At 35.9% G+C, this 111,650-nt stretch overlaps 2 protein-coding genes across 7 annotated transcripts; one reads left to right on the plus strand and one right to left on the minus strand.

Annotated features, from left to right (window-relative positions):
• Positions 1–6,006: 6,006 nt before the first annotated feature.
• On the minus strand, positions 6,007–70,828 carry THOC2 (THO complex subunit 2). Of its 5 annotated transcripts, XM_067304267.1 has the most exons (40): positions 70,724–70,828; positions 63,716–63,774; positions 61,409–61,500; positions 57,776–57,827; positions 55,579–55,649; positions 53,449–53,570; positions 52,733–52,866; positions 49,781–49,947; positions 49,013–49,105; positions 46,345–46,500; positions 42,506–42,678; positions 42,161–42,356; positions 40,286–40,327; positions 38,231–38,272; positions 36,043–36,173; positions 35,840–35,941; positions 33,699–33,783; positions 32,536–32,629; positions 31,926–32,006; positions 31,580–31,676; positions 29,548–29,665; positions 28,529–28,708; positions 27,920–28,084; positions 26,956–27,231; positions 25,827–25,968; positions 22,629–22,786; positions 20,966–21,094; positions 20,261–20,392; positions 19,996–20,180; positions 19,099–19,283; positions 18,710–18,812; positions 17,890–18,326; positions 16,982–17,040; positions 15,425–15,460; positions 11,458–11,595; positions 11,038–11,107; positions 10,795–10,952; positions 10,086–10,162; positions 9,939–9,987; positions 6,007–6,868 (listed from the first exon to the last, which is right to left on the minus strand). In XM_067304267.1, exons 1-39 carry the CDS (start codon positions 70,789–70,791, stop codon positions 9,960–9,962), a joined length of 4,833 nt encoding a protein of 1,610 aa, XP_067160368.1. In that variant the 5' UTR covers positions 70,792–70,828; the 3' UTR covers positions 6,007–6,868; positions 9,939–9,959. The 5 variants fall into 5 exon arrangements, with proteins under 5 accessions (XP_067160368.1, XP_067160370.1, XP_067160369.1 ...); XM_067304269.1 differs by lacking the exon at positions 46,345–46,500; XM_067304268.1 differs by lacking the exon at positions 40,286–40,327.
• Positions 70,829–85,136: 14,308 nt separating this feature from the next.
• XIAP (X-linked inhibitor of apoptosis) lies at positions 85,137–110,682 on the plus strand. 2 transcript variants are annotated; one of them, XM_067304281.1, is made up of 7 exons: positions 85,137–85,209; positions 99,489–100,395; positions 101,966–102,065; positions 103,979–104,057; positions 104,720–104,753; positions 106,069–106,269; positions 107,720–110,682. In XM_067304281.1, exons 2-7 carry the CDS (start codon positions 99,522–99,524, stop codon positions 107,911–107,913), a joined length of 1,482 nt encoding a protein of 493 aa, XP_067160382.1. In that variant the 5' UTR covers positions 85,137–85,209; positions 99,489–99,521; the 3' UTR covers positions 107,914–110,682. The 2 variants fall into 2 exon arrangements, with proteins under 2 accessions (XP_067160382.1, XP_067160383.1); XM_067304282.1 differs by lacking the exon at positions 85,137–85,209 and adding an exon at positions 98,058–98,117.
• Positions 110,683–111,650: the final 968 nt, after the last annotated feature.

Raw genomic sequence — 111,650 nt, forward strand, 5'->3', positions numbered from 1 at the left:
AAAACTTATGAAGTTTTGGCTTCACAGAAGCGTTCTTGTGCACAATGCCGTTGTTTGGAGCAACACTGACATTCAGTGGCCAGTATGGGTGGAAAGTATTAATTTCCTATGCTTACCTATTTGATATGGCGCGCATATCCTAACCTCATTTCCCAGCCTACAGCCCCAGCATTACTACACATTTCCAACATGGAGCCAAGGAGACTCAGCAACGAGCAGAATTGACCTCTCAGCAAGAGTTACCCCACCTGAAGCCCAACATATGCCCCTTACCAAAAATCCCCTGAGGTCAGCATGACCCTACAAGAAGTGCACAGCTTTGTGCTGCTGCCGCCAAGTCCACTCAGCTCAAGCTCATGGTTTTGCACAGTGTTTTTGGCCTTGTATAAACCTGTCTGTATAAGACTAAATCACTTCTATCCATGCTGCCTGGAAAGCTTTCTGTCCAAGGCTGGCATTTTCTAAAAAGGAGAGGTGTTTGCTCTGTGCTCTGGGAGCATATTTTAATATGATTTGAAGCTTTTCAACAAATGCTGGATTTGAATTCCAAATATGGGATGAGCAGGCTAATTACCAAAAACCTACAAAATTAATGTAAGAGCCACATTTTGACCTGAGGCAAATAAATATAAATGCTATTTATTTAATATTCCCCTGCCCTTTAAACAGGGGAAGTTTGCCATATCCAGCAAGATAGCTTATTATAAAATAGCTAAAGCAGTGACCTATCACAGATGCTGTAGGTTATACAGACTGATTAGAATATCACATCAGACAGGCTGCACCAGGAACTGGGCTTAATTAACGACTTTTTTTTTTTTTTTTAACCAGATTTTCTTCAGATGCCATCCATGTAGTGTTTTGCTTTGTAACATTCCCAGAGGGGAACATGCCCACGATCCAGAAGGAATGGGGACATTAAATAGCTCCCCCCACGACGCAGGCCTGCAAGCCCCGTGGTGAGTCAGTGCTCTCCTGCTGGTGCCCTGCTCGTCAGCTTGCGAGCCTGACGCCAGCTTTCCTTCTCCTCTGCAACTCAGTTGATCAGATAATCGCAGAAAAGGAAGCTATTGAAAATGCAGATGAGCATGTCCCCAACCTCGCAGCCACAAACCTGCCCCGGCTTGAGTGCCTTCCTCTCTTCCTGCACTTTCCTGCCTCCTCCGGTGTCTTGCTGCGCCCTGGGACTTGCTAGACATGTGGTTCTCATCCCCAAACACCCCCAAACTCCCACTGATGTCACCATGCATACACCCAAGCCCTTGCAGAGTGCCATGTGTGAGAAATAATTTAACTTCTTTTTAGAAAGTTTCCTGGGCAGGGGGTGGAGGAATAACCCCCTAGGCATAAGCTGGGTGACAGTTAATTTTTATTAGCCTTTTTAAGGAAACAGGAAGTTTCAGAAAAGATTGGAGTTAACCCAGGTACATTATGTACTTTCAGAAAGTCAAATAATTTCTTTCTATTTTGATTGTTACAGTTTGCTGCTGTTAACTTTGCACTTACCAAACAAGCAACAGGCTCTAACTAAGCATCCCACTTGATTCTCCTTTCCCAGCGCAGCTCACGGTGCCGTTACAGCCACTGCACTGCTTCTACTGCGTAATCAGAGACATCACAGGTGGAGGATAAATCCTCCTGCCAGTACAGTGACATGATTCCTTGAAGTTTATTTTTTAATGATTATTTCATTTCTGTCTGAGCTGACAGATTGTCTCCTGTTTCCTTTGAAGTTTACACTATATTCAAAGACCCCAATATGACCTTTTTCTTTGCTTGGTTTAATCCCATTCCTGAGTAATAGCCCTAAATACTGATAGATATCCTTCAGAAGACAGTTGTTAGCTGCCCAGCTGTTTATCATTTATACCATCAGCAAGCCAAATCCTGATCTCATTTGCACTCATCTAAATCCCAAGGACTACAGTGACTTTGATGGAAGTATTTCATTTCATACTGCCCTAAAGAGTTAATTAAAAGCTAACCTAAGTATTTAGCTTGGTTACTCTCCTTTTTAGCAATTCTTTCTCACCTCTAATTAGCCTGGTAACTCTTACCTGAATCCCTTCCCAATTTGTCTGTCTTTCTTGCACTAGGGGACAAGGATTTGTAATCTTGTCTAATTCATTCAGAAATAATCTCTAGTTAATAAGGACAAATCTAATCAGAAGAGTTTTACTGATCAAGTCCATAAGCACTACAGTTCCTTGATATTCAACACTAACTACAACCACAAAGAGGACACCGCTCTGTCCCAAATCCCAGATTACTTAAGGCACAAACTGACCTCCACAGAGCACCAGGTATGTCCTACTTGTGGTTCAAGTTTATTTTTTCTAGACTTTGTAAAAACTTTTTAAAGCAATATTTAGCATACGGGTAAACATTTGTGTTGAACACTCCTAATAGATGATGCAAAAAGGTGAGGGTTATCATTATAGTCAGCAAATATTCTATTAGCCTTAGCTTGTTTTTTTTATAATGTTGAATCAATGCAAAAACTGTACTTTTAAATACTCTTGAGAATAAAACATTAATTTGCTTCATGGACAGTGCCTGTAGGCCAAGATCTTCCTTTTTGATTAAAAACCTAAGTTACAACTTTACAAGGCTGTAATTTTAAGCAGGCAGGTGCTCAATCTCCTCGCAGTCACAGCTGCTTTAATGCAAACAGCATCAGGCACCCAGGCATGGGAGTACCACAGATCCCCATCGCTTCTGAAAGCAGGCAGGCTCATCGCTTCAGGTAGGACAAACAAGGTCACTTTAAAAAATGTTTACTGTGAGCAACACAATTCTAGAAGGACAAAAAATTGCTATTTTGCAGTTATATTTAAAAAGGTTTTACATTGTCTGCATAATGTTTTTCCTAATATTTGTCACATATATTTTGGGAACCAAAGGAAAAGAAATCCCTCCTATTTCAAAAGGCCACCCACAGTGAACACCCCTGCACGATTAGTGCTAAGTGCAGCAGGAGCATGGACGTTTCTATCTGTGTCTGAAGTAGACACTTGCAATGAACAGAATGAAAATCACAAGCAGTCGTGCTATGTGCATCAGCAGTTTCCCTACTTCTGAAACTAATTTCTCTAGTTTAAAGATACTCATTAACCACAAAACCAAATCTCTTCACAGAGAAGTTTAATGCGTGCCTTAACTCATGAACAGGAAAAGCAGGCTACGCTAATTATTTCTAGCAAGTATTTCAGCAGCTGTAACATCCTCAGACAACTAAGTAATGAAAGATACTGCTAGAACTGAGAAAAGAATTTAAAATTAGTTGCTCACTAGTTAAATAACTAATTCCTGATGCAATTTTATTAGGCTCAATACTGTTAAAACAAATACACTATCCTTTTAACACAGCACGTAACTACACATTTTACTATTTTAAAAGTTAACGTAAGCAAATTCTAAACAAACACTGATACAGCTTCATAGAAACATATGCTTAGCTTGAGTCTCGAGCCAAAACAGACTTTCTGCTTCATCTTTTAATAAAGTTATACTGACATAATCCTATTTGTAATCAACTATAGTGCAGTGTATTTCCTTGAAAAATAAACCACCCTCAACAGAAACTTGAGTCTTAATGCTCTCTTTCTCCTAGCTTAGTATGGGCTGCTGTTGGACTAGGGGAAGAGCAGGAAAGAACAAAACAATACAGATGTGACATTGCATATAAAGCCAAACAACTTTGTTTAAACACAGCATACAACAATTAACTTATTTGGAACATGATTTAAGTTTTTAATCTTTCATCCTTATTTCCTTGTGAGCTTCTAAAATAGAAGTTCACATGAACAGAAGATCGAGCATTTAAATCTATTAAACATGTTTCTCAGAACAATCACTAAAAATTAGTTTACTCTGGCAGAGTTGAATTTTATACACTTCTCTTTGTGAACAAACCTTGTTTTCCAATGATGTTCAACAAGGACCAATTTCCCTGTGTAAACTTAAGTTGATTTGTATCAATTTCACTAGTAAGCATCAATGAACCTCCTTGTTGGACCACACAGCCAACAGAAAGTACTTATGGGAATCATTGCTACTAAAAATGAACTGCTTAGCACAGGTAAGCAGAATGAAGGCAGAGATCAATAGCGAATGTTGCTGGCAGTAACGCAAACCAAAGTAGTCCAATGAATGGAATAAATTTCCTGCTTGGAAACCTGAATGTATAACCTTGTAAAACATCATTGTCCTCTTGTGTTGCACACAATGAATGAAAATATACTTCTTTATAAAAACCCTCGAGGACTGTACTATATAAAGGGAAATAAATCGCGGTCCTGGAAGAAGTTGTACCTAAGAGAAATTTTGGTCTCGGTTGTATAGATCACCTCTCTCTTTACAGGGGTTAAATCTTTCAAGCTACTTGGATCCCACAGCTCCTGTAAGACTCTGGTCCTTAACTATCATGACTTCATCTCTGAAAATAATTAATTATTCCAGTTAAAGGGACTATGATTAGTTTTATATTTGCTGTGACTTTTAAAAATGGGGAAAACTTCACTCAAGCATTTAGGCAGCAAGGATGGTAGCTCCCACTACTTCAGCTCATAATTTTCTGAAGTGGCATGAGGATGAAATGTAAAAGGTTTGTTTTACACTTTTGCTAGTTATTTCAGTCTTAATATTGTTGGACACCTCCCACTAGCATCAGATTTCCTCCCCAACATAGATTAAATAAAACTATTTTGAAAAGCAGATCCTTTCCAAATGATTTGATTTAAAAAAAGATGGAAAATACAGTAAACACAAAGGCTGAAGAGAAACTACTCAGTGCAGTTTCAGATTACAATTTAATTGATTTGATGTGTAAGTATCACCAGAAGGGGGTAGAAGTCTTCTCCTCCCCTCCAGGTCACTGCTTCTCATTCTACTATATTGACTAACCACAGAGGCAAAGGTCTTCTCTGTATCACAGGACTCCTGGCAAACAGACGGAGCAATTGCATTCGAAGTTTACGCAATCCTGCAGTATTTGCTGTAGAGAAAAAAACAGAGAGAGACCCTGTCTCCAAAATACAACAAGAATCCAGGTGTAACAATGGCTCCTGCCTTCCTGTGAGTACAGATTCATCCTGTATTTAAACACTACCGTACCCAGGCCAAAAAAGTTCACCTTCCAATTCTACTTTTTTAAAGTCCACGTAGCAAACAATTTATCTGGATAAGATATTGGCATCACCCTTTCTCTAAAGAATATGAACTGGCATTGATTTTACAATCCACATTTTCTAGTTCAAACAAACTACTGATTCTTTTGATTAAAAAAAAAAAAATCCACATCTTGGGGGTGGGGGAAGGAATTAAACTATTAGTCATGAATGCAAACTTGAAGACTTCTAGATCTGAAGATTTCTTATCCAGATGAATGCCTAAACCTCACCAAAAATAAAGTGACCTACTATATCATGTCTTATGCCAGTCACAGACCTTTTTGTCAGGCATTAAGGGCTGTATAGAGTCAACAGTGTTGGTATTTACTTTTATGAAATAAGAAACGACAAATTAAGCACAGTATCAGTCAGGCAAAAGAGGGCTTCAGACTCCTTCCCTGTCTCATGCTGCAAATGTAAAGAACATCTTTAAGACTGTTCAAATTAAAGAAATTTTAAAGGAACCCTAAGTCAATCTAATTTAGCTAGATGAGCAAATCTAGAAATAGTGTCAAAGATTTTAATGAGCTTTAGATCAGGGAAAAATGCCTCAAGAGATGACTGTAAACTTGATTGAATGCAAGAAGTCAAACTCTGAGGCCTTCTTGAAACCACTGTTAAAGTGTAACACACATCTGTGTTTCTACACTAGGCAGATACACTTGGGTTGTTGACATACGGCATGATTCGGACTCTTTCAAGATGCATCTGATCAGCAAGTACAGAGGACTCATTCATAGCAAAGACAAAACACTCTCACACAACCCCACACCCATTAACACCAAAGTTTCATAACAATACATAAATTAATAAAGCGACCACACACACACAATGATTTACGACCCATTGAGAAAACTATTGTTTATTTAGAAAAAAGGTTACACTGGTAGAATTCAGCAGATAAAAAAATTCTTTTTTGTTTTTTTTTTTTAAAAATGTCATTGTGAAACTTTTCAGACTAAAGTTCAGCGATACAAAGCTCCTGTAGCTGTAATTGAAACTTAATTTATTTCAGTTTTGAAGAGAGCATTTCCAATTAATCTAAAAACATCATGACAAACAAAAGGTGTGGCAAGGGACAACTGAGCACAGGTTTAGGGCGGGCTGGAAGGGACAGGGTTCTTTCTTTGTTTTTTAAACAAGTCAACGTTGTACACATAATATACAAATAATCCCTAAGCATTGCATGAAAACAGTGCTCCCACTTGGTTTTTTTAGTCACTGATATTAAAAACAGGCCAAGTAATAAATAAAAACTGAGTTTAAATGAGGTAAATTCAAAAAGGTTCAATAACTGTTTATTTGTGGTTTTCAAACATCTAAAAGAATGCATTTCAGATCGAAAGAATTACTAAACCCAGGCAGTATTTAGACAACCTAAAGTGGAACTCTGTACACATGAAACCTCATTTGCACTATGGCAACTGTTTGTTTGCAGCACATTGTGCTAAAATATGGAATAGGTAACACTTTCAGCCAGGTACTGAAAATAAATGTGTAAGAAACTAAGCAACAAGTTAAAATACAGTAATGTACAACTCAACAATTAAATCTTCAGCATGGGGGAAATAAAGCAGAGAACTGAATAATTTAAGGAGATGCAGATGGGTCCTCTTCATTCACAAATTTCTGTGCAATCTATACTCTGGAAAATAGATTTCTGGTCACAGCTGGATATCTTCCCATTTCAATTTCACCTGCAATCAAAGCATATAAAATTGCAATTAGATGTCATTCAAAGAAATACTAGTCTCACAGCTCAGCATTTTATTCCATTCACAATTCAAAGAATGAGGGAAAAATGAAACTTCAGTTAGTCACTCTTTCATTAACTCTAGCTTACTCTGTAACAAGAGCTGTATTAATGTAAGCATTGCATTGAAAGTAGTGAAAAACTAACTTAGATACAAATAAACATGTCACTTGTCAAAGTAAAAGCTGATTTAGAATTATAGCCACCCTCAAAATGTTAGTATCTCTAAACTAGAGAAGAAAAATAAATGCAGTCAATCAGAAGCTGTACATTAGGAAGAATGTTAAAAAAAAATTAACAAACAGGTACACAGGAACATTAGATTTCACAACTGTGTTGCTATAAAAAGCATTTTTTATACTTCACTATGCAAATTATGGGGCAGTATCAGTATTTTATGCCAGATGCTCCACTTTAGCCCATTATATAACTGGATGTGAATTTGACTGCAACTGACATTTACCTAAGCACTTGTTTCCTTAAATTATGATACAGTCATAAAAGAAATGAATAAACCTGGGATCAATCCACAGAGATCAGGCAATAATGACTTTGTTGGACACAGAGTCCAACATATTCCATGAATTTTTTTAGGACTGCTCCCAATCATTCAGTTTGGAAGCTATTTAGAAGCATCTTCTATTATTTCAAGAAGATAAAACAGCAATAATACTAAGAAGCAATAACCCCAACTCTTATTCTTTTTCTCCTTCACCAACACCCTCTAAGGAGCACAAGGTATCAGTGTGATCTTTGTTACCCAAAAACCCTTCCACATATTTGCCCTTGGCTTCAGTGGCTGAGCAAGCAATGTCACCAGTCGAAACTCTCGAGATGCTTTTTTCAATAATCCCCCCATTGCTCTTTGAGGCAACAATCCAACTGCAGAGATTATCTTCAGAAGACATTTCTGGATGCTCAGAAAATTTCAGAAAGCAAGTTTCTTCCCCTACCACAGCTGCATATCGGAAAAAAGAGAAAGCCACTTTCCTGCATCATTAGATTTCTGGGTCCAAAGCAAAAAGCCTTTGCTATCCCATCAGAAGTTTTGTCACAATTGTTTTGGGTTTTTTTTGTTTGTTTTCTGACCTGACCAAAGCACAGATACTGCTGTAATTCTCTGGTAGGAGACCTTTTCAAAACATTCCTTTGTAAATGTTATATAAACCACGTTACTACCCTTACATCTCTTGAAAAAGAATTCCCAACAACAAAGCATTTACACCTTTCAGATCTGGTCTTTGTTTTACTGATGCTGTCAGATGCAAACAGATGAACATGGGACTGTGTCAAGGTCCCTTTCTCTGTCACCTAAAGCAAGCATAGCCACTGCAAGCAGTGTTAATTGGAGAGTCCACAGCCAATAATCTCTCCAGTAAGTTTTGCCATATAGCATCATGTTAAGTATAAATATTCTGGTTCTCAAAGCAGAATACCCATGTAATTGAATCACAAAATCATCAAGGTTGAAAGGGACCTTTGGAGATCATCTAGTCCACCCCCACTGCTCAAAAGCAGGATTATCTGGAGCAGGTTGCTCAGGACCACATCCAGCTGGATTCTGAATACCCTCAGGGATGGAGACTCCACAACTGCTCCAGGCGGTTCTAGTATTTCACCACTTTCATAGTAAAAAGATTTTATGTTTAAATGGGATTCACAGCAAGCTGTTTTGTGAAAGGTAGTTTTTTTTTTTTTTTTTTTTTTTTTTAAGACCAACCAAATGTAGTCATGAAAACAAGACAAATTTTCAGCCTCATTAATCCTTCTGCAAGATCTGAGACATAAAGAAGGACTTGTGCACCTAATCTTGTCTTCCCCCTCCTCCCCAACTGTATCGCTTTGTCTAATGAAAGTCTTCCACGCTCTGCCTGGCTTATATATTGTATGGTAGTCAGAACAATATTACTCTGAGAAAGCAGACGTTTCAAACTCCCCCAAAATGTGTAACTGAATTTAAAAAAACAAAACAAAAAACTGTTTCAACTTCATTTCTCCTTGTGTTCACTTTGAATGCTCACAGAAACTACAAACAAAATTTTCACAGAAATAATTCATCAGTTCTGAATAAAGAACAAACATGACAAAAATAATAAAGCACCAAGACAATTTGCAAACAGAGAAAGAGAAGCTCTAACTTTCTGTATTTGTAGAACATCAGTCATTTTCATATTTTCCCAACCATATATACACAGTTTACAGAATGTAAAATTGTCATTGCTCTATGGAGAAAGACTGGTAGCGATGTGTTGACTCACAGGTTAGGTAGGTCAGCTGAACTTATTTTAAGTTCAGTGTGGCACTCTCCTGTGCTTCCCAAGTAACTGAAAGTGAATTATTCTGAGACTTAAACTGATTATATGCAAAGGGGGGCAGGGGAGCACCCTCATAAACTCAGTTTTAGTCTCCACATATCTGAGTGGATCTGAAAAAAAATTAGAACACTGTCTGCTTTAAGCACAGTTTATTTTTCTCTATTTTCTCTAAGTTCCAGTCTGAATATGGGTTAAGCAAAATATACAGTTTGAAGGGTTTTTTTTACATTCTGTAAAGTAGAAGTTTTCCTTTATTATCAGATCAAATGTGAAGAGGAAGAGATCAAAGACTAAACAGACATAATGAACTGACTTACTACTATAGGACAATTTTTAATTAAGCTTCCAATACATATGGCAAGACATTCTCAGTTAACAGGTAGACTACCAAGCCTGAAGACTATCAGGATTCAGTGATTCATTTCTTTGTTTTTCTAATCCACCTTTCTTAGGACAAGTACCAAACAGGCAACCATGCCCCAACATTCTTTACACCCCATTTTATCTCTTTTTTTTGGCACTTGCAAAACAGGCTTGAAGATCTGGTCAATCCCTATGCTGAGGATGCAGAAAGTTCTCCCTGAGCCAGAACTGAAAAAAAAGTATAGTTCCTTTCACACTCAGGCTGTTTGTATAGTATACCAGTCTATAGCGACTATAGGAGCTATCAGCAAATAAAGCAAAGCATAAAAATTTTACCTTGACTGGAACAAGTCTTCATTATCTGTGCTTGTCTGAAGATTTATGAGTAAATTAAACATTAAGGACAAATACATCTTACTACAAATAATGAAATGAAGCTACTTTTCAGTATTTAACTTAAGTGTTGATGTGTTAAAAGGATATTGTTTCTTTTCTTCTTTTCCTCCAGTGCTGTCTCGTTTTTCTTTCTTTTCTGTTTTTTCTTTATCATGTCTTGATTCCTTTGCAAAAATACACATATGGGAAATAGTTTTTTATGGTATACATTGTACAGTCTGACTAAAAGGATCATGCACATTTAAATTATAACTGGCCACAGTGGTTCTACCTAAAGAAAACTGACAGAGTGAAAGTAATCAGATTCTAGAATTTGAGATTTTTTTAACTTTATCTTACAGTTTTACGGTAACCTCTAAAGAGTTATAACAACTGGGTAATATTGTTTGGTCTTTTACAAATATGGTTACAAGATACTGCTCTAGTTTCACAAAAAAAGCTGTGCTGATGTGCACTTAACACATGAATATAAGCAGACTGGTTTATACGTAAATAATCCCTGCTTTTATATATTTGCTCCCCAAACTAGTCTGCAAATATACTTTAAGTGTTGAATACTCTCCCATAATTTATGAATTTTCTTGGCAACTACCAAAAATAACTATTCCTCTAATTTATCCAGTCAGGGTGACTGCTGAAATATGTAGTGCCACAAGATACCAGCAATTACAGAACATTTTCCTACACATTCACAGCATGTCTTTTCAATTTAGGCCATAAACAGGCAACAAAATCTAGGAAAAACAATGAGCTAAACTGTTTATAGAGAACAGAAAATGAGACTAGCTTATTTTACCTTTTTGCTACCAGAGGAGCTCTTCTCCATCTTCTCTGCTTTGATTGAATCACCTTTTTCTTTACCTGAAGATTTTGATTTGTTCTTCTCCTTTTCCTTTTCATTTGAGCGAGGGGAATCAGAAGGACTTTCACTTTTACTATGTTTTGAAGAACCAGCTAAAAACACACCAGAAAGTTGTGATTCACAACAACAATTGAAAAAACCTAACACACACACACACACACAAAATAAAGTACATACTTGTCCCATTTTCCTCTTTGCGTCGTTTAGTTGAATCCTGTGGCACCTCCCGGTCACTGTTTGAATGATCCTAATACCAAATACAATTATGCCAATGTTAGCAAACTGATACAGTCATACTCCTGAAGTAGCACCCTACTTATAATTTAAAGAACTTATTTTTTGAACACTTAAAAGGTAACTGAGATATTATATATTTTTAAAGCTTCTGGAGATTGGTTTTGAAGAGTAATGGTTTAGAATGTACTAATGTAAACTAACCTTTGAAATATTAACAGAACAAAATAAAAAAACAACCCTGATTTGGGTAACTTCTGCTTTGATAGGTTGTACCACCAGTTATTATTGCAAGAGTTTTGAACAGAGAGCTTTCCAAGTATTTAACGACTTTCTAAACTAGTTCATAAAAATTTCACCAACCCTTTTTCGATCTTTCCTGTCCTTTTCATCTTTCTTCTCTCTCTCTCTTGATCTTTCCCTTGACTTGTCCAAATCTTTCTTGTCCACTTCTCTCTCCTTACTCTTGGACAGTGTTGGAGTAGTGTGGTTAATGTAGTGCTGTTAAATTAAGGCAATATCATTGAGAATTAATATGTATTTCTAAACGTGTAAACAAAAGTCTTACTCTATTGTACCAAATCTAGCTCAAAAAACAAAATAAAATATTGGTACTATACAAGCACAAAGTAAATAAATTGAAGCTTTCAAACTGGTCATCTATAGTTTAATCTGTAATATTGTTTTCTCAACACTGAAAATCCAAAAACTCTTTCACTTAACTGAAACATTTATATTGAATACACACGAAGTTCTTTACCAGTATTGTTTGATACATCAAAGCAGTACTATTGATACAGGATGTGCAGATTCCTGGACTGACTTAGCACTTGCAATTCTGCCTGGAATGAATGAATGGAATCAGTTTCTTAAACAGGTTCTAATTTTTAAAGAATAACCTTAATCTACAAAGTACTTAAAGCCAATACTTTGAATAATGTTTTTTTTCAGCTAAAATAATATAGAATTCAATGGTAAGCCCTAAGCTTCAAATGATAAAAGTAGCTGAAACTAGAAGAGAGTTGTGTTTGCTCTGCAAGGTTCGAGCTTGTTATTCCACTCCTCTTTCTAACCAGTTTTAATAAGCTTTGTAAAAAAATACTAGTTTCAAAGCTAAATGTTTTTATACACTAAACTTTTTTTTGGGGGGGGGGGGGAGAAAACAAATCACAGTAGTGTCAAGTATAACACTTGACAAAGTTCAAAAGCTACTATGTCTATATATAAGGTAGTGCATGTTTTGCACATCAACGCGTTATCATAACTAATTCTGTATTTTAATACAATTATATTTTATATTCAGGTTTAAGAAATACTTTTCATAAATATAAAAAAGCCAATTTTAAATGAAACAGCATTTACTGGTATTTCAGATACTTGAGTTATAGCAACACACAAATTTAAAATCAGTATATTTGAGTTTTTTTCAAGTTCTGTAAGCTATCAATTTTGTCTGATTTTTTTAATTGGAGTGTTCTTTACATTTCTTTTTAGAGAGACATCTTACTTAAAAGGGCGCCATAGAAAGAGACAAATGCAAGACTAGTTTAAAACAATACAGAAATCACTTAAACTAACAAAATCAAATAGGGTTTCAAGTAATTTTGTTCTTTTAATCATGCTAATCCTACCCCTTTCCAGTTTTTGAAAATGTTTAACTTGCCAAAACTTCAGGTCACTAGTCTTATGTTAAAAAAACAACAAAAAACAAAAAAACACACACAATGACAGTATCTTGGGTCCCTTTGCTTTTTCTTACTTACTGGTATTTTGCTACTCTCCTATGTCGAAGGCTGAACCTTCAGTATCCCTTTTACTGGATCCCTTTTTCTTCTTTCTGCCCTTTTCCCCTCACTCATCCTATCTTGTTCCTTTCCCTGTCTTTATTCTACAGGCCAGTTTATCCTCGCCCCCTTGTCTGTTATCAGCTCTTAGCAGTGACTTGCAGACATGGTTTCCCAGTGCAGCCCTGTTTTGCTTTCTTAATGTGGAAGGCAGCTAAGACTTAACTCGGCTTTCCTCCTTTTCTGTTCCTTACACCCACAGGGTCTCCCATGACAGATGGCACTGCTCATCTACCATCCCAGTTCAGAGCTGTGGAAAACCGCACTCTTCTGTCCTTTACAAGAAGAGGCTGGATCCAGCTTGCCAGGCTTTACCATTTGGCCTCTAGAAACACTGCTAGCTGAAACCACATCAAATCTGGGGTACTGCTGCGTGTTGTGTAATTTGGGCAAAGGCCAAAGTAAGAATAATGCAAACTCAACTCAAGTGTGGCAACATCTATTCTACAACCTGCAATGTTAAACACCGCTTCAGCGGTCTGGCCCCAAACCCAGGCTAAATCAGGAAGCAAGCCAAGCCTACAAGCATACAGAAGCACTTGACTTCTACGAACTTTCAATGCAAGCTGAACTCACAAGTCTCTTACAGGCTTCCGAATATCACATCCTTTCCCCAAACAAGTACGCAGGAGTAAAGAGTATTTAACTTGTCTTATACCATAAACAGGCAACATAGTCAAAAAGTGCCTTAAGTAGGTTAAAATGGCACTGAAGAATGAAAATTAGTTGATTAAGACAGAGTAGAAAACAGCATTTAGTAGGGAGCAAATAAGGATTGGAAGAAAAATAAGCACTTCACAAACAATAAATCCATGAAAAAGTCACAAAACTGCAATACACTTCCAACTACATCTATATATTATAGTTAACTAAAATTTAACTTTTGATAGTGACTAAAAATTCAAGCCATTTTTGATGATTTAATTACAAATAGCTCCACTGTCTGATTGACTACTATGCCAGTGTGTTGATATGTAAAATAAATTACTTAAAAAAAATATTTAACTTAACTAATCAAAACTTAACTGAAGTTTAAATTAACCAATTGAAACTTAACTCATATGGGAAGGGAGGGGGAAAAGGAGAATGAGCAGGTAGACTGCCGAATACCACACTTGGTACAGATGCGAGTTTAAGACATGTTCTCGTTCTCTAAATTCAAAAAACTAAGTTTACAAGAAAATAAAGACAATGATTTATAAATATTTTTTGAAAATATCTGCATTTGATCCTCAGAAGCTATCATCTCATCAGTTGTGAATCATGAGAATCAGAGGATGCCTCCCCTATACACAGATACAGCTAGTACCGGAAAGATTTCATTAAAAGGCATCAGCAAATGCCCATTATAAAAATCACAGCTATTTCAAATTAAAACATACAAAGTGTTCTGAACACTTTGTTTAAACAAATAGAGAGCTACAATTAAAACATTAGTGCAGCATACAATACAGAACAGGAAGTGATAAATCCATTATGCATTTTTTAATTTATTTTATAGGGGAAAATATATAATTCTATTGGGTCCAGTGTGCATGCAAGCCAAGTCTAAGGAAAAAAGAAAAGCAACAAGATAGTTGCAGAATCTGTTTCTAAAAATATCAGAATATTCTAAAATTTCCTTCAATTCTTGGAAACTTTCTTTAGCATATAGATATGGAATCTGAAGTGCATTTACAGGAAGGAAAAACACAAAGATGATCATTTAGAAGTCTGGCTATGATGCTTAGAAATACAGTACTTGAAATACCAGTTAGAACATATCAATACAACAGTAGTAAGGGGAAAGGAGTACTAATATTCCAGGTGTGTCTCAAACTTTTTTTTTTTTTCAATAATTAAAATTTCCTATTGGTATCAAAAGAGAATCAACTATTCTAAGAGATGATTTCTACATATATAAATTGCTGAAACAAAGACAATTTTATTAATTTACATATTTCAGGGAGGACCAGAAAAGATATTTAACTGGTACAGAATATCCAAATAGCCAGCATTTTTTGCTTTTCTAATCGACTATTCAGGTACACAATTTTGTTTACCCATTTGGAAATGAGTAAAGCAAAGACAGTACTGACAGTTGTGCTTTTTTATTTCTTCCCACAAACTGGAACTGAAGGTAAAATTGTCAACTACGAAAGAAAATCTCTGAAAAATATCGAAAGAAGGGTAAATTCAGGAGCTATTCTTTAGGCTGCTTCCACAGAACAAATTCCCCCCTGTCACAGACCTGCAGGCAAGAGCGGGCCTCAAGGACAGCACAGCACACAAGTTCTATGGGCCAGGAAGGAGGGGGGGGAAAAAAGAAAAAAAAACCCAGCAAAACAAAACAGGGAAAACCCTGCCCCAGCCCATTCTGTTACTACATGAGCATTTACAGGAATGGAATTTGAATTCTCTGATGGGGTTTGCCACAAAACCAAGAATAAGTTTTCGCCGCAACAAAACACAAGAGTAATCTTTGGTGGTGTCTAAAAGATTCAAACCTTTGCTGAAGAGTCCTTGAGTTCGCTGAGGTTGTCCTGTAGAAAATGAATGGAGATGACACGTAAGCTGGAATAGTTTTCAGAAACCAGAGGAACTTTGGGAAGCATGGCCGTACCCTCGAAACAAAAAACAGCTACTCCTTCTGAAATAAATCTTATGTTAATACTTTACACTGAACAAAGCTAGGAGCTACAGTAATTTTTAAAAAAGAAAGAAAAAAGAAAGTCATATCTATTCTCTACACCCAATTATACCAACAAAAATAAGCAAACTACAAAATTTGTTTATATCTAATTTTTCATAAAATATTGAAAAGCTACTATCCCACCAAGACTTCTGCAAAATACAAAAGAAAAAAAATCTTAATTCTAAATACAACTGAACCACAGGTGAAATACAGGTTTAAAAAAATTTAAACCTATCTTCTCCACTTTCAGTTAAATGTGGTAGAAGTCACTCTAGAATGACTTTACATTGCCATTTACAAAAACAAGTAAAAAATATTCAGTCACCTGTTTCCTCAAAAATAATTACAGCTATTTTTGAGCTCTCCAAAATTAGTCTAAATCTTTCAAGTAAACCTCACAGAGAAAGAGATGTAATCTTTGGGGGGGGGGGAAAAAAAAAAAAAAAAAAAAAAAAAAAGCTTGTTCTAAAGTTGGTAAGATGGTGAAGTTTAAAAGCCCACATAATCCATCACAGTGCTCTTGATGAAGTATTAGTAACTTACAGTTTTAAAGGTTCAACGTACTGCAAATTCAAAGATTCCATGAACATAGAGATGGTTTAGAAATAAAATAAATATGGAGCAAGGATTGGCTACCCTGAGTCTTCAAGTAGGCTACAGCCACGGTTTTGTGCTGCGCTTGAATGCTTGGGGTTTCTCTTTGCTGGTTAGTAGGCTTGGTTGCCACATCTGGTTTTATCGTAACGCAGGGCTCAACACGGTGGGAACCCATTGGAAATAAACAAACCTCGAAGGGAAGGTAACAACAGAAGCTGCATGCTCACTGAATATACACAACTACAGGAGAACTGATCACCAAGGAGACTTTAAAATGGAACGCCTTTCAAGACTCCTCCTTAGAAGGCACATATCGGTATGATGCTCATCAAGAAGCCTGATGAATTCAGAGGTATTGTACATCCCGTATGATCCAGGAATCTTCAGTGCTATAGATTCTTCAATAGAAGTGCAGAAAAATATGCTCCACTCTGCTGCAAAGACTCATTTGCTTGTAGCTACCATTGCACTCCAAAAAAACTGACTGCTTAAAACAATGAGGCACTTCTGTGTAAAAATTCTCTTGCAATTTCCAAAACTATTTACAAAATTTGTGCTAGGTCCTTGAAGCTTTATTTTGGTTTTAATTAAAAATATTTTTTATAGAAAAAAGACAGTCCGCCAATAAAGAAAAGGAATGCATTTTCTAATGCAATATAAAACCTCCAGTGGTTCCAGTGTATACTTGGCACAAAACTTGAAGGAAGTCGGATACTGGCATCCCAAACTTGTGAGCCTAACATGGACGCTGCCTTCCTCAGGCTATACTAACCTTTACTGTTGAGGAATGTGATGGAGAAGAATGGGTATCAACTTTGCGGCGTTTTTGTTCTGAAGGAAGAAAGGAACAATAGCATTATTACAACACAAGTAAAAGAGGATAAATCTAATAATATGGCTTTCTAGAGCACCAAAAGAATTCAAGTTAGAATTCAGGTTTTACTACTAAGGAATCTAGCAATAGCAACACGCCTTGACTCTGTTTATGCAAGTTTGCAGGAAAAAAGCAAAACATGAAGAAACTGTGCTGCAAAATTATGCTCTGTTCAAACTTTCATTTTAAATATGTCTATACCTAACTCTCAAAGTTGCTATGAAGACTTTGAAAAGGTGAACGGGATGTAAAGCATTCCAACCCTACTTTACTTGGCATGCAACAAACAAAATATCCCAAGTATATACCTCAACATCAGCCTCAGATTACAATAACTTAAAATGTCAACATCGAGGACTTAATAAGAAAGGGACTTTAAAAGCTTCCTGTGTCCTTCTAAAGGGTAAAAAGGCCTGTATCTTTTATTTCCTTTCAATTCAAAGTTTATGATGAAACTCTTCTTGAGGATTTTTGCATTAACTTTTGGCAAACTGTATAAGGCCTCAGTTATAGTAATACATTACAATAAAGAATTTAGATTTATACTGAAGGTGTTCAAAATGTCAGTATAAATAATTACAAGTTGATAGACAATATGAAAGTGAGCACTTACTAAAGATATGGGAAGTTCATGCATTCACATAGTTTGCCTTTTGGAGAGATCCTGAATGGCCTCTTCCAGGCACTAAGATATTTAAAGCCAATGCTAAACACTAGCTACTATGTAGCCATCCTTTCTCACCATCTCTAGCATTTTTTGACATTCAGTGATTTTCTAAAGACATAGCCTAAATACACAAACTTACCCCTTTCAGATTCTGATGTTTCTGATCGGGGAACAGGTGACTTCAAGGACCCAGCTACTGGCATCTTTTCTCCTCCTTTAGCATTTTCCTTGGATTTCATATCCTTCGCTACATCTCTTTCTCTGGACGGCTCCTTTTCTCTCTCCTTTTCTGCAGCTGATTTTGAATCAATGTTGGTAACAACTGTCTTCATTTTTTCTTCTTTTGAAGTTTTTTCTTCTTTCTTGGCTTTTTCCTTCTCTTTGTCAGATTTTGGTGTCTTCTCCTTGATCTCTCTTGCTTTATCATCTTTATTTGCCCGTTCTTCCTTTGGTTTATCTTTTCCATCCTTCCCAAGTGCCTTGGTCTCTGGAGTGGCAGCTGGAGTCTTTTCCTTTTTTTCTTTCTCTTTTTCCTTCCCACTTTTTTCTTTATCCTCTTTTTCTTTAATAATTTTGCTGCATAAAAAAATAAAACGGCCAATTAGCATGCATACAAAACTAGCTTTAGTTTTATCACAATAGTTTTACTTCTGATGATCTGATATCCTGCTGAAAACACCAGCAGTCAGTCAGATTTTTAGCTGTCACTTTATCAGAATAGCAACAAACAAGTGTTCTAATTTATTTCATATTTGTTTAGCTGAAGTGGAATGCATTTAACAATAATGTCTGCTTAGTACAGCTGCATAGTTTGAAATAATTTTATTTATTAAACATTGAAGAAACAGAAACAAATTATATGGAACATGAAAGCAAAAAAGAAAGTCAAGTCACTTTCAAGTACAGTTCTAGGGTTTGGAAGGAAGAAAATGGGGAATGTTGAAGGCTAAGTTTCTCACCTATTAGAAGCACTGTTTCCATTGCTTGTTGTCACCTTTGGTGTAGCATTGACAGCTTTATTAATAACTTTCACAGCACCCTGAGATTTCTCCTTTAGTTTATCTGTTTAAAAAGACAAAAATTTTGTTTCAACAAGTGAATATAGAGCTCACCAATTAAAGTAAAACAAGCATCTCAAATTATTCATGCAAAATCAGTTGCAACTGACAGTTAAAGGAGTAATAATGCAGAACACCCTCCCTCAAAATCCACCAAAAATATGTATTTTAAAGAACACGTTGGCCCTATTTTGTATCACATTTAGGATTTTTCTTTTCCATTTAACAATCCAAATTTTCAGGAAGTTGTCTATAATATTATAAGAATTCTATAAAAAGCAGAGGTTTACCAGTCTCCTCAGCAGTGCTTTCTTCCAGTTTAGCTGTATTTATTGAGAGAGATGCAGGCATCCCAGCACCACCTGGCCCATTTTGTACTGTTGCAGCTACAGCATTCCTGGCAGGTGGGTCTTTGTGGTGGAATTCATTTTCAGGTACCATGTAAGGCTTCCTACTTTTCAACTGCCCAGAATAGCTGCAAGTCGCACAGATTGTTAAATATGCACAAACATAAAGCAAAATATGGGTTGAATTTAAAATGATTTAACATTCATCTGTTCATCTGTTATTTCAGAGTTTTCCCCAAAAGATATGCAGTTTCTTGCCCCTTCAATCACCTCAAAAAAAAAATCCACAAAAAGAAAATTCAAAACAAAAAAACCCCACCCCACCTCCAAACCCTCTCCAGTCTCTCTCCTTCCTCCCCTACCCAAACACACACAAAAACCGACCTATTGACAAAACTTCAACTGTTATAGCAATCTGAACGGGCCGTCCAGCACACATGGATGCTTCTGTATTCACCACAGAAAGATGTAAAACATAATTAAGCATTTTAGTTTCACATTTTAGAACTGTATAAACTTAGACTGAAAACCTATTCACTTAGCTTTCTTCATTTTGCTCTATCTACTTGTTGCTACACTATTTCTCTAAAATTAAGTTAAACTCTTAGGAGTGGAAATCTTTACTATTAAATGTGCTTTACTAGAGTCTTGTAAAGGCAATTAACGATCATCCAGCACGAACTGTAAGTTTTCATTCACACTGCCAGCCCTGAGATGCAGGATAGCGAAATCTTCTGCGATAAGGTAAAAATGAAATGTGTTAGGACTGTAAAGTTCCAAGTCTTTAGAAGCCTCTCATGATCCACTTCTAATCACTTTCTTAAAGTAAGGTGTTGTTACCCCATAGCCAATGCATATAGATCAGGTCTCTTCTCTTTCTCTTCCTGACATATCTTATGTACTCTTCTTTCCAAGGCTTGGCCCAGGTTCAATACTTTTGGATACCACGGAAGGATTTTGGTCAGCACAATCAGGATATTTCTGATATGTGTATATTCACCTGTTTCAAGGCAGTGTACAGAAGCCTACAATACAAATTAAACCCAATCAAGATTTTTTCCATTAATACTTCCACAACCATAAACTTTTCAGCATCCTTATTTACCTTAGTTAACTTATAATGCCATTTGTGTACCACATGTCTAAAATTCTCATAATCCAACTGATCAGCTTTATTTCCACCATCAAATCCAGTTGCCCGTAATATAGTGAGGAAGCCTGGATAGTTGCCACATTCCTACAGGTGCATAAAAGGAACAAAAACTCAAGTCTTTTTCAGGAAGCATAAAAATAAGAATTCAGTAAAAGTTAATATGACAACTTGATCACTAATGCTGCTGAAGACAAAAACATGATCACTCTTTACAAGACTTGCACAAATGCTTGATGAAAGAGGGGAGAGAGAGAGAGAGAGAGAGAGAGAGAGAGAGAGAGAGAGAGAGAGAGAGAGAGAGAGAGACAGACACTTATATACATTAAAATATTAGCTTCTGGGTTAGAGAATGAAAAGGTTCTTTGCTATTTAGCTAACTTTTGCAGGGAGTATTAGGAGAGTCTCCATAAGCTCCCCAAACTGTTATCTTCATGACAAACTGAAGAATCAGAAATACGAGTCATATTTTACTTTTGAAGCTATATGAAATTATTTCTATTAAAACTATATGAATTACAGAAACTCAATTCTAAAATCAGAATATCAGAAAAATTCACACTTAGTTTTCACTAAATCCATTTTCATTGGGCCTGATTATACAAGTGGACATTACATAACTCTTTTCATGAGCAAAGATGTTTCAGCAACTTTACATACCTTTTCATATATGACTCTGTCACTGTGCCATCTAGTCACGGTCTCCAACATACAGCATAAAAACCTGCCATATCTACTAGCTTCATTTTCAGTGCAACTTGCTACTGTATATATAATATCAGAGAAAACCTAAGAATAATAATAATAGAAAGTTAGCTTTGACTTGCTCAGTTTACTGAATTACAAAGTAACAAGAGCCACCAGAATTTAAATTTCCTCTAGTCTAAACAGCTGTTAGGCTAGTTTCTAAATATAACAGAATTCAGATAACAGAAATATCTAGAAAAGGTGCCTAGTTTGATGAACCAAATCTCATTCTACTCAGAGAAACAAGTAAGAAAGGCAGCCTTGTCTATTATCTACACAAACTCTTTATCAAATATTCTCAGTGTGTTTTCAAGACTTTTTTCCACCCCAGCTTTCAGTCCTTCATAATTAACCTGGAATCTAAAAGCCACATACAGCTGCTGATGTACAGTTTTCCACAGCTGAAGTGCATCTTCAATGGCATATAACTGTTTTGTTTTCAAATTAAGTATTTGGTTGAGCAGGTAGAAATAAACACCTAGGCAAGCTGATGCAAAAGGATGTTTTTTCTAGCTGCACAGGTTCATCAGGCAGTCAATTGTACAAAAGTCACCAAAACCCTACTTTTGTCACATAGAACATGGACTGAAGATTTGAGTAAGAATGCCATTTTAGACCATGAAATCAAAGTGGATACCTACTTCAAAAGTCATATCTCAAAGGAAACCAGACCAACTTTTAACTCAATGTTCATAGGAACACAGTCTCCACCCTAACTTTTACAGTACAGTCCCACACAAACCCTTTTAATCAAAGCTCACAGTCCAATCTGTTATAACTGTACAGATGACTGGCTAACTTAACAGTAGTAAGAAGCTAAGTTAAGTGCCAGAATGGGTCTGATATCCTAGAACTGTACAGTCAGCTGGTACTATTGGAGCTGAATCCATCCTGCAAGATTCTTCCATCTACACTCATCCCTTCTTCCTCCACAGGAGGAAAAGAATGGCTATGCAAATAGTGGGAAAAGTCTGAACAGCCAACACCTCTTCCAACTGCCCCGTTTGACCCAGAAAGTCAGGCTGCTGCTGCTATCAAAAGTACTCATTATGGCACCATATCCTCCCCTTCACGTGCCTCAGCAGTGATATGAATTTGTTCCATCTCTGTAGTACTGTACACTTGGGTCCAAAGGATGATGCTTGTTAGGGGAAGCCTAAGAAAGTTGCTACCAGGGCGGTAGGGTGCACGGTTGGAAATGGAGGGTAGATGAGGTCACAGAAATGCAAACCACAGGAAGGTTGCAAAACCTGAATCTGACTCCTGTGACTGCTGAGATTTGGATCACTCTAACCTATAATAGATATAAATGACTTTGCTCTGAAACTCTATCCTTGTTAGGATAAATCAGGAAAAAGTTTTTTGAAAATAATCCTCTGAAGCTCTAGGGAAGCTTAGTTTGTACAGTCCTAAGCCCAAAAGGGAACTTCTGATTGCCATGTAGATTCTGGAATTAAACACAGGTAATGATTTTGTTGAGATCTCTTCAAGGCATGGCAGTGGGGAAAAAAAAACACCACAGAAAATACTTTCAGAAATAATAATTAAGAATATATATACTGTTCTAGCTACTTACTCTATCATAACAGAGAAGTGTCGAGAAGTTGGGTGTTTTCTGCTGATGCACCAGTTCTACAAAGTGAGCACAATAAACCGCATCGATTGCCGAAAAAATGCAGCGAGGAAATATACACAACTGCAGAAATTTTGTGATAGTCTCATTTTTGGTAGACTCTTCAAAAATAAAAAGAAATTAAGAGGAAAAAAAGACAGTAAATTAATGGGATAACATTCAACCACTCTTTTCCCCAAAAAGTTCAATACATACATCTATATTCCAGAAGTGTATTATCTTACATTAGCCAGTTTGCATTGTAGACATATCTTTGCTACCACTGGGCAAAAGTCAAAATACGCTTTTTAGTGGTTTAAGAAAGAGGGGAGTGGTAGGAATGGGGTGATAGCAAATCCTTTTTCTTATGGGGAGTCTTTTCTGTTTCTCAATGGAGGAAAAACAAGCTCAGAACAACTGTGATAAGTTGCTTCAACTATTCAAACTGTGCATTAGCAAAAGGAACAGAGTTTGCTATTTCCTCTAGAACATCTATTTTCTCCTTTCTAGATGGGACTAGCTTTCAGCTCAGTTGCTTTAGGAAAAGAGGAGCATGCTGTTTGTGTACAGTCTCTTAGCAGTTGTTTCTTTCCCCTGCCCACCAACCAATTAAGCAGCAAAGCAACGGAGTAACAAATTAGCTACCTAAGCTTCATTTTGTGAAAGTTCCATTCTACCACCGAGTAAAAGCTCAACCATTAGCCGTTCCCTTTGACCCACCAGTCAAACACACATCCAAACCAGTTCTATGGCAGCTCCTGCCCAGTTAACAAGGGACATAAGAACAAGCTGAGAGGGCTGTGCAGCACAGAAGGAAGGCATGAAGAAACTAAGCAAACGGAAGGAAGAACAGAACTGAAACTGAGAAGGTCAGCCTTTGGAGGAAGGGCAGTCGTGATCCTCATGACGGCAACTGGCATTACTGCACCAGGATTCTGCAGAGGCTGCAGGGCACAGTTCATACGAACCAGAATTTATTTGCTCTGGTTCCATGATGCTCATAAAATAAAACTTGTTCAAGAAGGGATTAACAGCTTCTACTTAACTAAAAATTGTATACTGATTTTATTAAATTTTAGTATCTACCTATCCCTCACAGGTTAAAGCCAACACTTAACCATTTTTAATGAAGTCTAGACAGTCATGCCTGATACAGACAACTGTGTAAGTTTTAATCAAAAGTTTAAGTTAAATAAGCAAGCAGTCATACTCAGATTAGCTACAGTTTTTGAATGTTAAAACTAGCAAACTAAAGTCCATTTTATTCAACAATAGCTATCCTCTCTGTTATCCACTCTGTTAGCAATGTAACCACTCACTCACACGAAAGTGGTCTGTGAGGATGGAACCAAAACAAAACACTCCCACAGCTATTACAGAACCGTTACTGCTACAGTAGATGTGCTGCTCCATTTCCTCACATAGCCAGACCACAGATGATTTGTTTCAATGTGGAAACTGACAACAATAAGCTATACCCCCTTTCCCAAATCAGAAGTATTAAGAGTACATGTTTATATACAGACCATATCTACACAAGCAGTTTTCTACATGTTTTTAGGTGCTTCCTGAACAAAGCATTTATCAGTCTTTTCCAGACCAAGCTTCACTGAGCTAGTTATTTTTCAGCTAGTAATTTAGCTAGTTTCATGTAGCTAATTAGTTCTTGGTGACACTACATTAAATATTTATAGGGAATAACCTTTCTTGATTCAACAATGTTTCTTTATCAAATCAGTTATGTGCATCTTACATGAGCTAGACAACGAATTGCTTTTCCACAGGATCATGTTAGGCTCCTTGGGACAGATGAACAACCATTCCCAGTTATAAACTGAAATCTCTCTTAACAAAAAGAAATAGAGCTGATGAAAAGCAACTCCCCATTTACTCTTAATAAAGACAATAAACATCTCAATAAGCATCAAAAGGTGCTAGATTAAAAGATTTTTTATATATATATATATACACACACACACACACTTCTTATTTTACTTAAGACATAGCAATCGGAAGTCACCAGTGATCTTTATCTCAGGCTTTGACCTGAAGTCTGATACAGTAACAACAACAAAACCCCCCCTAACGATTGTTGTTTAAAGTGGTTACATAGCCCTTTGCAATGAATATCCCCTGTGCGAGATACAACAGCAGTGCCACTCTTAAGATAGATTTTGGGAGTTTTAATAAGTTATTTGAAGAACACAAGAACCCTGAAAAGAGAACAGAAATCATTGCAGACATCAGACCTTGTACTCCTTTGTTAACTTTTATTAGCAAAAAGGAACAGAAGTCTGTGCACAAAGTGAAGTACAAAATATCTGCAGTGGCCCTAGAACCTCACTGAATGACAGCAGTTAAAGCTTTAGACGTAACCACCTACCACTGAAATAACTGCTGCACTATCACAACAGAAGCAAGCATCTCAGCTAGGACCAGGGAAATTTCACCAAGACAAAAATTCTTCCAGAGAAGAAAACTGATTAGAGAAAAATATTTCAGATTAACCACACTAATCAGTCCTGAGAATTCTTCAAAAGCACAAAAAATTATAGATGTTCTGTCACAGAAAAAAAGTTCTGCCTCCTGGATATCAGCATTTATGTTATCTTTCATTTCATTTTGCTATTAGGCTGACAAAATACTTATTTTGTCATTACACTAGGGTTTGTGTTACTGTCTGAATAACAGCATACAACTCTGTACATGCTCCTAATCATGTGCTCCTAAGCACTCTGAAACAAAGTTAATTCAAACCATGCATTGGGATTTTAATCCACACATGCTTATTCCTTGCAATGTAACAATCAGTTATCCTGACTCAGTAGCATCCTAAACAGCAAGCCATTTTGTAATTAAATCTTCCACTGAATTGGTCGATCTTATATTTATTTTTTAAATCAGTGAAGTACTTAAAAGGTCTCTGCATTGCAAGAAGCAAACAAAACGTCTCCCTGAAAAACAATCACTCAACATTTGAAGTAAAACTTTTAGCCTGAAGGTAACGTGTCTTACCTTGTTAATAGGCCTCAACATATGACATCAAATTCTAAAACCAACATTTAGAGTACCAGTCTTATCAAGTCTCAGATCAGACGAGCTTTTAGGTCTGGGGACAGGGACAACTACAAAAACATCCACAGTTTTTCCCTACATACTCACTTGCCAGAAGCCAGTTGTCCTTCTCCAATTTCAGTCTCTGCAGAACCCTTTGCACATGCTCCAATTGTTTCTTCTCCTCTTCAAGAAGCTTGTCCTGAAGAGCTGTACAACGTTCTTTTTCTTTCTTCTTTTTATTTGGAGGCTATAAACGTCAATGCAATTCATTTAATATACTAACATTTGCTACAGATAAATCCCTGATAATGCTAAAGAATATTTGAAAAGCTTTCTATTTCACTAAACAGTACACTGCTCTAGTAATCACCTGATTTTACCTACGAACACTGAATGATTAAAGCTAAGATAAAAGTGAACAGGCTAAACTAGAATACAGACACAGGCGTCAAAGACTGTTTTCCAAATCACAGATTTTCTAGTAATTTTCATTTAGTGAAGCCATCGGTATTTTTAGTATGGGAATTCTCAGGAAGAGTCAATCCAGATTAAGTGAATGTGAGAAATCAGAATGGATGAATTAGGTTATATTAAGCCTCTCTGAATGGGCTTTGACTTTGGTTAGCTTAATCCAAAAAAATATTTACATAAAATAGGTGAGAGAGCAGCTACTTAAGTGATTTAATTCAACATGGTAGCTGAATTGGCAGTCATTTAAATACAGCAAATTAGTAGTTGATTTGTCATATATTTCTAGCTTAAAAACAGACAGAAAACAGAACCACATACACTACCATACAGACTACTTTACTCTATGAAAGAAAGCAAAATATAGAACACACAAAAAATTACGAAAAGATGTGTGCATAACTTGTATGCCAGCAGGGACAGAACTTTCCCTGCAACTACAATCAGTAACAATATCACAGCAAGCAAATACCAGATTTCCTTCATTCTCTTCCTCAGCACTAAGAAGCACACACAGAAACATTATTTGCATAATTTTTAATTCTTTGCTATTAGCTATACAAATACCCACCATTATCCAGAAAGGAATAAGCAAATCTGCAGAATGTCATTTTGAAAAATACTACTATGAGATGGTACCAGTACACAAACAGTTGTTTTACACTGTTTAGATATGGGCTTACAATCATCTAATATAAGATTTCATAAAGAAAAGTCTTTCAATGTTAGAAAACTTAAACTGGAACACAAAATGATATAAACATACCATTTCCTGATTGTCATCTATGGCTTTCATCTGGACTTTAAGTTTATTGACTTCTCTGTCATAGCTACTATGTGGGACAGCAAGGTCATACATTGTCAGAGACCAGAATGTAGCATAAAACTGAGGACTGATGTCATCCCAAACCTTGGGAAGGTGCAGAGAGATCACAGCATCATGAACAGGAGCCATCACCAGCTCACATGATGTAATGTATTTGTGAACTTTGTGCTGCTGTTTATTTCCCTTCTCAGCTTTTTTTAGTTCATCATACTTTGACTGTGGATTAAAAATGAGAAATAGAAATCTGTAATCTTTGTACACATACAAACAAAATACCATACAATTTTCTCAAAAACCTTTCTCTAGAGTTTACACGTGAAATTTTATTTGTACACATAAAATACTAAAAAAGTCCCACAGAACTTTTAGTATTCATCTATACTGGATGGATTTGATCTTTCTTCATTGATGCTGCTATCTTCTTCAAATTCATCTGTTATAGGAAAACATTTTACCACACCAACTAAAAATTGCTGTCAACATTTAACAACATTCTAGATTCAGGGGCAAATTTATTTCTGACGCTTCCGGACCTACCACACCTGTCTGCAGCTGCAACACTTTCCTCCTCAGCAAAAATGCATCTAAAACATCTGCCAAAACTTATACATTCGTAGGAAGAAAAAGAGAACTTGCTGTCATCACCCAAATCAGAAGAGATGACTTCATCGGCTACAACTTCTCTCAGTTGTGCAGAAGTTGAAGAGTAGGCTGTATTTTCTATAAAAATACGGCATAATCTTTGTTCCAGTCCACAGCTTATTTTCCCTGCCTTAACTCTTCATAAAGATAAAGCTTCTGCAAGGTTTACTTGGCAATCAAACTTTAGAAGACCCTAACACACATAGTCATAAAACACAATACTGCAGCTCTAAAAGGAGACAAAGAGAAGAGTTTTACTTACTGAAATATGGTGTGCATACATGGGTCTTGAAAGGAAAAATGCAGCATCATGAGGTGTGTGAAACTCATTACAGAGAACATCAATAGAAGGCACTCGCTTAATGTAATCCTCCGTGCTTAGATTGGATGCTAAAAATCCACCAAATTGTACCAGGGTATCATGGCACTGCATGTAAAAGATAAAGTTAGAAGACAGTTCAGAAGTGAAGGTAGAGAGGGCTTTTTTTTTTTTTTTTTTGAACAACACACATTACAGTAAGAAATTATTATTCCCTAAATAAACACTTTTTTTCCTGATGGGGGAAAAGATGCTAAATTTTCCGTACCACATACTTCTGTCATTCAATGCTGACTCAACCATACCTGCACCTAAGAAAAGCCCCACAAAAGCCAGCAGAACTAAGAGTATTCTCTTAGGCAAATTGAGCCATTTCAATCCATACATCTAGAGAGACAGGACCTCAACTGCACACATTCACAGCGTAATGCACATCCATGTCAATTTATTAAGTGAGATCACTGCAAGTGGTTTTGCAAATTCTTATGTACTGTGTTGATAGACCAGAATTTACCAAAGAAAGGGTTCTTACAAATGCATGCTTTTACTTGCCTGATCATACAGTTTCCCCACAAGCTTCAGATGTTTTTCCCCTCCCTCTTGAAAGATCACACCATTTCTCTGTTGAGCCATAAGCAGGCACAGTGGAAGGGCAAGATCATGGTCCAATAATGCATCCTTCAATCTCTGAGAAGATTTTTTTGTGTTCCTGATTTGGCCAAAGTATCCACCCTGCATAGTAGAGACAAACTCCCTAACTTTAGAAATAGTGCATCATAAATAGAAACTGTATATACTTCTGACTGAGGAATTACATATAAACAATCTTCTGCCTGTCAAAAAAATTTCTCTCTGGATCTAATACTATGATTTATATATATAAGAACCAGAAATAGTCCTGTACACAATTAGTCTCTATGCTATTAGTCCTCTACATAGTACAGTGAAGAGTGACATTTCAATACCCACATCGCTCCCAGAACCATTTTTACATTCATGTTTAGAGCAATATTAAGATCACAGTAAGTGAAAGCATCCTAGACTACATGACACTGCACTTTAGACCTAAATTTGCTGTCATCTGCTCCAAGTCTCTTCTCTGTTTAATAGAGAAACTTCAGAAACTTCAGATTTCAGTTCCAATTAGAGATACCCAACTCCTTAGAGAGAATACACAAGGTCTTTGATGCAAAAACTAAAACAGATTTAACCGCTAAGATGGTTTAAGCGTTACCGCACTCAACAGTATTGCTACTCTCAGAACAAGTCCTGCAACAACAGGACTATTATATTTGTTACTATAATTTGCAGCCTGTCATATAAAACTGGATAATGAAGGCTGCTTTCATTAGTATGGAATACTGTGAAGCACAGCAACTAGGGCTCATACATACTTTGTTTGGGCTGCCTGTCTGCAAGGCCCCTAAGTTCACTGGAGTGGGCAGCTGTGTGATGAAAGCAGTAGCCTCTTTTACAACTGTGTTGCCAGAATTCATGAATCAGTTCTTCAAAAGCACCACTAGCAAGCAATAGCTATCATTAAGTTACTAATTAAACTAATATGAACATACCTCAGCTTTTAGCTGTTCTCCACCAGTCATGGCTTCCAACTGTTCCATTGTCATTTCTTCAGTAATTTCTATACCAGCCATTTTTTGTACTACCTCTTTTAAAATAAGCAAATCAAAGCTGCACAGAAAACAGAAAAATGGAGCAGAGCAAGAAAACTTGTGTAAGAAAAGGAAGCTATGATATTCAGTACACAGTACAAAACAACACTATGATGCACATTAAGCCAAATTTTTTTTTAAACTGATTAAGATGTGACTAGTATGTTGAGTACACGATGGCTTCTTTCCCGCAGGTGAAAAGTTACTACTTAAAAGCAACATAGACCTTCAATAGCTGGATTTCAGAATCCCTTGGGAGAAGCAGTATAGCACTGTTTTCAGAAACAATAGCGAGTGTAGTGACATTAAAGTATCAACAAACTAATAAAAATGTAATTGTTCCTTTATGTTGTTTCTACATGCTTCACACTGTATCTACCTATACAGCTATTTCATCTACAATGAACATGGAATTCTCTGGGAAATTCCCTCCCTGCCCCCGCCACTTTTTTTTTTTTTTTTTTTTGGTCTTCCCTGTTCTAGAACAGCATACAACCTTAGAAATTTACTGGCAAAATTAGTCTAGCAAGCTTCTTTTGAACATGGAAAACACTGTGACTTCAAGCACAGAAAGTACAAAACACTCCAGTAATCATCCCCTCCAAAGACTAGGCTTTACTCGATGCCCTGAATTCTAGAGATCAATGACTTTTCCTCAACTGAAGTCTAGCAAAGTACATCATGATCATTCAAATCTGCAGTATTTTGTAGTAACTTCTGAAATTTGTGATCTCTTAAAAAAAGTGCTGACCTATGCCCTCCAAAATGAAATTTTATATTTAGACCTTTAGATATTTGTATTTTTCATACTTCTACTTTGCTTGTTTGCTTTTCCAGCCACAAATATATTTTCTGTTTAGGAACCGTACAATTCCAGTATATACTCTAAATAAAATACTTCTGTCCTATGGAACAGGCCACACTGCTAAAACCACTTTAATTTTACCATTCCATATATTATGCTGAATAGTGAAATTTATCTGATTTTTTCAAAATACTTAAAGCCTTATTACTTAATACTGGGCAAATACAAAAAACATTACTTACCTTTCTTCTGTAGTTCAATGTGATTGTACCATCATCAGAATACAAAACAAATTGGGGACAGGGGAGTACATGAGACTGAGTGTCTACATTGCAGGGAAGGGAAAAAGCTAGATTTCTCAACATGAATACCCTAAAGTAACACGCTGCATTACCTCCATTGGTAAGCTGCCTTTCAGCAAGCATATGGGGATTCATAATAGAACATATCATAAATCAATACTCACCTACATGATAAAAATCATCCATTCAAAACAAAAAAAAAGAGAAAGCTATAATACTAAGCGATGACGGGGAAGGACAACAGAAGGAAAAGGAAAATTCAAATTGCAAAGTTTGTTTAGAAAAGTTTTGAATAAATGATTAACATTGATGTATCAAGGAGCAATTCAATGGTCATTAAATAAATCAAAGTATTTGAGATAACAAAAACGTTAAAGACATTTCTGCAGAGAAGACATTGTGAGAAAGAGTAAACTAAAAACTAACAATCACACCTTTTGCTATCATGGATATTTCTTTTTTTAAATAACGTACAGTAGTTTATGATAGTATTCCAAACAGGCGGGTGGGGTGGGGTTTTTTTGTTCGTCTGGTTGGTTAAGACAATTGGTATCAAAAATACATCACAGATAAAAACAGTACTTCAAAAATATGCCACAACTATATAATTAGAGAAAAATCCAGTAAGTATATCATTCTTTCTGCTAATTTAATTTCTTAAACTTCTGAATAACAGAAGTGGAGTTTTACCACTGCTAGAGTAACTACTCTAAGTAGTGCCCCCATAGTGCTCCTTGAGTGCCCTTGTATCAGCAAAAGAAACATCCAAAGCATCCATTTCACTTATGAAAATAGAGTTTATACAGAATAATTGTGCAAAACTTGCCTTTTCCCAGCTTTCAGTTGGTTTGCTACATATTGAAGTAAACCAGCAAGTTCAATTGGGTATTTTCGGAAAACTGCACCACAAAAGCTAGCCAGACCTAAAGCAAGAAGAAACAGCTGTGGCTGAACCTCGTGCAGTACTAAACATAAAATAAGTATTAATCAAATACATGTGGAAAGTCAGTAATATATATTTTGTACTACAAGGAAAGATATTTTCCTACTGATTAAACTTACCAGCTCCCTGCTTTGTCTGAAAAATTAACTAGTATATCAAAGCATGGCAGACCATATGAAAGATGAAATATTTTAAACATGAATGTAATACATAAAATAAAAATACTAACTCTGCAACCAGCTTGAGATTGTGGTGTCATCATGCTTCATTCTCTCCTTCTCGGGATTTGCCAGAGCTTCAATAATACAGTCTTTAGTGGAGTTAAAGAGAATATTTTGCCTCAATTTGTCAAAAAAAAAAAAAAAAAAAAAAAAAAAAAAAAAAAAAGCCATACGAATCTGTTTTTCCAGCTTTAGAATTTGTAATAGATGAACATAATATACAAGTATAGAAAGCACAGTACAGGGGATCCACTAACAAACAGCTATGATAAGAATAATATAAAAGTCATAAAAGAAATGGCAACATAAAAAAAAAGTCTTACCTCACTATTTATAGGATTACTAGGCCTTCAAGAAGAGAGTGAAAGCAGTATAACAGCTTAAAAATATGATAATTTTCATAGTGTCGAAGTGGAGAAACAGCAAATAAAAAGAGAGAAGCTCTGTAACCCAGGAAGTGGGCAAAATACTTGCAAACCTCACTGAAGTATTTGTAGCAAAAAGCAGCAAAAGAAAACAGTATTTACTGAAGGACAGCAGCTATAACCTGGAATTCAGCTAAACTGGTACTAACACAGTTCCAGCTGATTAGATATATTAATTTACATAAAAGGATACATGCCAAGACATCGTAATTCAGTGAAGTGAGGTATTTCAGTGAATCAACAACTGGAGTTATTAAGTTATCATACTTCTGTATTTGTGATAAAATCTGAAAATTACAAAAGATGCATTCAGCTGAACAGGAACAGTATTCCATAACTTATCTTTCCTTAGCAAATTAAATAAACCAAAGTTTGTCTTCAAATCCTAGAAAAAACACCTTTTGTAATTAATTTTTAAAAATGTCCTAAAACACTTCCAAAGTAAAAGGTAATCTCACTGATTTATCTATTATCTTAGAGACATCAGTGAAACATGCTCTAACATGCAAAAACAATTCTGTATTAACATTTTTCTTTAAAATGAAATAGTTTTAGTTTTCAAACTATCACAAAATAAAAATCACAAAAACATTTCATTGATATTTTTCCCTAAGTAAGAATAAAAAAGACATTCGCTTTCCAAAATACCTAAAGCTTAGCAGCAATTTTCTGTTGCTGGTTATTATAATAAAAAACTACAAAAATAACCTGTCTTAATTCTCATTTAGTAATATGAAAGAGAATAAAAATATTCTGTATTAATCCAATTTTAGAAAGTTCTTACTGGTATATTATAGTTATATACAATTAACACACTAAGTCTTTGAAGAAACATCTAAAGACTAACTAACCAATAATCACAAATCACATCTGTAAATAAGGTGGAAATCCATCAACATACTTCTACAGTTACCAGGCATTTTGTAATACCAAGCAACCATGAAAACCCTCCCCAACCTTGTAGTTAAGTTTTCACCTAAAGGACCTGAGGTATAAAGATATCTTCATCACACACATGCACAACTGCCCAGAGCAGCCTAACTTGAATTTGTATGATCAGCACAATGCTTGCATACCTTTGAGTCTCACCTCGGTCATCTCAATTTAAGTGCTTTACTCCTACACAAAAGTGGATACAACTTTTAGGGCAGTCATGTGGTTATCCATGAGCTATGATAATATTTAACATCTCAGATCTGTGTTTCTACGCTATTACAGAATTATCATACTTTAAAACTGTCATCAAGAGTCAAAAATACTGATTTTAGAATTGCCCTCTCATCAAGACTGCAGGTTCCCATACTCAAATACCTACAAAGAGGACCTAATAGTATTCAAATACATATAATTACATACATAATCAAATAAAATTGTAGGATTGCTGTGGCTGAGTTTTCCAATTTGTCTTCCAGAGGGTTTCACATTTTCCTTTGTTAGACGCCTGTAAAAGAGAATATATTTTATTGCAATAGATGAGCTATCAGAATCCTAAAATAATGGGTCACTTTCAGTGAAGAAACACCTTCACTAGTTGCACTGATTAAATCCTCACTAGTGGATTTTTTTTTAAGAAATCTAAGCACAGTAATATTATTCCTCTGGGAGTCTGAATCATATAGCCCTACGATGTACAGTGGGTACAAGCAAACAAAACAATCACCCCACATTACTCCGCACTGTATTCTACTCTCAAGTCGGAGCACTTTCCAGTCAGAAGCTGTCAGTGGAGCCTGCACCATACTTGAAGATAACCTGTGATGCTTCTACACTCTCCTGCAAATTTAGTTTAACCACCGCTCAGTTATTTTTATATTTGTTGTGTTCTGTTCATTGGAAAACAATACTAGTTTCATTGGGTTTCACTTCAACAGCATTCCCTACTAAAGATACAAGCTTAACAGTAAATCTTAAGTCAATGTACAAAAGTAAACTGCACATATAAATATTAAAGCAGAATTGTGATGCTTCGGCACTTTTAGCTTTACTTATTTCCAGTCCATAACTCACACATGTACGATTTCTGCTTCAGCGATCATAACATTACAACACCACCACAATCCCTAGTAATTTGTCAAAAACTTCTATGAAAGAAGAATCTACTGTAGAATCCAGAATTTCTTGCCGCATGTTCTGAAATGATTAATTCTGTCATGTAAATTGCCTATACCAAAACCAAATCAAGAGCATAATCAGGAGAAAGCATGCTATCTGCAATTAAAGGAAACACACCTGCAAAGTTTACTTAAAAGAGAAAAGGCCTCGGTGGTTCAGGGGTTTTTGTTGTTTTGATTTTTTTTAAAACTATCAAGCACCAAAAAAAGCAGTTTGTTTCAAGTTAACACCACCAAGTCTCTTAGTTAAACAATACTTCCTGGGAAAATTCCTTTTGTGCTGACATTCATATTATGAAACTTAGTTAACGGTGACTAATTAATGATACTATATTTAAAGTGTGCTTTTTTTTTTTTTTTTTCCTCCTCCACCTCCAAAGACACTCAATTTAATTCCAAGGCATTTTAACTTGAAAGCACAACTTAACTGTATCAAAATATTCATTAAGATATTTTGCCAGCTATCAAGTGGTCTGCGTAGAAGCCTGGAAGGAGATTATATTGTATTCCTGGTTCTGACACAATAGTTCCAACTTGAGAAAATTGCTTGGAACTGGATCTGCAAGATGACTTTGGTATTTAGCACAGATTTTGAGAACTGCATTTTTTGAGTTAGTCTCCAAAAAAAATCTACTGTACAAGTAAAGGAAAGTAAACTTTTCTGGTCTATGCTAGCTATGCAGGAAGTCATAAGAGAGATTCATCATCATCCCTTCTAGCCTTCGCATCAGCAAGTCCAAAATCTTTTACCCAGTAACAATTATTCTGTCTTGACTATGTAGACAGGTTCTAATTATCCACATTATAAAACCACAGCATCTACTTTTGATCCAAAATATACAAAAAAATGGAGAATCCAAATCCCTGACAAAGGTGTAGGAGAAGCATTATATTTGAGGCAAATCTATAATTGCTGCAAGCCCACGTGAAGATGAGAATAAATCATTCCATTCAATTCAACTTTGAAGAAAACTGTCCAATTTTGAAACCTACAGAAACTGTGACAACAAAAGTGCTTAGACTAAAAGATTTTTGAGATTGTTGAGATTAAACGGTCTCCATACCAAAATAAAAAATTTTGCACTAAGACATTTCTTTAAGTAAGGCAATTTATCAACAACCACATACCTACCACGGAAAAGGTTAAAGAGTTTAACTAGACTTACTCTTCACAGACGAAATACTTTTGTTGATGACAAACTAGTCTGTAACATTACTTACGACAGTTTTTAAAATCATAGTGCATTGATAATTCTTGTTCATAAAGTATTTAATGAAATAACTGAGCCTAAGAAGGGAGTACTTTTGTCAAGCCTTTTCTTCCTTTGGTGACATGAAACCCAGTATGTCACATTTGATAGTTACCTACGGAATTCAGCAACTTACTTCATGATATATTTGGCTCGGTCTATGGTTTGAGCTTTAACTTTCACTAGAAGTGGGTGACTATTGTATGTTTCGTTCTTCCACTGTCCATAAAGACGATACCTTGAATGATGGGAAGCAGAAAGATGAAAATTATTTCTTGTACTGACAACTTAAGAGAGACTACTTCCCAAAAAAATGGAAACTAAAACCATTCTACTCACCGGTACTGGTATGGAAAAGTTTTGAACATTCCCCACAGTTCTTCAGACATGCATGCATTGCAGTCCATCAAAGAAAGAGATGGAAGCAATACTTGATCGGTAATACTCAACAAACAGCTAAATAAGATCTCCTGAGATAAAGACAATTAAAAAAAGATAACCAACAAGTATATCAGAAGCAATAACATGCATAAATTGCACATCTTAATAGACCAATAAAATACAAATTTATCTTAAATTTATGACTTCCTGAACAAAAAGAAAAATCCAAAAGGACTTAAATACCTCCCATCTTTTGCTAGCTAATTCATGGACTACATATGCTGCCAATGTTTTATTTGCCTATATAAAATGCTTGTAGGAAGTAGCTGAAGTTCCCAGCAGGCTGCATTCATAATTTCAAAGAACTCATAAGAAAAACAGATATAGGGTGGCCTTGTATGAAGTGCAACAGGAGAAAAAGGATATTGAAAACTGCTTTCAATATATATTGAAATATTTCTTGCCAATACCTTCATTTTCAACATCTCAGATTAAAACCTGAAAGCATTACACCTGTTCCGAAGGCACAGTGACAATTTCCATGTTTTCTGTATCCTATTCCTCCCCCTTTCTTAAAACACTTCCTTTCCCTTAGGCTATGTCAGAAAATCGATAGGAGCAAAAGACCCCCAAATAAACAAAAGACCGAAGAGAAAATTTTAAAAAACTCTTATCTTAATCTCTTATGTAATTGTATGTAATTATTTATTTGTAGTACTAAGTGAATATTTTCACAAAAGTGCCATTTTTCATATGATATTACGTCCTACTTCATATTCTGTAAACACTGAGGAAAAAAAAGTGTGTGTGTGTGTGTATATATATATGTGTGTGTGTGTGTGTGTGTGTGTATATATATATATATATATATATATATATATATATGAGTCTTTGTGTTTAAGTCAGCACACAATTCACACCTCCATGCATGAGGGAGGATCAGCAGTTGCCAATGTCGCCAGCTGAAATTTCTGCACAAATGGCTCAACCACAGACAGGACTGGTCCAAGAGTCTTAACTCCTTGACAGTTATGAACTAACACTAAGCAGCAGGAATTTCCTAGTCAGGAATGACCAGTTAACTGCTCAGCAGCCTCTCACTGCTGAAAGTCAAGCTGTCAGAGGTCAGAAAGAGCGGGTTCAATAACACCTATGAAAAAGCAGTGATCTGTGAAAGACTGCGTGACTCAGACTCAGCCGTAGGCCAAAGGACCATAACAGAACTATAGACAACATCAGTCAAGTTCTCTGAAATCTTATGTAACACTGATCAAACTGAACAGTGACTCAAGATTTACTCTTAGAGCTTTTAAGAACAGTTCAGAAATTTTATTTTCTCTGAAAAATTTCAGGAAGTCAGGAAATCATGACAAGTAAGATACAGGAGTAAAAAGGACTTGCTGGAAACTGTGCAGACTTCATATTGAGAACTTACATGTTAATTTAGAAAAATGAATACTTGTTTTTATAAATTAGATCTCATTTGGGCACTTAGGTTCGGTGGTGATCAATCTTGAGTTAGTCAAATCTTAAAGAAAAATTAGCCATTGTGCTATAAATACCTCCTCTACTTCCAATTTTCTTTTCTCTACACTTTCCCCAGTAATTCTTTAAGATGCAAGCTGCCACCAAGGCAGTATATTTATAGAATGAAGGTAACTTTGCTGGTTCTGAACAAATAAAAAGCAGAACACGCTAGGCTAAAAGAACAAGACTAAGTTTGAGGAGTCTAGGAAAGAAAAAGACACAGCAATAAAATGTGACTGGCTCAAACTTGCCTACAAAACCACAACAGTAAGTCTATAGTGAGCATTTGGTAAAGAGTAAAATTCTACTCAGGAAGAAGAGCTGAGTAGTTATTAAACATTAAGTCTCACTTACAATCTAAAATAAAACTTCTTCCTCCAACATAAACTCTTTCCTCAAAAGACAGCAACAGCAAAATTGAGAACATTTCACAGGTTGAGCTCCTTGAATTAAAAAAGACTGTCATCTTACTGAACTAATAATAAAAGCACTGTGCAGGAGAAATGAGATCACTAGAACATTTTACAGCCAAAATGGTACAACCCTGTCAGTGAACAAGCACCAGTTCTATTAGAAATATTATGTTCATTTTCAGGTTGAGAGTCTTTAAGAAACTCACCATTTTCTCTTTATCTTCTTGTTTGCTTCCATCAGACTGAAACTGTAACAAAGACAGTCATGTTAACTGTAGAATAATTAACAATTTCAGAACAAAGCTACCTCAGCAAAAGCATGAATCTGAAGGGCCACATGCCTAGTAGATGTTTAATTTTCCCAATCTGTTAGCATTAAAACTGTTGCAGGCCTAGTGAGTGGAAGGGCACCTGCAAAGCTACACACCTCCTCACCAGCCTTCATTAGCACCGTCTGCTGCAGTGTGTTTGCTCCCAATTCCACATGCTGCAGTGCTCCCATCTATTCAGATAAAGGCTCTTTCTCCTCCACCTAGATCTCAATATTTGCCTTTATCATCTCTGAAATTCATACTGGTCACAACTAAGTCTCATGCATAAATACTGTTTTTTATCCATTATGTCATGCAGCACTTACAAACCCCAGATAAAGTTTTAAAATACACCTTATAATACACCTAAGATTCCAGTGGATGAACACTTTTTTTTTTTAATAATTCCTCTGGAAAAAAACTGCAATTCATGGAAAACTGAAACCTACAGGCAGTTAAACTGGGGGGGGGGGGGGGGGGAAGGATAAAAAAAAGAGGAAGTCAGACAAAGTGTTATTGTCACTTCACTAATACCTACCCAAGAATACTAAACTCATTTTTGTATCTAGCACATACAAATGTGAAATCCTGATTCTCTTGCAATCAAATTACCCACTTTCACTTGGCCAAGATCTCAAATAATTTTTTAATCTAGTTAAATTCATAAGTAGATATCAGTACTGTACATTCTTTCTAACATCAATGCTTGTTCTAGAGAACACTGCAAAATACACACCAACTGAAATAATTAAATCACTTATTTAGAAACATGCTAACAATCTAAAGACAGATGCCATCCTGCTGAAATAAGTATTTTTGCTTCAATATCCTGAACAGCTTTTAAAGCAATGCACAGTGGATTCGATTATTCTTGGCAATATGCATGGCTCATGAGATTATTTTTGCTGGTATGAGTTCTGGTCTCCTACCAAACTCCTGAAAAGAAAAACTGATCTCCTATAATTCAAGATCAGTAATTTAATTTTCACAAGAACTGAAGAGGGAACGAAAAAGCAGCTTTGCGTTCACATCTATTTCCTGTGTTTAGGCACACTTGTTTTCAGCTCAACAGATGCATCATCCAGAACCGTATCTTGTGGTCCACTATGGAGCAGAAAATGCCTGAACTTCCATGAGCTGAGCAATTCAGCAACAGTAATGCTGTGCTCTGCTGTGATATTAATTTGAAGTTTCTGGCATAATAAAAGCAGAACATTTATCAGATTTGATAAGATTTACTGCTAATAAGCAATAAAGAAAATATACTAGCCACACAAATTCTCTGGTAAATCAGTAAGTACTAGTACAATTTCTCAGGAACTTCTAGAGACAAAAATATTAATACATTCGGGAGCTATTTAATTATCATCATGATCAGAATCAACACAGAAATAGTAATTTACTTTTTTTTTTTTTTTTAAGAAATTCAAACATATTGCTTACATATACAGTGACCTCCTATGTCTTTGTTGAAACATGTGCAAGAACTAAAATATCAAGGAAATGTTTTATTATATAAAACACACTGAATTTTCTTACTGAAGAGAGGGAAGCCATATCGGCATTCAACTTCTTTCAAAATGAACAGGACTTCCAATCCAATTATCAAGTACAGCTATCAAGTATATGTCCAGCTTTCCCTCACAATAAGAACTAAAAGTTTGAGTGGGTTTTATTATCAAATTACTCCTTTTCTCTCTTCCTGTTCCACTCACCATGAAAAGCATATTAAGCCTACACAGCAGTAAGTGCACAATATTTTAAAGTTACACTTGAGCACAAGAGCTGCAGTGCAATGTTAGTAGACTAACTTTTAAACTACTGTATGGGTTAGCTTACAGTCAAATCACCTCCAGTTACAAATGTTTCTTTTGTGTGTTAAATATAACTTATCACTATATAAACAAGCTGATGGCAATAGTGCATTAAAAAGAACTTTCCCTATGTTACCTTAACCACTCCGTCACTGACGAATTTCTTCGCAGTTCCAACCTAAAGCAAATAGCTAAGATGTTGCTCATTCTTGTCATAAACACATTAAGCTATCATATTTGTGTATTTAAAATAAAACTACAAAAGACTCCTAAAAACGAGTAATCTGCCTTTTACTGTAAGTGTCCATAAAGAAATAAGGGCTTTCTCACAAACCCTTAGTAATCTGAGCTTAATTACAGGATAGTACTGCTGTCAGCAGACTATCAGGAAACTAAGTTACACCCTTGAAATTATAATTTCCAATTGCACTGTCAATGCAAAATATTTTATCATTCAAACACCAGTCTTCTCATAGGTCAGCAACAAGTGTGCTATGAAAGTAGGAATAGCCACTAGGAAATCTCATAGCTCTGATGAAGATGCTAAGAAATTACACTTCCTACAACAGTAAGGAAGCAGGTGAAAGAGGGAAATGCTCAAAGTTATCATGACATTAATGCAATCAGTATTTTGAAACCAAACTTAGTGTAACTTCTGCCACCCGATCACTGCATCTTGGAACTTTGTGAGTTAGACCGAACTCATTCACCCCAAATCCAAAAGCTTGACCAGAAATGTCTTCAGTTCCCAGATGTACCCGTGTTCTTAGTTCTGCATCACCAAGTACAGCTGGATACGAGAGCATCCCCTCGGGTGGGTATGTTCAGAATAAAGTTTTGAACATTCCAATACTAGTTGTAGTCAAAATTTGAAGATACTTTATGAAAAAAGTTATAAAACTGAAACACCCCCCCCATACAATTTAGATCAACTAACATATCTCTTCAATTGTTTTGCTGTTAGAAATTATAATAAGAAGCTGGAAAATGGGAACTAGTGATTTCCAAGGTTTTTTTTATATATAATAATAAAGATATTTTATTCCAAAGACTATAAATTCCAAAGTTTGTCCAAATTGTTAATTAAAACAAAACAAAACAACACAACAACCACCTTATCTATCCTGATTTTTTTTTTTTTTGGGGGGGGGGGAATAAGTAAAAATTGCTAGTCAAACACCATACTGCAAGCAGCAGAAAAGAATTTACTGGCCTCAATTTGAGCAGCTGATTACATTCTAAGGGAGTTCAGAATACAAATAAGTTCACTTGCACCCCTTTAAAACAGGCCACACTACCTATCCTTCAACACATACATAGGAAATTATGGTCAAAGACAATAACAAACCTCAAGAGGTCATTTTATTTTTAAAGCCAGCTACTTCAGGCTTTATATGGTATCTTAGATCTCCACATTGAACTCATCTTAGTGGTGTCCAGAGAGTAGATACTGGTCATGGATACAAGTTCAAAAATAGTAGCATTTTAATTGGAATAACAGGGACATCCCACTAAAAAGATGCAACATCCCCTACTTAACCTAACAGGTGAAATAAAAGAACAGTTTTAGAGTACTGCATCTGTACCAGGCTACTGTTCCCCACTGTCTTCAGGGTCACTATAAAAATGCAGAAGTTTCCATGCAATTAATATCACACCTTCATTAAAAAAAAAAAAAAAAAAAAAAATCTATACAAGGATAATGTTAAAATAGTACAATAAAGGTGGTCTGTAAGTGGGGACAATATGAAGACTTTAACGAGAAATTAGTTATTGCTGTAAGTTACTGGTTGTAAACCTAATATGCTTAAGCTTTTCATAAAAACATCCATACTTGACAAAAAATGCTTTGATTAAGAACAAACTTGGAGATTCTTATTTTAATTTTTTCAGTTGCTTATGTTCCAGTACCCGAATATATACATTTTTAATAAGAATCAATACCATTTTCTGACATCAGAAGGAAATATCCAAGTCCTAAGTTCAGACAAACTGTTCTTCTGTTACCAACCTCTTTCATAAATGCTTTTCCAAGGCGCACCACTTTTGCAAATAAAATGGGATCATGGGAAAGATGAGGACCAAGGTAACAAAGCATGTTGAACACTTCCTTTCTCAAGTCTTCAAAACTGTCTGCTTGTTTTGGTGCTCTCTTGTTTGGCAAAGAAGGAATCGGTGACCCTTTAGCCCCTTTAGGTACTCCAACCCTGGAAATAAGACGAACAGAGTTTCACGTGAAGCAGATGTGAAAATCTTTGAAACATGTTAATACAGTTAAGCTTACTAGTAAATTTATGTTTACAAACGTTATGTAGTTTTCCCACATTTAGCAACAGAATTCTACTTTTCACTTTACCTGCGATACAGAGGTTCAGTTGTCACATGTACAAGCTGGCAAAGGGCAATTGCAATGGGCTTGTGTGAAGTAGCATAAAATGGAGGCATCTGATCCATAATGCTTTGTGCATGCTGCCAATCACCAATTTTTAATAAAGCTTCCAATAAACCAAGCTTTTGATTATCAGGTGGCTGCAAGACAACAAACAGTTAGTGAAAAAGTGCATTCGTGAAGTCTTTCTAATACTTCCTCTTAACCAAAACGTAGCTGTAACTTAAAGCTAGACATAAAACTAATGTTATCTCAGCTATGTAATGATGCATTAATAAAAAGAATATATTTAAAATAAAAATCAGCCAGACATTTATACAATAAGCACGCTTCAACAACAATAGATCAATCCAAGTAGAAGCAAACATCTGGAACAAAGTTAAAAATACAAAATGTCTGATCATACTTTTTAAATTATCACAACCTATTACAGCTTTTTTCTTTACATAACATTTTAAGACAAATGCAAGTATTTAAAAGAATTTAAAAAGTATATAAAAAGTATTTAAAAATAGTTTGCATTGTGTTTTGATCTGGATTTAAAGATGCAAGTTTTCCTTGCATTTTCTCCAAAGAATTTCACTTAAAAAAACCCAGATTTTAAAACTTGTCTCTTATAAATTGCTGTGTACCATAATTTTCATATTAGCACCTATTCTAGAAGAATATAATCCTAAAGGTAAGCCTACAAAAAGTTTTCCAAATATCCCAATTTGCAATATAGGTAGAAGAGGGAATAGGGGTTCACAATTAAGATTGCATCTCGAAGCATTGATGGTATTGATACATTGCATTGCTATAAATGTGCTTTTCCTGTTCCTCCATAGTAAAGTCTATCTTTTAAGTGACTAAAGAAGGAGAAAAGTGACTGTGAACTATCTGTACATAACTACAACACTAAGATAATTTTTACATTGAGGAAGGAAGGATTACGAAATCTAGGACAAAACATTACATTAAGTATTTTAAGGTGACAAGAAAGTTCTTTTGAATTTAAATGATGCAAATAGACAAGACAGACTGATAAGAACAAAAATAAAATACAAAGATGCTTCTGAGGTTGTAAGGTTCATATGGATATTTTTTCCCTTTTTCAGACTACTTTATAACACTGGCAGCTGTATTTTTTCCTGACAAATGGTTTTCTGTTTTCAAAGTCTTCCTCTGCATGTTACTGTATAATAGTTTCAGAACAGAAGCATGCACAGATCAATTCAATATTCATGTTGAAATCATGTAGTAATGAAAACAAAATTTCATCATTTCCTTCGGAAAAAGATACATATACATACCAGAACAAGATCAGCCTCGAAAAGATTAAATACATATATGGGATATCAGAAGCGCACATGCCAATTTTATTTTACCATGAATTATAAAATTTTTAAAATGCATAGGAACCTTGCTATTTAATACTTTGCAAGTTCCTCTGATGCCATGGATTGTTCTTTTAAGTCAATATATACCATGTTAACAAAACAGTACAGTGATCCTTTATTGAAGTTTCTAAAAACTTTACTTGTGCAATATAAGCAGGAAGCTTGAAATCCACACTCAGTACAACATACTTAAAATAAGTTTATTATTACAGAAAAGCCAAGTCAATTTATTTAATATTTATTTATTTAATTGGTATGAACCCACTAGATGAAGTTTGATACTAAAAATCAAATTGTATTTTTGGGTGATCACTAACTTTAGTTGAATCCGTGTATCTAAACACACAGTCTTTCTAGAACTTCTGTGTTAACATGCTATCACATTTCCAAAGCAGTCACTGCTCACGTGCCTACCCTGCTCGACGGTCCCTCTCTTTAGGGAAGCATGCTCTTCTGGAACACACTCTCCATCAGTGAAAGCACACATAGCACAGAGAAGAGTCACTCTGTACTTGCTGTCAAATCTACTCACACAGCTGTTTGCTGTGATCTCCCAAAAATCTGATTCCCGCCTCCACCTGCTTTCACTATTGTTTGGTTATGTTAAATGCATCTCAAAAGGCAAGAGTAGATACATTTGCTAATGCTATACATTTGCTAACACTAACCTATTCATATTAGACAGTCATGGCAAAATTATAAGTTTTAATCACAAGAGACAACATTAAATAACAGATTAAAAAAGGCTAAACCGATAATGGTTCAACATTTTTTTCTACCTTATCCAGGCATTTTTTCATGGTATTACATCAAAAGTTGTATGTTGAAACTGCATACAGGTTACAAAGTATTCAAACTGAAACTGTCAACAGCTTTTAGATACAATTACTCTATTAATTGCTATGAATTGCATAGCTAATCACATATTAAAATATTAACATAGAAACAAACCTTTCAAGACAGACCATGCATTGTGTAACTCAGTGTCTATAGAGTCCTAGAAATTGTTTTTGTTAAGTACAGCTCTCTATTTTCTCACCATGCAGGCTCAGACTCCATTATTTGTCATTGTAATCTCCCAGAAAAATACTGCAGTTTCTGCTAAACCTTAAAATTCCCCAGTTCTTAATTCTAAAACTTAGCCACAAAAAACACTCCCTAATTTTTCTGACATTACTTGCAATATACATGCTCCCCACTTCTCATCAAAATATAAGTTTTCCATCAGAATATTGTGACATGCATGCTTCAAAGAATACCAAACTGCCCAATCTGACTGTAGAAAAACGGACCAAAACTGTGGTATAGAAAAAAGGCATATTGAAATAACGAGTGGGAGGGAAGTCAAAAACTTAAAGCAAACAAAGGGAATCAGCTTAAGTAGCAGTTATAACTGCAGTTGAGAGCCAAAGAGCAGTGACTGCATCAGCTGCCTGAGGGAAGAGAATGAAATTAGATTTTTCAAGCTATTCTAGAAAAATGGCAGGAGGAGGGAAGGTCAGAGATGCACTGAGCCAAGGTGGGGTAGAACAAATGGGAATGAGTAGACAGAATAGACGTGCATAATGAATTCAGGAGCATAAGGAAAATTAAGAACAGAAGCTGTCAATATTGATGGATTTCCCCCACATACACACTCTGTGCCTCCGTACCCCATTTACAAAATGCAAATAACAAGCTTTCATTTCACACGTATTTTTAAAAATAAGATATTGGGTAGCACTCAAGACACTCAAATGAAGAGCACCACAGAAAAGCTCACCAGAAATCAAACGATTTTGTTTTAAAGTAAGGTTCGAACACACTGTAGCAAGTTAGACCCAGGGCAACATTAACAATACATTGAAAGTAAGATATGACATAGTAGCACTTTAATAAAAAGTATCCATTTTACACATACAAAGGAACAGATGAAGTGAAAAGCATACAGACTACTGTACAATGAAAACCTTTTTCACAATGCAGGATAGTTACACAAGAATGACAATCTTTTCAATTCTAGACTGAGAAAATAAAGAATGTGCTCTTACTATGTCTGCTTCTTTAAGAAGTCAACTAGGATTATACTACTACAAGTCCTAGAAAGCACAGTTGTTAGAAGTTTGTACAGTATAGGAGTGCTGGGACATACTGGAGCTGATAAAAGTCAAAAGGAAGAATGAAATGAGTTAGCCATGGAACCAAGAATTTAAATTTAATTTTTTAAATTGAAATCCAGAACAAATCCTAAACCTTGCATCTTTGGAGGTGAAGCATATCTACCATAACAGAAGTGCCATCAAAAGACAGACAGGAACGCTATGAGAAGTACAGATACTTGTATATCTGTATTTGTATTTCAAACAAATATAAAAGTGTTTTCATAGTAGTAGCTATGTTAGGTTTAAAATTGTTTTATTGAAAAAAGCTGTACACACACACACACACCTTTTCAGTTTTCTCCTCCTCCTTTTCTTTTTCCTTCTCTTTTTCTTCAGTCTTTTCAGAGGACAAGACAACCATTGTAAGTTTTCTGACAATTTGCTTAGCTTCTACTATCTCCCGCTTGTGTTCCTCGATGATGGCATTATCCCCTGGAAGAAGCTAAGATGACAGAACATATACATTATTTCTGAAAATTTAAGTGACCTACAGCTACTTTTGATCACCTAAGCTCCAAGCAGAACTTATGTCCTTCCTTGTTCTAATCAGATAAACTTATTCCATGGAAGATTCTTTTCCTTGCTACCACCATTCCAAAAGGAAATATGCTATTATTGGACCATTCTGAAGTCAAGAACAGCTGAGGAATAACACTGCATGCCTTCCTCACAGTCATTAGCTGTATAAGCCCTATGCCTGGGCCAAATTAAAATTTATCGATAGCCATATGGTTACAACTACACACATATTTGACGGTATCATTTATGAAATTCAACGCCTTAAAACAAAGTGAATATTCAAAAGCATCATATATTTTCACTTGCACATCTAAACACAAGAAAAATTTCATCACTAAGGAAAAACGAGGTAACCAGCTTAGATACACATTTTGATTTCACTTCGTTTCAAGGAATACCATTAAAAGTTAACCACTATTTCCTGTTTATCAGTAGATTGCTTTGGGTTAAACACATATAACATCTGTTCCTTAGAAAAAGTGCTATGTGCTTAAGAAAGATGATACTTAATATTGATTTATGATAAAACCTCAGCATAATCTTGTACTTGACAACGATCAGCCTGAGGAAGACAACCCTATACCATGGAAGTTTAAACTGAATCAGGAGAAAATAGTTTTTCCCTGGCAGAAACAAACTTCAGTTTCATTCAGATTTTGTTTCTAAAGACGTAGTTAAACCTGAACTGCAAATAACTAACCATAACTTACTGGAGAGTTCTGACCTCTTTATATACTAATATTTTCTTCTATTGGTTTTAACAAAAGATGACTTTTTTTTTTTTTTTTTTACTGTTTTTTCTCCCACTAAATCAACTGACAGTAGAACAAGGAGAGACTAAGCATCAGCTTCTTCAAAGAAAAGATATCTTAATTTCTGGACTTTGTAGAAATTTGGGAGAAGGAAGAATACATTTTTTAATATATACGTGTGCGTGTGTGTGTGTGTGTGCGTTCATACACCCTTTACACCACTTTAGGCTTCCCACCCCAACGTGAGGCCGAAATTCTTGATGTAAATCACTAGCTTTCTCCACAGGCCTGACAGCTGCTCCGCAACATATGCCACCTAAGACCGAACACCTACACAACAGTAAGTTTCCTTGAAACTCCCATAACAAGTGAAATTAAGCCTGACTGAACAGAGAAGAAAACATTAGAACAAGAAAAAGGAAGTAGAGAGGCTGGAGAATAAACATGAAGCCAAAAGATAAGACCACAGACTAGCAGGGAAACTCTGGAAAGAAAGGGGAATGAAAAAGGAGACTAACCACCAGCATAACTCAAGCAGGCAGGAAAATGAATACAGGGGCCATTCTAGGCATGGGACCATCACAACACAGGCACACATTCACACAGGTCTGAGCTGAGGTTACACAGGCCACCTTAATTCAGAGCCTGAGCATTCATTTTGTTATCTTACTAATGCTCTTTAACACATAGCGTTATTGTCATGCTTTTATCGCATGCTATTGTCATGCACAGTTTCTGACTCCACACTGATTATCTGAAAGCTGCACACATGCATTCCCACTCCTGCTCCACCTGACACTTTTAAACAAAAACAAAACAAAAAACCACACACAAAAAAATCCACAAAGCCAGAGCCAGTAATGGATGAATCGGATCATGACTGCTGTTGACTGCCAGGCAAATTAACAGAAGAAGGACTACATTCCAGGATTGGTTGATATAGCTGTAATTAGAGGTCATTTCCTTGATTTCAGTGGAAGATTTAAACCTCTTAAAATATCTTTGGATATTCTGAAATTAACAGCACACTGGTGTATAACGTAAAATATTTTGGGAACTGTAACACTCTGTTTATCAACTGTCAAATTGGTGCATTGCCTGTTTGATAGAGTGCTAGACTGGAGAGAATAATCCTCCTCAGATTAAATCCGAGTGTGATAGGCAGTTTCTTCTTTTAGCCTAACAAAGGGTCAGAATTCTTGTAGATGGAATTAGGCTTTTTAAACTTTTACCTAATCTTGAGTTACCCCTGAAATCCTGGAAGACCTCTACTATTAAACTAAACAAAGACTGCTAGAAGCTGACTGTCCTATTACTTTTTTCTATAAATTGAACTTAAAAAGCAAAACATTCACAGGCTCTAGCTCTTAAGGAAAGTTACTCAGGCATTTTAAATGTATGCAAAGTTAAAACATAAGCTACTTGTATTTTATTTGTAAAAGATCTGGAGGATACTACATGGATAATTCAAAGACATCATATCAGCATTCATATTTCAGTATACATTTGTTTAAATACGTGTCATTAGTAAGCACTGGGAAATTTAAAACATGTACATCTACATACACAGGTATTACAAGATATTCCCTAAGTCTTAAGCTCTAGGAATGACAAAGTATCTCACTTCCTATTTTCAATTATTTTCTTACTTTTGGCATTTGACAGGGGAGCATTGTCACTTACGTGAACATAAAGATCTTCCAAATCAATGAGATTGTGTTGCAAAAGGACAGCAGCAACTCTGTATAAGGAGGAAGGTGTCTCACCACTTGGATCCTAAAAAAGACAAGACCACAAACTTCAGGGCGGGGGGGAGGGAAGCAAACAAGCCACTGCAGAAGGTTATGAAACAAAAAACCTATCTAAAGTTGAGGGGAAACACATATTAACCCACAGTTCTCCTTTCTATCTTGTTATTTAAGTGCTACTACTCCAAAGCCACATTGCCTTGTTATTAGACTAAACTGCAATACAGAATGAGAAGTTTTAGAAACAAAAAGATTCAGTTATCTTCACACCTTATGGTGCTTGCACACAATTCCTATTCATACATTTAAGCAAGCTTGAGTATTGTATCAAACATCAACCATGACTCCTTAGCAGACAGGCTCTTCACTCCTGGGTGAAGTCCTCTGTTTATAAGACGATACAATTTCTTCATTAATGCCAGTCCTTACATAACTCTACAACTTTAAATGGAAGGTGTCACGAAGACAACTGCTAAACATCCTCCAAGACAGCCAGACGAAAATTTTCTCCACTAAAATGTTAGAGACTTCCCTTCAAAACCATGAAAATGTTGCTTTCAAGACCTAATTTCTATGTTTAAAAAAAACACACACAAAAAACAAATAAACAAACAACCATGCAGCAAAAACCTATTACGATTGCAGTTCAACAATGAGTATGAACAGCTACCAAAAACAAAGCTTCAGAATGAAAATACATCACCTGATAAAATTTGAATTTGAACCCAAGGATATGGCAGAGAGTTTGAGGTTCACACATGTACATGTAGGACTCTATCAATGGTACAAAGAAATCATCATACTCAGGCCTGCACTCATAGACTTCTAGGATAATATCCAAAACTCTGTTAGGATCAAGGTTAAAACATCCTAGTGGAGAAGAACACATAACAGAAAAGCTCAATATGGCTACTTTCACTTTCATTCTGTTACTAAAACAAAGGCATTAATTAAAGTTAATTCTGCTTCAATTTCAACATAAAACAGTTATCTACAGCAAAATAATCTGGATAACCTGCAAATACAGCACCAATCATTTTGATTTGTATTACGCCTAAAATTGAAGTAGGCAATGAAACTAAACAGGAATTTCAATTCAGATTAAATGAAAACTAGAAATTACAGTCTTAAACCAACATTTAACAAATAAAACCCAAACCTCACTAATCCCAATACTGCCACCAAAAGGGATGGGCTTCTTCCTCTCCCTGGCACTCATATTCACACAGCCACAAAAGTCATCCAGCTGGAAATTATCTTATATCCAAAAAGTATTCTTGGTTTGCAGCTGGACTCTAATCTAGCTGTTTGTACTGTCATGCTAATTCAGTATTACTGCTAGCATTAGGGAGAAGGGCTTCTTAATTCTGGGGGAAGAAAGGAGGAGGGAAATGAGCACTTTTCCTTTAAGTAAGAGCATGGATTTACATCAATTTAAGCCAATGTTGTAACTGTATCTACATTTCATTATCTGATTGTTTTCAGCAAAACTCCAGAAGCAATACTGAGAAAGAAATTTTACTGGTATCAGAATAATTTTGTAAACACACATCCAGACTATTTTCTTCTTTGTGCCATGAGAAAACACACATACACGCACACATCTACAATGCAGGTATGTAATTACATCAGTCTTTCATTCTCTAAGCCATTTCCATTACAGCAGAACCTGCTACAAATCAGTACTTTAAAAGAACTGCTATTTTATAGTTAGTCTATTCACAATTCCTAAAATTCTGGAAGAAAGTAAAATAGTCTATTATAGATATTCTTCAAACTGAATATGTATTTTTTACTGTAATAACTCAGGGCAGTGAAGATAATGGAAAAGGATCAGTTACAGAGATGGTGAGATTTATTCAGAGATCTATAGTTTTTTGGAATCTTACTCTCACTCCACTCTTCATAAAGGCAGATCTCACTGGGTAGAGATGAACAAAATCCAACAACTGCATTCCCGAGACTGGAATAATTTCAGTTTGGCTCTTTCTTGGGGGAAAAAAAAAAAAGCGCCTCTCCTACTTTTAACATTGCTCATTTCTGGATCTTCGAAATAAGGGATGTAAGCATAGAACTTCATGCTGTTCAAGAACACATATGTTGTAATCGTTCTAAAATCTTTTCTTGGAAGGGGAATAAAAGATGGGATTCTTGTTCTTTTCTGACAAAGACTTTAAAAGAAAAAAATGTTTTCTTAATCATAAGAATGAAGAGGGCTGCACTGGAACAGAGATTTGGAATTCCAGGATATTTGCGAATTTTGCACATTACTCTGAATTATTATATATCCACACACACACATCTCCTTTTACATGACAAAGGTTAACACTTACTGTCAGCATGACTATGTTTGGGCACCACATAAAAATGTTCTTAGCAAACTCAATTGTTTAAAGTTATAAATAATTAAAAGATAAATTTATTTAATGACTAATCTTTGAACCTGGGATGGTGACCATTTGAAAGAGGCAAAATAGAAAGGGGGGAGTCATATTCAGGAAGACTATCACTGCAGAAGTTCTTTAGAAAAAAAAATTTTGCAACAGATTCAAAATAAGCACTTTCTTGCACGAATGAACAAGAGAAAGTGATCAAAGAACTGGAAGGAAGGGAGAGAAAATGTCTGTAAAAGGCCTCAGCACCTTAGGCGTGGGTCTGCCGAAATGGTGCACGAGCAAGTTCCTAGTGAAAGATAATCACTTAGTGTCATCCTTTCACTTATTATAACAAGCAAACAATGCAACTTTCATTTAAACACAGCTGTAAGTCTGAAATAACAAGCTACTCCTAGCTTGAGGCTTTAAATGGTAACTAGAAGCAGTCTATGGTTTGAGATAAGACACTGATGCTCCACATTGGTGTGTTATCAAGGTTACTTTTCAGCTCAATTTGTCCCCTGACTTACCACGTAACATGGCAATACTAACAACTGTTCTAAAACAGCGGACGGGAACAAGCAGGCAGGGACTGCTTACGGGAGTTTTTTAAACAGATAGCCCTCAGGTTACCTGTGTGAAAAACTGGAACTCAAACTTCTAACTGTGCAGTAGGACCATTAATAAATAGTCTCTACAATAACATAAGCTTTGTATTTGAATCACTGTAATAGACATTTTAAATATTTTGCACTTTTATTGTGACACTCCTTTGCTAAGACTCATAATTTAGAAATATGGACAAACCACAAATAGAACTCATGCCGCTTCATTAGATATCACTTATTCAACTTCTTTAAGAATACAAGAATATTCATGCATTGAATTGAGTACCTTAAAATGGAAAAAAAGATTACTTTGTTACATTCTAAGAGATGCTAAGAGATGACAAGTGCATCCTCAAAAACCGTATTCTTGAATACCTATTGAAATGAATGAAAGTCACAACTGGCATATTTGGGGCTATAGTACGAATTCTGTATCTAAATTAAACTACAGAACATTCCCAAAATTAATTTTTCTACAGAAACAGGAGCTTCCAAGTTTTCTAACTGGGTCCAGGATGGTCTACAATACAACGTATTACTACCAGACGACGTGCCTGCATCACCTAACATTTGATCCACAAACAACCTCAAAGAGCAGCATAAAGTCACTTTCTGTAGTCACAAGACTATGTAGGAATATTAGTATCCATATTCCTTCAGCAAACTCCTTACCTATTAAAGATTTGATATTTTCAAGAATTAAATCACTAGTGATATTTCCAGATAAGTCTTGCCCCAGTTCTGCAATCAGCTTCGCATAACCTTCATTCTCCTCTCTTAACAAATTAAACTTCTGTTGCTTATAACTGCAAGTAAACAGAAATTAAACATCAATTAATTGGATACACAGTTGAATATATTTCTACAGTGATGCCTATTTATATTATCAATATTAAATTTGTATACGAACTGCCAATTTTGAATACATTTTTAAGAAGCTGTAATTTGTTTCCACTATTGCAAAAATTATAGGATGCAGTACAATAAGCCACCTTTAAACACCTGCAAGTTAGCTAGCATTCTCCAAACAAATCCAGCTCTCCTTTACTTTCAAAGGCAGTCCATTTAAAAGCAAGATTATGGTTCTACTTAACAATAAAGCTTGCTCTTGCATGCTTTGCTGGAAAAGTGCTCAGCACCTTACCGGATTGTTCTCTAAGGACCTATTCTAATTTTAAATATTCTTCTTGGATATTGAGACTGAAACTCCAGACACAGAGGCAAACACAAATATACACATACAACACTTTGCTAAAGAACATTAAGTATTTTAATAAAAGAAACATTACATACTTTCAGAAAACATTTAACAGTTACCAGACTAGAATACCATCCCTTCCCACCCCCTCAAAAAACAAAACAAAAAACAAACAAACAAAAAAACTTACAATAGTTTTGTCTTTATTTTAACAGATTTCTGATTGAACTGTTGAGACTGCTTGATAAGTCCTAACGACTCCAGTGTTTCTGGATCTAAACGCTCCTTTAGGACAGTGTCAGATACAAGATACTATTAAAAAAAAAAAGACCAGAAACATGCATCAGATTTCTCAATTACACAAACCTAGGAGGCACCTAACCTTGATTTTAGGCTACATAGGTACCTTAATAAAAAAGGAGGTTCAAATACAGTGATATACCATCATACTACATGCATTCTGTTTCAAACATTGAAGTGGCCAAAACTGAAAAAAAGAAAAAAAAAAAACCCTACTTAACTGAAATTAGATTTTAAAAGTGTGCATTTTACACCAGCAGAACACCTTGAATAAACATGCCCTAATGCCTAAATTATTGTTTACAAAGTCTGTGTTGTTTAGCATCTAGGGATTTTTCAGTTATACCACAAGAACTGCATATTTACAAAGCCAAGTTTCCTACAACTGAAGCTGATTCTACACAGTGAAGAATGCCAGTTCTAAAGATAGAGGAGGTTGCATGAACAGGAAGTCCAACTGGAGACATACTTTAGAAGCAAAATTTCTGTTGAACTGAGGGGAAGAAAAAAATCTAAGTTCTCTCAAGTATCTTAAAGGGACAGCTATACTATATTAGTCTACAACAATGCTTTAAAGATGCAAGAAAAATATGTAGAAATCACTCTCTTAGTAGATCAGTTAAAATGGATAGAAAACGCAAAACCACTTTTTCTGCTTAGTTGGTCCAATAAAATATCCCATTCCCCATCTTTTCCCAATACTTCTCTTTTTTCGCATTTTAGAAAATGTTAAAAAACTTATATAATCAAATTTACAAAAAGGATAATCATTTGAATTTTAATGCATTTTAAAATGGCATCTGTAAAAATGCTTTGGTATTACTGATATAGCTATAATACTATCCCAACTGGTCTTTGTATTATATGAGATTTTTAGATTGAGAAAACAGAAAAAGTATGCATCAATACAGATGCTTTTAGGAACCTGAAAGAAGAGTCTCAACTCACAATGCAGGACAAAAATTGTGGATCAAAACTGTGTTATGTCTCATTCCTGAACAATTACTCTTTGTTTCTGATGGCATGCATCATATTTATGATTGGTTTTGTTTGATCTTTTCCGGATTCTCTGTGATACATCTCCCCAGTTCAGAAAGCACTCAAACAGTCAGGCAGTAACCTTACTGCAAGACAAGTTTGTCTGTTTGGTCACAGAACTTCTGAAAGCCACCAGATGCTTTGCATAGGGTTAAAAATAGCAGAGATCTAAATGCATCATTCTAATACAAGCAACTCTGTAGCTCATAATCTTCATCTAGGTTAAATTGCAGGCCCATATTATTATAACACTAAAACAAAAAATTAATATTTTCTGAGACTGTGGAAGGTAAAGTTTTCCCACAGGCTGGGCTGCATCTTTAATTTTCATCTAAACTCAAGGACAACAGCTAGAACAGTGACAAAAGAAATGAAAATATAACAAGTTTATTTTTCTTCAATGGATAAAGCTAACACTTCCCAAAGACACCTTCCTACCCAAACTAACTGCAACACAGAAGATACAAATGAAAAGTCTGATAGTCCTTTCTCAAATTCTTCCAATCCATATGAAGAAACAGAATGACTGCAATAAATTTGAACGCTATTATGAACCACAGTTATCAATGACAAACTATATATACATTATTTTTCCTCTGAAACCAATTAATGGATCATTTTGTGCAATAATAGAGCAGCAAATTCAAGAAGTTATTTGCATTAAAGAACCACCCAAATATTTGCCAGTCTGCTGAGACAACAGGTCTACCTAGGCTGATGACAGCCAGAAGATTGAGGAAATGCTCAGCATTGTAGACAATAAACATAACTTTAAAACAAGTAATTTTAAAATATTAAATGTCTTGTAAAAATTGTATTTTTTCTAAAAAATTTCATAAATATTTTGTAAAAATTGTATATTTTAAAGTAGTATGTTATAGCATTTTAAGAGCTTTCAAAAAATAAAAAGCACTCAGATTCTTTTTGATATATAAAAGTATAAATCTGACAAGGGGAGAATTTATGTTTAAGTGCAACTTACCAAACAGGCTAATACCAATTGGGTAAAATGATCCCTCTTACTTTTTTCTTCTAAACAACTTGTTTCAATATCTAAAATAAAGGAAGGTAGGGAAGAGGAAGGTGGGGGGGATAAAAAAAAATATATATATATATCAGTACTTCTGGAAGTCTCTCTCAGACATCTTCACAGAATTTAGAAGAGTTTATTCCTTTTAGAACAATTCTGATGGCTACTAACCATGACACAATGCAAAACAGTTAATAACATGCTAGCTCCCTGCCACATTCCAGCTACATCATATTTTGATGACAATTCTTACACATCTATAAGTCTCACAAAAAGGTAGACCAGACAAACTGGAGGAATGCCACAACGATCATTTTTCTTGCCCTTCTCTGTCAGAATGAGGCTTATGGCAAGCATTAAGAATCAGTTATCACAGGAAAGGAGAGAAACATGAATTGCAGAAAACAGGATGATCCTATCCTTACTGTAAGGATATTCTAATATCTTTTCTGTCTTCAGAATAACTACTGTTTACTGCCTGGTCTGCACTCTTTTACCAGTTTTAACTCCATATTTTCATTCTTCTTTGAATTGTCAGCTACTAAATGCAATTCATGGCAATTCATTTCTGCGGGAAGAGAGGTCATAAAACAATGACCAAGTAAGTATGCCTACCTTAAAACAAACAAAACCCCTAAAACACATGCACACACATGCATGCACGCACATTAGAATAAATGAGAAAATGCCAACAACAAAAATCTGAGCAAATCCCCAAACAGACTGGGGCCCAGTGATATAGGGAGCCTGGGAAGTGACTGGATATCAGAAAAAACACTTAGCAGACTTGCCAGATGTTTGGACCCTAGCACCCAAGCTGCTTAGCCATGAAGAATCAGCAGAAAAAAATTAGTCTAGAAAATGTGGATGAGTGGACAAGAACAAAAATTCTGATGTATTGAGACACACTGACTATAAGAGTACATTAGAAAAAGATTCAGATATCAGTAGATAAAGTACTAAGACATGTTAGAGGGGATGAGACAGTTCAGGAAGAACAACCAAGAAAGCATCTCAATGCCATTTGTCCGCAGAGTTTGAAACCTAGCTCCTCATACCATTCCTCTGCTACTAATAGCAGCAGGGCATTTGACCTGGTACTAGTTTGCAGAAGAGGGCAAACACAGATCTACTACTTCAAGTTACTAGTAGCTCAAGCAGCGACTGATCTAAGTTTTCCAGCCCAGCCGAAAAACCAAAAGGGTGTCAGCATAATACCACACTACAAAGACTGATTTTAGAACAAGATGACAAGTATACAGAATGAAATATTATGAATGAAACAGTCAAATTCATTCATTAGATGTTACAGAATTGAGGATGCACACACAAACTTAGTTAAGCCTCACTGTGCACGTGTCATCACAACACATGCTTCTTTTTTTTCCTGGAGAACCCCAGTCTCCTTCAGTATATAGGACAACCTGTGACAAATGGACTGTCGAATTAGCTTGCAGAAGTTTGTTGAATAGACTAAAGATATATACAACAGGACATGGATTGCAAGTAGTTAAGAGTACGACCTGATAAGAAATAAGTATGCAGGATTAAAGTTCTCAAAGCATGAGAAAAAGCAGCTTTAGTTCAACATCATACAACATAAAACCCACCAGAGGTTACCACCAGAGTAAGAAGTACAGATCTTTAAAGCCTTCTCAGTTCACAGATCGTAATTTTGCAAACAACTTCAGCTGCCTTGAGATTCTGGACAATTAGTATAAGCTCCACTTCACTAACAGTGACTACGCAGATAAAATATTTACAAAACACATTCTGAGAACAAAAGATCTATCTACTAATAAGATAACTTTTATTTTAAATACTTGTAAGAATGATTATTACAGAAAGTCACTGATGACATTAGCTAACACTTAGCATTCTTACAAGCTAGTTCCTTGAGCTTTTCTTGACATATGAATTCCCACTGCCTTTATAACGGTAAACATATAGAAACTGTAATAGAAAAAAGCAGAATAAAAAGACATTAAGAATTAAGATATAGATATATTGAAGAAGAATCAACACAGGTTTTGTAAAGGGAAATCACGCTTCATAGATGTAAAGAGATTCCCTGAAGCCAACAAGCAAATGCATAAAACACATTTCTACAAGTCTGTCCCAATGCTGAAAGGGAGGGAACACAACTTACCTAATATGCAGAACACATCAGCTAAAATGGAGGGCATGTCTTCCCGAAATTCCTAACAAGGAAAGAGAAGATCATACATAGTAAAGACAGAAATCCCAATCTCTGGACCTAGAAAATTATTATTCCATTGCATAAAATAAACACATACCTTTTGATCAAAAGGTAGGTTCAAATTCATTAACAATGCATATAAAGTAAATGGAGCAGTTCAATTATTGACTAATACCTAAGATAAGTGTTGCTGATGTACTGAAGATTGATATAACAAAAATGCATTGAAAGACCCAACAATAAAAATCTTGGTAACACCTGAAAATCTCAGGCCAGAGGAATTTGCAGATGCATTTTAGGCTGTTAAAACCTGAAAGGGTACTTCCATCACTAGTCACAGTTTCAGGTGCTTCTATAGGTGTACAGCAATCAACTTCAAGAAACAAATTCTCCATACTGGCTTACGAGTTGTAGAAAGAAAAATACAAATGTGCACACATTTAAAAAAAAACCCCTTCCCCTACTAAAGGGCTTTTCTCACGTTCTGGAACACCAAAGTAAAGAGTCTAGACTCCATAAGAATTCACAATAATTTCCTTAAGGAAACACAAACAGTTTGATGCACACATGTCAATATTTATATATGTCAATAACAGATATAATGAGATCTTAAACTTCCAAATTCACAGGCTGTAAAATAACTAACATTGTTTTAATGCAAACTTGGTTTTTCTCCCCCCCCAAAACAAGTGCATCCATCTATACACACACACCCCACCTTATTTTACACACATTACAATTACAGAATTACAATTACCTTACACTGACTGCTGAGTATTGTTAGAAAAATGAGACTTCAACTAGCAGTTACCCTAAAGATAGCATCCTATCTCTGATTAACATCCAAGATAAGGATGGTAAGGGGAAACATTCATAGTATTAAACCTGGCATCAAACCAGTAACAGGCTTTTCTTAAATTACAAATGAGTAGTTAGTTTACCCCTATCCCAGGCCTCCCTTCATCCAAAGAACAACTAATTGGGAGAACAAATTCTTAAGTACATTTTCTTAGCCAAATCCTCAATCCTAAAGCAAAAGTCCCTATGTATTTTAAAGCAAGTGAAATGCAGATAAATCAGATACAACTTCTAACAAAAAAAACCAAAAAACAACCCCCCCCACACACACACACATATAGCATGGTACTGAGAACTGTTTTTTTTTCCTGCAACTTCAAGTATCCAGTATTCTTCTACAATAAATATATCAAATGCAAAGCATGAAAGGGTTACCTCATATTCTAGGCATATGAGAGAAACTAAGAAAACTTACAGATTTCTTATCAAGTAGGACTAAATTTGTGCTAGAGTATTGCCTCTGGCAATAGAATATCAGCTTCAGAAAAATTGCAATCTGTCTGCCTGAAACATTTCCAACAGTTAGATGGATCAGCCATGTCACAACACTATTTGAAAAAGTAATATAGATCTGATTTAATGCACACTTGTTTATAACTGGACAGTAAACAAGTTGCAGTTCTCTTCTGGAATCCTTGATTATCTGCTATTGTATACAGTGGTTCAATTATTGTTCTCTATATGATGCCTGTAAGGGTGAGCTTCAATTGGACAAGGGAGTTTCTTTCCATTAATATCATTTGGTCTTAGCTTTAGAAAAATCTTAAAGAATTACAGTAAAGATGCTTAACCCTAGCATATGATTTCCAGCTGTCTTAGTACACTATTTACAGTCAAAGCGTTGCAGTATCAATATGATAATCTCTTCTCTGCTTACAATAACATATAAAACTGTAAGAGACTACTACCTGCATCAACAAGGAAATTGAAAATACTTCTAATTTTGATAAAGCACTGGAAAGCTAAAGCTTCTATTTTCTTCTCCTCCAATTCCCTCCGAACAGTTTTATCCAGTTTCTTCCCAATTAAATCACTCAGTCCTAACTCAGGCTGTTCAGAATTAAACTGCCTTTAAATAATTTTCTTTATATGAAGCAGATACCAGATTTCTTGACAGCTTACTATTGCAGACTTTAGGAGTACAGGTATTGTTAACATAAATTTTCCGCTGGAGAAAAGAATGAGTAATTTTACAAGTCAAGGGAAAAAGTTATGCATGTAAATACTCATGTAGTTGTGCAAATATTAGGTGTCAATTGCCGGAGTTTTACATATGAAATTTCAGAGAGTCAGTCTAAAACAATTAACTGCAATACTTCAACTAATTAAATGCTATTTTTGAATTGATCTTTTTAACTAAAATATATTGCCATTTTCAATGAAAGGAACCACAGGAATCTTAACCATTACAAAATAAGTTGACTAAATATTCCAAACATAATGCAACACAATGTTTTGTTGACAGCTCTGAAATCCAAGGAAGCAATTGATCTTTAAACATAATTTGACAACACAGCAACAATCCTCTAGTAGAATTAAAAGAAAAAAATACAAAATTTTCCAAAACTAAGCCCAGAAAAAGAAAAAAAAAAGGCAAGGAGGACTCATCCAGTTCCTCTACTTCCAGCAATCCTCAGTCTAAACCAATAAACGTCAAAGTTTATTTTGCTACACATTCAAATGGCAAAGTTAAGAAAGATTTCAATTCAAGAATCATTTTCAAGTCATCACTTGGATTACTGATTCCTTCTTCTATAGGAATAGAAATGTTAAAGTGAAACAACTATATACAAAAAACCCACACAGTAGCAAACTGGAGCATATTTTCTCTAGCACAACGGAACTTCCGAGCAGCATCAGCCTGTATAGTAAATTACACTTTCTCACACACCAATCAAATTAAAATTTCCTACAAGAACTCAAGATCAAACATTATCAGATACTATCCCAAGAGCAAGGTGTACTTCAGCCTTGGTTTCTCTCAAGCCCAATGAAGAAGTTTGAAAACCTAAAGAGTTATCCCAGAATAGATTTCTGCAATACCTGTTTTTCTACTTAATGTTCTATAGATGTTAAGATAGTAACCTAAGAACTGAAAAGAACAAGAAATCATTTTAAAAAGTTACTTTTTCCTGAAAGGAAAAAAAAAAAAAAATCAGTTTAAACAATTTTTTTTTTAAACACACTCAGCATTTTGGGAATCTTAAAAGTTTAGAGGAAAAATATTCTTTTCCTTACTTTTTTCTTAAAATGCTTTGATTAAGCACTTTTTCTAATCAATCTAATGCATTATTTTAAAAGTCATCACAAGACTTGCATTTCAGTAGTAAAATGGTAGACAAACACAGTTACATTGTAAGAAACAGATGTAATTAGAAAAACCAGTAGGTGGCATTGCATTCACACTGCAGTAGTAAGTGAAATCTATTTCAGCACGTATGAAAAACTTCAGTCTCCCTATATCCACAAAAAATTACTTAATTTGTAATTTATGGTAAAATTAACATATATTTCTTCCTCCCCAAGAAGTGGCAAGGAGATAGAAACCTTGACAGCTTACATATTTCAACTGCATGCAAGTGAAGAAAAGACTTGACATTAACAATATCTTGTTAGATATGAAAAGCCAAATCTGTCAACTATTGTCCTGTTTGATTTTTATTCAGACTTTTACAACAGACTAAAAAATTAATAAGTATGCAATTACTCAAAATATATACTTACTATAACATCACCAAGAACATTAGAAGCTTGATCATGTTTTAGGTTTCCTCTGACAACGTGATATGCAAGCTCATACAAAGCCTGCTGGATATCTGTTGGAAGAAGATAGATGGTTAAGGAACATATTAGGTAATTCTTCATTTAACTTTTAAAGCAATGTCTGCAATAATGTTGTAGACTTCAGACACTCCACAAGTAAAGATGATATGCTTCTCCTCACAATGTGGGGGATAATTTTTATTGCTACTGCCAAATTAAATTTGAACTGCTCTCTGCTGGTATGATGTCTTAAGACATTATAAAAGATGACCCACTGTCCCGAGAGATTTTATGGAACAGCAAAATTCAATGAAAAACTCCAAGAGCCCTGAGCATAAGAACTTGAGTCCCAATTGTCAGTTAAATAAAAATAAAAACAAAACCCATACTTTTAATTTGTAATTCACATTAACTATATAAACATCATATTACAGTACTTTTCCTTAATCATATCCCATAACAGATTTGCTTTTAAAGCCCATTTCTCTAGGAGAAAGTAAGATTAACTGAGGAAAAAAGGGCCCAAGAAGGATTTCTTGAGGAAAGTCTTCCATAACTGAAGAATGCTGTCTTACAAAAGCTTGTATACAAAATCTTCACTGCTTCATGGAACAGAAGTACTGCATTTGAGAAAAATCTTGGAACGTTAAACACAGAGGTTGCAAAAATGGCCATGGTAAACTTGTAAAGATTTGTTAAGTAGTACCCTGCAATGTCATTATACTTCCGAGTATATGAAAAACAAGAAAACTCCATGCTTTCAACTTGCATTTCTAGCATGTAGTCTGCTTAAACAATATCCTAAGTGGGTATAAAAGCTACAGATCTTAATGACTTAACCCAAGTACAGTAACTTGGTGATCACAGACCATCATAGCTGCATTAAAAGCAGGCAATTTAAAATTTTGATAGGTTAACTAGCATTCTGCTTTTCACAAAGTACGCTAATTCCTCAAGGCTTGGATCTAGCACAATTGGTTCAGGCATCCATTCTATGTAAATCATACCCACACTACTTCGAAGGACCATTCAAAAGCACAGTTCTAGGCCGTACCCAATTTAATAATTTATGATAAAACCAAACCAGCCATAAGTATAGCCTCATACAGGTCTCCGCAAGAGTGGTCTCCATATTATGGAGAGTTTGTTACGCAAGTGCACTGCCGACCTGACCTGCCTTCATAAACTTGTGGTATACTCTGCTTCAAAAAAATGTCTTTCTGGAACTAAAGGGCAAGGCAGCACTGTGCAAGTGCCAGTGTAGTCTTACAGAATAGAATCCAGGTCACATGAACTCAAATTCTTACCAGTCAATGTCTCTGTACTTTGCACCAGATCATCCATATTTTCAGGGCTTTTCCATTACCTGAATGACCTCAATCACTTCTATCCTTTATTAATTCCTTAAAGGGAGACCACTGAATATACAGTCATTCCCACAGGAACTGTTAGATCTTTGTAGCAAGGCCAAGAAAAAGAAAACAGCATATAAGAATTGGTCATCCTCGGTCTAGAATAGAGAACATCTGGCGACCATTCTTAAGCTTCGGGAAGAGCAAATTTTGCTTTGTTGAACAATAAACACTTCCTCTTCAATAATATTACTTATAAACTAAATCATTTCAATATAAGTTATCTTCTCTACTACTATAGTTTCCCATTATGACTACTTTAGCAAGAACCAAGACACCACCTGAATAGTGTAGCTGTTTTGCTGTCTTAACAGTATGGAAACTTGTTTTCTAATGGATTCTGCAAAGCAAGTTAAATTTTATTTTTCCTTTAAACTTAGAAGATTTCTTAAAATAAGAATTTCAAAAACTTAAAGGCAGCAATACATTTCACTAATGAAGAAGAAATTGTAACTTAAATACCATTTAAAAAAATTACTTTCTGTAGTAGATAATTACACTTGCATACATCAATGTTTTCTACATGTAACTTGCTTTTAGAATCTGACTCTTCAAAGTAGTAGTCTTCCATGAGCCTTCTTGTATGTTGACTTCAAAGTAGAACTGCATTTTCTACAGCACAGAGCAGATAATGGAGTACCCCACCACTGTTTATTGTTGTCCGAGAATCTCTCTCAACTGGACATCTGAAGACAAACCTAGCTGTGGATGGCTTTACTGCCTTGCTATTTATAGTATTCTCCATTAAGACCCACTGTCACTGCATATGAACAATCCAAGCAAATACTTGCATAAACACTATAATCGACTGTTTCTATGCTATGTTTCTTTGATAAAAACACAAAAACAATCTTACCTCTGAAACCCATATTATCATGGCTTTTGTTTTCACTGAGAGTGCGGCATAGTTGCAAACTGTAATAGAAGAAATTGCATGTATACAATTTTAATAAAAAACAATAAAAAGCATAAAAGCAGTCCTATATTAGTATACACACACCTCTGTTTTGGCGTTTTTTTTCCTGACTAAAATAACTTTATACTTTGGCAGTTTAAATGCCTGTCTACATTTTAGTTTTCATAGAGTAAACATTAATTCAGAGAGGTTACACAGCAAAGAAATTCAGGACTTCCAGTTTATAATATATTGGAATAGGGCCCTTATACTTCCAAAAATTATGCTTCCTCACATTGCTCTTGTTTAAACACAGAGAAGAGCGAAACAAGGCAATATAAGGATATAAAAGGAGGCATGGAAGTGCTAGCATTAACCTACTGTTAACCAATAAGCAAACGCTTGTCTATATCTATGACTTCTGACCATTCTCAAACTGGCCTATAGATTTAACATTCAACCATGTACATGATTTCCTGATGCACAGAAAAGACAGAAGTTTACTGGTAAGTACATACTCTAATCACTAACAGAACTCACTATAGGCTGGGAAGACCTGTCATGTTGATGTCCTACAGTCACTTCTGAGGCCTCCTTCAACCAAATTAGCCATAAGAAAAAAAATATTTTAAATACACTAGATTGAAGTTTTCTAAAGGGATATGTTTTTAAGCTACAGGGATTCCCTCCTCCTTCTCCTTTTGTACAGGTGAGGCTTTAAAAGTGTTTTTTCATATTTAAAAGCAACAGTATTCAAGAAAGGTTGACAGATACCTATACTATTACAGCCACCAACATATATCCCAAGAACTTCCGCCACCTTTGCAAATTTTCAGTCAAAACTGTTTCATGTATAAAAAAATTTTTGGATGAAATATGATCTGTAGACACTGAAGGTAGTATCAGAGCTGCACAGCATCCCTATGTAAGGTAAGGCTACAATTTTTCCTCATAAGAAATTTAACAGCATTCTCTTAAACAGAGTGCATGTATAATTATTACAGATGCTTACCACAAAAAATAAAGCATAAAAAAGGATTCTACAGCAATCAGTTACTCATTTTATTTGCATCCTATACAGATTATTACCTCTCTACCAGGGCCAAACAGCTGTTCCAGTAAAGGATTATATTTAGCAACTACAAGGTATATATACACACACCCTTTAAAGACAACTGGAATATGGGTAATTTAACATACAGATATAATGCAATCAGCAGAAATATACAAGTGTAACAAAAAGTGATGGTATATCCAAGATGTTCTTAATACTATTGAACAGAATGCAATATATTTTGACATAATGAGAACAGACATGTCAAAATAGAGGAATGGGTGACTTATTTTTCACTAATGGTGAATATACTGGTTCTCTTTTTCCTCACCTCCCTCAAGCAATAGACTTGTTCAGCTGTGCCCAAAGAATGTATCAATGTGGTCTAAGGCAGATTTTCTTAAGTTTTAAGTACTATCCCTCCATAAAGAAGTTACCCTATATGCATTCATTTCTAAGCTCTGCATACAAATAGCAGCAAAGTGGCAATCCTACAAAAGTATCTACTGAGATGCGTGATTTGACCTCTATGTCACGAGGTAATGTCATCAAACAGGCTACACCAGCAACTACACTGGCTACTTGGACTGAAGAGATCACTTAAGTGTATCTAATACAAAATGAGAGTTTTAGCTTCTTCTAATCCCCATTTCAACAATACCAAAACAGTAAAAATCAACTTCACATTACTTTATGTTGATCAAACAGATTTGTACCTTATCAAGAAACCACAGTGAAGATCAATTTGTAAGACAATCTGCTTTATATTTATCATTAAAACCTCTTAAATTATTAAAATTGAAAAAATAAGTACTTATTTTCATTGAGTGGAGGTCTACATGGGAAGTTCTGCTAGTAAGAAAAGGTGGTGCTGGTACTGCTTGGATCTAAATTAATATAATTGTGCTCTTGTTCTTCCATACAGATGCTCTTTCTCCAAAACACAATGACCTTTCCTGAAGGTGCTGTCAGGCAGTACAGCTGAGCTGATTTAATAGCTTGTTGCTGCACAAAGGGGCAATTTTACTGATAGTTCATCTCTTCCTTCCCTCCCTTCCTAGCTACACAGTTCTAGCCCTTGTGTCAGTTAATAACCTGACAAACCTGGCATAAAACTTATCAAAAAGCAAATTTTTTGCCAACTTTGCAAGTTGGATCAGCTTACCAAAAGATCAGATAAGCATCAGATTAAAGGGAGCCATGAGGAATGAAGACAAGGCAGAAGCACTCCTTTCCAATACCAACAAGGCATGAGATTAATTCTTCTAGTCTCAACTGAGTACATCTTAAATTAAAACAAAATAGTTGCTCTTTCACCAGAATAAAAGTGTCAGTATTAGCATGATTAATAAGGAAAAGTCACCACAACACTCTTCCACTTAAACAATGCCTAGGAAAATGAAAATTTATTAGGCCCACTTTTCAATTCAACAGATACAAGGTTAGAGTAATAAATGTTTCAAGAGAACTTAATGTTTGTATTTCATTTGTGCAAGTTTAGGATGGATAAGTAACTCTCCTGTCCTACTATAGCCTATGTACCTTCATTTCAATGTAAATATGTAATAAATTTGAAATGAAATTAAAAAGATAACCTAGAAGGTAAAAATAAATTTAAAAAAAATCAGAATCAATTCTGAAAACCAAGGTTTTTAAAGTGAAATTAGTTTTGGACTAAGATGAGATAGCTTTGTTTAAACAAAGACAGATTTTGAAGTACTGCTGAATGGCTGTAAAACAAGTTTGCATGGCAGAGCCAGAAACTGAACCCAAGCCTCCCAATTCATATGCAATGCCCTATATTCTCAACTATACTCCCACACATAGTATACAGCAGTAATTACTACAAAGTACATGTGCCTGCAAATATTTAAGTATATGCATAGTTTAACTCATGTGGGTAGGTCTTTTGTTGAGATAAAGCACAAGCAATTGCATTTTACAGTCAGGATGGCACAACTACAACTAAATCCTGTTTTCCTGACAACTACGTTTTCCTGACTCCCAGTTCTTTATCTGCTACTTAGTACTATAGCATTCCTTGTGCAAGTGAAGTAACAAACATGTCCAAAGCATTTGGAAGATTGAGTATCAAAATTTCACATTCACAGAATGCTAAGCTCCTTCAATTTATCTTCAAGCTTAACATATTACATAAACTGCCAGTCAAGTAAATTATTAAAGCCATACTTTTCCCTTGAAGGGTCCTTGATATGTTCAGTCTATCACAAAACAAGTAAAGGCATCACTGTAGTCAGTTTTTATCATTATATGAGTATTACCAAGTATTTATGGGCCATAGTCACAGACCAGCATCTTAGTGTGGCACGCACTATACGAAGAACAAGTTCCTTGCTAGAGGAACTTACAATTAAGTACAAACAAAAGAGTATATAGATGCAGATAGTACTACAAGGAGTCCAGACTGATCAGCATACTAAGCAGCTGCATACAGATTCCAACACAATCTCTGCACAGTATTTGACGGTAGAAAAACAAATATATATAATTTAAGTGTCTCAGAGGTGAATCTGAAGAAAATAAGAAAGAGACATATAAGATGACCACATCCTGACCAACATCTGGCTTTGGTAAATAACTTTGAACAGTTGAATCTAGCACATAATGTGCATTTTTATATATGCATTAGATATTATTACATATCAGTAGCAGAGCTAATTCAACATGTGTACAGTTATGAATAAGGGTTCTAAAAGAAACTTCTAGGAAGTAAGTGGTCACTACTGCTTAGGTTCTATTATGCTGCCTTACTAACTCACATAAGGTTTTTGTACATATCCTGAGTGCTGTTATCTTCCAGTTTGTGGACAGTAAGGTCTTATGCTGACAAAGTGATCACACAAGCAAAACTAAAGTTGATATTTTTCATAATATTTCAAAAATAGAGGAAAAAATCATTGTTTTAAAGGTGACTTCATTACTGGATTTCTTTAAAACACCACTCTTGTTTTCTTTATCAAACAAGCAAGCTTAAAAAAAGAATAGCAACTCCTAGAGACTACAGTAATATTACAAATCCTATATGTTTTAGGGCATAGGCTGATCATCATCTTACAACACAAAATTATATAATAAAAACAAAGATTGTCTTAAGCACTCATTAGTAAACACAGTGGAAGCTGAAATGTTAATAAAGACACTACCTTCTCTCAATACAGCAATTTTCACATTCCCCAATACATAAAATTATGTCTTATTTCGGTAGCTATCTCTGTCAAAATACTATCTTGGGCTGATCTGGTCAGATCCCATAAGCCATTTTATATACCAGCAAATAGGTATTCTCCCATATGACCTAATCTTTTCTTTCTACTTAAAATAAGTTTATTGAAAAAAAATCAAAGATTACAGACGAAAAGCTTGGTATTTGTCTGTGACTAAGTCCACCACTTTTAAAAACAGATATCCATACAAGAGTGAACATAGCTTGACTTTGTGCATTGGCTTTAATAGACCAGGCCTCCATAAAGAAAATGGATTTTTAAATTTTTTGGCAAAACCTGTATTTGCTAGAATTGTCAGTTTCTTCCTTTTATACCCTTCTCCTCCCACCAAGTCTTTTGCAGAATACCTAATTTATATTTTGGGGAGATTTGTAGATAAATAATTCAAGAAAAAATATGCAATATTGCATTTTTCCTTTTTTACTGTTACTAATGTTTAAAGAAAGAATACTTGGTGTTTTTCATTTTGGAAAGAAAATATAATAGGTTTTCTCTTTCCAAAACTTCCCAACTTTTATTTTTCCCCAGTAAAACAGAATTACGTTACTCAATGAAGACTCACAAAGAAAACACATTTTCATTTCATAAAAAGTCTCCTAGGTACTTGCTAGAGATGGCAGTCTTTTCCTTTTAGAAAATATTTGAATTTTTTACATATGTATAAAGCTATCACTGCAAAAAACAGCGATTGTAATCTAGACACAATCACATTTTCTTTAAAGTTCCTTAAAAAAACACTTTTAAAATCATGTATAGAACTGCATTTAAGCAGTATTCCAAATCAACTGGAAGTGCCACACATGTAGGAACTTAGCTTATCATTTTGTTTTACTGGCCCCACAGCAAACTAGAATTCCCCTCTCAGTCAAATTTAAGAAATACTGCCTTTGGAGGAGGGAAGAATCATGAAAGGCTTTATCATGGTAAAAAATAAGCTATCTTGCCCTTCTCACAGCAAGATTTTGTGAACTCAAACAATGCAGCAACCATTACATGATCAACTGTGAAATTTCTCTCCTCATGCAAATTTCATAAAATCTCAGCAAGCATGCAAGTTACAGAAGTTGTAATCATATTTGACTTCTTTGGGCAAAAATGACTTAAGTACCATAACAGAAAAAATAAAACAGCAAATTCATCTACCTGAATGCAATATTATATATAAAATGTAAAAAGGCAATGTTTTATTATAGCTACCTATGCATTTTCAAAAGGTATCAATTAGTACTCATTTGTACATTTTATTCTGTTATTCATACAGAAGTTTCTAAATAATTAAGTTCAATAAAAAGGCCTCAGTGCTTATCACAAACATTGCTCAGCTGATACAAATTCAGCTATCACCACACAATCTTAAGCAGAAGGTGATTTAAAAAAAAAAAAAAAAGACAATGTGAACCTCATCTTTGTTTGGGGGCTCCGGAATACTACTTAATGTCAGAAATGCAATTACAGTACATCTTTTCCTTGGCCTTTTATCATTCACAATACATACCAAAACATGTTAACCTGATGTGCTAACATGATCATTGTTTTAGCATAATTCAAGGAGAACAACAACATGGCAAAAAAAAGGGGGGGGGGGCTTTTCACTACAAAGTGGAGGGTCTTAGTAGAATTTGTTTTTTTTTTTCTTTTTGTACAGGGAGCCTGTTTCCTATTCTCTACCTCTTCTTTCATGCATAGAGAAGATTACCACAGCTGTACACCTTTTAAAAATATGAACAAAAGGAAATAATGAGAGAAACTATTAAAAAAGTCTTTCACATAAAATGACTTCCAACTGTCTATACTTCAAAGTTGTTTTTTTTTTTAGTTATAGTAATGAGCAGAGATGAAAGGAAAATTAAAATAAGGACTTTTTTCAAAAATATGGATAGTAAACTGGGCACCCACATGCAAGCTAATACATCAACGTAAATTTGAGAAACTGGTAAATAAATGCCTGAAGGGAGGCACTCCTGAAGTGTAACAGACAGTACATTCAGTGAACCTGCCAGGTTAGAGATTGCTCAAGACAGAAATGTTAAAGACCCTGCCTGATAGGGAAAGTCCCTACCATACCTGGATAGATTTAGGAAGCTGTGAGGAGACCCTTTAGAGCACAAAGGTTGCGCTGCAGGATAAATGGGAAGGACTAGCTGATTCTACTTAGCCTAGATCAAAGGAGACAGCGCTAAAAACCTCAGAGGAGAGGAAGCAGGGACAGGGGTTGAGGCTTCAGCCAAAAAGGTCAACTTCGAGGTGCCAGTTAGGCAAGGAAGCGACAGGCTCCATCTTACCTCCGGGGGCCCAGCTGAGGAGAAGGCGCCCGGCACCCGATAAGCCCGACCCAGAAGCAGGAAGGGGGCGCTCGGGCCCGGGAGCCAGAAGAACTAGGCCTAGCAGGCGAGGACGGGGGCGAGTTTCGGCGGAGGTCGTTGGCAAGCGACAAAGGCGGCTGAGCAGCCCGGGAAGGCGGCTCAGGCCCTCCACCCGACCAGGGTTTCACCCCTACTGCCCGACGAGGAGGGCACAGCCCCGAGCTGCGTCCTCCCCGCCCGCTCCCACCTCCTCGCCCCCTCCAGCCTCCCGCGGCCGGCGAGGCCCTAGCCCTCCCTCCCTCTCTCCCGCAGGCCGGCGGCCTCCAGCGCCCCCCCCCACCCTCCTCCGTCGAGACCCCGCACTCACAACTCGCTCTTGCCCGCTTTCTCCCAGTTCTTTATCCACTCGGCAGGGAGCGCCGCCGCCGCCGCCATCTTCCCTGTGTGGCGCCGAGAGCCCGGATGGGGGAGCGACGGGCCCGGGTCAGAGGGGACGGAGCGGCCCGCGAGGCATGACGGGACGCGGGCCCGCGGCACCCTGGGAGACGGCGCGCGCCGTTCCATGGCCCACTCTTCCCCCCCCCCTCCGCGCGGCCGCTGCCTCAACCGCCGCTGCCCCCCGCCGCCCCCTAAATACCGCGGCGGCCTCCGGGCGGCCCCGATAAACCCCCCCCGCGGGCCCTAAAGCCGAGCCGCTAGCAGCGCCCTGAGCCGCAGGCTGGCCGCGGCCGGGCAGCCCTGGCTCCACCCAGGAGCCGTCTGCGGCCGGCGCCGCGCTGCCCCGGCACCAAGCGAGTGCCCCCAAGCGCACAGCGCCGCACCAGAGCACAGCGCCACAGCGCGCACACGCCGCCACAACACCGCTGCGCCACGGCGCGCGCAGTGCCCGCGCGACCAGTAACGCCCTGCCGCGCCCTGCCTGCCCCGCCGGGGCATGGCGGTAACCGGCTCCCCGCCGCCCCGTTCCCGACGCGCAGAGTAAAATCGGTGCGTGTTCGAGGAACCTCTTCAGATAATTTAAATTTGTGACGAGCTGTGTAGCAAAAAGTCAACCCTCTGACTGGGTTACGATCTCGCTGTGCAGCTCTTGTCTACAAATCTGTAACAACGGTGCGAATTTGAGTATTTTTTAACCACCCAGTTCGGGAAACACACCAAGTGGGATCGTTTGAGTGGGTTAAATGTATTTTAAAAACGACATGAACTATAATTTATATTCCAAGTCCATTAAAAAAACAGTTGTAACAGTTCTTTTACTTTTCAAATCTTAGCCTTGGAATTCAGATTCCAGATACATTATTTGAAAATAGTAAGAATTTCTCTTCCAAAAAAAATCAGATTCTAGAACAGGAATAAAGCTACTAACTGTTCTCAGATTGCTCTGCATCACTGTTCCCCAAAAAGCATTCCTAAACTTTCAGTTGTGCATAACCTGTTGGTTGGTGTCACTGCTTTCCAGAAGCAAAGAGACTGTATTTAAGGGTGAGAATTAACAAGGAGCACAAGTGGATTATACGCTTATGTCCTCTATTGATCCACTCATCCAGTAAAGCTAGATTGAAAATATATAAATGCTTCTGGGATGTGGCCTTCCTTGTAAGCAACTTTTCCTCTAATTCACAGGTACCCAAAGCAGGGCATTATGTAAGCAGTGCCTAACTTTGTACAGATGTATGAATAACTGTCACACGAGCAAAAAAGCCAGAGTTGGACTCACTGACCCTCTGAGAGCTGATGCACAAAATCCGAGTTAAGGACGGCACTTAAAGGAAAGAATTTAAGGTAAACAGAATTAAAATGTAGGTACGATTTTCAGAGCCTAGTGCACCTGAAGGTTATGTGCCACTGAGCTAGTATTTCAGGGTATTTTACTTGTTCTTAAAGTTCTGCATTTTTGGAAAGTCTTCGTCAAACCAGTGTGTCTATGTGTGTATGTGTGAGTGTGCACATCTTCAGTTGTTGTAAATATGTGGAACTGCAAAACTTTATAATCCTATAATCATTCCAAATTCAGAGATCCTTGTCCATGTTGATGAGCTCCCTTGACATCATTTGTGAACCATGTTGCCAGACGAAGAGGGTTTTTCTTTCAAAGTAAAAGCAGATTTTCTTCCTCTTTTGACACAACATTTTTACCAATAAATCATCAAAATAAATTTTCAATAACAATTTAGGTCATATTTTGAAAAGTAAAATATTTTTCATTACCCCTGACAAGTCGGAAGTAAATTATTTTAATAGATTATTTCACTTATTAAATTCATTAAATTAGTAAACTTAGTAAATTCAATAAATTATTTTAATAAAAATTGTAAAAAAAAGTTTTATGTAAAAATGATTATGAAAAATTGAAACTGATTCTTATTGTATGTTAAGCTTCAACCTTCCTTGGACATTTCTACCACAGTCACACTAACGTAATATCTTGTGAGGTAATTTTTGTATGAAATAAGATACAATGTTGAACCCCAAACCTGCAAGTACACATTTCTTTAATTGATTATATTGCATAAAATTAAGCATATATTTAAATCATTTGGTTTGAGCTAGTGAGGTGATTATTTACAGGAGCAATAACATACCATTTAAGAAGTGAAACGTACCATTTGAGTGTTTTGCACTCTGGCACCTCTTTCCACAAAAGTATTTTATATTTATTCTATTATGGCCTTCATCAGAAATTCAGAATATCAGTGATATATTGTACTGTGTTTGAAACTCAATCTTTTTTCAGTTGGTGCACCCGCTTAATTATGGATATAAACATTTAAGAAGCTATATGGATGTTCTCTGATCATCATCCCTAATACATGTGCCCATCTCATTGTGTGGTGTTCGTCTCTGCAAGTTTCTCAAAGCTGTTAATTTATTTTGGTCGCTAATTAGGATATATGAGTTAAGAAATACTTAATTTGCTCAGGCAGCACACGTCGTTAGTTTTCCCGTAAATTACCCTTGCCTGTAAGTTGTAGTCTTTATTTTGTCTGCCTTAGCAGTCTTGTACACGTTTCCTCATCTATCGAGGTATAAATCATTTCACAAAAATGATGAAACTGAAAAACAGCTGTGAATTTGAGCTGCACTTTTGCAAATGTGAAATTTTAATTTCATGATGAGGATGAAAGGAAGCTAGTGGGGAAATACAGAAGAATAAAGTGATGCAGTCAATGCAGCAGGAAAAAGGTTAAATCCCAAGTTTATTCAAGGAAACTAAACTACTTATTTTGTGAACTATATTGGTAACACACTGGAACAGGCAGAATATAAAGGTAGCCATTTCATGCAAAGTAAACACATGCAACAGAAACTATTTGAAAATCTAATTGAGTGTATTGCAGTAATAACTAATATTCTATAAAATCTGTGAAAAGCATGTACTTACACTTGCTGATATGTTTCTTGCTGGAAAATAATCACTTTAATATCAAGATTATTGGTTACATCTTATATGTATACGAAAAGTCGTTTCAGGTCAATATAGCAACCTCATGTTTATTTTCATTATAACACAGGGATGTTTGTCTTCATATGATAATGAAAACATCACAACAACAGTTTCACAACTATAAATTGCAAAACTCCAATTTTTCTTTTAGTTGGATTTTGTAATTTGACAAGAAGAAAGCTAGCAGAAACAAATTAAAGTATTGTGAACCCAAATATGTGCTTACATAATTGAATTTGGTTTTAAAATATACAAATGATTCAGTTATAGAAACTACTTAACTGTTCAATGTTGCATAGTCTTGCAAAATATTGACTGCTTCTGCAAATGTTTAGATCTCTCAACCATCATTGATAGCAATTTCCCTAGAAATAGTCTTCCTTCTCTCTTGGCCAGAGCTAATTAGCTTCTTTTTAAAGAACTGTCTATTTATATCTATTTAAAAATTTAAATGTTTCCTTCATACAGTGCCAGTTTACTTATATTTTTACTGCCTTAAAGTCTGTGGATTTTTGTAGCCGTGCTTGTGGGTCTGGGCCTCCTACAGTAGTAGATTGCATGTAGCTCTGATTAATGAGTGGTATTGTATAATGTTTACAGTTTAGCTAGTGATCACGATAATTAACGATATGAGGGCAGACTTTGAAAGATATTAAAGATGCAGCTAGGTCCATAAAAAGATTTTACAAAAGCAGGTTAGATGCCTGGCTCCTATGGGTTTCAATGGGTTTGTTACAATTACCCTATTTAGGTACATTTACCTAGCAGGCATCTGCCTGCAACTTTAAACCTACAGATATCTTTGAATAGCTGAATCTCAGACTATATGCAGTTAAAATATAATTAAAGTGGGATATAGCTTCTCATTTTTAGGATGAGAAGTTTATGTGGATTATGTTTTCTAAAGCTTCACAATGAGAATGTCACTGAAACAAATTTTAGAAAACCTAGAAGATAATTTTACATCAACCATTCAACAGTGAGTCAGTAAAAGTATTTCATTATTGTAAGAGTTGGGCTATTAATTAAATAGCTCATTAAATACTTAAATACTTTTGGAATAATTAGGCCTGAGATTAAATTACAATCAATGATTATTAAACAATTTTACCAAATCAACATTGCTATATTTACTATATTGTCTATACATTTCACTTATACTAACTAAATGATATAATTAAATTGTGATGAATGGTACAACTTCTACAATAAAGGAAATGTATTAGCTATGGGTGCTGATATATGGGAATTCTTTTGTGTGGTAAATACTTTGTCAGTTATTTACAATCCATTTAGAGCCTATTCTTGTGAATTACTCATTTATGCTCATGAGTAATTTTACCTGCTGAGACTTGCACAGATTAGATGTGAGTTAAGTTTTTCTCTTACGTAAAGGTTTGCAAAGTCAAGTCCTTATGTGTTACATTTTATTTTGTATGTAAATATATTGATTTGTAGCTCAAAATTATTTACAGTTTTCAACACATTGTAATTCTCAACTCCAAATTATTCTTTTCAGGTTATTAATAAAGGGAATTTAGAATACTAAATAATTATAGGTAGAATATTATTAAACACTTTTCTTACAAGTCCACGGGAAGTGAAATCTTTTTCCAGAAATGATTATCAAATGGAGGACTACATATTTCCAATTTCATATTTAGAACTACATCATAAAAAGGGAATGTAAAGCATATATAAAAGTAAAACTCAAAATATACTTGTGTTTTAGAGATATATTTATGCTAGACTCAATCTCCTTTCCATTATTTCCATTAACTTTACTGATGCTATTGTATTTCTCCAGTTTAAGATAGATATGAGACAAAAAACAGATACAGGTCTTTATAAGGGACCTTAATGAAGCTATTTAGCACTTGGCTAAAATATATTTTAGATAGGCATTATGTTTACAGAGCTAAGAGATTTTATAGCTTAGTTTTGATTACTGAAATGAATGAACACAATTCAGTATACTCTATTTCCTTCTGTTTCTCTTGCCTGTATAAATGAAAGCCTTGAAAAAATTTTCTGCTTCTTCTCCTTTTTCACATACCTTTTATCTTCAGATCTGATTTTCATTCCTCCAAAATAATTCCTTTGTGTTCCTGTGCTACAATAATTGCAATAACTAATCTTCACTTATTCTGAGTACTGCTGTTTTTTTCCCTACGACTTTTCAAGTCTTATCTCCTCTCATTTCATACATATATAAAGAAACATAACTTTATCATTAGAAGGATACTTGGATCATTACCTATTTAGAAAGCAAATTAAAATTTGTCCATGCTCTTTGAAGAATTTCTCTAGAATCTTGACACAATCCTTTTTCTCCCCGTTGAGGTATTCCTGCTCTGACAGTCTAACTGCTTTCAGCTTCTCCCCCCTTTCATATAATCGCAACATTGTTGGTGTTGATACATAACTTTTAGCTAGAAGACCCTTCCTGAATTTCTCTTGCAGATGGTTTAGCTATTACATGTTTCCTCCTTGCTTAGTCATTTAATTTTTTTACAGGTTTCAGAGTCACAGAATCATAGAATAATTTAGGCTTGAAAGGACTTTTGGTGGACATTGATAAGCCCTACTTACAGGCATCTACTTACAAGCAAAGCAAAACATTCTGAAAATAACCATGCACCTGTTCATCTTGAGATAACTATGTTATTGACACAGATTAGTTCTCACTCCTAGGCTATAAAATCATATTTAAGTTTGTTTTATACTTGCTTATGTGGTGCACATCTTTGTCAGTAATAACTGTTATTATCTGGTGTGTGACAAATTACTGGGTTCAAAAGTGAGATATATTTTTTGATTCTACACAACAACCTTTTAGTTTATTCTCTATCTCTTCATGAGGCTTTTGTGTGCTTGAAAAAGCATCATGGGCACCCTAGGATGCCTATAAAAGAGACAGACACCCTTGTTAAAGGCTAAGATGTTTCTCTCGTTTCCAAAATTGATAGATTTCCATTTCAATCAAAATATTTATTTGCCTCAGAGGTTTTTCTTTTTTTTTTTTTATCTTTTGGTTCCTTTGGTTATTTTTAGAAATTGACATTTCTAAAAATTTGGATAAAATAAAATTTTGAAAAGAAAGAGAAATCATGATGACCACAAAGCTGCAGGATGTCACACTGCAGTCTTAAGTCACCTACTGTGCCTCCTGCCTGAGTAAGAACCAATCTGAATGTTTTGTCCCAACTACATTAGAGAAAATACCTCAGTTGGCACTATGGGAACAGTTGGATAGCAGTAGGAAGTTTTTTAGCTTAACTGCAACTATAAGGATTTCAAGGGTATAGCATATAACCCAGCAACCACATAGAATTAGCAAAAAGTAGTGTTAATTTAATTTTATAAAAATATATTTATTCTTGATTTTCTAAATAAATACTGCAGACACTAGCTATGAGAGCTGCAAATGTACAAAAGCAGAAGAAAGAAAATGTCTGAACAGCTCATTTCCTGTGTATTAATCTACGGTATATATTCATGTGACTAGGCACAACTTTACTACCTGGTCTGAGAGGTAAACATCAGCTCATTGTGTTACTTTTCTTGTGTAGACATGCAAGAGTGGTTGTTTGGAATAAAATGTCCTTTAATATTTAGATTATATATTAAGTATCTTTAAGAATTATCTTACTCTAAATTCCTAAAATGTATGCTGTTTTTTTAAATCTGTCGTTCTTTGATGATTGTTTCTTTTCTGGGGACATTCCCTAAGCTCGCACATAGAAGAAAAATGGTACAAAGAAGGCATGCTTCCACATTTTCCAAATGATTTCCATTTGGTCAATGCTGTTTTAGACAAGTAAGAATCCCAAACATTAGCTAGTACTGGCTGTTTCTATTAAGCTAGGCAATTGAAAGGAGAAACATTCTCAGATAAGTGATTGTCAAACAGATCTTAAAACTTTTATTTTTTTCATAGCTAAACAAAGTATTACTTCATCATCCCGAACTGTAAAATGTACACTACCTTTCTAGAATTTGGGTTAAGATCATTGCTTGTGGAGAAACATGCTGTCTGAGACAAGTTTGTTTGTTTTCAGCACACAGAAAGCAGGAATGTTTCAATGAGCATTGTTTATTGTTTGTCTTTCTTACCCAATTCCAAATACAGGCAAGAGTCAGCCACAGATTCAGGTTCAGGTTCCAAACCCTGTTGGCCTGGAAGTATTCTGGTCAAGGTTTTGGAACAATATCATTTCTCTTCTTAACTTTTTGATTCTGTGTATGTTGATGCACCTGCTGATGAGGAATGGAAAGCAGAAATACAAATTAAGCTCTCGTCTACACAGTTCGCTTGCAGAAGTAGCTTTGTTTATTAAAAATGGAGCTGTGAACAAACCCTAGAGCAATTCATCATCTGATCTGCAATTGGAACTGCGTTTGGCAGGCATTAGACCACTTATGTACTTGACAATGTATTTCATACTACTTTAAATCAGAGTGAATCAGAGTGAATAAGATCAGAGTGGATATGAAAAGACCAAAAGACACCCCCCCCCCCAAAAATCAATGACTCTGCAATGACTTTGAACAACAGAGCAATCTACATATACAGGAAAAAAAGAGAATCGTCTCTTTAATCCCAGTCTCAGCAATAGTCAATTGAAGTGGAGGTCTGCAAGACAATTACTAATGTGGTTTATTTGATGGATGGAGACACGAGCTGTTTTGAGGGACTATGCTTCTAGCCTGTGCTGGAACCATTAAGAGCAATAATGCTTCCTTTTTACCTGCTTTCAAGAATGGAGGCACAATGGAAAAATAATAAATGCTATAAGAAGCTTTTTTTTCTCTTTTCTAGTACATACACCTTTCTAGCAAGTACTGTATCAAAGTCCATTATAGGAATCTCAGATATTAGTATGCAAAGTGTGAAAATATGGACAAAACCGGGAATTTTGCATGTTTTATAAGGCAAGCCATGACAGGTTCACTGGCAATGCAATTTAGAGACTTGCAGCATTACCTGAATTCACTAATGCAGAAAGGTAGAGTACAACTTGTAAAACAGGTATTCCTGAACTCACTTACAGTCATGTAGTCACTCAGAGTAGCTGGGTAGTCTTCAGGACAGGCCTGCATCATTATGGCTTTTGGGTTACATACATCCCACAGTAAATTGTATTTGACTTACTGCACTTTGCTGACAAAATCCCTTTGCTAACTTCGGCCCGTAAGTAGTCTGCAGTCATGTGTATGAAGGTTCTGGCAGAGCAGCTCTGTGGCAGTGGCCATTTGGTGGTGGGAGAGCCAGGCAGCATATGCTGGTGTCTAAGCAGCTCCGAGGCAGCAGTCACTTAGAGTTTGCTTTTGCCCACCTCTCGTCTGGGACGTGTCCAAAGAAGACTCCAGATGACAGGAGCATCTGCTCAGGGTTGGCTGGGTATTGATGATGCAGGAAGGGTAGGGAGGCAAAGTCTGCAAACAACAGACACTGCTTATCAACGGATGGGCAGTAACTGCAGCTTGCAGTAGCTGATTGAGTTGACTGTTACTGAAGTTCACAGGCACTTACCCAGTGGCACTTATGAGGAAGTAAAAGTTGGAACACCATAGTTACCTGATGCTATTTTATTGTGGCATCGAGAGAATATGAAGATTTGAAGGTAAACCCTAAAGCTGATAAGTCATTATCAACATGGTCCACATGCTCATTTGGGTTGTGTACCCCAGATATCAGGTATGTTAACATGGAAGTGTGTCTGTGACTAATGATAATCATGTAAGAGAAAACCTGAATTCCTAAACTTGGGACTTGCAGACTATCAGGCAGTCAAATAAGCTATTTCTAACACTGTCAGTTGTGATGCCTCATTCTTGGTCCCAAACTGGAAAGTACTCTGGTAGCACTTTGTCCATTGTTTCTCTGTTCTGCTTCTTCTCCTTCTGGTATTTTGTTTCCGACCAGAGTCCAAAGTTGATATATATTTATTAAATACACCTGCCTTTGATATGTGAATATCTCTTTTAACCTATCTCTTTTAACCTTCTACCTTCTGCCAATACAAAGGATTTGTGAATTACAGGAAAGTTTGCCCTGCTAAGATGCAGACAACCATCTTGAGTTTCCCCCATATACAAAAGTTCTTGGACATCATCAACAAGACATGCAGGAAGAATGAATGACCATAGTGATCAATTAAAAAGGAGATGCTTGTTAACCATACCGTTCCTCTTCTCTCTGTTCTCCCTCTTTTCTCCTTTCAGGATAGCATGTGGTGAACAGAAGGCAGGGAATAGGTAAGGGATGTTTCCACTTATTACATCACTGTGAAATATATAGTATCTGTATGCCAGCACTAATATTCCAGCAGGAAGAAGTTACAAATAGAAAGCCGTGTATTTGGCCATACGCCACATGCTTGCTAAAACCATAATCCTAGCTCTGGATAATTATTTCTTGCATTAATCAGTTCAAACAGAACTAAAATAAATCCCTAGTTGCATGTTTACAATTTTCCTCTTTATTTGGCCTACCTGCTCAGTGGGTTTTGAAGGAAAGTAAATCCTGTATATTTCTTCCTGAGTTGACACCACATGCAAGTGAACTTGGAAGTAGTTTCAGCTAGCAATATACCAAAATATCAAAAGAAGACTTGGATTTTTACATGCTTAAATGCTAACTTTTCCACGGGACATACATTGTTGGGCTTAGTACTGCAGCCAGTCTTTGATGCTTTTAATTTTAATGAGAAGGATATTTTAGTGCATTCTGTCTGATCAGCAGAGAAATTGGAAGTTACAGGAAAGTTTGCAGAGCCTAAGAGTTCATTGCTAAAATTGAAAAGGCTCATGATATTTTTTCCAAATATTCCTATTTTTGTACAATGACCTCTAACCCTCTTTAACTTCCTTTTGGACTCTTCCAATACATTAACTAAAATGTAGTGAGAATGATGTTTATCACCTGCTCACAGTGGAAGAAAATGAAGAATATGCCGTAATAGTAAGTGCTATGCATAAAAGGAATGGGTGTCAAATTCATCTGGAAGAGAGAGTCAGATTTGATTTTCTGTGCAACAGCATAAAAAATGCAGGACTTTTGTACTCCCATCAAACCACTGCATTTCTTCCTCCAGGGGTAGCAGAAACATTGAATGCATGGGTAAAACACAGACAATTTTTTTATTGTCATACTCATGAGAAAATGTTTCTTGTCAGGCCACCATTTTGTCGTTTGGACCTTTCCTTTCTCCATCATTCTTTTACTGTTTCTCTCCTGTTTGTCTCCTCCTTTTTTTCATTTGATTGATTTTCTTTGTCTGCTGCATCTCTGAAATTCTAGCTCTGCACTGCACAGCTTTTTCACTCTGTTCATTAACCTGATAGTAATGGACCAGTTAATATTAGCATTTGAGGGTCATCACAATTCACAATCACAACGGGCTTTACAATTCCTATGTCAATGGGATTAGTAGAGAATAAGAAGTTACATTAATTTCTTAGAGAATATATCAATAAACACAGATTCCCATATGAACCTCCATGACTTATGATGCATTATTGATCAAAAACTTCATGTCAATGAACTGTTTGCTAAGTCTAGTTTATATTTATCTGACTCAAACAGCTTCAAGCTGATTAAAATTTGTAACATGATTGTGTAAAAAAAGTTTCAAAGAGGTTAGCATTTGGTATGATTTGATTTTTCAATTTTCAGTAATTTGTTATGTTTTAAATCATAAAATCATAGAATAATTCAGGTCAGAAGAGACCTCAGGAGATCATCTAATCCAGCCTCCTGCAGGGTCAGCCATGAGATCAGACCAGGCTTTATCCAGTCTGGTCATGAAAACCTTCAAGGATGGAGACTGCTTGACTGTCCGCATGGTGAAAATCTTTTCCTTACACCCAGTCAGGACCTCTTGTTTCAATTTATGTCCATTGGCTCTTGTCTTTCCACCATGCACTGCTGTGAAGAGCCTGGCTCTGTCTCCTTGGCAGCCTCCTTATAAGTACTGGAAGGTTGCTGTTAGGTCCCCTCAATACTGGAAGGCTGCTTTTAGGTCCCCTCAAAGCTGTCTCTTCTCCAGGGTGAACAAGCCCCGTTCCCTTGGCCTCCCCCAACCATCCTGCTGGTCCAGGAGTGCTGACCTCACTCCAGTTGATTGACATCTTCCTTGTACTGGGGGCCCCAGCACCAGATGCAGTCTTTTAGATGTGGTCTAATGAGTGCTGAGTGAAGGGGGATAAACATTTCTCTCGATCAGTAGGTGCTCTGCTCTTGTTTATACAGCCCAGGATGCTGCTGGCCTTCTTTGCTGCCAGGACACACTGCTGGCTCATGTCCACCGCTGTCTGCCAAGATCCTAGGTCCTTTTCAGCAGAGCTGCTCTCCAGGCAGTCAGTCCCCAGCATGTATTGTTGCAAGGGGTTATTCCTTTCCAGGTGCAGGAGTTTGCATTTGTCCATGCTGAATTTCATAAGGATGTGTACCATTTAATTAAAATTCTCCACATTATTCCAAAATAATGTATTTAAGGATTTGTAATAGTAATTTTAAAAGCAATTTTTATATTTTTTTTTACTAGAAATGTTAGTTAAAGATACATCAAATTAATCTAGAAATGTTATCAACTGCCCCTCTCCCCAGAGAATATTAGGTCATCTTTACATGAAATGATCTGTAACATTCCCAACAGACATAGTTATCCACGCTACAAAATGTTCATATTCACCAGGAAAAAATAACAAGCAGAAGTCAAAATCCAAAGAATCTTTTTAATTAGAGCTTCAAATCTTTTTCACTTAGCAGAAAATCTCCAAAATCCACCTATTGGACTTCCCTTAGGGTCAAGCACATGCAGTGGTGCTCCTTTTTCTGTATCTAAGCACTACTCCTTCATTAGCAAACATACCTTTTCAAATAAGATCCAGTCAAAACCACCATTCCCAGACCCTTCAGATTCCTCAGTTGCCTTGCAGTTACCTTTTTTAAATCATACTTTCAATGAAGAACATCAATTTAAATCAACATTAATGTAATAATACATAGGGTAAGTTACTTCCCTGATACGGAGTAAATTAATACACAGTAATATCCCTGTGCGATGTGCAATACTGGGCTTGGGAGAACAGTATGTAAGGTATCACCATTTATGCTACATAGCATCCAATTTTCAACCTAACTTGCTTGTTTTGTCACTTATTCATGGCATAAATTGCATATGGGCTGAAAAAAAACCAATATGGTCAGCATGCAGATACACGGCATCACAAACCAGGGTGTACACATGCCACTGCTGCACCATAAAATTTTCTTTATCTCACTAAAAGTTCTTTTCATATCTGTTCATCTGTTTCAATATGTTCATTCTTTTCATATCTTTTTTTCTCAATTCATCTCAGAATAAAAGACAAGAATAAGACAAAGATGCTCAAATAAACTAATCTAAGGACAAATGGAATTGCTCTGTAGTCAATTAAGGGCAATACTGTAGTGCCTACCGGTCCTTCCACGAAAAGCATGCAAAAAAGCCCAATGAGACTACCCCTATAGAATGTCAGTAAATTGTTCTGTAGGCCAAAATTAACATTTTACAATTCTGTCTACAGTGAAAAGTACCTTAATACTGTTAGTTCTAATGTTGTTAGGTCACTGAAGGCATTGCTAGTTTTGGCCTACAGTACAATTGATTGATTTGGAATTTTACTTCAAACTAAAATTTAAGTTGGCTAAACTTACCAGAAAACAAAGAACTAGCTTTCATAGAAGATAAACATTTTAGGAGCATTACTGTCTTTATTCTGGAAATTTAGAGAAATTTTTCTTTTCCATTATGATTTCTTATCTTCCAATTCTTATAGTTACTTGTGTTAGAGTTTTGGGTTTTTTTTTAAATCTAAATAGTTACTTTTAGCAACCAGAAGCTTCAAACAAAATTGGGGTCTCTCAGTAAATGCTGGACAACATGAAGTGAGAAACAATCCCTATCCAAAAGGGCTTTCAGTCTAAGCCCTGGAATCTGGAATCATTCTTGCATATTGTGTAATTAGATTCATTGCCTTTGAATTTGTCCCAAGCGGTCTGCCCTAAATCTTCAGAGGTAAAAGATACAAAAATTCAAATTAAGTCTCTACTGAGCATGTGCACAGTGAGAAAACACCAAAGTGTGAGAACATTACTCAAATTAGTTGGCTTTTGTTGAGGATAGCAGAAAGTATGTCCCCTACATAAAGCCAAGTATTTTGACTACATTAAATTTGCTGCATCAATCATGAGGGCACTTGAGAGTTTCTGGGGGAAAAAAAAAAGTTAATGGAATGTTTTAATATTGCAAAACAAGTCTTAGTCTTGGAAATGATTAAATGATTTTGGTTACAACTACTGAAGAAAATAGCTTGAGGCTTCTATCTGACTTGGGAAATTCTAGTCCAAATGAAATTTAACAAGTTTAATAGCTACAGAAAATGCAGTCCAAAAAGACAAGTCCTTGGAAAACTTAATAATAGGTAGCACTACCTGTGCTTTAACATTACCTGTGTTTCAATATTCATATAATTTATTATAAGACATTAAGAAACAATTGTAACAGTGCAAACTCTACTAAGTATCTTCAGTAGGCATCTCGTATCTTCAGTGAATACTTAAAAGATCAGCATCTAGCAGATTATTTCTCAGTTCCCTTGTGTAGCCAATTAAGAACAATCTATGGATTTCAAAATAAATAAAACTTTGCACTTTCATGCTATCCTTCATTATAGAATGACTCTTCATGATCCTATCAAAAATAGCAACCACAGTTTTAATTAACCGCGCTTCATTTATATCCAGCTTGCAAGTTTATTGGTATCGGTCTTGTGAGCAGGCTGCTGACAGCATCTGCAAGGCTCGGAAGGGCCCAGCAGGCCCAACCGAAACGGGACCGGGAACTCCCCTTCCCACTCGGTTCCCACATATTTCACAGGTTTAAGTCAGAAAAAGCAGTTAACGGCGGGCACAAAGGAAGAGATCCAGCAAGGGCAGCGCTGGTTTTAGCGAGATCCAAAGCAGACACCGTCTGGACAGGACCGAGTGAAATGAGCGGGGCTGCTCGAGGCGCTGAAGCGAGAGAGGTGCCTCGGTCCTGGCTAGGCCGCGGCCCGGCGGCGGCGGCCGCGGAGGGCCTGGTGCGGCCGGAGGCCCGGCGCGGGCGGAGGCGCGGCGGGGCGCGGCCCGGGGGCGGCCCCGCCCCGCCGCCCGGCGCTGCCCAGCTGCCGCCGCTAGATGCCGCCCGCCGCCGGCGGGCGCGGGGCTGCCGCGCGCCCACGAGCCCGCCCGGGGGCGCTGCCCCCCGCTGCCTGCGGGTGCGGGCCGCAGAGCATGCTGGGAGCCGCCATTTCCTCGGTGCTCGCTGCTGCTGAGCTGTTCGCGGAGCCGGTGCTGGCAGGGGAGGGAACGCGGCGCGGTGAGTTGCCGGGCCGGCGCGGCCGTGGCCGTCGGTACCTCGCGAGCAGCGGGCAGGGCAGACGCGCGGCTGCCCGCTCCGGCCGGTGCCCGCGGCAGCTGGGCTGGGCTCCCGGCGCGGGGGCAGGGGCGCTGGCTCCCGCCGCGCTGCCCGGGGACCTCCCGCCCCTCGCACGCTTGGTGCCGCGCTCCCGGGGCTGGCGGGGACGCGGCTGCCCGGGCGGCGTTGCCAGGGGAGCGCGGCGTGTGCCCGGAGACCTGCGGGCGGCCGGGGCGGGGCGGGGCGGGCCTGGCCTGCCCGCCGGGGCGCCCCCGCCGCCGGGCGGGTCTTCGAACCGGGCCGCGACACTCGCCGCGCCGCGCCGCCGCAGCCGCAGGTACCGCCGCATGTGGCTGCTGTCTCTGGCCTGTGCGTCGGCCGTGCGCCGAGGGCTCCCTGCGGCGCTCGGGGCGCCCCTGCCCGCTGGGGCTGCGCGGGGGCTCGTGGCAGCAGTGCTGCGATCCAGCCGAGGTTTTTTAAAGTTCCAGCGTTGCTTTGCAGCAGTGCAGGTACTTCCTGAAGGGCCCCGCGAAATTCACTGTTATTGTGGGACAATCGAAATAAGCACTTATAAAGTGGTGCTGTACCGAGGACTCCTGCTTTTCTAATGAAAAAGCCTGTCTTTGTGAGGTCTGTTAAACCTCCCGGGGTGTTACAGGTCTGACAAAGTCTGTTGGCCAGGGGTTATCTTTTGACATATGAGAGTGCCTGTACTTTAATAGAGCAAAGGCGAGACAACTTGTCATCTGCAGTCTTGGCAACTGAGTCGCTGCCTTTATGGAGACTATGTCCTGAGAGAGTTAAAATCATGGAAAAAATGTGAAGTCAGAGGGCTGTCTGTCTAACGTTCCACAAGTGACTTTTCTCTAAATAGAACATAAAATGTTGTGCTTTCTTTACATGAGTAAGAAAAAATCATTTATGTTAATATGCAATTTTGTGGTCCTCATTGTTTCTTTTGACAAATTTGAAAACTTTCTTGTCTCCCCTTACCCACTTTTTAAAGACTCATCTCTTTCTAGGAGGCTTTTCCTGGTTTTTGTTCATAAAAATGAAATTTTGTTCAGTTTTTCTGCAATAATACTTTGTTCATTCATGATGTGTATTTGTTTTCAGTTGGAATTCAAACTTTAATTCAAGCAGTTTTCCATTGTTTGTGTCTTCTATTTCCATTGTATTTCTCTCTAACATCTTTGCTACTGTTGCCACTGGTACCCTTTCTTAATGCAGATCCCATTATTTGTCTTATTTGGAAATTGGTCCTCTTGGTGAGTGAGTAGTAGCAGACATCTTTTAAAATACTCTTTTGCATAACTGTTATGTCTTCATGCTGATATTTTTCTCTTAACGGTTAATATGTTTTCATTTCTGTAGTATTGTCTGTGTGATGCTCATATGCTTCATGATGCCATATAGACGGATGTAAGAGCTGTCTAAATTTGTAAGAGTCTAAATTTGTTCTTTAAACTGGTTTTAGATAGTTTTACAGAACTGCATTATTATCCTTTGATTACTGTAAACTCATGTTATGTTTTTAGTACTTCATATAGCTAAGTGGAAACATTTTGTTTTCCAAACAATCAGAAACTACAAGATCTTCCTACACTAGACTAATTTGGAAGGAAAAACAACCAACTGGGGGAAAAAACCCTTATATTTTTATCAAGACAAATGTCAAATACATTTTTTATTTAGTATCTTAACAAAGGAGAGTAGGATAGACTTTACTTAATTTACTCTGTGCATCATGAACTAAATTGCTACATAACATGGAAGACGAAGTTACAGACTCCAAGAAAAACAAGTTTTCAAGTGGTGGGTTTGCTTGGTTAAGTTTTTATTTGGATAGTTTTGATTTTTCCAAAGTGCTTCCTATTGCAGTCTACCTGAATGCTTTGCAGTTTTTTTGGGGCCCTTTAAAGAACACCCAAATACCTCTTTCCTAGAAAACTGTACACCTATAGCATTAGCAAAGAGGAAGGGAAAAGAAACAAGTTAATAGTTCTGTGACTCCTCTGACCTTGCCCTTTGTAACCAGCAACAAAAGTGAAAGAAGTTCTGTTGGTTTTTTTGACTGCTCCCACTGATATGAGGCAGACTTGTCATTTGTTATCAGAGCAGTTAGAAAACGTGTGTTCATATCTGACTTTTTGGAGTTGAAGTATGAATATGGACTTCATTTCAGGCATCTGCATGCCCATGATAGTTATTCAACATGTCTGTTGCTATCCTTTTCCCAGGGTGGGAAAGAGACAGCTGCAGGGAGATGAAGAGTTTCAGGAAATACAGTTCATAATCTAATGCAGAATTCCCTGGGAGGGAGAAGAGAAGGCTGAATCATTGGATCTTATTCTGTCTGCTGTTGCACTCTCCTCTGTCCTCCCTCCCCTCCAGAAATAGAAGAATTTTTGAACCTCAGGGGGAAAAAAAAATCTAGTTGTGCATGAAAGTGGAAGGTATGTTAAGACTGCAGAAATGTCACAAAATTTGAATTGGATTGTCCTTCAGGACCCAAAATGCTGGAAGAGTTGTTGGTGATAACTCATAATAGCTGTAACTATGCCACAGAATGTTTCTTCTTGCCTCTTCTTGCCTTTTCTATCCTTGCTTAGCTATCAAGCTGATACCAACAATAAGACCTTTAGCACCCTGTAAGTTGCTGTGCTTTTGAGTGAGTGAGGAAGGGACAGTAGCCCCTTTCATGAAGGGAGAGTCTTCATATCTAATTTTGGGAGCATTTCCTTTTTTAGAAATGGAAATTGTAATACTGTAAGCATACAACTGAAAATTGTTACAGGAGAACCTGTCTGCCTCCCATGTTAATTTGGGACTTGAAGACTATCCAAAATCTTCTTTACTAGAGAGCAGCTTCTATTTTAAACTTGCTTAATGGGATCTTGTTGTTTAAGTCAAGAAGCCATTCTCAATAGTGAGCAATGCCACTCCATTATATAAAATGTATAATGAAGCTGCATATATCTTGCAGTTTGTTGTCCTTCTTCTATATTCTGAATAGTTTCTGTTAAATAGAAGAGCAAGCTAAGTGTTGTCAACAAGTGCAATTTTCATTTATCACTTCTGGTACAATATTATAATTAGAATTAATCCCTAAGTCATCCAGATTTCCTGATAGGCTTCAAATTAAAGTATAAAAAATAATTGAAGAGATATTCTTAAGTTGAATTTACAAGATGTGTATATATACATATGCAATAAAAAAATTACACAAATATACCACATTTATTAATGGAGAAGCATTCATGATAGTGATACGAGAAAGTATTACAATGCTGCTTCTCTGTCAGGCTACCATTAAACTAATGTGAATAATGAACTAACTGGCATTGTACTCACATAGTCTGAAGTATTAGCTGTGAGGGAAGTGAGCTGCTGTATGAATGGATAATGCAGGATGTCATAGGCTCTGTGTGCTTCTGTAGCTTTATAACTTACTGTTTTCTTTAGAATCCAGAAAATTCAGTATTTTTCCTATGGCATTAATCACTTTGCTATAGCTTAAGTCCCATTTCATTATATCTCCTTGATGAAAGCTGCCTTCTTTTCTCCGTTTTTTCCTTCAGTGCAAAGCTTAAATGATTTGTAACTAAACAATAAAAGGATGGGAGCTAGAGCAAAGCTCATACTAAAGAAAGAAGATGCATCCCAATGCACTGCAGTTCTTGCTAGCTATTTTTCAGTATTGGCCATTCTACTTAATGCACTCCTGTTGAGTGATAATTTTTTGTTTCTTAACCAAAAAAGCAGTAACTCAGCTTTCAGAGGTTACATTTCTGTAGTGATACTCATTATAATCACAAAATTATACTTTTCTGTATTTCAGTTATATTTATATGTAGCTCATTTGCTTCATAGTTGATGAAAGTAGCTTGTAATTTCCACTTTTACATGGATAGGAGCTGCATAGCTTGCTTGTTTTAATTGTTTTGTTGTAGCTCAGCTGCATGGATCCTTTTCCTTAAGGAATTTTATGGTAGCTTTATAAAGAACTGCAATCTTTCTAACACATTTTGGAGACTGCTAACATTGATGAGATTAGTTTACAGTAGTGTCATTAAAAAACAAACCAGCCCCCAAAACATATGTATTGGTAGGCTTTCATGGATGGAAGTAAGTTTCAAATTGTATTAAATACTGCTTCTAAACTGTTTTCTATCAAAGGGGAGGTTCAGGAAGTGTAATCGCAGTTTCTTTGAGGAAGAATTTGAAGCTAAATCAAATTCTCATTAAGAGTACAGTAGTGAATGAGTTTAGATATTCTAAAGTAAAACATAAAAACAACTTAAAACTCAGACTCATTTGAATTATACTTCTAAAACATGTACAGTACAAAAATGAAGAATCATTTGAAAAATGTTGATATCTTTATTTTCCCTTTGTACAATAGTTCTGTTGTAGTACAAAATTTGAAATGTATTTTTGTCATGACCTCTGTAAGTTATTGGTAGGGGAGATGGAAACTGGATGGAAAAACTGATGGGCTGATTTTCCAAAGTGGGGGGAAAAAATACAGAAGTGTTAAAATTATTCATTCCATATGATTCACCTAAAACCAATACTTACATTATGTTGTTAAGCATAAACGGTAAAATTCAAGTGGATTTCTAATTAAAAATTGGCTAAATCATAGACCTCTATATGATCTACCAGAATACAGTGCCTTTCATGAAAAGTATTTCATTATATTCCCAATTATGCCACCAATAAAACATTCATCCTAGTGGAACTGTCAGACAAATTTAGACTGTCAGGATTGCTCCTCCTTTTTTGTTTTGTTTTGATCTATGGTTATTTGAAATCTTGTGCTCTTGGTGCTAGCAATTATTCTGTCTTCTGCTCTTCACTTTCCCCTTTAGTCTCTCTTTCCATCTCTTTTTAAGTAGGCCTGAGGTTTGGGTTTTGGTGGATTTTTTTTTTTCCTCTACCTTATTTTTAGGTACTGTCATCTGTAGGCAGTTTATTTCTGTGCCAGCAATTGTCATATCTAAACCTGTGCTTTAGAAAGGGTTTTTCCTGCCATAATTAAAATGCCAACATCTATCCCATGTTTTACCATGTACTAGACCCTAGCAAGGTGCAATAGGGTTAAAATAGTTTTCCCCAGACCTTCACTCACTCCTCTTCCTTGGTAACTTTGGATGACACATTCATTAAGGGCTGTAATTGGACGTGTCTGATCTTTGACTTCTGACAGCTCTGTAGAACCTCTTATGCTTCATCTAGGTCATGCTCTTTTTTTCTATAGCAGCTGATCTTTACTCTTTCCTCCTCATACATGTAGCTAAAATTCTTCTCAAGACATTTTTCTTGCAAGTTGACAAATGCAAATATTTTCCTTTGCCTTTTGCAGGTAGAAATTTGTCCCACTTATTTACTCAGAGCACTGCCACAAATCTATTCTTCACTTATGTTGCTTTACCCCATACCCAAATGATTTCTTCCTGAAGAAAAATATCCCATGAAAATTAGTCTCAAAATGGTAGGTTTCTATTGGCCTGCTTATATTTATTTCTAAGATTCATGGAGTGAGTGTAAAAAATCTTTGTGACTAATGTCAAGTATTAGGAGGATCTTAACAGTCTTCTATAACCTTGAGCAGCTGACTGACTTGTTACCACATTAAACCTTGATGGGAAGCTAAGTAGGACCTGTCTGAAAAACAGACAAAGCTGTGCTAGATTAATTTTCCCTAGAAAAGTCGTGTTGTTGATACATTTATGTAAGATTTGACACTGAATCAGAGGGGTTTGTGTAACCATATAGTCATTTTATAAAATAAAGCACTCTCTCCAAACAAAACACTTTTTAAAATAGCTATTGATACTTAAATAAGCTAAGATTTGTAAACACTGTTTAAATAAATCCTGTTTCCTATGTTAGGAAGCCTTATAAATACATTTTCAGTTAGAAACGTGTCCTCCTTGATCTAATTGCAGTTGAGCAGGCGCAAAGTGAACTTCAGTGAAGTGACATATGCATAATCAGTGTGTCAGCTGGTACAGTATGTTCTGTTTGATATTTACTTGCTGCACCACTCTCACATTTCAAAATCAAGTCAACAATAAACACTAACATTGCTCTCATAGTGAGCATGCCAAGTAGTAGCAGCTCCCTGCTTAATGTACCCTTTGGTCAGGAACAGGAGGCGGTGCAAGTATGTGTCTGACTTGAAGGTTACTGCCATGCTTGTCGTGGGGAAAAGGAGAAGAATTAAAAATAACTCCTTATAATGCCAATCTGATTTAGGATTAAGGATGGAAATAATCGTGTCTAATAAAATATACTTGAGAAAAAAAAAGCAGTTCTTTTACTTTGAAGCATCTTAGTTCTTGGTAATGTGATGATATCATGTTTTCACATAAAATCATACCTGTTATTATTTTTAAAACTCAGTTGTAAATGTTTCATTTGCAAAACCACAGTTTACATGTTTTTGCATTTTGAGTAAGTTCTTAAGCAAAAAAATTTAAAGCATTTAAAATGTTTGTCTTTATTTTTTCTGTTGAAACTAAATCAATTGACTCTGTAAATTTGTATTTTAGCTTGAAAGTGGGAAGTGTCTTGTGGAAAAAACCTTAAGATATTTAAAGCAGGATTAAACTTGTCTCAGCTTCTGGAAGTGTTTCAGACTGAAATAGGCTTTGTTTACTCACTGCATATATAAGAAGATATCTAATGCTTCAATAATAGGAGTTTTTTTGTTTTTTATTTTCTTTACTAAGTAGTACAAGTGAAGACTAACTTTAAAATTTATGGACCTTGTATTTTTAATTAGTATGAGATTAATTAAATCTAGATGTAGAAAAGCTTAGGTAACTTCTGTACACACAAACTCTACTCCCTGAACTGGCTTGGTACTGGTGTGTATTGTGAAGTCTTGTGTCACATGTTAGTTGGATGCTTACTATTTTTAATTTCTGTTTCTCAGCAATAAACTGTTCCAAATTGATCTTTCTTTAGTTATTTTTCTTCTGCAGTTAATGTTTGTGTGAGTGCTATTATGGTGCAAGATAGTGTTCTTAATTATTATTCCAACAAATTTGTAAGGTGAATGTTAAAATACCTGTGTAGAAATATTATTAGTAAGCAACTGTCTGGTTTTAATCTTATACTTCGAAGGGTTGCTTTTAACAGAGGTTTGAAGTAGAAATAATTAAATCTAATGTTGTATTTAAAGCAGATGCTTACACAAGCAAATTGTTTGGCTTGATGCTTAACAGAGTATGTTAATGTTAAGCTATAAATGGTTTTTTCTCTCAGATAAAACAATACTGAGAGATGTAAAATGGCTATGTTAGAGGGGATGCCGTAATGAAAGGGCTTCAGGATGTGGATGGAGCATAGTAAAGGCTGGCTGATACCTCTGAGGGATTTGTCGTGCCTCTGTCATTGCAGTGTTGAGAGGTGTGTTAGAGGGGCTTCCAGAATGATGGTTGAATCCTTTTGCTCCAAAAGATCAAGATTATATAATGTGGTTGATATAATTTAAAATAGGTATTTCAGATTAAAGAATTGATTTGTGGTGGTTGGACCTTTTATCAGTACTAATTATTAATATTTTGCTGTGTGCTTTTCATGCTATTTTGATTGTGAGGGTCAAGACAGATTGCATATCTCTAGAGAATCTAAATGTGGCAGACAAGTATTTTAATTAGCATTGTGTTGGGGACGTGCTTTTTTTATACACCATGTTAACAGAAGGAGCACTAAAGTCTTGATAGTACTGTAGAAAAGTAATACTTTTTGAAAGAATAAAGATGTTAGTCTCAGTGTTCTGAGTGATGAATTATTGATTAAAAACACTTTATCAATTTTTTTTTTTTTTTTTTACAACCGTATTTTCCCTCAATAGTTAAAACTGTTTCAATACAGAACGTAGAGGTATTGTCTGCTTTAGATACTGCTGCCGTTTGTGGTTAGGTGTTCTGTAATTGCTGTTGCAGCTGAGGGTAATACAGAATATTAGGTAGTTCTACTGGCTTATTTTTATCTAGCACTCACAGTTAACTAAAATTAATCACAATTAGCTGAAATGATAAAACTGAAAAAGAACATGTCAGTTAATTGTATATAATTTCCATCCTAATATTTTGGTTCAATCTTTGATCTTCATCCCTCTTTGTCTCTTTGCCCAAGTGTTTCCTTCTCAATTCCTTAGTGTCATTAAAACACTCACATATTTCCAAGAAATACCAAGAGGACCAACAAAGTAACTCAAATAAAACAAATACAAATTGATTTATAATGGTTTAAATTTCTTGGCGTTATTTCTGCTAGTAAAGTCTGTCATATATAAGCAGTACCACCTATGTGATATTTAGAGTTCTTCTGCCCATATTTTCAAGGTGAGAAGTTATTTCAGGGGAAGAGGAGAAAATGCACAACTAAACATTATATATTTATAGGCACTCTGAAAATCAACCTATTCTAAAAGAAGTGGAGTACTTGGAATGAAATTCTCTAAAAAGTAGATGTTTGCCAATTCCTTGAAATACTGTTTCTCAGGATTTTCAGCTTCTTTAATGAAAAATGTCTTGTCAGGTTTCATGAGCTTTCTGATGTCTGTGGGGGGAAAAAAGTTTCACTGAAAGAGTCCAGAAAAGTACTGTAGCTCCTAAGCTTGATGCTGCGACATAAGTATGAATTGAGGATATCCCCTGACAGAGGGCATCAAACAATCTGGACTTTATTCAAGATAGAATATTTGTTCAAATTGTTTTAGTAATAAGATATTATTTAGCTTATGGAAAATAATGACTTACTGTAAGCAAGTACATGAAGCTTGTAGTAAAATTCAAACCTGGTGCATATGAACATTTTATTTTGTCCCTTGCTGATTTCAAGCATACCATGCAGAGGACAATGCTGATCTTGAAAACATGCAGCTGATGAGAAATACTGTGATACTGAGCTCCCATAGTCTGATTTATGGATTGAGAATAGCTGAATTAGGTCTTTCCTTTACCTTCAAGGTGAGAGTGAATGGAACTTCCAAAGTTCCATTTATTGTGTAACTGTTTTAGTTTTTCAGTTTATAAAAACGTAAAATGTATGGGAAGCCAGCATAAAGCTATAACAAAAAAGAACTTTTTGATTCAATACGTTTACTGCCATATCAAACTTTTTTATTTTTTTCACAGAATGGAATAATTTAAAGATGAGTTGTGATAATGCAGCACTTTAAAAAGTGGTGCTTAAAGTAGAACAAGTAGGTAGCTTATGAGAAATATAAGCATAATTAATTCTGTCTCTTAACTGTTTATTTTGTGACTTGATATATCATACTCATCATCAGAGTATGATATAGAGGTCACCAAATAATATGTAAGAACAAAGAAACAGAAACCAAGAGGGCACCTCTGTGTCTCCAGTGAATTCTTGAGATCTATCAGACTTCAATCTTAATCTGTTTTTACTCCTTTCACTAAGGACAGGGAGGGCAAAGTACAGAGACTGGCGGAGTAGATCATCTATGATTTGCATTAGTTGTTTTGTATGCCGCAGACAAAGAGAGGTATTATTCTGCACTATTCTGATTTTAAAATAAATGTAAACCAAAAAGTTAATATGTTAAAAATTTTAATCAATAGGGTGAGTTGTGTTTTGTGCAGTTTCCCAACTTGTTTCTCTATGTGTAAAACAAATAAAGATACTGCTATTCATACATTGAAAGCATATGTATTTGTTTTGTTTTTTCAACATACATGTTGAAAGGAGTTTCTGAGCTTTGAAAGATGCAAAGTAGTCTTTGTTAGTCTTCTAGTGGAAAATATTTAGGCTTGCAAGAAATAAAATTAGTGTGCAGCTAAGGCTATTTGAGTAAAATAAATTATTTTATGAATGCAGTGTAGTAGCAATGATAATCTCATAAGATCGTTTGACATCTTCACGGAAACAATGCTAGAGGAATTAAAATAAGATTTTAAAAGCAAATAAGCATGAGCTTTTAAATTTGTGTTATAAAAATTGTTTGTTTTTCCATATATAAATATATATATTGTAACAGTTTTTGTATGGCTACATATAATGACTGATTTTCCCCTTCAAAAGTCAAAACAGTCATCTAGGTCAGATTTGTAAGTCAGTCAATGTATTTTATTATAGCTATTTTTTAATTTGCTAAGCTCTTAAAAAAAAAAAAAAACTAAAACAGAAAAACACACTATAAGTCATTACATTACTCTCAAAATGACTTACACAAATAATTAAAGCTGGTACTCAGAACTGTAGTCAGGTATCCATGATTACATAAAGTAAGCACGCCGGTTCTCTAACGTCATGTTTTCTCAACCTGCTTATTGGTTTAATCATCTGTGTCGTTTTGGCAAAGGATGCAGTGATCCTGCAATGCTTACTCCTCCTCCTCCTGAACTTTAAGGAAGATCTTGCCCTTCCTGTGGTGGCTAAGTCTGGTATTGCATAAGCAAATGTAGTGATTGTAACATCTGTGTTGACCTTACAGAGAGCTTAAAATCAATATTAATGCAGGTGTTGAGAAGGAAGGAGGAGTGAGAACAAAACTCAGCGCCAAATTCAGGCATGCTGGTTTTTAGATGTCTTTAGAGTTAGGCTCTTTTAGTTTGTTTTTTTTTTCTTTATTTCTAAGTGTCTCAAGAGTGAGCGCTTCTGTTTGAGTGAATGCAGCTGTCATAAAGGGGTTTTTTTGTGCGTGTGTGATGAGCGTTCAACTGAAATCTTTGACAAAAACCGCTGACAATATGGAGGATGTTTTTGTAGGATGATAAGTGTTAAGTGTATATAATACTGATGGCCAGTTTTTGTTTAGCTTTATGTATCTTACCAATATAAAACACATACCAGTAACGGGCATAAGTAGCAGTGGGCTGCAGTGTTTGTTTGTAGTTGTGTGTGTGTGTGTTTTTTTTTTTTTTTAATGAAGCTCCACCAATAGCAAGTTATTTAGATGTTCATTAAGTATTTTTGTCTCAGATGGAGGGACCACACTCCAGCACTTCTGCAACTGGAACTACTTACAGGGATATGAAATTTTCTGGTGAGCAATCTCAAGATCAGATGCTAGCTTTGCTTCTAGTCTTGGGCTGTCCTGCGAGCTCTCCGTACTCTTTCAAATAAATCACTGGTAGTTTGGGAGGCGGTTGAAGGAAGAGAAATGTCCTTTGACCACAGAACGTGATGATTTGGCATGTCATGTATTTGTATGGTACAGCTAAAAGAGGAATCAGCCTTCCGACTTTGTGGTTGGCTTATTGAAAAGATTATTGCTAGGCATATTTTTGGAATTTTTAAAAGAAGTGTAGTACTATTTTTCCATATTATATGCCATTTTTGTTGTGGCGTAATGGCAGGTTTTTTTCTTGTGCAGTTTAATGGCCACTGCTACCAAAACAGTGGTTTTGTAAGGTGCTAAAAATCTTAGTATGTCCTTTAGGAGAGGAACTAAAACTGTAATTTGCTTCCTGGCTGTGCTCTAAATCTGGCAGACTTTTATGGGAATAAAAGTAAGAAAAGATATAACGTATCTGTTGGTTTTAATGACATTTTTACTGGTAGTAAAGTGAAGCATATCCATAAGTATTTTTAGGATTAGGATCTAGCATTTTAAAATTATAGTTATTAAATAGTAAACTTGCGTGATGTTCTTTTTTTATTCTAAATATATTGTGGACTTCAAAGTATGTAGGACAAGAAACCACAGCTCTTGAAGTTTGAGTCTGACTTGTACCTGAAAAGGATTCTTCTATCTTGCTCTCCGTTCAGCTCTGCACCTGGGCAGCATTTGCTGAAACAGTGGCAGAATTGGTTGCATGACCTTATTTCCTTCAGCAAAAGGTGCTGTAAAGGAAAAACAACTGAATTTAGGTGTCTAAATTTTTCATTCCAGTTGACAGGTCCTGTTGGACCTCTCCAGAGTAAGTAGGATCCTCCCCTGTTGAAGATTAAACTCTTCAGCAGTGCATACCAGGGAACAGTTCTGATTTGCAATGCTTCCTGTATCTCATTAAATTTATTTCTCTTTCTGAGAAATGTAGGTTTTTTTCTGTCAGTAAAGCATATTGCTGATTAAAGTAATAGGAACGTGATTTTCTGTGTATCTCTTGAGGGGAGTGTCTTGCTGCAGTAGGCATATTAACAGTATCTTTTTCCTTTCTTGGGCACTAATTTTTATGACAGTTAACTTTAAGGACTCTGTCACCTTGCCCAAATGGATATCACCTTGCCCAAAATATCTGAGCTCGGATATTCCTGGCAAGAACAGAAGAAGGCAATACAGATGACCTGGCTGTTAAATACATCTTGTTCCTGCCACAAGAAACTAAGTTAGTGTGTTCCCTTTCATTCTGGATATATCTACAGTCCTGTGTTTTGGTTCATTCAGTGGAAAATTAATATCCACTTCTTCTAGCTATATCATAATATCACAAGATTAGGTATGTTCTTATTACAAATTCTGTTGTTAGTCAAGAATCTTGGAAAATTCCTGTTTTTCTTCATGTTCTTTCCAGACTGCAGTTTTTAATAAAAGGTTTTATGTAATATTAGGGCAATCTTATGATTTACACTATTGTGTTTTTGTTTTTGTTTTTGTTTTTTGAGTGCTTTGTATTAGCAATAATGCTTCTAATTGTGTCATATACTATATGGAACAGTTATATATCGGAAATGAGTGCAGTTTCTTTCTGTTGAATGAAACATCTTTGCAAATAATAAATCTTTTCTAGATGTGTTTTCCAAGCACTGCTGAAGAACTGATTTAGATAGACCGTTAGTGTTCTTGAGACTATTTCCTGAATTTTCCAGCTTTCCATGCTATTACTTCCATAGCACTACTGCCACTGCAAAATTTGTACCTGATGATCTACCTCATAAAGGTGAGGAATGGAAATAGAGATATTTCAGGATTCATATAGAAAACTGAGAAAGACACTTGGTTAAATAAATGAATAAATACATTTTGTTCTTTCTTATATGCATTTCTTTTTGCTAAATGATGAATTATTATTGTTTCATACTAATGGAGTTTATTTGGACAGTCTCCTGATAATTTAATTTACCACTTAATAAAGGAGTAAGCTTGCGATGTCTATCAGCAGTAGCCTGCATTTTGCATGAGACCTAAGAAAATAAATACTAGTATCACTACACTTGTCAGAACAAGAGATGAACTTTTACTGTGCTCTGACTTCATCCATCTTGGGATGAAAGTCATGACTGTGTCAGTTTGTGGTTCTTGCACGTGACCAGTGGGAATCGAGTTGCTTTCTCTCGTCCTTATGAACGAAGGGGCTCGTTTCAGTGTTTTGCAGCCTTCTGGCACAGGAGGGCAGGGCTAGCAGTGTTCATGCTGGCAAAGTGTGGGCAGAAACAGGAATGTGGGACAGGTGGTAGGGCTAATGACCTTCCTGTGGGAAGGAGAAAGAGAAGAAAAGCTGAGGTGATGGCAGAGACTTGGGAACTGGTACTTTTGAGGGAGTGGGCAGCAAGGGAAGGGGTATGCTGGGCATCAACACTAGTGCTGGTTGGTCCAAGACACTGATCTTAAAAGTAGAGCCCGGTACCTTTGTAAAGTGCCCCAATGAATCATCTCTTAGTTCATTTAATCAGATATTTTGCTAAAAGGAAAACTGAGGTGTGTGTCTTTACAACATAAACACAAATCCAAAGGCTTTTTTCTTTTTGATGATGATGATGTTGCCAGTTAATGCACTGATCTGCAAATGGACATGGTGGTCATGGCCTTAGTAAAGGAAAAAATAAAGAATCCAAATTGGGCTGTAAAATCTTGCAAATGTGATCTGGCTTAGATCAGTATATTAAATTCAGTAACCTCATACTTTAGGTTTGAAAGCCTTTTTGTAGAGCTTTGCTCAGCCCTTTTGTTAAATAATTTCTTAATTCCATTCTTGTAATGTTTGTTTGTTAAGAAATAGAACATTATTTTTAAAGCTATAAACATATAAACCTGTATATTTTCCAGGTAAATTTTTATTGATCAGATTTGGTAATGTGTTTCTGGGAAACTTCATGATTCTCCTGTCTGTCTGTCTGTCTGTCTTTTTTTTTTTAATGTTCTGTTGTTTATTCTGTGGGGCAGGGGAGGAGGGTGAGATGGTAGGGAAAAGGAGAAGACATCTTTTTAATATGTAACGGATGACTAGTTTAGTTTAGCCAGTTTCCAGAATTGCATAGGTGTATAACAGATTCTTTTGTATATGAAATTTAAAAGTATATGCTTTGTTTAGGGAATCTGAAAGGAGAGCCCTGCTTATGAAGAGATGACGTGTAACGGCCCAGAAAACTCTGAAGCTTGTGCCACTTCAGACACAGGTTGTGACCAGGAATGGGCACAGGAACACTACCGACTAGGAACTTTTGTTAAATTTCCATTTGATTGTCCAGTTTCAGCATCAGCGCTAGCACGAGCTGGCTTTGTGTATACTGGAGAAGGTGATAAAGTGAAGTGCTTCAGTTGTCATACAATTATTGAAGGATGGGAGCATGGAGATTCTGCATTTGAAAGACACAAAAACCTTTCCCCAAATTGCAAATTTATTACTGAATCTGCTTTTTTGGAAAATAATATTCATCCTATTGTCCCGAACCACCAGGATAGAACTGAAAATTGTTCCAGCAGTTCAGCCAACTCCTGTGCTTTAGATGACTCATCCAAAGTCGAAGCTGATTACCTTTTGAGAACTAGGCAGGTTGTGGATATGTCAGATACTTTGTATCCTAAAAACCCTGCAATGTGCAGTGAGGAAGCTAGATTGAAGTCTTTTCATAACTGGCCCCTCTATGGCCTGTTAACACCAAAGGAATTAGCTAATGCTGGACTTTATTATACAGGTGTTAGTGATCAAGTGGAATGTTTTTGTTGTGGTGGAAAACTGAAAAACTGGGAACCTAGTGATAGAGCTTGGTCAGAACACAAGAGGCATTTTCCCAGATGCTTTTTTGTCCTGGGCCGGGATGTTGGAAATGTTCCAAATGAAGCTGTTTGTGCTGAGCTTGAGAGAAGTGATCTAAACGATGTGCAGTATCCAAGGAATCCATCTATGGCAGAATATGAAAGACGGATACAAACCTTTTTAACTTGGAGATACCCCGTTAACAAGGAGCAACTTGCCAAAGCTGGGTTCTATAGCATAGGTAAGCCAGATCTGAAAACTGGTAATATCTTTTACAAGAAAAACTTTGTATAATATGATTTCAGTAAGAATTTCTAATTCTAATGTCAAATGACTTGCCAAAACTCAGTGCTTAGTTAAGAGTTGAAATTCATTGTATTTACTTGTTTTGTAAGCTACTTTTTTACCTGAAGTTATTATTTTCATAATTTTTACTCTTATAAAATGACATCATATCAAATATTTTAATAGCAAAATATGAAGTTAGCCACAAATTATTTTTTAGCATTAAAACTTTAAAGTGTGTTTTCCTTGCCTGTTACAAAACTGTCTTAAGATATTTTTCACAATGACAATTATTCAACTTAACATTAGAAAAATTAAAATGCTGTCCCGCAGATATTGTGCTCGGGTCTAAGAAGTAGAAGATGGACTTGTGGTTTATATACAGGCCTGCGAACAAGGCAGTCCAGGTTGTGTGCCATTTTAATTGGTTATTATGCGTTTGTATTATCATAGCTTCCCAACACTTAAAACAAGATCAAATACTGTTTTTATCTACTGTAAAAACTTGAGGAAGAAAATGACTCTAGAGTGGGAGAGCTTTTAATCTTAGAAATATAGTGAATGACTTGGAATAAGACTCTAATATCTTTGTACATTGGTTTCCCTACCTGGAGAAGGTGAATAGTTCTGTATTAGGTTTAATTGCATGCTGCAGATAAAGCTCTTTGAAATTCTTGACCAAAAGATGCTGTACAAGTGCAAAGTGTTACTATTATTAGGCCACAAAGAAAAGGGGATTATCAGGGATAATTTCTTGCACTCATCTTAATTGGCCTTTTTCTTAGCAGCTTTCAGAACTCTCTAATCTGAGTCCATTTGTTTTACTTGTTGCCCTGAATAAAACTGTTGATATATTCTTGTATCAGTGATATATGGTCAATATTTGTAGCCTCCTCTCATTTCAATAAACACAATATCTAAGCAGTTTCTGTTGCAGTCTTTGATTGCAGTATGCACTGTGCCAAAACTGAGAGAATTCAGTTTCTTCGAGCATCCTCTCAGTCAGTTACTGCCATGTGGAGTCCATTAATCTCAACAGTGAATGGAGGACCAGAAAGGCATATAAACATCCCTTTGAATTCTGTTTCTATTAATAATTTCCACTCTTGCTTAACTGTGATTTAAATAGAAAACAGAAGACTGGTCATGAGGGCAGATAATGTTGTATCAATTACTTTCAAATAAATTCTTTGTGGTAGAATACTTAATGGCTTGCGTACCAATGGAATGTGCTATCTGATAATAGAATATTTTTAGCATTCTATTTTTATCTATATAATTACTTGCTAAAATAAAATTCAGAAACATTTTGTGTGACTCTTATTTTGTATTTTTTAAGCACAAGGATTTTCTGAACATTTGTTTCAGATCATATTTATAATGTCCTCATTTAAAACAGTTCCTTTTAGTAGTAATTGCTAATTATTAAAATAAATGCTTTTTTCTTAGTAATGTAGAGTTTTAGTTGAAGAATTGTTGTTATGCATCCTAGAAGCATGTGACTTTATCCTCGGGTGTTTCCTCAGGTAATGGTGATCATGTTGTGTGCTTCCACTGTGGTGGAGGACTGCAAGAGTGGAAGGAAAATGAAGACCCCTGGGATCAACATGCCAAATGGTTTCCTGGGTAATGTATTTTTGCTGTATTTTCTTGTTACATGTCTGAGTCTCATTTACAGTACATCTTAATGACAGAATAAACAAATAAAGACTTCAGAATGATTATGGCTTAACATTGTTTAGCTTTACGAAGAGAACTTGCTTTTTTTTGCTTTTTTTTTTTTTTTAGTTACTCTCATCCCTTCTCCACTCTCTTCTCATCCTTCATTTTTGTCACGTAGGCACCAAAAGCATAACAGTTGTCTTCAGTGGTTACATTTCTCCTTCTCAGTAAGAAGAAAAGGTTTTAGGGAATTTTTTGCATGAGGTCCTTATTTTTGTTATTCCATCTGTTCCACCTTGCTGTAGTCCTGCTGTTACATGTATAAGCATTAATATATCCTTCAGTGATACATTGGCAGCCTCAGAAGAGGGCATTAATTGAATATCATCTTTGACAGGTAGGTGGGAGTTCTTCTAATCTGTGTGGGAAAGAAATAAATCTCAAGTGGTTGAGGGGACAACTGACTCATTAGGGGTGATCAAATTCTGAAAGGTTGCTATGAAAATGTACCTTCTAAAATTCTTTACCTTTATGCCAGTGTTGTATTTATAGCCAATCAGGATTGTATTTATAGCTTGTTTGTAGGAATTATTAAAGAGAAGAGAAGATTTTGTGTCTGGACCTACTGCCATCTCATCTAGCAGAACAGTGAATTTTTGTGAATACAGGTTTGACTTTGTCTCATTATCCAAGCAAGCTATGCTAATCGTTATTCTAATAGCTTGGCAAAGTTTTTGTTTTATGTCAAGATACAAAATGACTAAACTTCTGCCTTGGTTCAAGCAAACCTGAAGAAGCCAGTAGTGGTATTGAATTCAAAATGTGCTGCTTAATAATTTTAAAGGACTGAGGATTCTAGAGCTAGAAGTAATTTTTAGAAAGGTTGCTTGTTTTGTACTAAATCAATCTTGAGAAAAGAAGGAATAGTATATGACTCATTGCTTCTTACAGGTGGATAAAAGCTGTCCAAGTGCAAAGTCTTAGTTACGTGTATAAAAAGATGAGAAATCTCTCTCTCTTATGTGATAGTTGCCAAACTTTTCTTCTGTGGTGAAAGATTCTCCGGAAGCTGGAAGTTAATATTTATGCATTATCTGATCCTTGTTTTTTTGATAGTGGTGCAGGCAGCTTTTAATTATTAGTTTCTCCCAATTGAATGATAAGCTATTCCAAGTTTTTGGCTTGGTGTTGCGAATAGTTAAAAGATAAATTTTCTTGCTATGTTTCACTCCTCCTCATTTTTTTTAGTTATGCCAGATCTGATCACTTCCTTTCATATCATTAACTGTCTTACAAGAAGTTTATTTCTTTACACATCAGCTTCAGTAGCAGTGTTTCAGAGTCCTATAGGATGCTATGTATGTCCCTGAACTGCTGAAGATAAAATAACTGCTGAGCTAGTGAGCTACTATCGAAAAGTCATGGCGTTCTCTTCATCTTCTTGTAGGGAAGAACCATACCCAGTGGTTGGAAAATAGCAAAAGAAAACAGATAAGGCCCCTGCTTACCATTGACTGCCTTTCATTGATTACAAAGGCTAAAAGAACCAACATTTTAAAGTAATGTTAGTCTTTCATTGGAGTCTTTACTTTTATAAAGCTGTGGCGACAGATGTCATGGACAACAACTATTTAGCTTTCTGTTTCACTAAAAATGTGAAAGAGATGCTTATTGCTGAAGTGATTAATTGTTTTTCATTCAAGGTGTTTATAGAAATGTTTAATCAACATGAATAATGTCATTTAAACATTTAGAGAAGATTTCAAAGCAAGCATTCTTGATGATGTAGGAATTGTATAGAACCTTTTCAAATCATGTAATCAATTTTTATTTGCCTCTTATGCAGTTTTCGTATAACTAAATATTTTGGTTTATAGGTGCAGGTTCCTGAGAGAAGAAAAGGGACAAGAGTTTATAAATAATGTTCACTTAAGAGATGGATGTGGCGATTCCACGGTAAGTGCCTTGCTTATCAACCAAATACTGTTTTGTGAAAATAGAAAAAAATCTTAATTACATATAACTGTAGTATGAAGTCACTCTTCTTATCACTTGAATATCATACATCATACTGTTTCTTTCATTGACAGGAAGCAGAAGACACTGAAATGTATTTCAGTTCTGTTATACAGAGGTGTTAGATCTCGTAGTCGTCCCTAGGTGGATTATGGATAAGAGATAGGGTACCTGTGTATGTTGTATATTGGTACTGAAGAAATGGTGCTTTTTGTAGCCTGGGAACCAAAGGTTTACAATGGATAATTTTTTTATTTGAGTGTAATAGATAATTTTTATTTTCTGTTGATAGTGAGAACATTGTTAAAATTGTATACAGTCACTAAAAAATAAATCTGTTGTTATTTTAGAGTTCTTCCATAGGCAAAGAATCATATACATATTACTTATAACCAAGATGGGTTAAAAGAGAATTTAAATAAAACAATATGAAAAACAGCTAACAAAACACTGATCCCTTTTGAATCTGTTCTTAATAATGGCATACAGTGTTACTCAATAAAGTAACAGCTCAAATAACTATTTTTTGTCTTTGGAACTGTGTAGCTTTCCTTCTGTGCTCTCCAGAATTGTAATTTTGTCTGTTTATATTTGTTTTTTAGATAGAAGCTGCTGAATTGACAATACTTCCTAAAGGTATCCATTAAAAAAAAATCTATTTTGGACTATCCATATTTGCATGGATAGTAAAGGAAATAGTTAATTTCAAAGACAACCATTTTTAAATAAAGAGCGGCAGGTAAATTGCTGAATGGTACTCTTCCATTGCTTTGTTGCTTCTCAACAACTGCAATTTTATTTCTCTTAGGGGAAACCTAGTGTTACGTGGTTAGATAAATACTATAAAGTAAAGCCTGTAAACCATAAAAGAAATACCTGTAGTATGCATACTGACCTTTATAGCTAGTAAGCATCGAGTATTGAGTTAGTAGTGCTGTGGGATGAATATTAAAGAACATTGACATGAAATAATCGTTGTTGCTTTTCATGAGGGAGGAAGAGTTAGTCTGTTAAATAGCAGTAAGCTGAGAAAGCTCAAATAGCTTGTTTTGTGTTCCAGTACTACAGGTTCCTGCAACATTTCTCACAAATATGAAACAATAATACAACAAGACATGTAAAGGGAAAGCAGGAAGACAACTGAGTAGCTTCTTCATAGGGAATGGTAGCTGTTGCTAATAAAGGTGGTTACACAAAACCTATTTTAGAAATTTCTCAAAACAGTGCTTACGTATGAGAGAATTAGGTTAAAAAATTTAGCTCTGTGAACAATTTCATGAAGTAAAGAAGAAATCAGTTACTTATATGCAATCAGAAGAATGGGAAATAAGACATATGGCTGACAAACCTATTGAAAAAATTCCATTGAAAAGAGGGAGGAGGAAGCCCAACTGAAAAACAGTTTCCCAAAGTAGTCCTGTGTATTACTGTGGAGAGGCTTGCTTCCAAAATCATTGAATGACTGCTTATTGTGCTGTGTTTTCGTTTTATAATTTCAGTTTATTGGTTTATCTCACCATATGCATGAAAGTATCCTATCCCCCTGCCCCAAACTTAGGTATCTATTGTGCCTTGGGATTTTGGATAAATCTCAATTAACATTAATTAACATCACGAATTTCATAACTGAAATAAGGCAACTTTTTTTTAAGAAGTTTTGTTAAAAATGTTGAAGTTGATGTTGAATACCTAATCTAGGAGGACTTTTCTATTATAAATAGATGAAGGGAGCCTGGAAAAGCTAGTATTGAAGGAATCTTGAATCTGCAGTTTTCTGCATTTTTACAATGTAGTTTTTACAACTAGCAAAACTCTCAAATTGGAAATGTAGTTTCCCTGGCTAAATACTGTAGAGGTGTCTTAGAAGACTATAGTGAATACTGTTAGATACTCAAGTTGATTCTTGGTTTTTTTTTTGTTGTTTTTTTTTTCCCTTTCTTCTTTGTTTTAGACGATCTCTTACAAAATCGTTTGGTACAAAATGCCGTACGCATGGGTTTCAGCTTGTTGGAGATTAGGAACATTATGGAAAAGAAAGTGCAAGTGTCTGGAGAAAATTATACATCTGTTGAGGATCTAGTAGCAGACTTAATAAGTGCTCAGAAAGAAAATAAAACGGATGAAAAATCAAATGAAAGCCCACTAGAGAAAGGTGAACTTCTTAAATTACAAAAACCTATATGCATACTTTCATAACAGCTCTGTAGTCTATAAAATATATCCTGTAGTTATTTTTCTACCTTCTGATTCAAGGCTTAATATGAAGTTACAATATTGTAACATAAAATTCAACTGAGTGTTTTTTGATATAAAAAGTGCTGAAAAAAGTGTTTAAAAATATTTGAGCTTAGCATTTACAAGTATTCCGTCTACTACAAAATAACAGAATAGTACTAATTCTACAAAATTGATAATGTTGAAGTAATAGTCTATCATGCTTCTTAGAAAGGTTATACATATTAAAAAGTCATAATTTTTGTGGCAATCACATTTTGTTTAAAAAAAAATATAGATGTGGAACTCTGGTGGCAAAGTAAAATAAACTTAATAGCGTGCTGTCAAATATTCGGTATACACAACCCAAAAATATGTAATACCCCTGCTAAGATTTTTCAAGTATAAAACTTTGTATTAGTTGCAATAGCAGGTTGAAGCATTTTCATTCTTGGCCAATAAGAAATAATGTACTTCTAGGTGGTGTTTCTTCTCAACTTTTTGTATTCCAGCCATGCTAGGATCCCCAAGTCATGCTCAGAAACGCATTGTGGTACAGGCTGTGCAAACAAAGATTTCTGATTCAGAAGAATTGTAGTTTAAGACACACATATGGGTGAATTCACAGGGAGGGAACAGACCATCTGTTTGACATGATAGACAGAGATCTTACCAGCCTACTCTTTTTAAGATGATTTTTAATGGACATTATGGGAAAAAAGAATTTTCGAAGAAAAGTGTTATTTTTGTTGCTGATTGTGGGGAGATTTTCCCAAGTGGGAGGGGAAGCCTTTTGAGGTTTGTGTTTTCAAATACACCATACTGGAATAGTGTAGAGCTAATGTATAATGCAAAATTGGTTCTTTCCGTATTACAATTTTTTAAGCTCTTGAAGTATGACATTTAAAAAAAGGCATGGAAGGAAATCACATGGAAGGTAATTAAATGAGGAAACTCTCTGGAAAGGTGAAATACAAATTATTTAACCAGTAGCAATGAGCTTTTTTTTCACCTTCTGCACAAGTGAGAAAGCTGGCAGTGGGAAGTCTCTGAAAAGAATGGTTTCTGATTGAGATATGCATATCCTAGATTCCATAGATATTTTAAACTCGTGTGTGTGTATATATATATATATATATATACACACACACACACACACATATATATATCTTGTATTGGTCTGGGAGATGTAATGAGATGCAAAATGGTGAACAGGGAATTCTAAGTTGCAGCTATTTCCTATTTCTTGTATTTTTCTCTTTCTTTTTAAAGGGGTGACTTTTAAATCTTAGGAAGAAAACCTAGTGCTTGTGTGGGGAGGAAAAAAAGTGAGATTAGATGCTATGATAAAGTATGTTAACTCCTTTCTGTGTTTTTATTTTCCTTAGATCTTAGCACTGAGGAGAAGCTGAGACGTTTACAGGAAGAAAAGCTTTGTAAAATCTGCATGGCTAAAGACATATCGGTAGTCCTTATTCCCTGTGGTCACCTAGTTGCTTGTAAGGAATGTGCTGAAGCAGTTGATAAATGCCCGCTGTGTTGTACAAATATTATAAAAAGACAGAAAATTTTTATGTATTAGTCAAATATACAGTACTGAAAATGCAAATGTCTCCTGCTCTATTGCTTTAAATATGTGTAATGCAATAGCAGACGGTTGGGTGTTCAGCAGTCTAGCACACGCATTTATGGAGCATCTCACTTTAGAGATAATGTAAACAATAAAGCTTTAATCAGCATCCTGAAATCTATGAGTTGACAGTCAGAAGCTGCTAGATTTGTTTTGTTTACAGTACCCATATTCAACTGCCTCCTTATTGCTGCTTAGTTTGTTGTGTTTTTACTTCAATTGCAGTTGTAACCTAAAATAACTGTTACTGTATTCTCAGATCTTCTGTTTGTATGAGTGTTCACACTTGTGTTAATGTAGTACAAATGCAGGAGTTAAAAAATATTCTTTCATAAAATGGCATGGGAAAACTGAGTGTTCTGATTAAGTAGTAGCTATGCTGCACTGCTTGCTTCACTAACAAGTTTCAGAAAGTGTACTGAGTGAAAAGTAGATTTCTTTTCTCCTGCTATCTACTTATAGGCTATGTTTCTGTTAATTCATTTGCTGAGCTCTCATTTACCAAAAATAGAATAGGTTAACTTTTTCTTTTTTGTGGAGGCAAGGATAAAAACATTTTAATGAGAGGAAGTAAATTGCTTTAAAATAGTATTTTTGTTGTTGTTCTGAATATTTAATGTCTGAATTTATTTTCTAGAGTTAAAATTCTTTCTGATTCATTAAGATGCTAGTTAAAATACCCTATTTGATGGAAATAGGTCTTATCCCCTACTAGTCCGGTGTTATTGGTTAGTATTTTTCTATTAATTTTATTCTTGTCTCTTGCACATCTTAAGAGTTATATTTCTAGAACATCAGTAAGAACTTTTGCTATACTGACTCCTGTTGTTTTTCCAGCTAAGGTTGCCAGAGGGTGATATTTCCTAGATCCTTAATCAGGTGCCTGTATCACCACTGAAACTTGTCTATCTTCATGTCATTTGTATTTATGCTTGTAAACTTCTATAACCCATCTCCAAATCATTAACAACCAGGCTAAACAAACATACGCAACACACAGAAAGAAATAGCTCTAATCCTGATTTTCTTTTCTTTCTTTCTGGATTGACAAGTTAGCAACACCTTCATAATTAATAGACCCCTTTTAAACTACTCAACCTTTTTAAAAAAAAAAAAAAATTGCCTCTGTATAGCTGTGCCTAACAAAAGAAAGAAGTTTTAATTGATGGACGTCATCATGTTAATCAGAACACTCATTCTTAAGTTCATTTTATGTGCTGCCTGTAAACGTTAAAAATGCAGTTAATTCCAGGATGTAATCATATGGCATTACTTAAATTTTTCTGCTGTCAAGCTCTACATACATTTTAACATTTTTAAAGTTACTTTCTTAATTGAGTTTTTGTATGCAAAGATTGATATTAGAAGGCAAATATATATCTTCTGTAAGTTCATTTCATGGACCTGATTTGGCAAAGTCCAAGTAATGCAAAGCTATATTTATGTGATTGTTCCTTCACTCGTGTACAGAATCAGGCACTATGTAAGACTTGTATATGCTACTTGTAGAAATTCACCTACTTATTTACGTGTATATAGTATCTGAGGTGTTAGCTTCACAAAAATATTATGTATGATTGAAAACGTTACCTTACTTCTTTACCTTTGGTTGTGACATAATTCAGAGAATATGCGTAAACCAGCTGCTGAAAATTTCATCTTATATGTTTGTTAGTGTTACTTTGCAAGTTTTTGTTTTGATATATAATTCCTGTCTCCCCATTTAATATGCCTGTTTAACCTATGTAAGTTGGCTTCAGTGAGCTATTTTTAACCTTTGTTTTTTCACAGAAATCCACGTATATATGGAATGAATGTTAATTTAACTCCTTAGAGGAGAACTCAGCAGAAGTGAAGGAGATTTTATGTACCTTTTGCCCTTGATTATGAAAGGAGCTGTCTCATTTTTAAATTCTCCATAAACACTAAACAGCGTTTATTGTTTGGGTTTTTTTTCCTCATATTTGTAATGTTTGGCTCTTTCCTAATTCTTTTTTCTGCTAGCAGCTTGTGGTGCTTCTGTGTTTTTTGGGTTTTTTTGTTGTTGTTTTTTTTAATAAGAGAAGATTAAACTCTCATCTCCATTAAAATCCTTTCTTTTGTCTTTAGTGCACAGTTTGTTTTAGAAAACTTTCATTTTGTTCTAGTCAGTCTATCCTGTCAGTTTGCATTATTTAAATTAAAAAGTTAAGAACTATTCTAGCTATTGTCACCTTAAAAGACTTGAAATATTTTATACTAGACTAATCCTGCATCCTCTAATTTAAAAGTTATCATATCTTTGTATTTAAATACAGCTGGTTTATGATCACTCTACTCAATTATGTGACTTCTTTATTTGGTGGAGGTACTACTAATACATGTTCTGTGTATATAAAATTTTTATCTTGGATACACACTGAAAAATATATGTAATGATACTTTATACAGAATATAGTTTTTCACATGATAAAACTTTGAAATGCAATATACAGAAATTTAATATCTATTTTTTTAATATTTGCTGTGATTTTATGAGCATTCACAGAACTGACATGTTGCTCTTGTGCAAAGTTGCAAATATTTATAATAAAGTGCAATCCATTTGTTCCTCAAGTAACACATCTGATTCTCACATGCAAAAATAAATAAATAAATAGTATGTTGGTTTTTGGTTTTGTAATTCAACTGTTACTAATTTTAAATGAATGTTAGTAAGGACAATAAATATATTTTAAATTGAGAAGAAATAAAATCTATGGTCTGTATGAATTAAAATTCTGCTTATGTTAGTTTTGCTAGCTTTTGTAATACGTTAGGTAGAATTTGGTTCTTAGGAATAGGTGATGACTAGAATTTGATAAGTAATTCAGCACTTGCATTTGTTTTCCTCTTCTGGAAAAATAGGAGATTTTCTCCATCCTATTCTGATAAGAAAAGTTTCTATTTTTGCCTTTCTCTACCTTTGCAAAGATTTTAGTGTTTGAGACAATTCATGCATACAGGACTTTTTTTAGGACAGAAACAGACCGACTGTTATGGCAGGTTTGTTGCTAGCTCCCCTTTTCACTGGTGGGCAGGGTTTTCTTTGATTTTTCAAGGGAAATTAGAGGGGTGTGTGCATGTTGTGTTTGCATGTGAGCTAGTATATCTTGCCTGAAATAGTTCTGTTAGGCAACATTAACTAAACAAGCTACTACGCGCAAGCCATGTTATGCTGACTTGCCTAAGCAGATGGTTTGTTACCCAACCTTGACCTAAGTCACATGAGAGAGACTATCTGCATGGGTTTGATCTAACTTATAGACCGAAAATTTTGGAATGAGTGCTAGACAAAGCCATATCTAGGACAGAGATTGACCAAATTGTGTTTAGAATTGTCTTACAAACCTAAATCCTAGTAAGGAGGTGATTATGGATGTAAATGAAGTATGTAAACTGTTTGAGAAAAGCCTGTAAATAGGTTACTAGCAGTACCATCTAAACTGAAATGGAAAGCAAATTAATTATCCAAATAATACCCAAGTAAGTTGCATAAAATCTTCATATTAAAGCTTCTTAGTCCTAACTTTTTAAAAGTATACTGAATCGCTAAGATTATCATAATCTTTAGATAAATGTTATAGAAGATAAAAATAGCACTTCAAATTTTAATCATTCGTAGGAATATTAAAGGGTTAAGAGCCTGTTAGACTACAAAATAACTGCTG

This window comes from Apteryx mantelli, chromosome 13, assembly GCF_036417845.1.
Source record: "Apteryx mantelli isolate bAptMan1 chromosome 13, bAptMan1.hap1, whole genome shotgun sequence".
Classification (NCBI taxonomy): domain Eukaryota; kingdom Metazoa; phylum Chordata; class Aves; order Apterygiformes; family Apterygidae; genus Apteryx; species Apteryx mantelli.

What these genes read in the sequence shown, in the direction of transcription:
- XIAP (XM_067304281.1), top strand. Translation starts at nt 99,522, where the DNA reads ATGACGTGTAACGGCCCAGAAAACTCTGAAGCTTGTGCCACTTCAGAC. An exon ending in CATGCCAAATGGTTTCCTGG is followed by an intron (nt 102,066 to 103,978) that starts GTAATGTATTTT and finishes TTTGGTTTATAG; the next exon opens with GTGCAGGTTCCTGAGAGAAG. An exon ending in ATTGACAATACTTCCTAAAG is followed by an intron (nt 104,754 to 106,068) that starts GTATCCATTAAA and finishes TCTTTGTTTTAG; the next exon opens with ACGATCTCTTACAAAATCGT.
- THOC2 (XM_067304267.1), bottom strand. Translation starts at nt 70,791, where the DNA reads ATGGCGGCGGCGGCGGCGCTCCCTGCCGAGTGGATAAAGAACTGGGAG. An exon ending in TGATGTGTTCTGCATATTAG is followed by an intron (nt 55,650 to 57,775) that starts GTAAGTTGTGTT and finishes CCTTTATTTTAG; the next exon opens with ATATTGAAACAAGTTGTTTA. An exon ending in CAACTGAAAGCTGGGAAAAG is followed by an intron (nt 29,666 to 31,579) that starts GCAAGTTTTGCA and finishes TTTTCTGTGCAG; the next exon opens with CTTTGATTTGCTTATTTTAA.